General features: G+C 31.0%; 11 protein-coding genes across 21 annotated transcripts in view; 4 read left to right on the forward strand and 7 right to left on the reverse strand.

Annotated features, from left to right (window-relative positions):
- LOC113865352 (protein FRA10AC1) overlaps positions 1 to 11,822 on the reverse strand; it is a 15,035-nt gene extending 3,213 nt beyond the window's left edge. Inside the window, exons 1-8 of the mRNA XM_027499837.1 lie at positions 11,731 to 11,822; positions 11,579 to 11,646; positions 10,522 to 10,603; positions 9,602 to 9,685; positions 8,541 to 8,580; positions 7,763 to 7,808; positions 6,887 to 6,945; positions 6,564 to 6,631 (exon numbers count right to left, since the gene is read on the reverse strand). Coding sequence (XP_027355638.1) covers positions 6,564 to 6,631; positions 6,887 to 6,945; positions 7,763 to 7,808; positions 8,541 to 8,580; positions 9,602 to 9,685; positions 10,522 to 10,603; positions 11,579 to 11,646; positions 11,731 to 11,786 — 503 coding nt within the window. The 5' untranslated portion in view covers positions 11,787 to 11,822. The remainder of the gene's footprint in view (positions 1 to 6,563; positions 6,632 to 6,886; positions 6,946 to 7,762; positions 7,809 to 8,540; positions 8,581 to 9,601; positions 9,686 to 10,521; positions 10,604 to 11,578; positions 11,647 to 11,730) is intronic.
- Positions 11,823 to 29,964: 18,142 nt separating this feature from the next.
- LOC113865913 (isoamylase 3, chloroplastic) lies at positions 29,965 to 53,156 on the forward strand. Of its 5 annotated transcripts, XM_027500719.1 has the most exons (25): positions 29,985 to 30,373; positions 30,455 to 30,518; positions 30,604 to 30,672; positions 32,851 to 33,008; positions 39,036 to 39,129; positions 40,871 to 41,107; positions 41,378 to 41,482; positions 41,861 to 41,965; positions 42,288 to 42,422; positions 42,565 to 42,651; positions 43,124 to 43,175; positions 44,530 to 44,593; positions 45,035 to 45,134; positions 46,199 to 46,299; positions 46,904 to 46,955; positions 47,224 to 47,286; positions 48,377 to 48,466; positions 48,543 to 48,615; positions 49,457 to 49,536; positions 50,107 to 50,211; positions 50,284 to 50,382; positions 50,486 to 50,547; positions 50,829 to 50,937; positions 52,615 to 52,750; positions 52,826 to 52,863. In XM_027500719.1, the coding sequence occupies exons 1-24, from the start codon at positions 30,243 to 30,245 to the stop codon at positions 52,726 to 52,728; spliced, it is 2,349 nt and encodes a 782-aa protein (XP_027356520.1). In that variant the 5' UTR covers positions 29,985 to 30,242; the 3' UTR covers positions 52,729 to 52,750; positions 52,826 to 52,863. The 5 variants fall into 5 exon arrangements, with proteins under 5 accessions (XP_027356519.1, XP_027356523.1, XP_027356520.1 ...); XM_027500718.1 differs by having other exon boundaries at positions 29,965 to 30,373; positions 52,615 to 53,151; XM_027500720.1 differs by having other exon boundaries at positions 30,455 to 30,541; positions 30,627 to 30,672; positions 52,615 to 53,117.
- Positions 53,157 to 56,326: 3,170 nt separating this feature from the next.
- Positions 56,327 to 56,809, forward strand: LOC113866168 (classical arabinogalactan protein 4). The gene has a single exon (XM_027501052.1). The coding sequence runs from the start codon at positions 56,327 to 56,329 to the stop codon at positions 56,807 to 56,809; it is 483 nt and encodes a 160-aa protein (XP_027356853.1).
- Positions 56,810 to 59,859: 3,050 nt separating this feature from the next.
- LOC113864491 (blue copper protein-like) lies at positions 59,860 to 61,113 on the reverse strand. Its single transcript, XM_027498260.1, has 2 exons — positions 60,879 to 61,113; positions 59,860 to 60,419 (listed from the first exon to the last, which is right to left on the reverse strand). Exons 1-2 carry the CDS (start codon positions 61,042 to 61,044, stop codon positions 60,007 to 60,009), a joined length of 579 nt encoding a protein of 192 aa, XP_027354061.1. The 5' UTR covers positions 61,045 to 61,113; the 3' UTR covers positions 59,860 to 60,006.
- A 3,284-nt stretch (positions 61,114 to 64,397) lies between these two features.
- On the reverse strand, positions 64,398 to 66,645 carry LOC113864490 (28 kDa ribonucleoprotein, chloroplastic). Of its 5 annotated transcripts, none has more exons than XM_027498257.1 (5): positions 66,088 to 66,645; positions 65,898 to 65,996; positions 65,173 to 65,460; positions 64,834 to 65,015; positions 64,398 to 64,742 (listed from the first exon to the last, which is right to left on the reverse strand). In XM_027498257.1, the coding sequence occupies exons 1-4, from the start codon at positions 66,448 to 66,450 to the stop codon at positions 64,881 to 64,883; spliced, it is 885 nt and encodes a 294-aa protein (XP_027354058.1). In that variant the 5' UTR covers positions 66,451 to 66,645; the 3' UTR covers positions 64,398 to 64,742; positions 64,834 to 64,880. The 5 variants fall into 5 exon arrangements, with proteins under 5 accessions (XP_027354058.1, XP_027354055.1, XP_027354059.1 ...); XM_027498258.1 differs by having other exon boundaries at positions 64,443 to 64,760; XM_027498255.1 differs by having other exon boundaries at positions 64,538 to 64,742; positions 64,841 to 65,015; positions 66,088 to 66,516.
- Positions 66,646 to 67,635: 990 nt separating this feature from the next.
- Positions 67,636 to 70,377, reverse strand: LOC113865978. Its single transcript, XM_027500824.1, has 6 exons — positions 70,186 to 70,377; positions 69,797 to 70,063; positions 68,514 to 68,668; positions 68,189 to 68,294; positions 67,966 to 68,088; positions 67,636 to 67,773 (listed from the first exon to the last, which is right to left on the reverse strand). The coding sequence occupies exons 1-6, from the start codon at positions 70,375 to 70,377 to the stop codon at positions 67,636 to 67,638; spliced, it is 981 nt and encodes a 326-aa protein (XP_027356625.1).
- A 7,365-nt stretch (positions 70,378 to 77,742) lies between these two features.
- On the reverse strand, positions 77,743 to 78,957 carry LOC113865906 (transcription factor bHLH96-like). The gene is made up of 3 exons (XM_027500711.1): positions 78,514 to 78,957; positions 77,947 to 78,339; positions 77,743 to 77,838 (listed from the first exon to the last, which is right to left on the reverse strand). The coding sequence occupies exons 1-3, from the start codon at positions 78,955 to 78,957 to the stop codon at positions 77,743 to 77,745; spliced, it is 933 nt and encodes a 310-aa protein (XP_027356512.1).
- A 13,873-nt stretch (positions 78,958 to 92,830) lies between these two features.
- Positions 92,831 to 94,478, forward strand: LOC113865908 (RING-H2 finger protein ATL11-like). The gene has a single exon (XM_027500713.1). The coding sequence runs from the start codon at positions 93,119 to 93,121 to the stop codon at positions 94,235 to 94,237; it is 1,119 nt and encodes a 372-aa protein (XP_027356514.1). The 5' UTR covers positions 92,831 to 93,118; the 3' UTR covers positions 94,238 to 94,478.
- An 11,584-nt stretch (positions 94,479 to 106,062) lies between these two features.
- LOC113864407 (putative clathrin assembly protein At4g40080) lies at positions 106,063 to 108,236 on the forward strand. The gene has a single exon (XM_027498068.1). It carries the CDS (start codon positions 106,130 to 106,132, stop codon positions 107,153 to 107,155), a length of 1,026 nt encoding a protein of 341 aa, XP_027353869.1. The 5' UTR covers positions 106,063 to 106,129; the 3' UTR covers positions 107,156 to 108,236.
- Positions 108,237 to 109,380: 1,144 nt separating this feature from the next.
- LOC113864406 (protein DETOXIFICATION 27-like) lies at positions 109,381 to 120,697 on the reverse strand. Of its 3 annotated transcripts, XM_027498066.1 has the most exons (10): positions 120,691 to 120,697; positions 118,352 to 118,361; positions 113,605 to 113,946; positions 112,841 to 113,382; positions 112,668 to 112,754; positions 112,192 to 112,248; positions 110,392 to 110,630; positions 110,008 to 110,126; positions 109,832 to 109,921; positions 109,381 to 109,725 (listed from the first exon to the last, which is right to left on the reverse strand). In XM_027498066.1, exons 3-10 carry the CDS (start codon positions 113,887 to 113,889, stop codon positions 109,651 to 109,653), a joined length of 1,494 nt encoding a protein of 497 aa, XP_027353867.1. In that variant the 5' UTR covers positions 113,890 to 113,946; positions 118,352 to 118,361; positions 120,691 to 120,697; the 3' UTR covers positions 109,381 to 109,650. The 3 variants fall into 3 exon arrangements, with proteins under 3 accessions (XP_027353867.1, XP_027353866.1, XP_027353868.1); XM_027498065.1 differs by lacking the exons at positions 118,352 to 118,361; positions 120,691 to 120,697 and having other exon boundaries at positions 113,605 to 114,076; XM_027498067.1 differs by lacking the exons at positions 118,352 to 118,361; positions 120,691 to 120,697 and having other exon boundaries at positions 109,455 to 109,725; positions 112,668 to 112,733; positions 113,605 to 113,977.
- LOC113866169 (protein DETOXIFICATION 27-like) lies at positions 116,249 to 120,966 on the reverse strand. Its single transcript, XM_027501053.1, has 8 exons — positions 120,709 to 120,966; positions 119,892 to 120,433; positions 119,696 to 119,782; positions 119,544 to 119,600; positions 117,733 to 117,971; positions 116,936 to 117,054; positions 116,538 to 116,624; positions 116,249 to 116,299 (listed from the first exon to the last, which is right to left on the reverse strand). Exons 1-8 carry the CDS (start codon positions 120,964 to 120,966, stop codon positions 116,249 to 116,251), a joined length of 1,440 nt encoding a protein of 479 aa, XP_027356854.1.
- Positions 120,967 to 127,071: the final 6,105 nt, after the last annotated feature.

Here is a 127,071-nt window from a genome sequence, read left to right on the forward strand (position 1 = left end):
CACAACTTTATGGTGTCAAATTACCAAAAATGATATATGGAACAGAGTTTACTTTCAATAAATAGTAATAACTAATAAGATAGAAAAATAATTTATAATATCAACAAGTCATTATATTAGAGAGCTTCAAAACCAATTTTGTTAATACAAGCAACCTTTCACTGATTCTTTATCAGATCCCATGAAATTGCATCAGCACAGTTTAATGAATGAAATTAGAAGTCGGGGAGAGATTAAGAAAAACTTCTGATGAAATTTCAAACAAGCAATCACTTAGATATGGTACTCAATCATGATCAGATGATCTAACCCAAAACATAATTTTCATACAATAAAAATTAACAATAAGTCATTTGCAGAAGGACCATTTGTACTGACATTATCATGCAATTACCAAAATAGGTTCATAAACAGCAACAAAATCTCACTTTTTGCATGTATATAGCAAAGCAAAATCCTTGATGGAAACATGTTTAAACTTCAAAAATAAGACAGCATATAGCAGTAACCAGAAGGGGACCAAGCATTTACCAAAAAGTATCAGGAAGCTGTCAGTAGACCACTGATTAAAAAAGTTTACAGCAGGAAGAAGAGTGGTAACAGAATACATAGTTTGCATGGAGTTACTAATAATAGTAATTGTCTGGTGGATAATTAATTGTGTTAGTGGGGGGTGGAATTAATAGGTAAGAGGTGGAGATTGTAACAGTACAGAAGAGAGTAAGAGATGGTAAGTGTCCAAAAGAGAGAAAATTATTATAAAGGAGGGACTTGTATAAATAGAAAAGAAAGCAGAGTTAGTGAGAGTTACAGAGGGAATCCCTGTGAATTAAAGCAAACTACTACTGTGGAAGATTTTAGAGAAAAGTTTTGATTTTATACGGGCCCATTGAGAGTTACAGACCAAGAATACCTCAAGGGTATCTTCTTGAATGGGTTAAGGGAGGAAGTAAAGGAAGGATTGAAATTACATCCAGCTATGATGTTGATGAAATTGATGAACAATGCCGAGATGATTGACAAGAAGTGATAGAAATGCAGAGCAAGAGAAGGAAAAGGGAGAAGGGAAAATTCTAATCTGAATGTTATTCGATTAATTTCATATTTTGAAAGAGTACATGTTGTCTTTATATAGACTTGATAATCCTAGCTAGAAGTTTCAGAATCAGTAACTACCATCACAAAAGTTTGTTACCACAAAAAATTCTAGACTGAATACAGTTAACGTGACTATTATGAGTTTACACTAATATTATCTCCTCAAACTCAAGTAAGTTGAGTAATTGAAAATTGGTCAACTACTTTGCATCTTAATGAGTAGAATCTTGTACTCCCTAATGCTTTTGTTTGAATATCAGCAATTTGATCATGAGCAGGAATGTGAGATACAGTAAGACTTTTGTTCATAACCTTTTCACAAACAAAATAAAGATCCAACGCTCAATGCTTTGTTTGAGAGTGAAGAACAGAGTTGTGAGAAAGGGATATAGTGCAGTGATGGTCATAATAAACAGTAGGCACTGGAATAGGAATTTCTATTTCCAGAAGGAGAGACTGAAGCCATAAGATTTCATTTACAGTTGCTGCCAAGCTTCGGTATTCAACTTTTGTACTAGAGCAAGCTACCAAAGTCTGCTTTTTAGGCCACTAAGATACAGGCCCAAAGTCTATGAAGCCCAGATACGTGAAAAATGGCAAAGTACCCATATTGGACACGTATCAGATACCGATACGTGTCCGATACGCTTAGATACGTATCCAAGAAGTATCGAAAATTAAATTTATTTTTAAAAATTAAATTTAAACTCGATATAGTTGGGATACGACTATAAATAGTCTGATACAACTCGGCTAAAACAATGGTCAGCTTGAGTGAATTAACAATATTGAAACGGAGAGTTTTAATCTATCTTTTATTTCCCCATTTTTGCTATTATTCATGAGTTAGGAACAAAACCAGAACTCACCCAAAAATAAAAAATCAGGGTTTAGAACTCATCCATTTCCCCATTTCTGTCATTGTTTTGAGGTTTGATTCTGAGCTTCATAGTTCTTGAACTTTGGAGCTGTATATCCTCGTTGAAATGGAAGGTACCCAGAAAACAAAGCGAAGAGGATAACCCCGCACAACCAGGTACCTTCGACCCATCGTATCCTTTCTTCTTCAACACTTCTGGCGCCACGTAAGCTGGCATTCCGCACGGTGTGAGGAGCATCCCGTTGGATCTCCGCTGCTCCGGCAAGGCAGAGAGGGCAAAGTTGGAAACCTTGAGTTCCTCGTTCTTGTCAAGGAGATTTTCGAGCTTCAAGTCACAGTGGGTGTGTTCTCACTGTTCTGAACTTTGTTCCTCTTTTCTTTTCTCGGCACTTCAGCAACAATTTTAACGTTTTTTCTCCATTGCTGTGGCAGTAAAATCTCACAAACTTCCTCTTTCATAATCTCCTCTTTTCTATTCATTTTATAGCAATAAAGTGAAAATGTTATTCTTACATTTTTTTCACAACTGTTTGATGACAAAAAATGAGTTTTGGTTCTGACTCAAATTTAGAGTTCTAAGTAACTTTGGTTCATTAAAACTTCCAGATGATCATGCTCCACTTTGGGCATTTGTTACTATAAAGGATAAGCTGGAAGATGGAGGAGGCAACAAGCTATGGAATTGTAATTTTTGTGACAATGTGGTCAAAAGTTTATACTCGAGTGAAAGCACATATACTTAGAATATCCTGCTGGTGTTGTTCTTTATCCTAAGGTCACTCTTGAGTACTTGGCTGATTTGAAGAGAATTTGTGAAGAAACTGAGAATAAAATTAAGCCCAAAACTATTCCACTACCTTCAACAGCTCCAACAACTTTATCCCAGGAAAGAAAAAAAATATGAAGTGGTACACTAGAAAGGGCTTTCAATGTGGATGAAAGAAATCAACTTAGAGCAGAGATAGCAAGAATGTTTTATTCAGCTGGCTTATCATTTCATCTTACTAGAAATCCTTACTATATTAGCTCTTATTCATTTGCTGCAAACCATAACTTTAGTGATTTCCTTCCTCCTAGATATAATGCTTTAAGAACCAATCTTTTACAACAAGAGAGATCTCATATTGAAAGACTGCTCCAACCTATAAAATCTTTATGACTTTTAAAAGGAGTTACATTAGTTTCTGATGGATGGACAGATGTTCAGAGAAGGCCATTGATAAATTTCATGGCTGTAAGTGAAGGAGGACCAATATTTCTAAAGGCTATTGATGGTTCTAAGGAGTACAAGGACAAACACTACATGGCCAGCATAATAAAGGATGTAATTAATGAAGTAGGGCCAAAAAATGTTGTTCAAATCATAACGGATTATGCTCCTGTTTGTAAGGCAGCTGGGATGTTAATTGAAGCTGAGTTTCATCATGTATTTTGGACTCCTTGTGTCGTTCATACTTTGAATTTAACATTGAAAAACATATGTACAACTAGAAATATTGATGGAAATGAAAATGTTTTCAATGAGTGTCATTAGATCACTCTCCTAGTTGATGATGCATCTTTTATCAAGACTTTCATAATGACTCTCTATGAAATTGACTATTTTTAGTGAGTTTTCTTCTCTTAAATTGCTTTCTGTTACTAAAACCCGTTTTGCATCAATGGTTGTCATGCTAAATGATTGAAGTTGTTGAAACGTGCTTTGCAAAATATGGTCATTAGTGACCAATGGAATAGTTATAGAGAATATGATGTTGGTAAAGCTGCCCATGTGAAAGAACTTATTTTAAATGATATATGGTGGGATAAATTAGATTAAATTCTTTTTTTCACAGATCCTATATATAGCATGCTTAGAAAATGTGACAGATGCTTATACTCTTCATTTGGTCTATGAAATGTGGGATTCCATGATTGAAAAAGTGAAGACAATCATATAAAGGCATGAGAAAAAGGAAGCAAATGAGGTTTCCAATTTTTATGATGTGGTTCATAATATACGGAATTTTAGATGGAGCAAGAGTTGTACTCCACTTCATTGTTTGGCTTATTCATTGAACCCAAGGTAAATTTCAACTTAGTTACTGTCTCTTCAAAAATAAAAATTATACTATAACAAACTTTTTAATCATATGTAGGTATTATAGTAAAGAATGGTTTAGGAAAACTCCAAATAGAGTTTCTCCACATCAAGATGATAAAGTTTCGAGAGAAAGGAACAAATGTTTGAAAAGATATTTTCCTAATGCTGAGGAAAGAAAAAATGTTTTTGTTGAATTCTCGAATTTCTCATCTTGTGCAGGTGACTTTGCTTCTTTTGATTCAATTGAAGATAGGTGGACATTAGACCCAAAATCTTGGTGGGTAATGCATGGATCTTCTACCCCTTTACTTCAAAAGCTTGCCTTAAAGCTTCTTATACAGCCTTGTTCCTCATCTTGCTGTGAGAGGAATTGGAATGCGTACTTGTTCATTCATTCTTTGAAGAGAAACAAAATGGATCCAAAAAGGGCTGAAGATTTGGTTTATGTGCAATCCAACTTTCGTCTTTTGTCTAGGAAAGAAGAAAAGTATACTAAAGGAGAGACAAGGATGTGGAATATTAGGGGAGATGTACATGATTTACTTGATAATGGTGCTGGATTTCTTGAATTGGCTGAATTATCTCTTGATGAACTAGATTTAGAAGTTATGTTTTTTGTAGACGATGGGGATAGAGGAAATGAGTGTGACAATGTTAGAATTAAATAGTATAAAGGCAGGATATTTTTTTTGTGATAATTCTATATTTCTTTTGGATAGAACTACCATTTCTTTTATGGAATTCTAACTTGAATAGGGGGTAAAGTATGTAATTTTTTGATGTGTTCATAGACAAGGAAAAAATATGATTGTATGTATTTTTTTGTAAAATGTGATCATTGATATGTAAACGTAAAACATTAATATAAATTAATTATCAATATCACTTTATAAATATTATTTCATTAAATTCATATTAAAGTATCTAAGCTGTATCGTATCTTGAAATTTAAATTTTTTCTGTATCCCCGTATTTGTATCGTATCGATGTCGTATCAAGTATCTAGGTTTCATAGCCCAAAGTAAACACAAGCACCAGAGGTGGATCTACAATCATCTGGATCGGTGGATCCAATGCCCAATTAGCATATCAAAACGCAGGAATCATTGACTGACCAGGGTTAGGAGCAAGTTTAAAGTGAAGGGCATAGGTGAGAATGGTTTCAAGACACTGAAGGATTCACTTTACAAGTTTCCAATGGTTTTCAAGGGCCTGAGAGAGAAATTGGCAAGCCTTATTTACATTAAAGCTGATTTTTGTGTATGTAAACTTGTTTTTGAATAAACTTGGGTAAACTTGTGAGTTTGCTGTTTACACCTAATTTTACAGGTTTACCAAAATAAAGAGAAAATCATATTCTTTCACCAAAATAACATCATCTGGAATTTGGGTACAACTTTTCTTCATTCTTCGCAAGTTGTGAAACACCACATTTACAAGTGGGGGACCAAAATCACATTATCATTATATGATTTGACTATTTAAGTATGATTTTAACTTTATTATTGAGCTTTATTTCATTATTGTAACTTTTTAAATATAACTTTTCCATGAGGTAAACTCTTACAAGTTTATGAACACTCTTCGAGTTTATGTAAACTCTCAAGTTTAACAACCTTGCTTGTTAGTTAGGGCCAGAGTGAACATGACTCCTACTGTAGCTGGCTTCACAACAGGAAAAAATTGTCCCAGTATAGTCAAAACCATACTGCTAATGAAATCCTTTTGCAACAAGGCATGCATTGCATTTATTAACGGAGCCATCAGGATTTTCTCTAACTCTAAACACCCTTTTACACTCAATAACCTGTCGGTTTGGTGGAATAGTTACTAGTGACCAAGTATTGTTAGCTAATAGAACTAAGAATTCAGCTTTCACTACAGAATGCCACTGAGGATCAAAGAGAGCATGTTTTAGTGAGGTTGGTTCAACATGCTTAAAAGAAGAGCATGATTGCGTTTAGGTTTGGTAATTCTAGACACAGAGTGAGTCTCCATTGGGTCAGTAGAGACTAGCTTGTTGGAAGAGAAATGAAGGGTTCTGTTGTGTAACAAGACTGGAAGCTGAAGGATTATGGTTTGCAACACCACGTCTCTTTGTCAAGCAAAGATGTTAAATCGATATTTGTGGTAGTTGTGATGGGCATGAAAGGCCTTTTGATCACAAGAGGTGAAGGTGATGATGGAAATGAAGCTGAAAAGAACATCTTTGGAGATAAATATTTTGTCGTCAAAAGAGAGACACTTATATCCTTTGTGCGAACTCAAGTACCCAAGGAAAATACACTCTTTAGAGTGAAACTCTAGTTTATGCTGATTATAGGGACGAATGAAGATAGTTAGGCTCTTTTCTAAAGAGCTTAGTGTATGGTACTGCTCCATCAATTGACTGAGAAGGAAAGTGATTGACCAGGTAGGTGGCAGTATTGGCAAGTCAATATCTAGTAAAGAAGAGAACAATAGCATATGCAACAAAACCGGTATTGGCATATACTGACTCACCTCTCACATGTTGCCAATTTAACGAGGGCTTGTTTGTTTTCTTCAGCCTCAAAGTAACAAAAGTTCACCTGTAATATGAAGCAGATGGTATAAGGAGTGGAAACACTTGAGGTGATATACACATAGTACATCTCTTCAGTTCTCAAGCATTATCATGCCCTTTGACTATCTAAAGTCAAGTTTTAGTAATTAGAATGAAATCCTTGATGAGTTTTTCTAAGATTTTCTTAGGTCTTTCCTCCCCCTTTGATTGGACTATCTTCATTTTATCCCCCCATGTTACTAGAAATTGATTGATTAATGGTAATAGGAAGAAAATTTACCTCGTAGCTTGCTAATCCATCTTTCTCATTGCAATGCTTGTTACCACATATAAATTGGCCTGTCAAATTCTGAAAGCAATCAATTTTTAAAGTGAACAGGATTCTAAACTATAAGACAAACTAAAGACAACTATTTGTACAACATTACAAACAGAGAAGCAAATGAAAAAGTATAAACATGGTCAATCACACAAACCAGAGGAACACAGCCAGAATTCACAGAAAGAACAGTGAAAAGTTAGAAGAAAATTAAGGAAGTTATCAAACAAACTTGATATTTCAAAAAAGGACCCATTCTCATTACAGATTTTTTCCATTTGAAATCGATTTAAATCAAATTAATCAATACCACATAAAACTGTTACATTCTGAATAATTATTGAACAAAATTTGTGGAAAGCGATTTAACGCTTAACAATTGAAAAATATGAGCAATTAGAACAAGAGAAACCAAAATCATACACAGGCTTTCAAAATCAACTACAAAGAGAAGGCCAACAACTTCATAAAAAAGGGACATAATTAATAGAGTATCCTTTCAAAAACAACAATTTCTACATCATATTTTATTATTTTCTCTAAAATGGTGTGCTTTCTACAAAAAGAATCAGGTATAGAACAATTGGATAATCAAAAGATTAGTTGATCAAATGATTGACATTCTATTGATGTACAAAGTAGGCAACATTCAATTAAACTTCATAACTCAGACATTAGTTTCAATTGATGAGTTTCTTTGCATAATAATTATATGTAATCTACGGAAAGAACACAATCAGAAAGCACTTGTTTTCGGATATTGTTCTAGTGAGACAAAGAAAGAAAGCAGGAGAATCAAAACTAAGTAAAACTAGCCAATGAAAGAATAATCAATACCTTTGCCAGATATGACTTCCTTCTCTGTCCTCCACCTGAGACCAATCTAACATGAAAATGCAATTTATCAGTATGCAATCTCTAAAGATATATTCCTCATAAAAAATAGTTTCTAGAGTTCATAAAACCTCTCTATAACCAACATCCCATGAAAATGACATGAAGATAAAAACCCTTCTATTTCAAAGAATTTTGAATCGTTCACAATATAATATTACCAATTAATTGCTGTTATCTATAAAAAAAAAATATTACAATCCTCTTTCACAGGTGTCTTAGAACGGAAATATTCATACAAAGATGTTAAAAGTTTAGCCAGCAAGATAAATAAGTTAGGATAGACCAAAACAGGAGGAGCATTTGTGGATTCTAGACATATAGTAGCAACCCACCTCCCCATCTAGACAGAAAGGTAGAGAAACAGGTTATAAATTCCCACCCCAAGGTCCCAGTGAGATTTACCAAAACTAGATACAAATAGATAAAACCATTATTTTGATTGTCCAAAGAGAGAGGGTAAGCATCAATCAAGCCCTGAATAGATTGTGCCCTTCTGTACACTTTGTTTGCTTCACCTGGAAAATACACGATGATTCAATTGGAGGCAATATTAAAAAAATTGCCTCCCAGGTAGTAAACTAACATAAAAAAATTGTTAAGAGCTCAATTGATACTGACCACACCTCTGGAAGATCAACACAGGGTTTTAAATTAGTATAAAAGGTTGCAAAATTTAGCAATTCCACAAAAATATATTCTATGAGTAATGAGTAATTACCTTACCACTTTTGTACTGTGACATGTCAGCAAGACAGTATCTTAAAAGGATTTAAGGTAAAAAGTACAATTGGTTGGATAATGCAAAGTTGCAAATTATGATCAAACAAATAAATAATAGTTCTCTTTTTCCCAACAACAAACTCCACATCATAACCACTTTCGTGGTAAATATGCACAAATAAAATTAACAAATATACATTCATAAACTCCTGGAGTATGAGGTGCCAGGAAAAAATGCTCCAAGTTGATCAGGCAGGACCACAGGAGAATGATAAGATATCAAAGAGAGGAAAAAGGAGATGTTGTGCTCTATGGGATGACCCAAATGATTTCACATTATATGGGACAATGCAATGCATAATAGTTCTGGAAGGACAGATCACAGTTGTAACTTGTAATGATGGTATCTACTTAGTCTTTGTTGCCATAAGCAAAGAGATTGCAGGTTTACTTAGTGTGTTTAATTGAGTGTTTGTAAAATTGATTTTGAAAACTCAAAGTGTGAAATGATTTATGTTTAGAAACTTCTCTTGAAAGTAAGATTTTATAGTAAAATTTGGTACAACTAATATTTTTCACATTGGTCCATACATGAGTTTAGAGGTAAAATCTTTATATATATATATAATTTCCAAACATGTTGGCACAAATTCTAAATCATGTTTACATCTTCAAATGTGATTTTAGGAGTTTTCAACACCCATCCAAACATGCTAGAGAGAGAGAGAGGAGAAGTTAACCCAAAAAGAATGTTGAGCTTACACAAGACTATTTTGCTGATAATTACTAAGACTCCACAAATGTATTGCTTCTATTACTGTGAATCAAAACCAATGTCAATAATAAGCCAACAACTTCATATATCCTATCAATAGAAGACTGATTTGAAGAGGATAAAAATAGTATAAAATCACACCAAATCCTAATTAGTTTAACCAAATTTATAACCAAACCAAATGCCAGTATTACAGAATTAAATATATAAATAAATAAAAGAAACCATCACTCCTAAAGTATGAATAGTTTTCATCAAAAAATGAACATGTTTGCGAAGGATACTCCTTAAAAAGCTTGTCATAATAACGCTTCACCAGCTTTTGTTCCCACGATGGATTCATATCATCTTCCTCCAACCGTATGAATCTTGCAATACATTTGGATGAAAGAAATTCATAAAAAATTCTCCAAAAAGATCATAAGTATGGGGGAAAATTTACTCATGTTGACAATAGTTTCAATAGATCTGAACTTGCAGCAAATGATAAAAGCCCATTCTGCTATTGATAGGGAAAGGATGATTTCGTAATAGTGCCAAATTTAAGCACTCCATTAATTTTTATTTCACTCTTGCAGCTAGGTCAAATCACTCATGAGAGTTTAAAAAATGCATGCAAATGTATCATGATATCACAAGAAAATCTCAAAAGGATACAAGAGACAGCCACTAAATTTGAAAATGGTGTTAATGATGTAGATTGGTTATTTATTTGTTTTGTTAATTCGGGATTTGATTTTATAATTAGGGTGTTAATTTGGGAATTATTTGTCTATTTAGGTTTTATTTTTGTTTTAGACTTTATTTTGATTGAGCTTTTCTGTTTTGGGCCCATCTTGGGATTAGGGTTTATTTGGCCTATAAATAGGCTGTGTGTAATCAGTTAACAGCTTTGAGTGATGATAGTTAACTTCTTTCCTATTTTCTATGTCAGTTGGGGAGTACCCACCAATGCCATAAAAGCGTACTCAGGTTTATTCAGGGAACTACTTTGCAAAAGGGAGCACCTTTTGGATCATGGTTCTACAATATTTAAGAAAATAATTAAAATATAACAGGAAGAAAATGAAGAGGAAGGCTCATTTCTTTTGCTACAACAGCAGAGGAGACATAATGACAAGCCAACAGACTCTAGAAATATAACTGAAAAAAAAAAGACATACCCTATAGTGCTAGCTTATAGACAGTAAGAGAAGAAGCTTACCTGTATCCTTCTCTTAGTGTATCTTGATCTGTTTTAATAGGCAACTTTATGTTTGAAGGTCTTTCTTTTCCATAGAAATTAACTGTAAAAAAAAAAAAAAAAAATTTTTCTAGCTGGAAAAGTATAGAATTAACACCCCCCCCCCCCCAAAAAAAAAAAAAAAAACCTAAGCTGAAATTTCACTGGAAACTGAAATATTCTCCAGCAGGACCATGATGTTAAATTTATTTTAAGCATTTACCACTTAATAATTTCAGTAAACTACAATGAGATAAAAAGTTCTGTAAGAACAACAATGGCAACAGAAATGATAAAATCTTTAAACAACTGAAGATGCCACCATGAGGCTATAGCAAACCAAGCTAAGCCTCCTGGTCACAAACCAATGAACAAATCCTGGTCACTAAGCCAAGGAATACAAAAGAATACAGACAAACTTGTCTGCTAGACTATAGAGCACTTCTTTCTCTTGAATTGGTAGAACCATAGTTAGTTTGAATGGTAAGAGAAATCAAAATAAAAAGAATCAAGGAAGTAAAATGAATCAAACTTCTATGTACTTCAATTTCTTAAAAAATTCCCTCATTCAACTTCTTCATAAACACCAATATACTCAAAAGGGCCTATTAGTAAGCTCCCACAAGCTATATTGAAAAGCTCTCATGAGCTAGAAGCTAATTCAAACTAGGTTCTAGCAACAAAAGAAAAATCAGTGGCACATTTACTATAGAAGGGTATTTCAATATGAGGATGATTGTAGCCTCCTTCCATCTCAGTGGAGGAACCTGTTCATCATCCATTTGCTGTAGGACATTATTAGGATCCAACCAAATTAAGAGCTCATAATTTGATCATTAGATTCTTAATTGTCCATCAACCCTAAACCAAACGGCATCTAAAACATACAGCAGTTAAAATTACATCACGAGACAGCAAAATTTTCAAGAGGTATTTTATTTAAAAATAGAGGTAATAAATAATTAAGAAATTTCTAACAGAAACAGGCTCAACAAGTACAGAATGTAAGTGAAGATTTGAAATGTGGAAAATACACTACCGTAGTCGTTGATGAATTTTTTGTGGCGGTCGTAGGCATTGAGGCCTCGAATATGCGATTGATACTGCCTGCGATTGCGATTGACATTAGGTTATAGTAATGGATATGGAAAAGAAGAAGAAAGAGGGAAAACAAAGATAGAATGTAGTCACTGTTTTCTCTCTTCTCTGTCGAAGATGGTGGCTTTCAGAGACCCAAACGACGTCATCTTTCTCACAGTAACAACCACCAAAGCCAAACACACCAAAGTTCAGTATTAGGCAGTTTTAGGATGAAATATTATAAAGAGTGCTTCCATCAACCTATATTATGAAGGTGCTTGATCTGGTAGGTACCAACCTGTTTGAATTAAAATGATTGGTTTAATTAATTTAAAATTATTTTTATTATAAATTAATTTTTATTATAAAAAAACTCGTTATATTTATTTTAAAATAAAAAAGTATTTCTAATGAAAAATATTACTATTTTATTTTCTTTACTTAGAGATGACAATGCTTACATCAAAATTTATTCTCAATGAATAGGATATTTACCATTAAATAGGTACGAGTACAGGAGTAGAAAAATACTTACAAATTTTAATTGAAATAGATACGGGTATAGGTACCAATTATCCACCCATCCCATACGTATATATATATATATATATATATATATATATATATATATATAATATTATTAATTATACTATTTATGTGAATGATGCTTCAACTCAAAAGTTGTGATAAAAGAGAAATGTGTTAATATTTAATATTTTATATATTTGGCTAAGTTCGTCTAAAGTCAATGATTATAATCATATAAGTTATTTCACAACTTGCGAGTTATGCTTTAGAAGTCTAACTTAGAGAGAAAGATATAACCTATAACTTCTCATATAATTCAAAAAACTTTAATACAAAGGTTAAGACTTCAACAAGTAAGTCTACAACTCTATTATAATTATTATTGATATTTCTAATTATCTCTATTGTTCTAATTTTATGTAATCTTGTTTGAATAATTTTTTACTTACAATGGAATAACTAAGAATTTAAGAAAACAAAAACGTAACTCACTTTTAGTTTTTGGAAAATTTGTTGTGGATGCTTTTGTAAAATTTTGGTCAAGATAAAGATTTTATTATTTATTTTATATAATTTCATGTCTTATATTTTTTACTTAATTTAGAGTTTTTTATAGGCCATAATTATTTTATTTTTTGAATAGACAAATTTTCTATTTTGAATTTTTGAGTAATATTGTCTTTTAATTTATAATTTTCTGTTTTCAAATTTTTTTATACAAAATAAAAGGTTGAGAAATTTAATATAAATATGTATCTTACTGAAATAAAAAAATGCATATTTAAATATATAAAACTCTATCTAATTAAACTTGTTTTATAAGATTAAAATAAAAATATATTTATCAATAAAGTAAATCATAAAAATATTTTTTTATATTTTTATTAAAAAAATTATTTACTATTTTATATCATTTAATTAGACTAATACAAATTAATTATTACATATTTGATATGATATTGACTTCTTTAAAAAAATTATTTATATATGACACATCCAAAATGTTTAGAAATTTAGTGATTAAAGTCTAAGTTAGACATCTATTTGAAAGAAAAGGCATTGCCTAGAAGTACTAATTTTGATATCCTTGCGTAGTAGAAATTGGGATCAAATATTCGATATTGCAAAAAGTTATTGAAGATATTTTGGTAATCCCAATTTCAACGATTGCTCCAGAGTTTCCTTTTAGTACAAGAAGTAGATTGTTCAATTCTCATCATTCTCAGCTTCATAAGGATACTTTGAAAGCACTTATGTGTGCAAAAAGTTAGCTTAACTAAATCTATTATTTTGACTTTACAATAAATGATTAACTAATATTTTTTTTTTTAGGTCTTAGAGTGACATTACATAAATCTCAAATTTATGAGTTAGTTATTTTAGGAGATCTTGAATATTATGTGTTAAATTTTGCTTATAGTTTAAAAAGTTAATGTATTTAAATACACTTAGTAATTGTGATTTTTGAATATTTGTTTTATATCAAACTTTTGTATTATTATGTTACTTATGTAAAATTATATAAGCATATTTTTTTATAAGTGTTTTTTTCTTAGAATAACATGGGTAACAGACATAGGTATAAGTATGCGGGTATTTAGAAAGTGTGGGTATAAAGATTAAAATTACTACTAACGCTGGGGATGGGTACTACACTACCCATACCTTACCCATTGTCATCCTTATCTTTACTAAAATTTTGTTGCTTTAGATGTTAGCCATGGAAAGATGCTATGGTATATTTTTAATGGAAAACCTCGTTCAAGTACTCTTTTTCGCACTCATATAAAAAACACCTTAGCACATTTCAATTTCATCCTTTTCACTTAAACTTTTGGGTTTATTTTTTTTGTTTTGTTCTTTTCTTCTTCTTCCCTCAAACTTTTGGGTTAGCTTTTTTTTTTTTTCCTTCTATTATCGCTGATTTTATACTTAAATTTTCTAACAATGTTTATTTGATTTTAAATGTTGAAATATAACTTAATTCTTTGGTGCTAGGGTTTTGGATTTGAAGTTTGAAAAGCAAAAAATTGAAAATGAAGGATAGCAATGTCTTCAATTGTAATTATTAATTGAAGTTTGAAAATTTTTAAATTTTCTCAATTTCTCACAGCTTGTAAATTTTTCATAATTTCAAGGACGAAAAGTTTTTTAAGGAGGAGTTATGTATATGTAGTTTAAGGATTATTTCTATTTTCACCATCTCAATCGTATTTCACGTTCCATTCTTCTGTATGCATTCTTTGTTGAAATTTTGGTTAATGACCCAAGAAGATGGTCCATTCTTCTATATGCATTTTTTGTTGAAATTTTGGTTAATGACCCGAGAAGATGCATACATATTTGTAGGTGTTGGAGCTTGGATGGAGAAACTAACAAATGTGTGAAAAGTTGCATACTTGTATTGACCTTTCATCTGTTGCAAGTTCACAACATGCAAAAATAGTTACTTTCCTGGATATTTAAATATTAGTTTGCAAGTTCATAATAATTAATGGACATTAACCATGTGTGATTTGTTATATATATATATGTTCTTGAGAGGAGGGGTGTTGTTGCTTTTACTTTGTATTGATAAAAAAAAAAAATATTTACTTCTATTTTGAGGAATTTTATTGTTGTAACTTGCTTTGACCAGGAAATACTCACCAATGAGACAAGGTGCTTGCAATGTGAAATGGTGATTGTAAGAGCTGAAACATTTTTTTCACTTGATCCTTGATATTGAATAAAACAGTTCAATTATAAGATGTTTAAAAGAATTTCAGTTTTACTGAGATGCTGAATGCTAAATATTTTTTTTTGTGACAAATGCTACAGGTATATGGCTTTTTGGTTCAAATTCTGCATATTCTTATCTGCCTATGTTGCACTACATTCTTAATTTCTTACGAGTATTCCCAATGTAAAATGCAAAAACAAAATAATCCAAAAAAAAAAAAAAGTTCACATTAGTGCATAAATTTGTTACACAAGGTTACCTCTCCTAAATTCTGTGAGAGAAAGAAAGATTGCTCCTATTAACATTATTGTGTCCCTTATTGGTGTTGCTAACTGGCCTACTTTGATTATAAGAATATGAATATGAAGACTATTTCTAATAACTTTTTCAATTAGTCGTGTTGTAAATTTGTTATGAATATAGATATTTTGAATAATTGGAGGTGAAAGAAAGAATGTATATAGGTTTCTTTTCTCAATTTCCCTTGTTTTGTTGCAATCACATTTTCAGGATTGTTACCAATTGATATTTAAGCTTGACAAGGTTACAAAACATGGTTATGATGAATCTGAAGTTATCTTTGCCCTTAAAAGGTACTTATTTGTCTCTTTTTGTTTTGTTTGTTCTAATTATATGTTATTGGTTATCTTCAAAGAAGAGAGCTTTGACACCAAAAAAAATTTCATTTTGCCCTTTTTGGAGGACAATTAAACATGTCACCTTAATGTTATGACCCCCAAATTGATATTTTGATAAGCCATAAATCAATATTATGGAGTCTAAATTATTGTCATTGCCTGTTTGTTTAAAAAAGCCAATCTATTTAGAAGTAGGTTTATTGGCTTATTTTTTGCATCACTCTATTTCTAACTTCTTTTTTGTATTATTTCTAAAATGTTTTAAATAATCTTTTAAATTAACTTAAAAACTAGTTTTTAAGCTTCTAAGAGTGATTTACAAGTCAACTTCTAGGTTAGTAATCTTGGAATTGACCTAAAAAAATGTTTTGCAACTAACAAAAAAGAAAGTGCAAAGAGTAATTTCCTATGACATTTTAAAACAAATGAACAAAAAAGAAAAACTCTATAATTAGTACACGTATATATCTATTTTACCAATTTGATGTCATTTGTCACAATTTTCCTTGTAATTGGTTCTGATTTTTTTGTTCAATACTTGTCATGAACTTGTTTGCATTACTTTTAAGTCTTTTATTGAAAAACCAAATACAATCGAGAGGTTCATTGTAGGTGTGGACATGACACTAGGTGTGCTTTGACTTTATATTGTAGAGAATTTTGTATTATTTTAAGTCTTTTATTGAAACTCTAATATATTTAAGTGATATTGATAGATGATATAATAAAAATGTTTAGAATAGGAGGCAAAGAATTGTTGCGGTAAGTATTGCCTTTAAAAGTTTCTTTCTTTTTTTTTGCTTGTAATGCCATATTATTTGTGGTAATTATGAATTTGCTTTATTCTTATGCATGCTTATGTAGAACAAGAGCCAAAAGTTTTTAAACAATGTTGGTAGAGATAAATCTTCAAAAGGGTAGTGTTTTGTGGAGTCAAGGTCTTCTCTTAGACGAGTTTGTGAGTCTGAATTATGATCATTTTAAGTTTCCATCTACTTGCTTACCTGTACTCATTTTTCAATGTCATAATCAAGGGGTCTTGTAAAAAGAAGGTCAAATTTCCAAAGAAATCAATTTTCCATTGCAGCTGAGATTGCACAAAAAGTTGTTGTTTCTCTCCATTAGAGTTTTTAATTGTTATAAGGTGGCTAACTGGAAAAAAAAGAAGAAGCAAGTATTATGTTGTCTTTAATTGTTAAGTACACTAGTGTTGTTGTTGTTTCTTTGTCAAATGAATGAATGATCCACCTTTGCCAATAAAAACTTGTATTCATCTATTTACTTGGTTATAAAAAGTAGTCACAATATGAATTGTAATATTTTGACATAATGTTCTAGTAAGAAGCAATTAAATTGACTAACTTTGCTATTTAATATCAAAGAGGTAGCTAAAGGTTGATATAAATTGCAAAACAAAAAATAATATAATCTAAAATATTCATAACAAATAAAAAAATTACATCTAAAAGAAATATCTATTAGAAAATATAAATTAAAAGTAATATAATGTCAATAGTATATGAAATACAATAGCCTAATGATTTCCATCTATTCTTTAATCTTTTCCAAGTGCTCAAATGACCTTGTGATCACATTGTTACCACTTTTGAAATATATAGCCTACAAGATCTAAATTTTATTTCTTCCACTAAAAAGCATTAAATTTGTGGAATTATATTGATAACGAGAGTGAATAATAATTACCACTTTCTTCACACTTCTCTTACATGATTCAGATTTTGATTGAACTAGGAATGAGTCAAGTAGAACTAGCTCTTTTTTCAGGATGTCAATAACAGTTAAGAATCAATGAATGTTTTCTTCATTTATAGGGACAAATATCTATTTATACATAAAAAATAATCATTATCACATTGTTAAGAAGGGATAATATGTCAATATTAAAATGTTTTATATTGGTTGTCACATTTGATAGAAATCAGCTTTACCCATAAAAGAATGTTAATAATATTCCATCAGTTCATTTGGATGTTTAGTCCATTTAAGAATATATTGTTACAAAATTGAAAATATGTTAGCATTGTTACAAAAAAAATAAAATCATATTTAGACTAAATTAATTTATTGGTAAAAAATAAAAGAACAAGTCCAAACAATACAAAAAAAGTGGTAGGCATGAACCAAATTCTTGGGTGTTCAAATGTTGATCTTTCTTGATATGTCATCATACAAGCTACCAAATCAAGCACCTATATAAAAATAATTGCAAGCAATATTAATGAATATAATCTATATGATAATAATTGCTAGCAATATTAATAAATATAAATACAACTTAAAATAAAAACTTAGTTAGATGGAGAGATTATTACATCTTGGACAATCATTTCTTTAGACTTTAAAGCTTGTAATATTTTTCTATCAGCAGTACACCAACTGTGGTGTGTATGTATGAAAACTTTTTTCCTGAAATATTAGAAAAATCAAATTTAAAACCAAAAACCATGTAGAATGAAAGTGATGACTTAAATAGTCTACCATTCAATGTCTAATATATAATGAATTTGTATTGGATAGTAAAAACTAAACTTACCCATCTATTTTGTTAGAACTTGATATTCCAAAGATGTAAGATGCAACAACAACTTCCTTCGTATTTAGGTTGACCATTTATGGTGATTTAAAAAGTGTTTAACCACTAAAAATAATAACAAAAAAAAAAAAACTTGTCAAATGCTAATTTTAATAATAAATTAAAAAGTTGTATAAAAACTCCACACAAAAATATTAAACTTACAACTGGTAGGGAGGTTCTAGTAATTTTTTATTCGTTATTTTGCTCTATAATAGACTTGTAGTTGATCTAATAACTAGTTGTTGGTGTGCTTGTGGTTTGCAAAACCTTTGTAGGTTTCTGATACTCTTTTACATGTGAGAAAAATTTCTTGCCACTTAATTTCTTTCCCAATTGTTCACCATTTTCACCATTGTTTCTTGAATAAACTTTGGTTGACGTTAACCCACCATGTTCTAACTTTTTCAAAATCATTTCATTTGCTCTTTGATTGGTAGTCAATTTTTTAGATGTTGAAACATTTTGTGGCACAAGGAATTGTCTCATACTAAGCAATTTTTCTTTCACTTGTCTCATCATTACTTTTAAATTGTCAATCCTTTTCATCATAACCTGTTTACATTAGGAGCATAATAATTTCCAGCTTATCAATGCATATTTGTAAATTCATTTAGCATTGCTATAAAGAATTTCATGCAGAGTTAAAGGACTTTACCTTTTCACACTGTTCAGGACTTGATTCATAAAAAATTTTCATGTCATGAGTTTGATTGGTTCAACATTAAAAATATGAGATGCTATGGATTCAGCTTTATAATCTATCATTAAGAGGTTATTTTGATTATCTCTCATTGATATCTTTTTTTTGTTTTCATTTCTGTTATCTTTAAGAGTGTTAAATTCATTCAAGATTTCTATAAAACTAAATAAACGTACAAGATGTTATAGTCATTGTAAATAATATTTTTCGAAGAAAACAAATAAGATCACAATATTTTAGAGGTAATACCTAGACGAAGATGATATCTCAAGAACATATACATTTTTTCCTGTTCTTTCATTAGGTTGTGAACTTTGATGCTGATACTTATGCTTTTTCATTGTTGTCTTCCTTTTAGCGGCCATAGTGTGTAGATGTAGGCTCTCAACTTATCAGATTGAGTGAAAGAGATGGGGAAGTAATTAAAAGTTGTTACTGCTGTTACTGTTACGTGGTGAACGTTGATGCTATTATGTGGTGAATATTGATGTTATTATGTCATTAACATGGGTCATGAGACTGTGAGAGCTCTTAATGCTTAAGTATGCTATTAAGTGGGTCACTAGGTTTAAAATGTAGAAGAAATCTAAGGCTTTATAGAGCAAATGGTGAATGTTGTTGTTATATGGTAAATGTTTCCACTATTATGAGGTAAATGCTTTCCTTGTATGTGATAAATGCTTCTGTTGTTATTTCATTAACATTGGTCATGAGAAGTTAAACTACAAAGGCCCTAACCTGATTCACTCCCAAAGGTCAATCAAGCTTTTGAAAATAAATATTTATTTAGAGATTAAATTTGCTAAAAAGAGCAAATTACAAAGAAAAAGTATTTTTATCTACATAATTTAAATATTTTTTTAAATTAAAAAAGATTTAAAATGTAATTAACATGTAAAATTAAAAAATATACAAATAATTAAGTTTACCAAAATCTATATTTTTAAAACTCACTTATATATTAAAAAATATGATCTAATATATATATATATATATATATATATATAAATTAAGATTTTTTTCGAATAAAATTTCACAATAAAATAATATTTCACAAGAAAACAAATAAGAGTATAATAATTTTTTAAATATAGCTAGCTTATAATATTTTTGGATAACAAAATTTTATTATCAATTAAATGGTGTTAAATTATAAAATAATTAACTTATAGTAGTTATATATTTGTTAAATAGAGTAAAATTTATGATTAATTTTATATTTTTATTGTTGTATAACAAATTAAAACAATACTCACAGTTAGTTATCTTCTTGTTCATCGTTCGTAAGTCATTCTTAAAACCCGCATGATATATAACTCATACTTTTTTATTTAATGATTTCTAAATCATTTTTTTAATTTGCTTTCGAGCATCTTCCAAAGCTTCATAAGCTTTTTGTGACACCCAGATGCTACGCGAGGGCGAGGAGTGATCGCCATTGCAATGTGGCACGGACAAGGAGCAGCTACCTAGCAGGCTTCTAGCGGTAAAGGGCACATGAATGAATCAAATTTACATCGGAATGAGAGTGGGATCCAAAGACTGTGTATACAGTTAATGATAGCTTAAAAGAAATGATTAGGACTATCTATACTAACAAAATGCATTTACTTTTCGGTGGTTTATCACTTAAAAACTCTAAAGTTAAGCGTGTTTAATTTGGAGCAATTATGAGATGGGTGACCTTTTGGGAAGTTCTCGGAAAGTGTGCGAGTGAGGACAAAACACACTAAAAAGTCTCGTGTTGGTTTGTGGGGACGGTCGTCAGTCCCAAATAAATTGCCGAGCTGTTACACTTTTATGCTTTAAAACTTTGAGATGTCCACATAACATTAAATTGAAAACTATCAAAATGTTAAAATAAAAAAGAAAAATAGAAAAACATAAAACTAAAGTAAGATATGTACTTATATCCAAGAATAATATTAGTTATTAACATTTACACTAAGTAATTAAATAAAATAAATATATCAACTGTCACATTGCGGTGACTCTTTTTTTATTTTCTTGTACATTGTGAGCAACATCACCATTCTACTAAAAAAAAGAAAATTACACATAAGAAATTACAAAATAAAAAGAAGTAATTTTTAAAAAATAAACAAACCTGTGAAAATTGAGATTACGCTACAAATTCAGGATATTGAGGATGCATGGAAGGTTCTACATGTTTAGGAAATAGTTACAAAGTTTGCTCCATATTTATATGTGTGAGTTAAATCTTGAAGTCCAAAACTTGAAGTAGTAGACATAAATACTTCTTGACCTATGCTTATATTAATGTAATCTCTATTGCGCATATCATGCATGACCACATTCTAAAAGAATTTTAAAATAATTAAAATAATGTCCAACAAAATATAGAAAAAGTCACAAATTGCATAAATAAATAATTAAATTATCATTTTTAACAAATTCTGAAGATGAATTTTCTTTGTCAATAATGCATAAATTTTCTTCCACAAGTGGTTGAAGACATCTTCGAACTGTGTGTCCAAACTTGTTTATAATGAGAACAATGTCTACTTTTATTGTATTTTGTGTTACGCGGAGCACCTTTAGTCTTAACCACACTTGGGTCACTAATAACAATTGAAGAGGTACTTTACTTACACTTAGGATTATATCGCTTTTCTATTTTATTAGTAAGCTTTTGAATCTCTTCAATAATATCTAAAAAATCATTTGATTGTTTTGCAGCAATAGTGCAAAGCTTGTCACAAGCAGTAGCCAATGTAGTTTTCCGCAACATCATTATTTTTTTGCTATCAACTTGTTCTTCTAAAAGTGACAAAATATGACCAATCTTTGCTACTTTTGTCCATACTTTACAAATTAAGCTACTTGGAATAACATCCACATACTCATACTTCATAGCACAAAAAATATGACAACACGAGATACCAAAACTTTCAAAAAGTCGACAATTACATTGAAATTTATTCTCAATCTTGTTATAGACAACAAAATACTCAGTCTTTAAATTGTAAAACTTATTCATTTTCAATCTTACATTATTGTCATACTCTGAATGTTGAACTACATTTAAAGCATAGCCCTCTCAAAATTATGCAAAAAATCTACCAAGCTGTTCTGTGAATGTATGTACCTACTGATGAATGAGTTAATACCTTCACACAATGATGTAGTTCTGATCTCGGCAAAAAATTTATCTTGCATGAAAGCATTTGCTCACCTTGTTTTCATCTTGTATATTTTATTCACCCATTGGTTGTCGGCAAAACTATATTTGTCAATAATCTTGTTCTATTCTGATTCAAACTCTTTTGGGGAAAGATTTGCATAAATTAGAAACTCAAAATCCTCAACAAATTTAGAAATTTTTGACATTTTCAGTTGCATTCTGGTGGAGATGCCATGAACATAGTTGGTGTGATGCATTTGAAAATACATCCTTAATAGTCTTTCTCATTGCACCATCACCATCAGTAACCACTACTTTAGGATGCTTATCAAACATAGCTTCAACAAAAGCTTTTAAAATCTACTTATATGTTTCTATTTTCTCATCAACAACTAATGCACAACCAAATATTATAGTTTTTCCATGATGGTTATACCCACAAAAAATAATTAATGGTCTGTTATACTTATTCTTCTTATAAGTCGTATCAAATGCAATAACATCTCCAAAACATTTATAGTCAAGTCGACTTAGTCATATGACCAAAACAAATGTTGAAACCTCCTATCACCTATGGTAGTGGATTTACAAAATAACATAGGGTCATTATATGCCTTTGCTTGCAAGTAACATAATGTAGCAAAAACATCTCCATCTTTTATTTTAGCACTTTTTTACTTATCTAAGTGATTATATAAATCCTTCTTGGTAAAACCAAGATCAAAGTGTCCACCTTTTTGGCCTAACATTAGACCTATAATATGACTTGTTCTCACTCCATATAAATGCAAACTATCAATTTGCGCCTTATTTGCATCACTTAACATATGATATCTAGGTAGTAAGTCAGCATAATGTATAGGAATTAACTGATGGCTGCGAGATTTCTCAAAAGTCACAACCTTTCACATTGAAGTCTTATAATCTAGGTGAACTCGAAACTTAGCTTTGCAATTGGTTCGAGTCACAGGTTTGTATTCTCTAACTTGGTCCACTCTCTCGAGGTGTTTTTTTTACCCTGTAGGCCCTTTTTATTGCAAATCAACTACTGAATGATAATATTTCCTATAACATCAAGATCAATATCATCCTTTCTAACAACAAATCCATGGCATTTTGCATAATTTTGATAAAATTCACATGCTTCAAACTCAGATGCAAATTCAAGACCAAATATATTTTTAGCTGTCAACTCATTTACTTTTTTTTGTAAATCTCATTTTCAATTTCATTGCTAACTTTAATGTTCTTCACACAATTATCAACTCCAACAACATATTTTCCTTCACTATCTTGACAACCATTATTGTTAGTAAACCCTATAAAATTCAAATTTAGCTCATCATCCAAATTAATACAATCTTCGTGATTGTTTGTCATTTTTAGTAATATGCAAAGATGTTGGTCACAATAGTATAACATATTATATTTCAAAATCAAAACAAATAAATTGTGATAGACCAACACATAAAAAAAGAGAAAAATATTTACAAAATGATGAACTTAAAAATGCATATATATATATATATATATATATGTGTGTGTGTGTGTGTGTTGTTGGTAATAACCCAGGCATATGCCAGTAATCATATAACAATGTCAACTTACATCTAACTAGCTCAAAATTGCTCAACATGTTAGCAAATTTCATAATTTATTGGTTAAACTATTTAAAAATAGCATGATAACACAATTATGTATAGGTCAAATACTAGGTAAATGCAGCTGCAATATGTAATTAATTGAAAGTGACCGACAATCTGAGGACAAAATTTAAGCTTACCTATACTTTTCATAAGTAAAATATCTTTTAGATGTCTAAAGAAGTGTATATACCTAAAATGAAAAAAAAATGGATAGATAAAATACATGATCTAATGTAATAAAAATAATTACAAATAAAGAAAATAAAAATATTAATAATATTTAATAGTAATAAATCAAAATTATTTTCATCAAAGTACAATCATGTACTTTAGATACTAAAATGCTCAAAAGTGAAAGGAATCATGGTTACAATTGTCTTTATTTGTCATATAATCCCTACGGCAGCCAAAGCAATATTATGATTCTTGAATAAGAAATGAAGTCAGTAAATTGATGAGAGACATTGAAAAAATATTTACTAATTATCAAATAATAATAATTTTATAATTATGTGTTGTGAAATAGTTGGTTTACTGTGATACTGAATATACATAATGTAACAATTGCTAATTTGTAGTAAGACGTATACACAAATTGAAGGAGTGCAATATTAAGGCTGTCAACATTATCACGGTTTCTTTTGTTCTTGCAGAATAGAAGTAATGAAGTGAAAAGGAGATATAGTACTTACTGAGAAAGCCAAGTCAAGAAGGACAATCTAATTGTTACCAAATTTTGTAAAAAGCAAACTACTAAGATATGACTGCAGGAAAAATTATTATATATCAATAAAATAATAAGTTAAAGAGAAATTTGGATAGGGATAAAAGGAAAATCGAATAATCAAATATATAGGATATCCAAATAGTAAATTAGTTCAAAAAAAAAATACATCTTTTACAAGTCATAACTAATATAAAACACACATATATATATATATATATATATATATATAAGCCGCATAACCATTAAAAGATATAGATAGTTAGAGACTAATTATTTTTTCAATAAAAGTTTGTGCAAATAAACCAAATGATATGCATACAAAGCTTTCTAAAAAAGTATCACATAGTTGTTAATTATTCCAAATAGTGGTTCCATAACATGGTCATAGTGCAAAGTGGCTCTTGGGTGCTACACCAAATCATTGCAGCTGCAGAACTTAAATAGTGTTGCAAATGGAATGGTAATCATTGCAGCTGCAATAGTTTACTCAGTATAGCCCCTCTACCCATCTACTCCACCAGTTTTGTAGGTAGGAATACATATAACCTAAAGAGTTCCTAATTTGGTTTGATTTTAAATTGTGACTATTATAACTATCAAATTATCAGATGATTAAGATAGACTAATTGTTTATTTATTGTCTCTTAATCTTGGTTTAAATGCTTTGAATTCCAAAATATCCATTCTAAAAAGCTTAATTCAAAACTCAACTAGTCTCGAAATACTTTGTCTTCGTTATATGAACGATACTTGATATACTCACAAATCTTGTATCTTTGCAATATCTCACTCTTTAACATTGTGAACTTTATGGAGAATTTCCAAGCTGGAATATTCCATCTTCTAAACTTAAGAATTCTAAATTTGAGATTTAACCAAAACCTCAAAAGTAAATTTCTTAATTTTTACTCAACTATATTCACTAGTATGTTACATCTCGCTGACACAAGTTTTTATGGTACACTACCTACATCCATTGAAAAACTAAACTCTTTAATATGATTATTAATTTCAAATTGTAATTTTTCAAGATCTATGCCTTCTTCACTTGGCAATCTTACTCAACTTATGTCTCAACCTTTCATTCAACAAATTTAAGGGCCAACTTTTTTCATACATGGCAAATCTTACCAAATTACACCACTTGATAGTTGGTTCTAACGAATTTACTATTGAGACCACCTTATGGATTTATAAGCTGTGAAAAATAAATGACTTACACCTAAAATGTATATGCACTTTGGCAGCAAGATCCCATTATGTTTGATGAATCTCATCCGGCTAACTTTTTTTTATATCTATCCTATACCAATTTAAGTGGAGAAATTTCATCTTGGATAATGAACCTAACCAATTTAGCTTTCTTGGATGTTGCAGATAATAATCTTCCAGGTCAAATCCCAAAAACTCTCTTCAAACTTAAGAACCTGGAATCTCTTAGTCTATCCAATAATTTGTTGGAGGGGGAATTAGAGCTTGACAAATTTCTAGAGCTCAAAATGCTACTTTTTGTGATTTATCACTCAATAAGTTGTCATTAATTAATGAAGAAAATTCTTTCAATGTAAGCCTTTTTCCAATTCAAGTGTTAGTTTTGTCTTCGTGTAATTTGGTTGAGGTTCCAAATTTTTTCTAGGACATGGTTGAATTGAGACATTTGTATATATCAAATAATAATGTCAATTATTTTCCTAGTTGATAATGTGAACTGAGACATTTGAACTGCATGAAAGCTTCCAATAGTTTCAATTACAATATGAAGAATTAACACGTGGAAGGCTAGGAAAGTAACCTTGGTGCCCTGAATGTGTTGATTATGCATTCCCAATATTTAACAAAGGCAGGGTCATGGTTTATAAGAGGCTCTAACAATTTTATTATTTGATAGTCATTCATATTTTATGTAACAAAATCTCTAGAGAGATTCCATAGGCGATAGGAGACTTAATGGGCCTTGTTATGCTTAACTTATCCAATAGCATGCTTATTGGCAACATTCACTCTTTCTTAAGAAAGCTTTCAAACCTTGAATCGTTTAACGTTTCTTTTAACAATTTATCAGAGATGATTGTCTGACAATTAACTCATCTTACCTTTTTGTCATTTTTTAATGTGTCATTTAATAATCTTTCAGATCCTTTAACTATAAAAATGCATCACAATTATGTTCAAATTTCTCATCTATGTCATTGACTTTCTTATTTTTTATATTATTTTTTTAGACCTTGTTTTTCTGTATAGTTTTGTATGGGAAATAGTACAAGGGGGAAAGTTTGAAACTCCAAAGAAACAATTGCAAGAAATTCAAAATCAAGCAAGATGGGGACTATCGCTTCAAATTAATAATCAAATGGAAAAAACAGATAAAGGAATTGATATACATGTGTGGATATTGTGAATAAATTAAAGGAAAACGAAGTTCTCTTTTCTAAAAGTGACGATCATTGATGCCAAGCGAAAAATTATATTCAAAATTTAACTAATGTATGAAATCCAGCAACAATACAAATGGTGCATTGAAATTCCATATTCACAAATTACCTGAGCAAGAGAGATTCACAAACAAGACACGAATATTTCTTTAATTTGTAACAAAAATCACAATTCTGCAATGTATGATTTAGGATTCATTATTCCAGAAAAATGCAAGGAGCCTAAAAATGAATAATGATTCAAAATTGCAGGTAAGGATAAAAAGAATGAGAGTGTCTTCAGTGTATATAGAATGAGAAGAATCATAAGAAATGGACTAACCATAAATCTTTTCCATCAATCTTCAAATATCTGAGAAGTGAATGAATAATGCATGGTGTTCACCGTACATTGGAATAAAAAGAATCTTAAAAAATGAACTAATTGAAAAGTTTTTCATAAAACTTTAAACTAAAAACTAAAAGATCTTTTAATAATAATAATTAAAATTTTTTAAGTATTAATTAGTAAAAAAATATTTTTAAATCTTTTAAATATAAAATTAAATATAATAGATTCAGAGAGGATAGTATACCTTACAGTAGAATTTTTCTATTTTAATAAGTAAAAAATAATTGAGTTGTATTAAAAAAATTATTTTATTTTATTTAAATTTTTAAATATTTTTATTTTATATTATTTTAATATTTTAAAAACTTAAAAACAAAATAGAAAATCCTGGCCACCCCATCTTGCCATCCGTTTCCCTTTCTTGACTTAAAAAAACCCATAAATAACATTTATAATTTTATGAAATGCTACGTAACATTTGACAAAGAATAATAGTAATTTAGAGAGAAACCAACAACGAAGCAATGACATTTAACTCTCAAAATTGTGCAAGTACACAAGTTCACTCAGAAGTAAAATTTAAAATTTAAATACTTTAAGATAAAATTAGTTAAAAGTTATAAATTTAATTATTTATAAAATTAGTTAAAAGTTACAAATTTATAATTGAAAGTTTATAACTATATAAATAATTTATAAAAATAAGTTTTTTAATAAATTAGTTGTCTAACTAATTAATTTATGTTAAATAATTTATGAAGACATATAATATAAAAAGTTACGTATAACTTATTTTAACATATTTTATTAATAAAAATGATATTATTGATTCAAATAATAACTTGAATTTATTTTAAAATTATTAATTTTAATATATTATATTAATAAATATATATATAATTGATTTAAATAATTAATTTTTATAATTTATTTCGTAATTTTAAAAGTATTATTTATTTGCTTAATAATATTAAATAAAAATATAATTTTTTTATCAAATTAAATTATATATGTATTTAATTTTTATTTGTATTATTGATAATTATTAAATTATAGTCATATTTTTATTTATATAATTTTATAACTAATTTCTTAACATTTTATTTTATAATTTTATTTTAGTATTAATTATAAATTTTTTTACATTTTGATATATTTTTTATTATTATATTTTATTTATTTATTTTTATAAAATTACTTTAAATTATTATATGTTCAATAAATACTTTTAAAGTCATAATAAAGATATAAAACTAAAAAAAAATAGTTAAATTTATTAAATCATCTACTATCAAAATATTTAAAATAATTTATTTAAATAAAATTTAATGTATTAACAAATAAATACAATATCATCATCATGAAAATTACAAATGTAAAAAAAATAACTTATGAACTTAATAAATATTTATAAATTTAAATTTTGACTTATCTTAATTTGATTGAATTTAATTTTAAAGTAAAATAGATTTATTAGATATAATTGATAAAGCTTTTTATTTTTTAAAATATATTTTTTATATTTAAAATGTAATTTTTTATTATTTATAAATAAAATAATTTAATAAAAATAATAAATAAATATATGTATCAATTACTAAAAAATAGTATAATATTTATTTATTATTATATAAAAAATTGCTTATTTATTTTTATAAAATTATTTTAAAAATATCACATGTTGATTAAATATTTTAAAATCACGACAAAAACACAATAATAATAATAATAAATATTAGTTAAATTTGTTAAGTCATATTTTATTAAAATATTTAAAATTATATATTTAAATAAAATTTAATATGTTAAAAAATTAAATATAACACTGCTATTATAAACATATGATACTTAATATTACTAAATTTATGAACATAGAAAAGTAATTTACGAACATAATAAAAATTAATGAGTGTTTACAAATTTAAATGTTAGTTTATTTTAATTTAATAAAATTTTTACTTTTTAATATATATTTTTTACATTTAAAATATATTTATTAATTTTTTAAAAAAATTATTAATAAAAATAATACACAAACACATATTTTTTTTATTAAAAATAATATAATATTTATTAATTTCTTTTAAAAAAATTGAATTAACCTACTTTTGACATTAATTCTATATGTTACATCAGCCTAACTTACCTTATTTTAATTTATCAAAATATATATTAACAGTGAATTAGTTTGTTTGATCAATTTTTTTAATGTTAAAATAATAAAAAATATTTATTTATTAGTCTAAATTTATTAATTTTATACTGTTTTAATATTTGTCATAAGTTATTATTATTTTCAGGTGAACGACTGAACGTTAACTCACTGACTTGTCAACTCAAATTTTTTCCTTTTGTTATTTAATTCTTTGATAAATCAGCCCACTCCCAAATAAATCAGTCTGATTTTTTTTTCATTATTTTTAAAAACGAGGCGAACTAATCCATTTCTTACAACCCGTAACAAATAGGACAGAAACTTCAAAATATATAATTTTCACATTAAAAATAAAAGAAGCACAACATTATTTACTCTAAAAATCTTATATTCTAGTTTGGATATGTATAATTTTCATTTTTTAAAAAATTGAGTGTGTATGATTTATATATATTTGGACCAACTATTGATTTTGATGTTTAAATATTTTGAAAATAGTCTATTTTTAAATTGTTTTTAAACAAACCGTTTAATTATGAAAATATATATTCTAATTTTTTCATTTAAATTATGTTTAACTATATATATTATTTATGTTACCGTTATTAAAATTATTTATTAAAAACAAATGGAATTATTAGAAAGATATTTCTTGTACACGATAGGATTTTTCTTTTTTACCGACACAAACACAATATAAAAACGCCTGTAAGAGGTGACGAGTGAGATATTTCAGGGAAACAGATTCATGCCCTCAATAATACAATACTGGACTCGAGGCCGTTGTCACGTTCTGTTCTCTGTTCCCAAACTAGTATTCACGTGGCAGGCATGAATATCGCAATGCTTGCTTCCATGCTTCTCTAGAAATAACAAGAACGCTTCGTGCATCTCGATACCTTCAACTTCTCACTCCCCATGACAAAGCAATCCAATCTTACACATCTTTGATTTAACTAATCTTCCAAGAATCGAATTATTGAACTCTTTTTCTTCATTCAAGATGCTTCACCAACCATTACTCTGCAGTTCAAGAATCGCCACACAATCCACACTCTTCGCTTCGGTTCTTTCTGGCGGCAATAACGCCGCGCGTAATTCATTTGCCGGAAATTCGCCCGTCCGTGACCTGAGGTACTTCACTTTCAATTTTACATCAACTGTTATTAGAAAGCGCAAGTGGTTTTGAGAATTGATATTTGATCTTGTTTTTAGATTGAAGTTTATCTCGCAAGCATCGGGAAGCAAATCGAACAGTGGACATGGAGTTTTTAGCGAGGCATGTAATCATAATGCACTCGAGTACTTCGACTGATTTCTTGTTGTTTTGGTAAATTATGATTGAAAATTTTTGCGTAGGTTAGGCAAGGGACTGTGCCAAGCATAGGACAACTAATGGTGGTGGTGGTGGTGCTCAAGAAGGAGTTCTTGAGGTATTTATGTCACTGGCCTTAAGAAGAAAACTCTGGTTAATTCCACAACAGATAGAATGGTTGTAGAACAACTGGTGTAGGTAATGTAACGCGATAATGATTGTACATCTGTCCACATGAAAGCAAAAAAGATCGAAAAGCAAGATAGGAACCGTTTTGATTTTTGATGTTAGTCTGAATGCTTTTGAGATGACCATGAAATTTCAAGTTTTTATTGTCAAAGAAAACAAAGAAGGGTGAAAACGGTGAAATTAAATGTCACTATGCATTACAATTTATTTATCCCACATCAATTGGTGAAATTCATTAGTACATCTTGACGTAGTGAAGGCTTATCGGTCAAGTTTGATATATGTTCTGGTTAACCTGAAAAAGTATATTTCATTTCAACCACCTCCCCCAATTATTTGGATCCTTTAAAGATAGACCAAGACAAAAATTCCATGTCATTGAATGCAAAGACTTCTAAGTTTATGATACGAACACAGAAATAAATTGGACCGTCTTGAAAACCAACAAAGGATAGAAAGATAAGAATTTGATCTTAACTGCAACCTTCGGATAAGAGCGTGTCCCTAATTGTGACTAACCGGTAGAACTAATACTATAAAATTTAGTTCTAGACCCCATAATTATGGAAAAACTTTCACAAGAGAAAACTTAATTATTTAGATTCAATTTATCATTCTTATTTACATAACTCTTGTTTATAGGAACACGCAAAAAAATTAAATATGTATTTTAGTGTAATTTGCGATTATCTCTATCTTAATATTCAAATTTAAACATATTCTTAATTAACTTAATTCAAATAATAATTTTTGTGTAATCTAAGATAATTTTATTGAATATTCTAACTTAAACATATCTCTAATTAATAAAACATCCTAAATTAGTCTCAAATTAAATTCAAATATTGAAGATAAAATCAATGATTTGTTCAAGTTAATTCTTTGGGTTGCTCTTATTTTGAATCTTGATCAACGTGAGCTTAAACAAGTAAAATCACAATTTATTCGCTGTTTTGGATTTTATTCTTATGAACCAAAATTACCTCTTCTCTTACCTTGAGCTCCATAATTAAGTCTTGCAAAGCTTGTTGCATTTTCTTAGTCTTTGCCTTGGGCATTGAGCCTCCTATCTCATGCAAGGAATCTTTAGGTTGATCGCTTGAATTTGTATCAGTTCACTACGTATGATTTATGAAATTTACTGCAAAAATGAATGACTTTTTCCCAGTTCACTACGTAGTCATCAGGTCAAAGAAAGACTTTTTCCCAGTTCAGACCAAAGAGGGAAAAAATTGAGATATTTGATAATTTTGTTGCTCATGAATCTCTACAGTTAATTTAAATTATTTTCATCTAGTTTAATGGTCCTGCAGTTAGTTGCAATTTATAGTCATGTTAGAATGCAATGTCAGTGGCTTTTGAAGATGCAATTGTTTGTTGTCCAACAATCAGAGTGAAAGTACAATAGCACATAGCTTTGGAATTATAGTACTTTGTTGCTAAACCCTTGTACCGACAATGAAAGATTCAATGTTGGTTGGTAACACTCTCAAAACCTGGAAGATCCACAGTGGCACTTAGTCTCTTAGAGGATTGTTTGATACTTTGATCCACAGTGATTAATTCTCAGCCAGGTGACATCACCTGTAAGCCTATTAGCCACCCTCCCGCTCCCCCCTAAAAAGAAAGATGCCATATCATTATGCCATAAAAAGAAAGATCCTGCTCCCAAAGAGTGAATGATATCTGTTATTGATACTGAAAACACAAACAGACAAAAGGAGAGAATTCTCCTTCCAAGGATATCCTCTTCAACAGAGGATTCCCCCCTTTTCAGCCAGGCAGTTCTGTTCATGATAAAAATTCCCTCTTTTCTTCCCCACTCCTACAATTTAAGCTAAGCCCCTTGCTCTTACAACTATAACTGCCTAACTAATTTAATAGCTATTTTATGCTCAGTCCTATCAATTATGCTGCAATTTGCATCAAATTTTTTAACATGGCTCTTGGTTGCAAATATTCTTGCTTATGTTTACTTACATGTGTTGCTCTTCTACAGTTTAATGCTGTGTTAGGTGCCACATTGCATATCTGCTGTTGAAGGTTATCAATGTATCAAATACTTTAGTGTATCCAAGTTGTAATGTCTTACTGTTTGCATTTCCAGCAAGAAGCCTCCAAAGTGATAGAAAGCAGACCATTGTGGAAAGTTTTCCCAGGTCAGGCATATCCATTGGGTGTATCAGAAGTTGACAGTGGCATCAATTTTGCTATTTTTTCACAGCATGCAACTGCTGTCACACTTTCTTTAGTCCTTCCTAGGAGGTAAATTTTGATATTCTTTATGTAAGATTAATTCAAACTTAATTTGATTCTAGCTGTGCATAAGCATTCTTGTCATGAGTCTTTCGTTTCTAACATTGCAATATTTTTAACGATTTGTCTATTTGCAGTTTTGCACAAAACTGTAATACATGATGTGAGAGCTTTTTCAGTAAGGATGATTTAAGATTTGCCATAGGCCTTTGGCAACTAATGTAAAAGTGTAAAACGTGTTGAAACATGTGTGTGGATTACTCATTTGGTTTTTGACAGAACTGAATGACATTGCATGATTCATGTAACCAACTTCACTAGTGGGATAATGCTTAGTTGTTATTGTTGATTCAAGATTTGCATTGATTTTGAGATAAATTTAGAAAGCTTCAAGCATTGAGGCTTGTTGAGAATATTTGTATTTCCATATTTACCTTCTTTCCTTTTATATAGAAATCTAATTGATTATGTAAATAATGTAATTAGGATTCTGCTGTAATTACCTAGTCAATCCCTATAATCAAGGGATCTAGTTTTGTACAGATTTCTCTTATAAGAACCTCTGAATCACAAGAAAGTATATACAGTTTTTACCCTAATTATTTTTCTGTCTCAAGTTGGTATCAGAGCTCACTTTCTGTGGGCCTGATAAAATCATCTACAGTACTGCACAGTACTGCCGACCCTAGTTGTCCCGTCGTCCGGCCACCGTTTGGCCTGAGACTTCGGCACTAGCTCGAGAAGCTTCCGATCGGCTGTCCCACCGATCGCCGTCGTCTCCCGGTGTTCCACGCGCCACGCGCGCTTACCAGAAAACCAGACCGTCGGCGCGTGAAGGCCACGCGCCGCCCTACGCGACTCCATTCGTCTCGCCGCTGGTCCTGTTCAGCTCGTCGGCACACCCTCTGTCTGTTCTGGGTGTCCTTTTCCCTGTTGGTGAGCTGTGTTTAGTCTCCTCCGACTCTCACCAAGCTTAGTCATGGATTCTGACCCAACTAAGTCCTCTACCCCTGACAGCACTGAACCCTTAAACAAAAATCCAGTATCCTTTGTCTTCTCTGGAAATCCATCCATAACTTCAGAGAAACTTAATGGGAAAAATTATATGGATTGGCAAGCTGCGGTGGAAATATGGTTTTTGGGTCAAGGTCTCTCTGACCATTTGACTAAGACGGCAAGTGACATTAATTCCACTGAACGAGATCAGTGGAAGAAGGCTGATTATCAGTTAGTTTCACTTCTATGGCAGTCCATTGATCCGAAGTTGTTAGTCCACTTTCGCACTTATAAGACATGTTACGATATATGGAAGAAAGCTCGTAGTGTCTATTCAAATGATGTTTAGCGTCTCTATGATGTTGTACATAATTTAGCTGCACTTAAAATGACAGATCACGATCTCCCATCATATTTGAACAGAGCACAGTCCACCATTGATGAAGTAAAATTGGTCTTGACAGGTGATGACCTTCAAAAAGTCTTAGACAAGATTGATAACATGTGCATGGTCTTCATCCTTCATGGCCTTCACAAAGATTTTGAATCTGTTCGGAACCAAATTTTGACAAATTCCAATGTACCTACAGCAGAGAATCTCATTGATCGTCTGCTGCGTGTTCCCTCTCCGGAAACTATGATAGGAAATGGTTCCCAACCAGGTTTGGAGTCTTCTGCATTCTTCTCTAATGTGATCAGCCGTGGAGGTCGAAGTCGTGGTCGAGGTGGTGGAAGAGTAGGTCGCAGTTTTGGAAATCGTCCACAGTGCTCCTATTGTAAACGTATGGGCCACACTCAAGATAAGTGTTATTCTTTGATTGGGTTTCCCGAGAAATCAGCCAATGTGACGTATTCTCAGCCTTCCGCTGTAAAAAAGCAAATTGACCATGAAGGAGACAACCAAAATATTCTGTCAGATATGGAGTACAAGGAGTACCTCCAGCTGAAGATAGCATCACAACAATCTTCCTCTGCCACTACTCAATCTGGTAACTCTACAATTTGCTTCTCTCATTCATCGTCTGTTGGACCCTGGATATTAGATTCTGGTGCTTCTGACCACATAGCTGGTAATCCTTCTCTTTTCTCAAAAACTGTCACAACCTAAAACAGCACACCATATCACCCTTGCTGATGGCTCAAAAGCTAATGCCATTGGCATTGGACGAACTACCCCTCTTCCTAATTTATCCTTGAATTTTGTTCTTCTTCTACCTGGTTGCCCCTTTAATTTAGTCTCAGTAAGTCAACTTACTCGCACTCATAACTGTTCCATAACATTTACTGCTGAATCTTTCTCTCTACAGGACCGGAGTACGGGACAGACGATTGGAGTAGGATTTGAATCGCATGGTCTTTATTATTTCCAGCCCACTACCTCAGTTGTCTGCACTGTTGCAGATTCCCCCCTTCTCTTGCATCGTCGCCTAGGTCATCCAGGTCTAAATAAATTGAAGCACATGGTTCCTCACCTCTCTCATTTACAGTCTATGGAGTGTGAGTCATGCCAATTAGGTAAACACATTCGAGCCTCCTTTCCAAGTGCTGTCCATGGTCAAGCAAAATCTCCATTTGATCTTGTCCATTCAGATGTGTGGGGTCCGAGTCGTGTTAATTCTATCTTAGGACATAGGTACTTTGTTATTTTTATTGATGACTACTCAAGATGTACTTGGATTTTCTTAATGAAAGAACGTTCAGAATTATTTACAATTTTTCAGAATTTTTGCAATGAAATTCAAACACAGTTTGGTCGTTCTATTCGAATCTTGCGCAGTGACAATGCCAAAGAATATTTTTCTGCACCTTTTAATCATTTTATGACTTCTCATGGCATGTTGCATCAATCCACTTGTCCACACACCCCACAACAAAATGGCATTACAGAAAGAAAACATCGTCATATTATTGAAACTGCTCGAACTCTTTTGTTACATGCTAATGTACCTTTAAAATTTTGGGGTGATGCTATCCTTACAGCAACCTTTTTAATAAATAGGATGCCATCCTCTGCTTTAAATAACAAAGTACCTCATTCACTTTTATTCCCTAATGACTCTCTGTTTAAGGTTCCCCCACGTGTTTTTGGTTCCACTTGTTTTGTCCATGATCTCACTCCAGGACTTGACAAATTATCTGCTCGTGCTGTTAAATGTCTCTTTTTGGGTTACTCTCGGGTGCAGAAAGGATACAGGTGTTATTCCCCATCCAGTCATCGCTTCTATATGTCAGCCGATGTCACCTTCTTTGAAGACACACCATATTTCACCACATCAGTCTCTTCAAACTCAGTTTCTCAAGTTCTTCCCATTCCTTACTATATTCCCCTTGTCACTAATTCCTCAATCTCTGATGTGCTAGAACCTCCTAATCCCTCTTCACCTACTATTCCTCGTCCCCTGGCTACATACCAGCGTAGACCTCGTCCTGTTTCACTAGAAGACGTAGTTTTGGAAGATTCAGGCAGCCCATCTCCTACGCCAGTTGCTCTACCTACTCCGGATCCATCTGACACACCTGCTGATTTGCCAGTAGCCCTTCGCAAAGGTACACGTTCAACTCGAAATCCTCATCCCATTTATAATTTCTTGAGTTATCATCATTTATCCTCTTCCCATTGTGCCTTCGTGTCTGCTATTTCCTCTGTTACTATTCCTAAAACAGTCCAGGAAGCACTTTCCCATCCAGGATGGCGACAGGCTATGATTGATGAGATGCAGGCCTTAGAATCTAACCAGACTTGGACACTTGTTCCATCTCCTCTTGGGAAATCTACTGTCGGTTGTCGTTGGGTGTTTGCCATTAAGGTGGGTCCAGATGGACAAATTGATCGACTTAAAGCCCGATTAGTCGCTAAAGGCTATACACAAACTTTTGGCCTTGATTATGGCGACACCTTCTCACCTGTTGCAAAAATGACTTCAGTTCGCCTCTTCTTATCCATAGCTGCCACACGTTGCTGGCCCCTCTACTAACTCGATATCAAAAATGCATTTCTTCATGGTGATTTAGCAGAAGAGATTTATATGGAGCAACCTCCCGGTTTTGTTGCTCAGGGGGAGTCCCAAGGATTTGTTTGCAAGTTACGTAAGGCTCTATATGGCCTTAAACAAAGTCCTCGAGCATGGTTTGGGAGATTTAGTACAGTTCTCCAACAGTTTGGGATGACTCGTAGTGAGGCAGACCATTCTGTGTTTTATAAACATTCTTCTACTAACCAGTGCATTTATCTTGTTGTCTATGTAGATGATATTGTTATCACAGGCAATGATCACGATGGTATCATCCGACTCAAGCAGCATTTGTTTCAACATTTTCAAACTAAGGACTTGGGTCGATTGCGATATTTCCTTGGGATTGAAGTAGCTCAATCAAAAACTGGTGTCGCCATATCTCAAAGAAAATATGCTCTTGATATTTTGAAAGAAACAGGAATGTTGGATTGTAAGCCAGTTGATACCCCTATGGATCCAAATGTCAAACTTATGCCGGATCAGGGAGAGTTGTATTCAGATCCAAATCAATACCGAAGACTAGTTGGAAAATTGAATTATCTTACTATGACTAGGCCAGACATATCTTTTCCGGTCAGTGTTATAAGCCAATTTCTTAACTCCCCTCGTGATAGTCATTGGGATGCAGTGATTCGAATCCTGAGATACATCAAAGGTTCCCCTGGAAAAGGATTAGTCTATTAAAACAGAGACCATACTGATATTGTTGCATACACAGATGCGGATTGGGCTGGCTGCCCAAGTGATAGACGATCAACTTCAGGATATTGTGTATTGATTGGAGGCAACCTAATTGCTTGGAAGAGTAAAAAGCAGAATGTTGTTGCTAGATCAAGTGCTGAAGCTGAATATCGAGCAATGGCCAATACCTCATGTGAACTTGTATGGCTAAAACAGCTTATTGCTGAGTTAAAGTTTTGTGAGGTAGGACCTATGAGACTTATTTGTGATAACCAGGCAGCCTTACATATTGCCTCTAACCCTGTCTTTCATGAACGGACCAAGCATATAGAGATTGACTGCCATTTCATTCGTCAAAAGGTTCTTTCTGGTGAGATTGTTACGTCGTTTGTGAACTCTAATGATCAATTAGCTGACATGCTTACCAAGGCACTTCGAGGTCCAAGGATAACATACATTTGTAACAAGCTTGATGCATATGATATATATGCACCAGCTTGAGGGGGAGTGTTGAGAATATTTGTATTTCCATATTTACCTTCTTTCCTTTTATATAGAAATCTAATTGATTATGTAAATAATGTAATTAGGATTCTGCTGTAATTACCTAGTCAATCCCTATAATCAAGGGATCTAGTTTTGTACAGATTTCTCTTATAAGAACCTCTGAATCACAAGAAAGTATATACAGTTTTTACCCTAATTATTTTTCTGTCTCAAGTAGGCTCAAGATTTAGGTAGGTGTCAAGAATGGTTTCATATGGAGATATGCATCGGGAAGACAAAGTGCACTGTCAATTTTGATTTTAGCTTTGTTTTATAGATGTTTAGGTTATACATTTATAAAATCCATCCATTTTCGTTTATTAACTTCAGCTTTTAGTTTTAGGTAGTCTGATTGACAAAATGGCCTACACTTCAATCTTTCTTACTCAGTCAAATTAAAGCTTTAGCCTCATGTTGTATTAGACAAATTTTGAGTATTTTCTGTCTTTTAAGGTCTTGATTCAAGTTTGAAGTGAATGCAGGCTGTGCATCTTTGTAATATTTCATTCTTCATACCTTCTGGTCATTTTCAAGACCAATATACCTTTTGAATGCAATATCACTTTAATTAATTGGGGGTCTCTTCTGTGGCATGATTATATGTTGGGGTTAGTGGATGCATGCAAAGTCATTTTGTGACATGAATGTGCTTTGTCTTGATAAGATATATTACTGACAGCAATATTGCCTGATTGTGCAGTCATTTAACATTATGCTTTGACTCTCTTTCGAAGCTACTATAACCATAAAAATCATTGGTTTACTTTTGTTTTGCATGTTTGGTTCTAATGTAATTTAGGGGAAGCTTTGGCACATTGGATGGTGACTTGATGGAACTGGCTTTGGATCCTGATTTGAACAAAACTGGGGACATTTGGCACATATGTATTGAGGTATCTTCTGTTAGATTGCCTAAACTTTAGTCTTGCCTTGGTCTTTGGTTGTTATAGGTTCTTTAACAGCTTAAAAAATACAGCACCTGCACAATTACCGGAGTAGCTTTTCTAATTACATAAATAGATAACATTTTTCTGGGTATTTAAGTATAAACTTTGCATATTTCTGTCCAATATCTTCCAGCCGTAATCTTGTGTCAGAAATGTCTGATTGAACATACAAGTATATAGTTTTATTTTAGCAGCACTCATTCTTCTGAAAAATGTTGTCAGTGACGGAGGGAAGTATATAGCATGTTTATTTGAATGATCACCTTGGATTGGTATTCCACGTGATTTTCTTTGGTCTTGAAAGGTGATGGTCTTTGTTAAAAGATATAAATGTAAAAGAACTTAATGTATTAAATTTGATGCAAATCGTGGATATTCCACGACAACTATGTAGATTAAAGCATCTATTTAAATTTTGATAAACCTTTGATTCACCTCCTCCTGATTTTAAATGGAAATATGTGTACCTTGGCTATATGGATGACAAATTTCATTGAGGAGGAAATAGTTTGTTAAAAGAGAAAACATCTGTTGATAATGTCTTTCATTTTGGAGGATATCTTATCTTATCTTCCCTTTAGTTGCAATTCTTCTTATTTTCTATCTAATAAAGATTATGTTTCTATTTAAAAAAAATAAAATCTGTCAATACTCTCATAGGAAACTTGATTGATTTGTTTTTGTGAGAGTTAATTTGGTTGATTTTGAACCTATGGAACTCTTGTGTGGTGACCATGAAATGTTAATTGGTATTTCTTCATGCAATCTTTCACACTTCCTGCTTGACTTGTTTACGTGAATCACCTTGCTATAATAATAACATCAATCTGATTCGATGGTGGAACAGGTTCTTGAAAATGGTTTATGGTTGCATATCCTTATATTGTTGGAAAATGAAGTTCTGTGGCATAAATGAATGAACATCAAGATACTCTTAATTTACCTAGTACATATCCTTATATTGTTGGTAATGCTGTTACTTTTACCTTTTTTATAGACTAGTAATGGAACCAATTGAGGTACAAGCTCCTTGGCTCTACATTGTTTTTCTTCCATTTGATCCAAGTTCAATTTTGGTTTTTGATTGAGCTCAATGGTGTTGTGTGATCCATGTAGATGACATCACTTAGTGGATAAGACTTGGTTGTTGTTGTTATTATCAAAGTTCAATATTGCTCAGATTGTCAGAGTTCATGCATGTTGCTTTCTGTTTTTTTTTTTTGTGAAGAGGGGGAACTTTTTTTTTTTTTTTTAAAAAAATCTATAAAAAATTGTCAGGTGTCTATTGTGTTTGGTGTTATCTATTAGCATTTGTCAGTAACGTTATAGAGGGTAGTTAGTTGGTTGGTTGGTTGCGATAACTAGAGGAGAAACAAGGCATGCTGCCTATAAATAAGAAGAGGGGTTGAGAGAGATTTATCTTGTCTTGGAGAGTGGGGAGAGTTCAGGGTCTTCAAAAACATTAATACAGTGATTCGTCCCTGGCTCCAGTTCATTTTCATCACTTTCCAAAAACAAGAGTTATATTGGAGAATAATACACACATTTCATCACTTTGCTTCATCTGTTGTCCTCTTTATCCTGATCCGGTTCTATCATAAATTCTACTAAAAGAAGCCTCCCTCCCCCCCAATAGTTTATCTAAACATGGTAGCATTTTAGTTTATTTTCAATTATTGATGTGCAGGATCTTCCTCGAATCAATGTTCTGTACGGGTATCGCATAGATGGACCTCAAGACTGGGGTAAGGGGCATCGATTTGACAGCAGCATTGTGCTTGTTGATCCTTATGCCAAACTAATTGAAGGTCGAAGATATTTTGGGGATATTAGCATGAAGTTGTCTAAGTTTCTTGGAACATATGATTTTCACAGTTTGCCTTTTGATTGGGGAGAAAATTACAAGCTTCCAAATATTCCTCAGGTATTTATTTACCTGCACAAATGACTGTTGTTATTCATTAGTGATATTTATCACTATATTTTCCCTAGAACAAGGCTTCATACAAGCTGAATTATGGGTATAAGTATAACTACATCTATGACTTGCATTCCACCTTTGCTTTGTATACTTTTATACCTGATGTCTAGTAGTCTTCATTTGATTGAGGGTATAACTGCGTATTGTATGTTTCTGATTGAATGAGGTCTAATATATGCTTCAATGTTCATTATTTCTGTCTTACCAATGCAGAAAGATCTTGTTATATATGAGATGAATGTCCGTTCATTTACAATTGATGAATCTAGTGGTTTGGAAAGAAGCATCCGTGGCAGCTATCTTGGTGTGATTGAAAAGGTATAATTTGGTTGTAATTAAGATGAATATGAATCAAAACTTATATATGCATAAGTTTTTAAGAGTTACATTTCCTAGTCAAGTGATTCCCTGAAATCTATCAAATCGCTGTAGGTTTGACCAAATGAAAATCTTGTGTTATAATATTTATCAACTGGATTAAAGCATGTTTTTCCATTGGATCCAACAGAAGTTCAACCAATATGGACAAATGAGAAAAAAGAAGAAGTTAATACTGACAAAGACAGGGTTTTGAATATAGGGACGATGTTAATTTTGTAATGTAATGTTAAAATTCTGTAGCAATTTCAAACACTTGGTGGAATACATATTGACCTTTTATACTTTCTTTAAACTTGTTTTGTTGCTGCCTATAAGATCCCACACCTTCTAGAGCTTGGTATCAATGCAGTGGAATTGCTACCTGTCTTTGAGTTTGATGAGTTGGAATTCCAGAGGCGTCCAAATCCTAGAGATCACATGGTAAACTAGAAAAGTATCATGCTTTGTTTTTTGTATCAAAATTTTCATACAGAAGCTCTTCCTTATGTACTATGTATTTCTAATAAATAAAAATAAAGGTCTTCTCTCTGGCCGTTTACACATGAATTCTGAAGAAATTTAATGCTTGATAACTTAATTTTTATAGGAAGCACAACAATATTTTCATTTTCAAAGTTAATACTCTGATCCGAAAACACCAACTATGGTCTGTGATATTTATTATTTTTTAATGATTGAAGAGATCAGAAGTATGTGACTTTGACTTGCTAAGTGGCATTAATGCTTATATTTTGTTTCCAAGATTAATACATGGGGTTATTCAACAATAAATTTCTTTGCTCCTATGAGTCGCTATGCTAGTGCTGGTGGAGGATCAGTTAATGCTTCCCAAGAGTTCAAGCAAATGGTTAAAGCCTTACATTCTGCTGGTATAGAGGTAGTTTTGTTAAGATTTCACTGTCACAACTCACAACTTTGGAGTGGAAGCATGCTTTATATTTTGATTTCCTGGTTCTGTCTTATTTTATATCATCCCTTAAATACATTTTGGATGTGTAATGAATTTTATCAATACACAGGTTATTTTGGATGTTGTCTACAATCATACTAATGAGGCTGATGATGCCAATCCTTACACTACTTCATTTCGTGGCATAGATAATAAGGTAATTTCAATATTCTATTTTTGATAGACAATGCTATAACTTATTTGTATATTGGAATACTTGCAGTAACTCTTGTGCGGAAAAGACTTCACACATACACACAGTTAATGGAATTTAATTGATATGAGTCCACAATAGCATAACATAAGCTATGTATACAAGTTAAATACAAGATTAGGTAAAATAGACAACTCAGAAATATACTGATGAACATCTGAAACGAAATCATCTTAAAGTAATTGATGAATCCAGTCAACTCAGAAATTTCACAAATGTAACGCCAACTTGCTCTCATTTTAAAATTCTAGAACAATGAAATACATTCCTTGTGAGTTTCTCTGTGAGGTGTTCACCTGTCATTGGAAACACTGTAGTTTTGCTTTCATCTATTCACTAACAGTTTCTTTAGCTATATAGAATGTTGAAAAATGATTTGCTTTTTTCTGTATGAAAACTTTCTTCATTTCTACAGGTTTATTACATGCTGGACAATAATGGGCAATTGCTGAACTACTCTGGCTGTGGTAATTTATTTTTAGTCCAACCATTGGGATTCTCTCCTTGCAGCTTTTTCATATGGTTTACAACTGCATACGCCAATTCTTAAGTTATGAATATATTTTGCTAATTTTAATGGTTTCTATATTAATTTGATATTGTATATGCATGTGGTGGCACTTGCTCTCCCTAACAGGGTAGAAAGTCAGCCAACCATGAATTTTGGAGGACTGTTTTTGCAAACAGAACAAGTAGCATTCATATCAGGTATAACTAGGTACATCAAGTGGGCAATGAAAGTACAACAATAACATGAATAGCCAGACAGCTGTAATAGATAGCATGTAAGTTGTCCACAAGCTGTTAGGCTGGGCCCAGTTCAAGGTGGCTAAAATCAAGTTCTCTTTGGGCCCTTACTTAGGGTTAACTTGGGCCTAAGCTCATGCATGGTCCAGGTATAAACCCTTATAAAATGAACTTTTTGTTCAAGGGAAAAATTGAAAAAGTTTGTGCATATTGCGAATGAAGACTATTTTTGTAAACAAAAAAAAACTGATATATTTCAAAATCAATGTTGTTTTTGTAAACCAGGGTATTTTGATCCTAACGCATTTTTATTATGTCTGCTCTTATAGTTGAGAGAAAACTAACAATAGGGGCAAAGGCTAAGACAAAAAAAAATGGAGAAAAGAAGACAGTAGATATTTACAAAGTTATGTGCAAATATTTTAATGGGTTGGGCTTTTGGGTTTGCCTATGTCAAACATAAGCTTGCCTCTAAAATGGTCTAGGCCCAATGTGTGGGCTTAGGCTTGTGTTTGTTGATTCCAAAGCTAGATTTGAGCCTAGACATGTTTGGCCAAGCCCACTAAGCATGCAGGTTGCCAAAATAAAAAAATCCACACACAGTTGTAATGGAAAGAAATCAACAAGTAAGAAACCACAATTTTGACACAGTTGTAATGGAAAGAAATCAACAAGTAAGGAACCACAATTTTGACTACTTTGTTAGTGCTCAAAGTGTCGGGGATGTATCTTCGCTTCCACCTTCACACAAAATGCTGAGAGTCTGAGTAAGATACCTGAAGCTATGTTGTACATATTTCCTTATTAAATGGAACCTTTTGCAACATCAGGGTACCCTTACATTTTATGAATAATTTGCAAACCATTTCTTGTTTTTCACGATGCACAGTAACTGCTCCATTATGCCAAGCTGTGCTTTTTTCTCTTTTGACGACATCTTATATGCAATACTTTATTTCTGTGACTATTTTGAAAATTAAGAGCTCTTCTATTTTAACTTTCAGTAACAAAATTTTAGTATATTGGTATAAATATTAAAGTCCTCTCTCACTTGAAGTTAATGTTTATCCTTAGGCAATACATTGAATTGTAACCATCCTGTGGTCATGGAGCTGATCCTTGACAGTCTAAGACACTGGTAAGGACTGTTACTATAAAATGTTATTTTTATCATTGTGAATAGTATATGTCTCAATTTATTTTGTGGAAGCTGGAATTCATCTAATACTAGCTTCTCCTTGTTCATTTGTATTACATAGAATTGATGCATCAGAATTTATAGTTTTCAGGTATCATATTTTTCATAAAGCTCTCTATATTGTCAAGATTTCTTTCTGTCCGACCCTCTTTTTCTGTGATTTTTTTCTACACAGTTGGTATTAATTAAGGTTTGTTTGTTTGCATGAGTATCTGGTAATGTCTAGCTGTCTTTATTATTATTATTTTTTTAATCACTATTCGTGATAGAATTGGAAGTACCAACATTTCCAAACTAATGTAAGCCATTTTTTTTTTAATTTCAAGTTCCTGACTATTGAAGCCCCATTTTGTTTTTTTAATTTTTTTCACTTTATTGTAGGGTCACTGAATATCATGTGGATGGATTTCGATTTGATCTTGCGAGTGTTCTGTGTAGAGGAATTGATGGTTCCCCCCTAAATGCTCCCCCTCTTATTAGGGTAAATAGTTAATATGCAGAATAGTGCTATATTTAATGAGCTCAGATGTCATTTTCTGGAACAGTATTGCATGTCCATTTGGGATCACATATCATCCAAAAATAATGCCAGACATTTGTTGGACATCTTTGTCATACATAATGCAACATTTAAAGTTTTTTGGAGATTTTAGGTTTTCACTGCATTGTTTCTATTAGTGTCCATGCTTCTTAGCTCTGAACTGGTGTAATTAATTTTACTGTGGGGCCAATAAAACTAGACTTGTGTCAAGCTGAAGAGATCCATACTGAAAACAGTCTAATCAAGTCTCTGGTATGGGTTTTAGACATATAAAGAGAGCTCCTACGGATTTCAGGATTCTAAATAAATGAACAAAATGAGTGCAAATTTTATCACAGGATGTTAATATCCAAGCAGTAAACAATGGGAAAAACTTGAGCAATTTAATTTAAGTATCTGCAAATTTGCAGTTTTACCTATTCACTATCTGCTATTGGCATTCTGGTGGAAGCATGCACAGCATTAGCTATATATATAGACAGGCAGAGAGAGTCTGGCGATAGGTTTGTGACATGAAAATTCCATTTGATCAAACATGAAGCAAGTAAAACTATATAAAATTATGAAACAATTTTATCAGCCAATTTGGCTCGTAGAAGGTCAAATTAGTCCCTATGCAAAATGGAAAAAGGAACTGATTTTAAATACACAAAAGCCAAAATCAACGAAAGGATTTGAAAACTTGCCTATCACACAAAAGTGATAAAGGGAAAAATGCTGGCTTTTTGCTCCAAACCTTGGAATGAAGATCTCCACATCAGATGGATATCCAGTGCTATCCTAATTTGATATTACAAACCAAAAGAATCTGAGAAACTCAATAAAATGAGTGCCAATTGTAACATCAATTTAAGTGAGTTTACTTGTTGATTTGGTTTCATCTAAGTAGATTAGTTTGAAACACATCTACAATTTCCAGATTTGAGAACAATCATTCAGTAGTAGTTCTCTCCCTCAACCAGAAAATTGAGTATTTGAAATTTGATGTTTTACTTCTTTTTCAGGCCATTGCTAAAGATGCAGTATTATCAAGATGTAAAATTATTGCAGAGCCTTGGGACTGTGGAGGTCTCTATCTTGTTGGAAGTTTTCCAAATTGGGATCGGTATGTTTGTTAGTTATTAATGATTTTTGTTTTAAGTAAAGTAAATATTGTTATAAATAATCTGTTATAATCCTTCACCAGTCAACGAGGCCACTCCCTTCAGGTGATTGAAAGCAAACAATTTCACCTATGCAGGCTTCATTATCATTGTGATCTAGATATTGCGTATATATTCTTGATTTCAGTGGCTTTCCATCATGATATTTGACATGCCTTATATTTATGTGATGTGACCTTCACCACTGGCAATTTTGCCAGTGATTAAGAATGAAAGCACACAAGTTATGTCACATAAAAATCAACATGAAAGTTACTTGGTGATTGTAATTCTGCCATTGAATTCCTTAAGGTTGCAGAACATGATATTTTTTTAGCTCCTCAGCATGAACTGGTCATTTAAAACATTATGTTATCTTATTTTGTACCAACGGTCAACATCTTCTTCTGAACTGCATCAGTTCAATTTTATATTTAATGTTGACAAGATGATTTCAGGGACATTTCTGATACTACATCTGTCCTAGAAACCAATTCTTCTGTGCAGAAGTTAATCTATTGTTAAATTGAAAGACATTCCTTCCTTACTGATTTGTGTTTGACATAGGTGGGCTGAATGGAATGCAAAATATCGTGATGATGTACGGAAATTTATTAAGGTAATTCTAAGAGTAGGGAGATACTTAATTTAAATTGATCCAGATTGCCTGACGTCTCTTTTGGTTAGTTAAGTAATATAATTTACATAAGGTAGCCAGCATGCTAGTAAAAGGAAAATAAAAATCTATCATCTACTGTCAATATGTTGCAGAGGGAGGGAGAAATTCAGGTGGAAAAACTTTCTGGCTTTGCATTGTGCTATGATTTGACTTGTGACTTGTTTGATTTATTCCTGTTTTATTATTTCCTTTTAAAAACATGTCCTAGGGAGATTCTGGTATGAAGGGGAGCTTTGCAACTCGTGTTTCTGGGTCTTCTGATCTTTACAGAGTAAGCTACTTATTGCTCTTAATGCTTGTTAACTTTATAAGTTTGATACCATATCAAAGACCAGCTTTACTAAAGTGTAAGCGATTAATTAGAGGCTTTGGAATGGATTTATCCTCTAGCAGCTATGAAATTGAACTTTTGGAGCTAGAATATTAGATTAAACTGGTGTAAATTATTATCAAGTCACAGAATTGTATCCTCCACATCTACAATATATATGATCAATTATTTCACAGATGAATTTTCTCGTGAGCTCCCCATAACTATAACGGTGAGGGTCAATCAAAATATATGGTCTTTCTAGCACCCATGAAGCAAAATGCACCATGCATACCTTTTTTCCCCCCTGTAAATAGAACCTTCACTCAATTGCATAAGTGGAATTAAAGATGAGTTATTATCATGATGCAGTTGAAATACATTGTGCCCAATCCTCCAGCTAGTAGCTAATATATTTGCCATTGATCTCGAGTTCTTTTTTGAACTCTATTAGAAAATAAGACTTAACTCATTCCTAAAAGCTAATAAAAAAAAAAAGATTGTCCAAGACTTATTCCTAAAAGCTAATAAAAAAAGAAGGATTGTCCGAGTCTTATAAAAAGTATTCTAATCATATTCTTAGTCAATGCGAGACATTTTAACACACTCTTCTCACATCAAAAACTTGACATTTAGTATTGAACATTCAAATTGAATAAGCTTTGATACCAACTCAGAAAATTGGACCCAACTTATTCCCGAAAGTTAGCTTTAGAAAGGAGAGTTGTCCAGGTCTTATAAGGAGCATTTTGACTATATTTCTAATCAATATTGAACATCTTAACAACATTGTACGCTATGTTGGTTCTGTTTCATGGCAACAGTACAATAGAAGAAACTGTCTTATTTTATTCCTCCTTGGATAGTCTTCATTACATTGGTAATTGAGATTAATCTGCTTTTTCAAAGCAATAGGCATGTTATATCTGTTTACGCAGTTGATGTACTGAAATTACGGGTTTAAATTTATTATAGCTAATTATTGCTTTACAAATTTCATGAATTGCTACGTTCTGCTATATAAGTAATCCTTCATTTGTTTATCTTACAGGTGAACAAGCGTAGGCCATATCATAGTATTAACTTTGTTGTTGCACATGATGGATTCACCTTGCATGATCTTGTTTCATACAATTTCAAGGTACCTCCTTTTAACGCTGTTCAATTTTCCATTGTTTACAAAATCCTACTATCTTTCTTGATTCTTCATTTTGTAGCACAATGAAGCCAACGGGGAAGGTGGAAATGACGGAAGCAATGATAATTTGAGTTGGAATTGTGGTTTTGAAGGTAGTTTCTGAATTGCAATGCTTTATTTGTTTAGCCGCAGCCTGTTCTCTTTTAAACAATTCATTTGTATAAATGCATTGATATATTATTACTATGTAATAGTCATGAATCTATTAGTACTGCAATCTGGATATCTGAAGGACGTGCTAATATTGCATACAACTGAAATTCATTCTGATCCTAGCTATTCCACTTCAAGCTTCAAATGTCAGCCTCACTCAACATTACATTTCCTCTGCACCGCTAGTGTCCTTTAAAAGCTTTACATTCATTGGAAGCTACAGCTGAAGTCAATTTATTGTTCATATATTCTGTTTAATGTCTGTAAAATTTGAGATTAAATGACCAATTGTCTTATTTATTGTGACATTAGTTATACCTCTCACTCAATAATATTTTATATTTTTAAATGATTTCATTTAGTTTTGATCGCCACTGAATGCAGTATTTCAAAAAATGACATGGATGGTGAATCAAGAACTATGAAAATTCTGTCAATGAGGTTTTTCTGTCTTGTCCTACCTATTCTTTTTTTCTTTTGGTGGCAATAATTTTCAGAAGGAAATGGGTGTTGGTGAGTTGCTATGTTTGGGTTTTCTGTTCGGGAATGCAGACCTTGAACCTTATATTTATGTTTAACTATCACTTTCAGGATAGTAACAAGCTACAAATACAGTTATGATCACCTTTACCAATGTTTAATTGTTTGTCGAAGATTGAAAATTTTTTTCCTTTTACTGAAAACTGTTAATATCTATATATATATATATATATATATATATATATATATATATATATATATATATATATTTTATTTTATTTTATTTTTATTTTTTGGCAGGGGAAACTGATGATGCTAGTACAAGAGTTTTGCGGTCACGGCAAATGAAAAACTTTCATTTGGCATTAATGATATCTCAGGTACATATATGGAATACATTTTGGCATGTTTCATTTGTTTGTTAGCAGAAAATTGTGTTTAAAATCCAAACTCAGCTCTGTCTTTTCCAGGTTGCATTTATTTATTGTTGCCTAATTTGTCTTTGCAGCATTTCTTTTGGGGTTAATATACAAATTTTCTTCATTTTTGAATCTTGCAAATAGTCCCATGTGGTTGAAATAAAGTTGGACAGAATCAAAACAATAATCTAGGAATCCACTTGTTGCGTCATGTTTTATTCAAATTTATATATTTGATCCAATTTTCATACTTTTTAATGGTTGGTAGTTGCTACTGGCCATATATTGAAAGCTTAAGTGGGTTAATTGAAAATTTAGAAGTTAAAACCACTGGGGGATATGTGCAAGGGTCAAAGTTGAAGGGGAAATATTTGCATTTTAACCTATTTTATATAACTATACAAGCACTTTTTTCAATGATTTTTCCTTTCTAAAGAAAACTAGAAGACACAACTATATGATTTTCATTTGTTTGCATCAGTAACCACTGTAACCAGAATAGTGATTTAACATATTGTAATGAATGACCAGGGTACACCGATGATGCTAATGGGGGATGAATATGGCCATACTCGCTATGGAAATAACAATAGTTATGGGCATGATACGGCCATTAATAATTTTTTGTGGGATCAGGCAAGTGTATAACATCCCTTTTGACTGCTTCCTAGACACTAATTCTTAATGCATTATCTTCATGCTCAATAGTTGGATGCACGGAAGAGTGATCACTTCAGGTTTTTCTCCAAGTTGATAAAGTACCGGCATGCACATCAAGTATTCAGTCATGAAAATTTTGCCAGCAAGGTAATATCTTTTGCTATACATTTTAGCAAAACACACTACCATATTACCATCAAAACAAACATATGCCGCCATTTATGCTTATGCAGCAGTATCTTTTTTGCAGAACGACATAACATGGCATGAAGATAACTGGGACAATTCTGACAGCAGATTTATTGCATTCACGTAAGATATGCATATCGTTATTTGGGATTTGAATTAGAAGTTATATTGTATTTTTTAAATGCTTTCACACAATGGAGCACCGAAGCACTACCTTGAGACATCATCTTGGTCATGGAATGAATTTTATGCTTAATATAAAATGAAAAAAGAGAGAATATAAACTTTTCGCGTTGCTTCTTCGAATCATTTCAATGTCAATTGCTTGCTATCAGAATTAACCAACACTGACTTGAGAGTACTTGCTTTCCCCTTTGTGCTTGTGTGTGTGCATGCGCATGCAGGCTTCATGACAAGAGTGAAGGAGATATCTATTTGGCATTCAATGCTCATGATTACTTTGTCGAAGTTCTGCTGCCCATACCTCCAAAGAAGAGGAAGTGGTTCCGTGTGGTGAGTTTTTCCTTTAGTTGGGTGATAGAGCCGTACTTTATGTAATTGTCAAGTAGTCTTCGCAGGAACTATGTTATTAAGTACCGAATAATTGCAATTTAAATATCTAAACACAAATAATTAATAGGATGAAATAATGAAAAAATAGAAAAGACAAATTAAAACCATAATTAATTTTAAAATGGATGATTTCAAATTTTAAGAAACTTTTAAGAATTAGTTTTACCACGTATTAGAATTGACAAACATAAACAAAATAGATCCTATATTAACTTTTTTAATCTAAAAGGCAAATTGTCGTAAGATGATTTTTTTTTTTTTTTTGAGAATACAATAACATATCTAATTAGACTAATTTCTATTTTGGTGGTAATTATATGTAATTAAACCTATTAAGTTCTATGGTGATTCAATAATTCCTCAAAAAATGTAGTCTACTTTTGTGGTCTAGAATTATAGGTTAAATTTTAGAGTTTTTTTATGGTAAAGTTCACCTTTCGGTTCTTTTTAACATCTAAAATTATGTAAATAAGGAATTTAACAAATTCCCAAACATTAAGAACATTAAAAAGTGAATTATATAATCAATATTAACAAAAAATCAAAAATATCTATTACATCATTATCAATCTAATTTGCGCAGCTTCCTAATTTTAAAATATGAAAACTAATTAGTCATTGTTGGATTAAAAATTAAGAAAATAAATCTAAACATAACAATAACAAAAAAAAAAGAACAATAGAAGATTAGAGTAGGAAAAAAAAGAATTTGAATATGTTTAGGAGGGTGATAGATACTTAAGAAGTCCTTTTGGAATGGATTTTATCTTCACTTTGATTTTTTTAAAAATTTTAATGGTAGCTTCTCTTTTGCCCTATAATTAGGTCTTCACTCGTGTGAAAAATCAGTTTTCTTCATTTTTTTTTAAAGTTTTTATAGACAAATCTCTAGCAGTTTCTATTGGGCTTTTAATGAGAAATATAGATCTTGCAACACAACTTGGTTGTGTTCACTACTGCCATATGCTTTCTCCAGCTCTTTTAGATCACATTAAATTCCGGAATCTTCTGAAATTTAAATTTTGAAATTTAATTTCCGGATTGTTTTTATATATTTTTTAATTTATTTTTTTAAAGTCTTTCACGGCAACGCTCCTTGTCATTCAAAGTCGTTTTTTTTTTCGGTGATAGATAATATCGAAATAATTTGCAAAATCGGTTATTTGGATGAATAATGTAGCGAAAGATCACATTGGCCAAAAAATGTGAACTTCGGTGTAAGAAGATCAGAAGATAAATATGGAGGAAATTTTTAATATTTGTTACGTTTGTCACTTTCTCAATAACCCTGCCATCAAATAGAATCAAAGTCTACTATTTTTCCTTCAAAACCTCGCCATCTGTAAAATAGTTTTCAACAAGTCCCTTGTTTGGATTCTCATTTTTCAACTTATGATGGCAATTTAATGTGTGCCTGCATTTTCAAACATGTTTTCTTCCTTTGCTGCATTACAGGCTTTACTTTTTTAACTTGTTTTCTTCATTTGCTTCATAACTACTGTCAAACTGAATACAAATAACCATAGCTCCCCTGCATCATTGAGCTAGTTTGTTACTGAATGTTCCTTATAAAATTTTCTGTTCTAAGTTTAATTTGGACTCCGGACGCATACGCAGGTGGACACTAATCACAAATCCCCAGATGACTTTGTCCTTGATGGTGTCCCTAGCACAAGAAACACGTACAATATAGCTCCATACTCCTCCATTCTCCTTGAGGCGAAGCTTTGATTGCAGAAGCTGTCATATACCCGTACCACAGATGTAATGTTTGTTTATTATTTGGTTTTTCAACGAAGCTGGAGCCTGGAGGAAATTGTGCTGCAAGGGTCTCCTTGGTTTAGTATGGCCTGAGGTTATAGCTTAGTTCAGCTACGGGTCAAGGGGAAACAAAAGCTGACGGGAAAATCTGAAATCATGTGATTTCTAGAATGGAGCATGGCATATAATCAGTCAGGTTACAAGCTACTCAAGGCCAGTCTTGCGAATTTGGATTGCCATTATTACTTTATCCACACTTATATTGTAAAATTAATTTGAGTATAATAAGTGTCATTATCTATCTATATTCAATATATTGTTTGTATTGTAAATTTGGCTTGAATGTAATAAATGTCATTAACTAATTTTGAAGAGTCTATATTATATTTCGTTAACAGTATATTTTTTGGATTTGATTAACTTCAACTTTTGAAATTGAGATTAAGTATCTACAAATAGAAATTTTTTATAAAAAAATATATAATTATTGTATTGAATTTATAAAAATATAATAAATATTTTTTTAATAAAATTTTATTATTATTAGTTATTTATTTTTAATTTTATGATAATCACGATTTATATTATTGAATTAAATAATTTTTAATTAAATTAAAAAATTAGAATTATTAGGAAAAAAATAAAGATTGAAACAAGAAAAAATTAATAAAAACAAAAATAGAATAGAAACGCGATTACAAGATTGATAAATTAAAGCAACAAACATTTATAATAGTCTTTTTTTATAATATTGAAAAAAATTGACTTATTCAATAACTTAGAATTTTACACTTTTACATTAGTATTCAATTTTAAATTATATTTAAAATTAATTTAAAATATTTTTATATAAACTTGTATATGTCCTTATAAATTAACGTTAACACAAACACTAATAAATTATTTGGGTTAACAAATTTAAATTCAAATAAATTAGTTTAGAGTAATAAGATTTATTAGAGTCTAAATTTTATATATGTAATTGATTATCTCATGAGTTCTTCTGATTTCAAATTTAATATATTTTTAAATAGGATAATGATTTTTAAAATTTTTTTTTATCCTCTTTATTTTTATCCATATTATTAATCTTGAAACTCTTTCAATACCTCCAAGTTTTTGTTTTTAATGAACTTTTTTAGATTCTCATTAATTTTGAACTCAATTTCATCTTTTTATGAACAAAATTCATATATTTTTATTATGTCTCAAAGTTATATCCCCAAAATCTTTTTATGATTTCTAGGCACGAGCAAATTTAATTTTTCTCAATGGTCGAATACAGTTAGTATCTAATCAAGTTCGTAATGCATATCCACCGGATAATAGAATAGATCGAATGTAGTGTGAGATGGTGAATATTGATGATTTGATAGCCTTCCAAAAATTCCCATACTCGAATAGAAGAAACGAATGAATAAGGTTTAAGACAAAAAAAAAAATATATATTATAAGATTAGTTGGTTATATTAATAAAAGTCTTGCCAGTTATGTTAAGTTATATTTCATGAAAAAACTAAAATATTAAAATATTTATATCTGCTTTATAATTTCAATTAGGGTAAAAAAAAATTTTGTCTTTATACATAATTGATATTTAAATTATTTTTAGTTTTTTATTTTGTTTTTGTACTTGAAATTATTTTAAAATCTGTACTTATTTTTCGTTACCATTATAACATTAGAAAATTATATGTAAAAATATTATAAAATATAATTTTTGTGCCTATAGTCTTATTGGTCAATTCCAAATTTGGGTAAAAGAGAAGGATTGTTTTATGTTTTTGTAGTTAATTTAAAAAATTTTACAATTGTATACTCTATAAAATTGACATCACCTAATGAAATAAAAATTTATTTTTGTTATTAACATGAAACATAAAAATCAAATTAAAAATGATAATAATTCTAGAAATCAAAATAATACCTTTTTATCAACATGACACTTATTTTCAATTCCATACTTGAGCTTATTACATTACAAGTTTACAACTTTAATAATAACTTATGACAATTGAAAGTTTATTTTATATAAAACCTCATTTAAAAGTGGATAGTATATATAAAGATATCTTTATATTTTTATAATTATTTTTAAAAGAAAATGAATATAAACACTTTAAGTGAGTTGACTAACTAACACAGTATAAAATAAATAATAATTTTTAATGATATTTTGTAAATAAAAAAGATATTTTATGTTCTCTTACATGTAAAATAATAATTATTATTAATTTTATATGAATATAATAAAGTTAATAATTTATTTAAAAAAATATAAATATACTTTAATGCCTAATATTTTAAAAGAATATCAATTTAATAAGTATATATATATATATATATAATACTCTCTTAAATTTACGAGTAATGTAACAAGTAATAAAATAAATTATTAAAATTTTTAATTCATTTTAAAGAAACAAGTTAGTTTTTCTTATTTCATTTTTTAGTAGGCTGATAGAAAAAATTCAAACTATTTGTTATCTTTATTTATTTATTAATCATTTATGGAAAAATCAAACCGTGAAGATATATTTTTTACCCTCAAGTACAAAAATAATAATGACACGTGCTGTTCATGATTTTTGTGTGTTGAATTTTATAAAGCTTAAATTATTTAATGTAATCAACTTTAAAATCTATTTTTATTTATCTTTATGTTAAAAATTTATGTTTTCACATGAAACAATTCGCCTCGACTCAAAAATATCTATACACGGTGAAACTAATTTTTTTTTTATGTGATATAAAATTTTGTTGTTTTTTTTTTTAATAAACATGGATACGTAAACCAATAACGCAATAATATTTAATTATATTTAATATAATAAAATATTTACTATTGATAATAAAAATATATTTTGACTAAATATTCTGACTTAATATCTCCTTCAGTTGGTTCTAATATATTTTCAATTCAAAATTTTATTCAAATTTAAAAATAGCTTGTAATGCACAATTTTGTTGATTAAATGTTAACTTATTTATTTAACAAAACTGATAAAATGTTCCATAGATTAAACGAATAATTTATAAATAATTAAATTCATCTGCACTCAGATTAACTTGGAATTAATATGCTGAATTGTTGATGAATGCTAATATTCGTACGTTTTGATGGATAATCTGATAATTCATAAAGTATATGCAAAAGAAATATTTCTAAATATGAAATTTAAATGTGATAAATAACCTTTTATTAAATCTCTTGGACTGCTCAAGATAAGATTGAAAGTCTTCAAAAGTCTAAACATAAAAAAAGCACTTTGCAGATCATCAAAATCACCTCCAAAATAGGGTAAAATGGGGTTGAATTGCTTTCAAACTATAGTAAACAAGTAAATAAGGATGAATAAATGAAATTGGTTAAGAACGTTTGGTTAAGCGCGGTTTACTCGGCACAACCTATGAAGCAAATATTCGCCGCTTGTTGAAACAAACCCTTCTCCTCACCTCAATCTCTATCATTCCAAACACATAAAAATATAACAATACTTCTCCCATTTTCCTATTTCCCTTCCCTCAAACTTCTCTTTTCCTTCAAAGTTCAAATAAAAACAAAACAATGGCCAAAATCTCGTTCGTACTATTTTTCGCGTTGCTGGCTACCGCTGCGCTCGGTCAAGCCCCGCACGGTTCCCCTACCGCCACTCCCAAAGCCTCACCGGCACCATCTTCACCTCCTGTAGCCACTCCTCCTACCGCCACCGCTGCTCCTCCGACCAACACCGCCACACCGGCTCCCTCTCCCGTTTCCCGCTCTGCTCCTTCTCCTCAGCGCTCTTCACCACCTTCCTCCGCCCCAACCACCGCCTCGCCGTCTGAATCCCCCATCGAATCCCCTCCGGCTCCCGTCGCTCCCTCCGATTCTCCCGTCGACTCTCCTGCCTCCTCCCCCGTCGCTTTCGGACCCGACGTCGTCAGCGAAGCACCTGTCGAGGCTCCCGGTTCTGTGGCTCCCGACAGCCACGCCGCCATCCAGAGAGTCGCCGGTGCCGGATCTGTAGCCGCCGTGGCTTTTGCCACCGTGGCAGCATTGATGATGTAGATCTGTGCGTAGTTGTGTATGGTTAGGTTTTAATCTTATTATTATGAGTACGAGACTGTGATTATGTTCAGTCAGAGTTAGAGAATATGGAGATATTTATTTTTACTATTATGATTTTGATTAGCGGTGTGATAATGACTTCTGCACTTGGAGGTCTTGTTAGGGTTTGATTCTGATAGCTTCACTCTCCGAGACTAAGACTATCAGGATCATCATCATTATTTATTATTATTACCATTATTAATATTATGCCTTTGATTATGGATAATCGTTTGTTTAGTTATTTATTTATTTATTTCAATCTGTGTAAGGAAACAAGGGAGTTAACACACGGAAGGAACTAGTTTTTGTCGTGTTTTGGGTTCTGTAAACATGTCCCAGTGACAGCTGGAATCGAGGGTTCTTCTCTTTTGGTTTTTCTTATTTTTAATTGAGGCATTTATGATATTTTATCTATTTATTTTGGGCGTATAAAAGCAGAAAATAGAAATGTTGTGTTGGAAGGAGGGAAAAGGTGGAGTTGGCTTTAACAGGTGTCACGGATGTATGTGGTTTGGTGACACATGTTAGGAAAAGATTATGATATGCCTCTATATTTCGCTACAAAAGCTATAACAACTCTTTTCTTATTCTCCAAGTTTTTTTAATACTGTAGGACCACTTTAGCACTTGTTAAGTCGGGCTCATCTTGCCCTTTTTCTTTTTTAGTTGACGATGCAAAGTTAAATTTACCTTAGTTATTAATTTTTTGAATTCAACCAATTTTGAAGGGCTTAATGATGGATTATGCTTTGAATTTTAACCACTTACAGGGTTAATGATTACTTTAACCGATTGTAGTCAGAGGAATTCTTTTTTTAAGACCTGTTTAGTTTTTGGAATTTTAATTACAAAATTGTTATTGTTTTTTAAAATGAATGAAAAGAGAAAAAATATTTCTTAAAATGAATGAGCCCTTAATAAAAGTCGTATGATTTATCTGTTTGGAAAGTTAAATGATAAAGTGGGGTGCAATAAAAAATTTTATGCGATTTGTCTGCGTTATGCGATACATTCCTTTGGTGACGGGAATAATTGGTCTTTCTATGGTTGGTGTCTGTAGTCACTAGTCAGCATGAAATTGTAGTATTCCATGAAATTTGGACTCGTAGTAGTCGTTGCGTTTCACAATCATAATGGATAGTCATGGTTTTCTTTTTTTGGTCAACAGATGGTCAAGTTCTCTTTTTTCATGTTTTTTAGTCAAAACGGATGGTCATAGAGATCTTGTGAATAGTTTGGTTTTGGTTATTTGGGTTTGGGCTTAAATTTTTACACAAGTAACTGTTCATTCCATAGCAGCAGTAAAGGGTTAACACATGATGGTCTGTGACCCAAAGTATGTTGGGATAACGACGAACTTTTTGGGCGGTTTCTTTTGCACTCTTTTTCAGAAATTACAATTTAAAAGGGAGCAAAAGGGTACGATGATAAGAAGAGCGGTAATGCGAAAGGAAAAACCTTCCTCTTGTATTTAGATCTTCTGCAGTTCGTATTTCCATGTTATCCCCTTTCCCTCACACCAACAAAATGAATACGCACAAGAAACATCAAAATGAGGACAGCAAATCTGTAATTCGAGTCTCTTTTACTTCCACTTCCACTCAAGTGTCAACGTAGGATTAATAAAAGAGGTTTCAAAAATGTGCTCAAACTTCTTTTTTAATTTCCAACTTTAAAAAAAAAGTACTGTTTACTTGATCGTACTTTATTGATAGGACAGAGCATTTAAATTTCACAGTTGTAAATTAATTCATCTGGTATTTGTAATAAATTTGACAGGAAATGTCATTAATATATTCTCTTCATTTCAAATTATCTGTAGTTTAAAGTCACGCTTACTTTTTTAAGAAAATTGTCAATGGTATTAATTAGTATGATAAAATGTTTTTCCCTTTTTTTTTTGGCAAAAAACCCCCTTTACAATATTTAGTATTAATTGTCAATTAATTTAAGTATTGAAAATAATATTTTCTTAATCTTTGAAGTAACAAATATTTTAAATAAATTAACACTCAATGACGGATAATTTAAAATGGAGTGAGTATTCTATCACAATATTATTAGCCAAAATTCATGTAAATCTACTTTATTATTAGATTTTATGCACTATTTAATATATTTCATTTATTAGCTAGTAGGATTTACAAAAACTTTATTAAAAATGTTAAAAAGGGTGTAATTAACGTTTTTCAAATCTGTTATACTTCAAAGTATCAACCTCAATCGACAAAGCATTGCTGAAGTCTTTCTAAATATAAGAACAGAAGGATTTTCCATAAACGTCCTCGTGTCTTCGTTCTAAGGTTGAAACTATTGTTGAAGGAGACACAAAATATAAAGAAACTTAGAAGGAGGCTTTTGCTTAGTGGGTTTAGCAAGTGTAAGTCCTTTATGCTTTCTAAATAGTAGAATTTGTGAGAATTGAGAGTAAATGGGTTTTATGGCATTTTCAAAAGTGTATAGATTCTTAAAATGTTTATATTGCAAAAAAGTTATTTATAAATTCAGTGTAATTTTAAGGACTTGTAAAATAATTTAATTTATTTAAACTTCTGGTTGTCAAGAAGTATTAAGTAATTTTCATTTTAAATTATCATATATTTTTAAAGAAACTATTTTAAATATTCTCTACGTGCACAGTATTTACAAAACTTTTTGTATCCATCTATAGTATATTTGTACTTGTAGTTAGGCTATATATTTATTTTAAAATACGTTAAAAAATTTATAAATGCAAATAAACTAATAGTATTGAAGTAAATATGAATTCATAATTATTTAAACAATCTAAACGTGCCCTAAATTTCATTAATTAAATGAAGTAGACTTTTTTTAAAATAAACTAAAATCACGTGTTAGTGATTTACTCTTATTTTAATTTACTTCAAAATCATAAGCCTTTACCTATTAATATATATATTAAGATACTAAAAAAAGAACTTACGAAACGGTAATCAATTTATATATTAAATAAATAAATAAAAATGAAAGACAAGCATGGTGGATTTCCTATTTAACTAATAGTACAAGAACCTGGATTAGTACTCGTAAAAAAGTTGGAATAAATCAAAACAAGTAAACAGAGTGACAATAATATAATATAAGAAAGAAAAGATGAAAGCACTGCCTCTGTCCTGGCTCACTATGGGCATAACTCATACCATACGCCAAACATAGTAAGAGATCCATGAAACAATCACCATAGCAACAATTGGTGAGAGACTACTCGCAGAAGACGAGTTTGATTTAGTGGCAGTAGTAGGAGTAGTGGTGGTGGTGGTGGCGGCGGGTGTGGCGGTGGTGCCACTGCCATCAGAAGGCGAACCCTTCCCAGTTGCTGGCGTTGTAGAAGGGGCAGTGGCTTTTCCTGCTTTGACAGTAACAGCAAGTTTCATGCCACCAGCACAATGTCCAGGAATTGCACATATGAAGTAATGAGTGCCAGCAGTTTTGAGTGGAATGGTGGTGGCACCACTGCTGTCTGTACTAATTGAATTCCCAGCAGTGCATGATTTATAGTCACTCTCTTTAACCTCATCCACAGTGTGCCCAGATCCATAATTGAACACTGTCACATAAATATAACCCACATTAAAACTTAATCATAGATACGAAGTTTGAACATAGTCTTGCTATGTTGTCATGTTATTATATTAAAATGGGTCTTATTAACCAGGTCCTAAAATTCAAAAGTTAAACTTTTTTCCTTTAAGAAAGAAAATTGAACTGCAATTGTAATTGTAATTACAAAAAAAAATTATTAATTTCATTTTTGACAATTCTTTTTTATTTTAAATTTCTTAATGAGTATCTTTTGAGTATTGGTTAGCATTTGCTTATTAAAATTGATAAAAAAAAAAAAAACTTGGTTATAGTTTCTTAGATATTTTTATTACTCTTTTTAATACCAAAAAAATTGTGTTATATCTTAAATGTTGATATTTTATTGAGGTAAAACTACAATTTTATCAAAAAATTGGCGTAAGTTTTGTCCTAAAATTACTACAAAATGTTGCCTAGTACTTACCGAGACTATCACCCACTGAAAATGCCTTGTCACTAGTCCAAGTGCTATAATCAGCACCAATTGCCCAACCTGAAGTATCTCCCACAGTGTAGACGGTTGAGAGGGTTGGGAGAGCCATGTTGATGGCTAGCAATAAGCCCAAAACCAATGCATTTGAGAATGCCATAGTTTGGTGAGATAGTGTGGGGAGGAAAGAAGGGATATAGACTGCAGAGGAGGCTCTGAAGATGGTTTTGGAGAATGGCTTTGCTTTATATTATTGAAAGAACGGTATGGGAGTAGTTAGAGTTAGGCCCAGTTTGTCGCATTTTGCATGAGGATGACTTGAGTTGCACTTCATACCTAACGGCCAGAACAGGTGGCGTTGTTATGTGTTCTTTGCAACTCACATTATGACATGCTATAGTGGTTGAGTAGAATTATTCTGATGCAATTATAGTGTCATTTGACTAAGCCTACCAATAAGAACTCACCTCTAATAGTCTAACATGACCAGTTATGATTGATTGCCAATGAAGAAAAATGAAGGGGTGATTAACTTCATTTACCAATCTCCTTTGCTTGCCCAAAATCAAACACTCTTTTATTTTTATGGAAATGCATATATAGTTCCAATTTTGTAGCTATATGTTCGTACTACACATACTTTGATGCCTCGAAGGAACGCTTTACATCTATATTGGACGAGGGTCCCTCAACACTGTACGTGCATAATTACATAAGCATGATCATTATTTGAAAATGAAGGCTTGCTTAGAACCTACTCATTGTGACACAGCAACGCCACTCTTGACGCGTGTTATATAGAGAAATTGTATTAGTACAGTTTTTTTATAACAAAAATGGAGATAAAAAGAGAAGAGAAGAAAGTAGATATGACAGTAAATATAATAGAGAAAGGCAAAAAGAAACATATAGTACTATAAAAAATATTGTGAAAAAATTTTGTACTATTTATAGTATAACTCAATAATATGTTGGCATCCCAATAGATACAGTTCATGATTATGAAGTTTTGTAGATCAACGGGTTCATGATCATTGCGTGATTGTCTGTTGTCATCCTTGAGGAATGAATTATACAATACATATTACAGGACATGCATGAAAAGCTTCTACTTTTCAGAAGAATTGAAAATTAAGAAAAGTAAAATTAGTTGTCACATGATGTAATTCACATATTTTATATTCTTAAAAGAATTTTTTTTCCCACCCTTTAATAATGATATCAATTAAGTATGTATAAACTTTGATAAATTTTAATAAATAATTAAGAATGTGTTAGAAAGAATGTTAATTTATTTAACCTCTCAATTTCAATATAATTTTACATCTCAAGATTTGGATTAACTAAACAGGGGATGTTTACAAAATTTGTATTATTTTTTACCAAACCTCATGTTATGTAATGGAAGGTTCAAGTATTATGAAGCAGAATATAGGAGTTTTGTTTGTTGAGATTCCTTTGGAGGGAAGAAAGAGGGAGTCGGCAGATTAAAAACACGGTGAACGTGGCAACGGAGTGAAGAATTTCTTTGTTGAGACAAAAAAAAAATGGGGTTTGGGATAGAATGTGACATCCAAAATCTTGAATCGGTTGATCCTAACTGCTTACCAAACACAATGACTGATAAAAAGTTTGAAACCCTCTTTAATGGGCTCTTTCTGCCCAACTTCTATTGTAGCCTTTCTTTTTGCTAGTTGTTTCATAATTTTGTTCTTTCCGAATTTAATTTTAGAAAAAGTATTTATGAAATTTAATTTCTAAAAATATATTCAATGTTTTTAAAAATTAAATTTTAAAAGTGACAAAAAAGAAGTGGTACAAATACGAATTATTTTGTGCTTTTAGTTAAAATCAAGGTTTCATCATCAATTGACCCAAAAGAGAAAAAAGTGTTCATCATCACAGTCATGAAGTCTTTCCACCTTCCAGCTACTCAGATGAGCTTTATCGTTAATGGAAATAATAGTTTTGTGGAAGTATAGCACTTCCTTGAATTTTGACACTAGATAAATAACTTATTTATCAAATCTTAGCAGTAAATGGAATCAACGTGGTATTGATTTAATCCTGTAAATTTCTCACCATATGTAGAAGAGTGTGAGATAAAAGTTGATGATATAAAACTCAACTTGCTGGGGCAGAAAATGTCACCATGTTAGGGAAATTACGTCATTATCAGCAGATGTTGGTGCCATGATAGAGAGGTTTGTTCTTCACCTTATTGTCTTCTGTTTGAATTTTCTAGGTCATGAAAAATAATATTTGTATAAATTGACCAAACCACACGTTTTTCTTTTTAAAAGAAGATTGAATCGACCAGAAGAACCTTATAATGTTAAATAATTGAAAAGCTCATGACCTCTTTACAATAGATTGGATTAAATTATCTCTTGTTAAATCGCCGACACCCATTTATCATTTGTGGTAAAAACATTTGAACTTAAGCACCTCATAGAATTTGCCCGTCGAAATACATAAACGATTCACGCATTTGCGTTTCATTAAGCTCAATGTAGATGAATTAAATAATCGACTCATATCCATATTTAATCATGCTCTAATCTGTGACAGCAAAAAGACTTGTTCAACCATAAAAATAAAAACAAGTCCTACACACGACTGGGTAGGATGAGATATACAATACCTTTACCGTGTTACTTTTGTAGAGTTGATCATTTTAAAAATAAAAACTGATGAGTAAATCCCAATGAAAAACATAAATGATGAATAATCCGGGAAGTAATCATATTTATAAAGTTACCACGCTTGCGAAAGAATACCTCTAAAGTAACTCATGTCAAAACAACAGCACAATATGAACATTGTCAGTATCCTATATTTCCTGAAGGTTCAAATAGCTGCATATCGTGATGCTACTTTATCTAGCATAACCTTAAAAACTCGTGTAGAAAAAACACTACTATTTGCCATGCATATCGAATTGGGAATCGAATCATAAATCAAAGGTTTATTTTTCAAGATGTTGCCATTTTAAAGACATCTAGATGTTGGCATTTTAAAGCAAAATAACTCACTATATAGCTAAACGCTACAACGTAAAGCATATCTTCAAAATAGATCAAGATTCATTCAAGTCATAACATTCACAATAACCAAAGAAAAAGATAAAAGAGTGACAGCACAATGCAGCTGCATAGTCCTAAATAGAAAACAAAATATGACAGCAAGTCGCTAAAATGATTCACAGTGCGATTCAGAAGATTCAAGGTGTGATTCTAGCCATTCAGTATGCAAGAATCCCACTTAAATCTTAACGTTAGGACTTAGGACTTAGAAGAGAATGCATATTTCAACCCAACTTTCAAGCCTCAATCATAGATAATAAGAAAAGTCTTTTCTCTTATAGGTATCTTTCAAAGCCAGAAAAACAAAACAAAGTCAAATAACTGTCTTAGATCCCTTCAGAAAGAATTCACAGAACAAGCTTCGAGTATTCATAATATAGAAATGGTTTGTATATTTCAAAATGACATGCACATGGCCGAGATTTTTGTTCATCTTTGAATGGTGTAATTTAGTTTCTTTCAGGTGGATTCCAAACCAATATTCTTAAATTACTCAATAAAATAACAAAAAATTATTAGACTACAAGTCATTGTAAAGTAGCCACGGACCAGTGAAAATGCAAACATCACTAATATACTTATGTTTCTCAGTTTGATCTAGTAACATGCCAAAATTTGTTAAAATAATGCAATGAAGATATCTCAATTCATATGGAAATGTGATCATTGATTTACATTGATTATCCATTCTTGAATCACAGAAATGCTCGTGCTTACACCTATTCATTCCTTGTATATCTTGAGGCCTCTGGTTGACACAGGTTCAAACCACCTGTAAAACACATACAATCTAAACCAATCATAGACTTCTCATTATCAGTAAGAATGAGCAAACAATCAAAATGTCTGAAGCAAGGACATACATGATACAACATCAACGATATTGATATGCAGCGGGGGAAAAGTGATATCAATCAGCTTTGTCACCCTCTGTCCCATTCACACTCAACTCAGAGGAGTTATCTTCAGACGTTGCCCTCCCCTCCACCGGTTGTTGAACAAATCGCCGACCCCGTGCCACCCTGATAGGCCTTCCCATAAAATCCTGCAAACAAACAATTTTTTGCACTTCACTCTCACTCCAACTGAAAAATATTGTTTCAAACACTAGGACATTGCAGATACAAATTTTCAGAAAGACATACACATACTCAAGAATCCGAATTCAAACAACTAAACTGATGTAAGAAACCACTAGTTACCTTTCCTTGAAACTCAGACAGAGCTGCGTCAGCTTCTTTCTTATACTTGAAGGACACAAATCCATAACCAGACGACCTTCTAGGATTATCATGAAAAACAACCTCAGCAGAAACAACTCTACCAGTTCCCGCATTAAAAAACTCACTAAGATCTTTTGACCTCGCTTCATAGGACAAGTTTGCAACAAACAAGTTAAATGTCACTTCTGGCTTTGGTTTCACAGGGGGCGGTGTTTTCTTCTTCTTTGGCCGAGCATAATTTAGTTTTATTACACGACCCTCGAACTCCTAAGCACCATTCAGAGAGAGGAAAAACATATCAAATATTATCTAGGTGTGTACTTGTAAAAAATAAGAAAGATAAACCCTTTAAGACACTAAAAGTAACAAGAAAGCATTGAGAACATAAAAATATAACAAATTTTTTATCTTTAATATAAATTTACTATTTTAAAATATTAAAAATTAGTATGAAGCACTGATATTTACAAATTAAATAAATAACCAATTTTTTAATGTATCCTTAAATATACACAATAAGAACTTCTACATAATAAGTTTTTATAAAAAAATCACATTATCTCTGATAATTAAATAGATAGATAATATTAAATGTTATCATTTTTAATAAAAATTCATTTTTTATTATTTACCGTTCAACACAAATTAGAAAAATTAATAAATAAAATGGGCAAAAGAGTGTAAGAGCAGTGTTTTAGGCTTACATACGCTTCGAGACTGTTGAAAGCCGCAAGAGCCTCTTCTGGGGAACCCATTTCCACAAACGCCAAACCCCGGTTTCTGTTTTTGTTATACATTGAAAGCTTAACAGCAAAAGCAGACATAAACCTATGTCAGAAAAACAGAAAACAGAAACATGAAACGAACAAAAAGAAAAGGAAGGAGGAGAAAAACCTCGACTTCGAGAACTTTTCCATGTTTCTCGAACAAAGAGCGAATGTCTTCAGGGGTGCTTGTCCAAGGCACGTTCTGAGCGAGCAACCTCGTGCGAGAAAATTCTTCTTCAGCGTCCGCTTCAGTTTCTTGAATTTGTTGTTGGGAAGTGGAGGCAAGTCTGAGAGTGGAATTAGAGGTTTGTTTGGTTGCAATAAGGATTGGGGTATGAGCAAGGAATAAACGTTGAAGGTGTAAGGAAGAGGGATTGGTGATGACGTTGATGGATTGGGAATGAGGTTTGTTGTGAGAGGTTAATTGGGAATAGTGCTGTGTGGATAATTGATTTGTTGAAGTGAAACAGAGAAGACGTAGTAGCGCCATTACTTAGCAATCAAAACTCAAAGGGGTGGGTTACTGAGCATTTCTCATTCTTTGTTTGTGTTGATGATGTAGGTGTGTCGTGTGGAAGTACCAAGTGAAATGGATAAGGGCATGCATGTTTCGGATAAAACACACCGTCGTCTTCTGTTCTCTTTTTTGGTTTTTTTGTGGGGGTTCAAATCTTCTGTTCAGTTTAGAGATGACAAAACCAACATTGGGTCTTTTTGTATTTTTCGTTTTGCCGAGTTGGTCGGGGACGATCATCAGCTTGGTCTAATTGGGCCTGATATTCATTCACGCTTGCTGTCCTTTAAATTGGGCTAAAAGAAGCCCATTTTTTCATTTGAGCTATAAAGTAGAGGGAGTTACTTTTTTTCACCCCTCATTTTACTTTTTACTCCGTTACTTTATTTTTTAAAAAAAATTATTTCTAAAAATATCCTTTAACACAGCCTGTATCAATACCATAAAAGGATTAACCAAGTAGATGAAATGTCACGAGAAAATTTGTTATGAACTAGAAAAATATGAAATGTAAAGAACAAAAAATATAGTGTCTAGAACATAAAATGTAAATTACAGAATCCAAATCTCGTTAAAAAAAATCACACCACTGTCCTCTTCTCCAGTTCCTATCCTCTCCCAATAAAGCATAATTTATTTTAAATAGTGAAAGATAAGAAAACCTTCCTTGAATACGTGAGATTCTTTACGAATTAGTTCGATATATAATAAATTACACTTTATTTAAATTTAAAAAATAGAAATTGGACTGATTTTTTTTTTTTTTAAAAAGAGCTGTTGACAAATAAAATCTATTAGATACAGTTTACAAATAAAAATACAAAATACTTTTTATTTAAATTTATTGGATATTATTTTGTTGTTATCATACTAAACCTCATTAGTTAAGTCATTCGATTGATTCCACGTTAAGGTGGTAAAATCAAATTAATAAATTCAATTCATTTATATGTTCTAAATCAATTCAAATTTAAATATAAAAATTTAAAAGTAATTCCCATTCCATAAATGAATAATCAATACTGATAATTAGGAGTAACAAATATGTAAACTGTGATGAATCAAGCCATCGGTTAATCGGACACAGAGTCAAAATTTTGTACATAAGAGAGGTGGTTAAAACTCATCGTCTGTTAGTACACATCAGTGTTGTCTGTCACGTTACTTCTTATGCATTCTACAGTCTCGGGAGTTATTTCGTAAGGGTGATAATGGTTGTCTCTCGGAATCTAAATCGTCAAAATCAAGCTTCCTCTCCATTGAGCTACTTGTTCTGGGACTAGACTTTCTCTTGTTTGACTGCAAGAGCCAAATAATATAAATAAAAATACATTTAAAGAGAGATGAAGTGTGAATGAGTATGAAATATGACTACAAGTAGTGTTATATCATCAGCTTTGAAAAAGAAATGAAATAATTTGAACTGACAATGCAACACTGACACGCACATACGTCACAAAAAAATTTTACTTAATCTTTAAATTAACTCGCCTTGGCTGATGAGCAGTTGGTATATTTTCCCCCAGAATCAGGATGGTTCCTTTCCTTGTATTGCCTAAATAGCCGTTTGTTCTCCTCATCTAATATGTTATTTTCATCAAACAGTAATTTGACCTACGCATACCATGCTAAGTTAGATATTAATCAACAACAAATCATCCCAAACAAATGAAATGGTCTACAAGAAACTGGGGATCAATTGAAGTTTACAGACCTCCTCCTCAGCTTTGTGAAGGTTAGTTCTTAGATGCTCCTTATTTTTCTCAAGTGATTTGACTTTAGCAACTAGTGACAAAACTCTCCGAGTTGATGGCCTTATGCTAGATCCATTATAAAAAATTAATCGTATATAAATATAAATGAACTGACAAACTTAAATGGCAATATTGAATAGAAATTAGCATGGTCATAAAAACTACATCACGTTGGTTATACCGAATATTATGGCTGCTAAAATTGGCCAAATGAGACCATTGCCTAAAGATTAAAAGGAGAAAGAAGAAAACAGGGCAACAGACTGAAGAGAGGTTGAGACTTACCAGTTCCACATGCTCAGCAACTTTTTACACGACTCATTCTCACTGTTTACTTCCAAAAATGCATACGTAGAATCATCATCTTTACTAGTAACAGTTGCCAAAAAAGAATCAAGTAAATTCTTTTCTCCAAGTGTGCACGCCAAAGAAGAATTGATCTTCAAGGAAAAAGCAAATATCTGGGATCAACATTGACAGCGAAAGGAACTATAACTTGCAAAGGCTATATTACCATTTCATGAGTAACGCAAAGGAAAAAGTAAAAATCATGGTAAGAAAAAAGCATTATTAAGTCGTAGAAGTTCTTTAATATTAGATAGGTGAGAAGGAGTATTTCTTACAAGTGGTACAACCTTATTAATATAAAAAGCTCATTAAAACTGTTAATTTAACAGCTAATAAAAGTCATTCATATGTTTCTAGAGTTAACAGTATCACAATGCATAATGGTTATAACTTATAAAGCAGAGTGAATTAATTTCAAACTCCCTCCAAGTAGCATTTCCAAAGATATTTTAATTTACTCCTTAAAAATCAAAAGGGAGAAGAAGCCCCTCTTACATTTTTCAAGTTTACATTAAATCGCTTTATTCTCACAATTGTTAAAGTGAATAAGAAAGTGAGATTTGGATATTATGGCGTCATTGAAGAGAGAATGACAAATTTTTATAGATGTGAAAAATGTGTCCTAACAACCAATTATGGTAGGTCCTTATTTGATAAAAATTGTGGAGTGAAGCACCTGTTTGGTCTTCAAAAGATTTGGGATTGGTGAGATTAGTCTCTTAAAAATGTAAATCGCCATTTTTATCCCTAAAATATGAAAATCTAGATCAATTTAGTAAGGAATTAAGGATCATGCTAAGAGCAGAAGTTATGAATCAATAAATAAAAGAAAATTATTGACAATCACGTTGGAGTATGTTAGAAATTATGATTCCTTAACCATTACCATTGACACTAGTTAGCATCCGTTATTTAGTATAAAACGATTGACTTTTTCATCTTTCTGGGACAAAAATTATGATTTTCATCTTTTTGTGACTGATGTTACCAACCCTAACTATTGAGGGACCAAAACGTTGTTTTGCTACAAAAATACTCTAGACTGAAACATTTCACGCCCCTTAACTAGTATTGCAATATTTCATATATTATAATTCACAATCTCCTAAATAGCTCAGAGCCTCAGTCGGATAGAACGAAAGGTATATATTTTGATAGTTAAAAGGGGTGGGAAATATTCGACCAAATTTTTTTTGTAAAAAAGGGAAAAATATCGGTACCAATTCATGCTGATGCTTGTATGTCTTTAATTCATTCTTCATCAAGAGCAAATCCCGTTCCAAATCAAGAACGCGCGATTGAGCCAGCCGTGCCCGTTCATCAGCATCGTTCCCAAATTCCATCAACGCTTCCCTGTCCTGATCATACAGGGCGCATTCCTTTTCCAAATGATGACATTGCCCCAACAAATTCCCACACTCCATCGCCAGTCTCTGATTCTCCTCAACGAACTTCTTCACAGCTCGTGCGTTCATAGTCGCTTCACACTGCTCCAAAAGAATAACCAAAAACAAAAAGAGAAAGGCAAACTCTCCATCGTCAATTTCAAAAAAATAAAAAAATAAAACAGAGAACGATTTAGAAGAAAAAGGGAAAAGAGCGGCGAGACCTTGAGGCGCTCGATGAGTTGATCTTTCTGCTTCAATTTGGGGAAAAGGGAATGAAGCTGTTCGCGGAGGCGCCATTGTGACTCTTGCGATGCTCGAAGCTTGGCTTCTAGGGTTTGCGACGATACAGGAATCCCCAGTGAATCGTCAATTGATTGTTTCATGTAATCGTTCACATCTCTAGGAAGATCCATTGCTGTAATTGTTAGAACTCAAAGCAATTGAAAAACAAAATTGAGAAAGTTAAAAGCCCCAAATTATAGGGTTTGAAGTGCAAGAAACGGAAAGTTTTTAACTCTTCCTATGGGGGGTGTGAGGTTTGGCTCTGGTTTTGGTCGGAAAATCAAAAGAAGTGCCATCTCGCTATGTATCTGTCTCCTCAATTCAAATAGAATGGGCTAGCCGTTAGGATTGTGTTTTGTACCAAAGCCCTTTCTTTTTACATCTTGCGTTCTTTTTTTTAAATTTAATTTAAGGAATATTGTTCGGAAAATTTAATTTAATTTTTTTATTTTTAAAAATAAAAAATTTAATGAATATAAATTAAAACATAAAAAGTGAAAAGATATTTTGTTGTCATAAAAAAAAATTCATATAATATTTTGAATGTTTGTTAAACTTATTTTTAGTGTGTCATCTCTTTTTGTTAAATCTAATTAATGTAAATATATATATATATATATATATAATTTTTCATCTATTATTAATTTAAATAAAATTATTTTGTAAATAGAAATAATTTAAAATACTCTGTTATATTAACTCATCAAAAATTAGTATTGAATACATTATTGTTTACTAGAAACTTACATTAAAGGAGTTTTTTTTTTTAAATGAAATTATAAATGACTAAAATATTCATCATATTATATTTTAAATTTCCTTACTTTAAATTAAAATAATTTGAACAAATAATGAACAAGGCATTAGATATTTTAGTTTTTATCAATTTGTTTATAAGTATCTGTAGGACATTATTAATGCACACATATATGCTTACATACTAAAATAAAAGATAAGCAAATGTTTAATTATATATCAATATAAATGGGGTAATTTTATTTAAATAATGCAATTTTAAAATTTATTTATGAAAATAGAGTTAATTTAAAACTATTTTTCTGACTGAAACTTTTTGTTGCCATGTAAATGGGTGTATCAGAAATTTACAGATAATATAATTTTTTTAATATTTTTTAAAACAATATCACACGTATAAGGTCGATACTCACTCCAGTAATGACACGTATTAAGCGCAAAATGAGTATCTCACTTTTTTGAACAATAGTGTTATCTCTACTTTTACAGCGATACTGCTATCTCCATATTAGGTCAAATATTATGTGAGATGTTGATACGTAGCATTAATTTAAAAATATTAAAATTATAATTTAAAAAATATATAAATTTAAAAAATACTTTAGTTATAAATTTAAAAATATTTAAAATTAAAATTATGAATTTAATTAGAATAAGATTATAAATTTTAAAAATATTTAAGATTATAAATATAAAAGATAATTAAGATTATCTCTAATAATAATTAATACTACTCATTTAAAATTAGGATTATCTTTAATTAGGTATTACTAAGGGTATAAATTTGTCAAAACTTTCGTACCCATGCACACTAGATTAAGAATTTGTTCTTAAAGAAATTCTTAATTTGGGTAAAGTTGTTCAAAGAAATTGCTCGTGTCCAGCTCCTGACCAACACTTTACTTTTTGACAAGACCTATTTCTGAACTATAGTGACTCTCATGATCCAAAAAGAAAGGGGCTTATTTGTTGGTTTTTGGTCGTCATGGATCTTCTTTGTTGATAAATTTTGAATGATGGGTAAGTTTAGGCAACAGATCAAGAAGCATCAAGGCCCACGAACTAAGTGGGCCTATTACGGGGTTCTAACTTCAGCTAAACATCGGATCAAAGAAATTTTGAAGTCATTGACCAAAATGTTGTTCCAAAAAAAGTTATTGACCAAAAAGGTAAAAAAAAAAAAAAAGTTTCTTTGGCTGTACTTCAAAATTTGTGAACTTTATATTGTAATAATTGCTATTTTTCACATCAAATAGAAGAGAAATTGGTATCTCCTTCGATTAGCGTTTGTTTCCATTGATAGAAGAAAAAGTAATCTATGTTGGCAGGCATATTATATTATGAAAATCTTCGTAGAACATTCTGTTCAGCTGAAAAGAATCTGCTTTGGGTCATTTCACTAGCAATCTAGCTAGGAGCTATGGGGGATATCGTACGAATTCCCTGGAGGCTATTCTCCTTTTCAAAATCTTTATCATTTGGATTACACATGGTTACAACATACATGTATGACAAATAAATTGCAACTTTGAATCTTCACTCATCTGTTTGAAATGAAATAAATGTAAATATTCTTTTAACATTCTTTAAATTCGACAACTTTTTTTAAAGTTTTAAAATGGGATACAATCTTCTCTCTCTAAAAATCTTGTCAATAAAAACCTCCACACCTTTATGTGAACAATTTCCACTCATGTCTTGCAATTATTCCCTCCAATTCAAGGCGGTTCAACAACGAATCCAATTTTCAGAGAAAGGCAAATTCTGGGACCCTCAAAAAGAGCACTTAAAATTTATTAACAATACATTGTTGATAAGCTTCGGCATATAGCTTCAATTGGAAAAAGGTCTCGTGTATTATTGAATTCGAATGGATAATTAATGAGACGTGAGATCACCCTTTGGAAAGCTTCTTAAGGCAAGATAGGTGTTACTTTATAGCTCCTTCCTTTTTCCCTAAAGTGACAGCAAAATATAATGGATCATTCATGACTTGGATGTGAAAGTTTATTAATTTGGCTATAAACATCATCATTTGACACTTGTGTGGTTTTTGGCGGATAAAGTATATGTATAAAGAACGTAAAGACAATATATATAGCAAGGCTTTCTATAATTATTAAATATAAATATAATTTTGTATATGATCCTCTTCACACTTCTTGACCGTGATTTGTCTACACATACCCAAATTGTCCGCAGCAGCAATCGAGGACACATTCTCTGCATGTCACATTAGCATGACATATGCACAGTATTCTAGCTACATATATCTATGGGCATAGAGCAACACATTGTATATTGTATATCACACTGAAAATGAAAGAAAACGATCCAAAATCTTAATTTGTTGAATGAACTCATAACGACACGTTCTATCCTTACTCCTTGGGAAAACATACAAATACCAACCCACCAATTGCGCACCTTGCACAAAGGGTCATCATGTTTCTCATATGGCATGGTTCAATATTATAAATAATCGATGAACTAGTCTATATAACCTATAGCATCCGTTTATTTAACGGGTCTTCCATTGGCCCCTAGCTAATTGCAACCAAGAGTACTGCAGCACTGACATGTAGTTTTTTGCTTTAAAGAAGTTATGAATAAAACATGTCATAACATAATTATTGATATATGAAATAGAGATTCAAGTACATGTGTGTGTGGTGACGGATTGAAGGTACAGACTACAGACTAAAAATTTTGTTAAGCAACTGAGCTATATGAGCATATATATATATATATATATATATATATATATATATATATATTGGTCACGCCATCTAGTACCCGTTGAAACTTGTAGCCTCGATGGTACGAAGCGGAAGACAATGATCATAAACGTTGAATCTTAGGCCTCTTAGTTTGATGGGTATGTCCCATTACTTTCACTGGGATGTGAAGGGTTGTTGATCAAGAAAAAGATCATTATTTTGTACTATTATTCCTAGCACACAGAACCCTCCCATTCTGTTTTTCACAATTCCAAACGATGGCATCATTAGATACGTTGCGCAATCGCGAAACAGACAAAGGAAAAAAGTGTAAAAGAATATTCACACGTGAAAGACAATATGGAAGGTGTATATATAATTACCATTTCATTTAATGAATCGCTAAGAAACTTAAATGCTTCTTTCAACTATTTGTGATGATTCTGCAAAGGTACTTGATTATTTTAAAAAAATTAACCCAATATAGATCTGAATCCTATTTTGTTCCCATTTTCCTTCTTGTCCTTTTGAAAGTAAAAAGCACGAGAGGAAGTGCTTGCGTAATCCACCAAGTCGCTCAACTTATTGCACCCTGGAAATTTAGCTAAGTTAAAAGACGTCACCTATTTTGGTTTCGCTGCTAATGATAAGAACCGAGCCAGTTTTACTTTTAAGTCGAGTATTTACTACAGTTGAATGATGATTTTTTTCCCATTTTTTCTTTACACCTTCTGCACTTACTTCATAACCATTGAGCAAAAACTTTTATCTTGGAGAATGATGGATAATTCGATAGATCACAATGCATTGTTCCTTTATCTTGAAAATAACAATAGGTGAAAAATATTGTGATTTAAATAAAAGATAAATTTTTGTATTATATTTTTCTTAATACACTTCGTAGTTAAAATTTATTAAAATTTTTAAAAAAGTATAAAAAATAATAATTTAAAAGTGAGAAAGAGTTAAATTTGCATAATTTTTATAAAGAGTGTGTTATATCTTTTTTTTAAATAAATGTTATGAATTTTTATTTAACCACTTATTTTTTAAGAAGTTTATATTTTTTGCAATTAATTATTTTATTAAAGTTTTAATTTTTCATTAATAAAATTGTTTTATTTTTTATCTATCCTAGTGAATAAAAATATTATATTTTAAATTATTAAAATAAAAGTAAAATGACAATTAACATACATACACACGCCAACTAATAGTTTAATTTTGTTCATCTCAATCTCACGTACCAACAAATTTTCTCACATAAAATATTCCTAGAATTAATATCTCTATATAAAAATTTCTATCTTTGGTCTATTTTATACAACCTTTTGAGAAATTTTGCTTTAACCCTTTTTACAAGACTCCCTCTGAAATGTACACACATAATTTTTCTTTTAAGAAAGCACCTTAAATAAACGTGGTAAATTAAGCTTTTTAGACTTTGAATCTATGTTAAGAATAGGAGATTAATGATTACCATTTTCTCTCCTTTTCACTTTAATTATTAGATAAAACAAATTAAGAATAATTTTCAAAAATAATATTAATTATTGAAAAATTTAATTCTACTTATTAAATTAACGAATTGTTAAAATGATTAAAAATATGTTATGTATAATAGTAAGATCACATGTAGTGATGTTTTTTTCATTCAAAACAAAGATCTTTTCTTAAAAAAACACAAGTATGCATTTTCTTGTAATTTTCAATATATTTTTAATTTTTAACCAAAATTATTAAGACTTTAATTAGTATATTCATATTTTTATTAAAAATTGTTTAAAATAATATTGAGGTATTTAAATAATAACTTGATTAAATACTTATTTGATATTTTTACTTCATAAAAGATTTATACTATTAAATTTGACTACAAAACTTATAAATAAAAATAATTAATTACACTTTTGGTGCATAGTATAATTTTATTTTTATATTTTAATTGTTCATATTTTATTATTTTAATTTTTAAATACTTAAAATAAGTTTTATTCCAAAAGAGTTTTATTATATTTTATTTTCATTTAAAAATTTTCTATATTTATTTATATAAATCAATAAGATGTCACAAATTTATTATATTTTTATTAATTATTAGATAAAATTTTGAAGTAAAAAAATTAATTTGAGAGATTAAATGTGAATAATTAAAATTAATGAAATCAAAATTACAAAAACATTGAAATATAAAAACAAAAATTGTAATTATGCCTAATAAGCATTAAAAAACAGATTAATGAATTTAATATATAAAAAATTATTATAACTTAAAAAGTAATAAAAATGTCAATTATTTCGGTACGTTCCTCATAAAATTTTCTAAATGCATAAAATATCATTAATTTAAATAAGGGATAAATGATGTTTTAGTCTATATATATATATATATAAGATATTGTGTTGTAATTTAGCCTTTATAAATAACAAATTTACATAATTTTTTATACAAAAATTTATCTTTAATTATGTTTCTGTCGTTACGATATGTTATAATGATACTAATTTCTTTATTACATGACAAATAACTATTATTATGATATCTTTAAATTATCTTTTAGTTCTTATATAAGATATTTGTTTATAATTTAATTTTTATAGGTAAAGAAAATTGTATATTAGTGTCAAGTGATATTTTTTTATCATCTTTATGAAAGAATTCTGAATTTTTTAAAGAAGTTTTATATTCTGATTTATATATTTTTAATTCATGATGTCAAGCTTTAATATCTTTAAATACAGTATGTGTAAAAATTATCTCGAGAAAACTTTATTTTTTGATTAATTTTTAATGAGCATTACCACTAATATTTTTATTTTAAATATTAATACTTATTTGTTCTATCATTTTTTTAAAATAATTTTTATCTCTCTTTATCATCTTTATAGTGATGATTTAAAGAGTGATTATGATTTTTTTATAAATGTAAAAAAGATAAAAAAAAAATTAAAATTTGGATACAACTTAGGAAGACATAACTAAGATTTAAAATACTCAAATAAAGATAACAAGAAAAAGGATACAGAGTATGGTAAGATATAATGGAACACAAAAAGATAGATCTTAAAAATGTAAATGTTAGAAGAGATACTCATTTAAAGATAAATTAAGACATAAAATTAAATATAAATATATATAAAGCAAAATGTGAGGTTTATTTTTTAAGAATTTTGAATACTTACATGAAGATGATGTAAAAATATTACATTGGCATTGATATTAAATTATCATTACAATAATGAGAGAAATTAAAAATAATTTTTTATAAAGACTAATATACAAATATTTTATCTATAAAGACTAAATAAAAAATATTAAACAAAGATTAAAAAAAATTTAAACATATCAGGATAGTTATTTATTATATATATATATATATATATATATATATATATATATAAAAGAGTTAAGGTTATTATAATATACTGAAAAAGTAAAATTAAAAATAAATTTGTATATAATATAAAGAATAAATTAAAAGAAAAGATAACATAGATAAAAAGTAATCCTTTAAACAAATTGAAGGCACTACAAGAATTCTCGATGTCCGTGTCGTTCTGGAGGATAGGTCTGTGCAAACGATTTCCTATTCCGAGAAAAGCAAGGACACTGGATCAAAATCACCCACAGAGTAATAATTCACGTTTGAGAACCAAGTGCTAAGAATACCATCTTTAGTCTTTACATATTTTTCTACTCTAATTATATATTCAATTTTTATCAGAGAAAAGAAAAAATAAAAGCACCATACTGAGAGCATAATAATGTAAGAGATCACCTTCAAGCTTATTGAAATATATTTTTGTATTTCACTCACACTTGTTAGGCAGTTGAACTAGGATAATGGATATTAAACTCGTTTTCACAACTGCTTATATTAGAGGGTACATAGATTAGGACAAAATAAACACCACACCATAGATAACCCCCTCCAACATTGCAATGGAAATTACTCAACCAAGAGAAGGATACAAAACCTTTTTTCTTTTAATTAAAACAAAATTAATTTCAAGTTTAATTCAGTTAAAAGTGACTTCTTCTTGGACCCTGCGTAATAGTTGATTCACTGCAGCCGCAATTTCATCCACCGTGTTCAGCTGACACCCGTCCTCTACCTGCTCCAATCAATTCATACAAAAAATACACCAAAATTCTTTTTAAAAAATAGATAGCTTCAGAATTTGGTTTTAAAATTATTATTCTAATTAAAGAAAGAAACCAACCTTTACACTAACTGAGTAAAGGGCCATATCGTCGAGAGTGGTAACATTAAGGTGGAGAATGGTGAACCTGAGGCCTTGAAGCCCAACAACCATCTTCATAAGCAACCCGGTTCGTTTCTTTGAGAGTATCTTCAGGTTGGCATGGCTATCCACCATGGTAACTTCAATGTCTGCCACGGCCCATTGTTTTTGGGCCTGGTTCTCTGCCATCGTGGCGCCTCCGTTGTTGCTCTGCTTTGTGTACTGAGGAAACGTGAAGAACTCCGCAAAGGGTGATGACCCATTTAAGCCAATATTCTCATTCGTTTTCCTTTGACTTTCCATGGACTGCAAAAGCTGCTCTAGCTCCTTCACAAAGTTAATCGCACCCCCAATAATAGACGCTTGATCACCCTGTTTTGTAAATTCGCATTGCCAATTTCAGCAAACAGAAATTAATCTAATTAGTTAGTTAAAATATCAGCGCTAACTCCTCCTTAAAAGCTAATTTATTAAGATTGTTGAAAGTATTATAAAGAGTATTATAGTTATATTCTTAGGATATGTGGGACAAATTAAGTTACTGACCCTTTGAACATAAGAAGAAGGCATCAAGGAACGGAGCACTGCAAGGTACTCATTCATCTGTTTTCGGCGATTGCGTTCAACTGCAATGTGTGTCATCCTCTGGTTCTCGATTTCCTCCTTGTTCTTCGCGTTCTTGCTACGACGCCGTTTACGGCGAACCGTGGTGGTGGAAGAAGGAGGAAGAGGGAAAGGTGCGGTGATGGACTGATCAACGGTGCAGGCTTCAGGGGAGGAGTGAGAATCCCATTGGTCCTTCACATTTTGCATCATCGAGGTGGAAGAAGAATCCCAATTTGCATGCAGACTCTGTTCTATGTTGTTATTGATGATTCCGAGAAGGAGTTTCTCTTCTTCTGCTACTTGGAAACCATAGTTGGAGTACAAATGATCCTTGTAACAATAAGTAAAAGGATCTTGTGGGAAAACCACAGCCTCTAGTGCCATTATTTTTATGTGCAAGTTGTAAAGAGAATTGAGAGAGCAGAGAATGGGTTGGAGGTTAAATCTTTGAGGGAAAGAAGGAGGAAGAATTTTAGCAAAATAAAAAGAGAGAAACTTGAGCGTGGCATAAAGCCTGCATTTCCAAAAGACCAAACAAACGCGGCCTTTTATCATGGACTTAGGAAGAAAGGTCTCTGCCTTTAAAGACGATTATTATTCAAAGTTTCAAACAAACAAAAAGCTACAGCCCCTTGCACGTGAGGTTTCATTGTAGTTGTAGACCACTTCCTTGACCGCATGAACCCAACCACACCCAAGCACACCCACCACACGCACAGACAGAGAGATTCTCTTTGGCGTTTTCTTTATTTATTCCTTGCCCTTCCAATCATAATAGCCATATATTAGTCTTTTTGCAATCTTTCTATCAATAACATATCTAAACTCCATCTTGTTCTGTACTAAATAACTACATCATCTAAATGGTTGCTCTGCCTCTGTACTATATATTTCAAACATACTGCGTTTAGTTTTGTGTTATGTCATTCACAAAATGACTCCCACTTTCTTTTCGTTTTTACAGCTGACTAATTGCATTTTGAAGATGGGTAATGTTAAGTATATCGCCTAAAATATGAAACTTCAATTGATTCAGTGAATAATACAGTCTTTATCCCAACTCCAGCATATTAAATTGTATATGACAAACAAAATAAACTAACATATAAATCCAAAAAGAATGTAATATTAATTGAGAAACAAGATGCAATGGTTGGTTGGAAACAAGGCAAAAGCGTAGAAAAGAAATAATGCAGGGTACACCCCCAAGGCAAGGTGAAGGACAAGGTTGTCCTTTTACTGTGCAGGAGTCTTTGCTTTAATAAGCAGTTGGATACATATATCTATGATAAGGTGATACAATATTTGATGTGTGTTACGGGGTCCGGGGTTTCATTTGGTAATAATGTGGTCGGATACTGGGACATGAAAAAGAGAAAGATGACGAAAAGCTGGTGATGACTCAGAGATTGGGAGAAAGATCTATAAACAGAACAAATAAGGGGAGAAAAAAGAGAAAATGAAAAATAAAGAAAACAAACAGCTTAGTTCAGGCGTCGGACAAGACCCAGAGTGCAGAGGAATCCATGTGACCACACGACACAAAGGGCCATTCTGTAATCATCTCCCATTCACACACGATTCTTCTCACACTTATCCCTTCCCGAGGACCCTCTACAGGGTACTCTCTTTTTTACTATCATTCATTTTAATTAAGTATATATTTTAATATTTCATGTAAGACTCTCTGCATAAAACTTTTATTTTAACATAATGTTTAAGCTTTCAATGTCCATCATGACACGAACAAAAATGTTCAAATGAGCAAATATGTGAAGTAATTTAAATTTAAGTATTTATGTATAATTAACTTTAAATTAATGCAAATGAGTATTTTATTTTACACATATTTTTACTATAAAAAATCTCAGGATGATATGATACAACGCTGCCGCTGAAAAGTATTGTTAATTTTTAATATTTTAATTTTAAATCTTATTTTGTTATTTTATCTTTTAAATTAACTAATCTTTTTTATTTTATTGTAAGAATTAATAACAATACATTTTTTTTAAAAAAAAGTCAAATTTATAAGAAAAATTTTGTTGAAATAAATAAAAAAAAGTAAATTTTGAATTTTAGATTTAAATATAAAATTCAAACTTGACAACAAAAAATTGTATGCTTCTTTATGGATAAGTCATAAATTTTTTTATGGACAAAACATACTTCATGGAGGATAAATTATATATTTTTAAAAGTTAAAATTAATATTTTTTAAATTTCATACTACAATAAAGGAATACTTATACTAGACACTTGATCAATCCTTCTCTCAATCTCTTTATCCATCACAGAGCTATGCTTTCGTTATAAAACATATCAATTACTATAATTTTTTGTTATTATTTATTATTATAATAGATGTTTTGTGTTTAATCTCATTTGCTTTCATCTTATAATTATGTCTAACTAAATATCTCTTGTTACGAGGTTAAAGTAGATTCTTATGATATATTTTGATGATATTATTATTATTGAACTAGTCACTCAAAGATAAATCTTAGTCAATTAATTAACACATGAATATACTATTAGTAAAATAATGAAATATATTTACTATTTTTTAATGTTTGATTTATTTTATTGTTTTCTATAATCATTAAGGTAACATATAAATAAAAAAATTATAATTATTGTTTAATTATTGGATAGTAATAACAATTTATTAAATAAATAGTAATTATTTTAATATAATTTAATTAAGAAATATATTGAAGAAACTAAATTCTCAAACATTCATTTATATAAATTAATTAAGGAACATTCAAAGAACATTAGTGATAGGTCATCGTGGTTATACTTTCAGTGGGAACAATAAATTTAAAACACTCTCTTTTATTATAATTTATGGATGTATTGTTTGTTGTTGAAATTTTTTTAAGAATTTAAAATCTATAATAATACTCTTAAAGTTATGATTTTTTTTACAGTTCTACCGTAACTATTAAAATAAAACTAAAAATAACAATAGGTGATGGAATTGCATTAACAATCATATTTAAAAAAAAGTTTGTGACCTGTTTTGTAAGTTTTGAAATAACAAGATTAGAATGAGCTGAATCATGATGTAGGAGGTTTACTACCTATATCATGTTTACTACCATAGTTGATGAAAGTTTATATTTTCAGAATTTTTTTTTTTTTTTTTGCGTTAACAAAGGTATAAGAGTGAAAAAAGTATTCAAATTTAATTTCACAATAATTGTATTTGTACTCGTTTTTTATACAATATTATTTACAAACAAAAAAGAGGAAAATATAAAAAAAGACAAGTATAATAAAATAATCGACGTGATAAAATGTGTTTGTGAGAATAATATTATTTTAAAATTTAATTATATTATCATTTTTGGTTTACCCATTATTTAACTTTCTTGGATGACATGCTTATTTTTCACTGTGACAAAGTAATAATTAACCATTTGACCACATCTCGATAAGACATTCTCTAGGTTTTCTTCCATTTTTTTCTTGGGTCTCCCTTCCGCGGAATATCGCTAACACCATAGTATTTGTTAATTACCATTCTAATAAGATTTTGAGTCATTCCATCAATGTTTACTATAGTTCCACTACCAATATTTGATATGCGAGTATTAAATTATTAATTTAGTGAAGAAAAATCCAAACCCAACTGGCATTCCTTTGAATGAATCAGAAAAAATGTAGATTATGCGATTCGATCGATGACTGGTTATTAAAGTCCTAACTATATATATAGAACAACTGGGGGCTAATTAATTAGATCTGCTGCTACTAGTATACAGGTATATATATAGTTATATGCTAGCTACAACTACTAGTTCACTAAATACTATTATTATTAATTTGTTATTTAACTAGGAGCTTACGAAACTAATATTAATTCTATGCTCAATATCATATATATTATGCAAGCCAACCTATCACATCCTCGCTTATAATGTATCAAGTGTGCCTCTACTTTCTTCAAATGATCTTGATTATATGCTAATTATTTGCTATAACTACGTTATAATTTAATTTCATCAAAATCATGTTAGGTATACGTACAATATTAACCTCATAACTGTTTTTTCACTCTGCCCCACACCAAAGAAATAGCTCACAAGAGAAAACACTGTCTTCAAGTTTTGCAGATCTCTTTTAAGAATTATATGAATCCGCGTCTTGAAAATATATGTCCATGCAGCATTCAAATTTCAAGTCACATGCAATGATTCGTTCAGCACTTCGATCTCATGAGATAAATAAATGTAATGAATATTGTTGAACGGGTTATATATATATATATATATCAACCATATAAACGTGTATTTTTTTTTATCTTAATTATTTAAATAAAATTTAACCGTTTATTTTTATTTTTATAATAATTAAATGTTCTCACTTGAGTCATTTCCTATATATGTGAACATTCACATATGAAAGAATAATCGGTATGCATAAATAATCTTTAAAAGTTAAATTTATTTTATTTTACAAAAGACTCAGGATGACATAAGTTACTCTTTGAAAAAAACAAGAAAAATATTAAGTCAATTTTTAAACAGTTTATTCTAATTTAATATTAAAAAATAAAATTGAAATTTATCAATTAACATGAGAGTATAAGTAGATGATTTTGAAGAGACAAATATAATTTTAATAAAAAATTATTATTTTAATAGTATAAGAAATTAAAATATTAAACAGCATACAAAAATAATGTCAAACGAATAACTTAAAAGTTTTACAAAAATAAAAACATTTTTCACAGTAAAGTCGTGATTTAGAGAAATGTAATATAATAAGATTGATCACAGTAAAATCTTTGGTAAATATTCTTTATATTCGAAAGTTTTCTCTACTTTGATTAAGACATCATCTTTTACGCTAAAAGTTTTTTGCTAACCAAAAAGACTATAGTTTTATTAATTCGTGAATTAAACTCATTATTTTTTAAGAGAAATTTCCAATAATTTATACCTTTTATTATTTTTAATTGAATATTAAAATAAAAATATTTAATAAAGATGTTTAATTTTAGCATCGGTAAATTTTTTTTACATTATAGACTAATTAAAATATACAATAAATATAAATTTTAAATTAATTTTTATAAAAATTAATAATTCTTACTTTTTCGAGTTTTAGTCTTAGATATACAAAAGCACTAAATAATTGAGAGAAGAGTATCGTTGCCTGTGTTGATGATATTTATCTTGCGCAGAATTTCCTCTTACAAAGAATAGATATAATTTATATTATTTAAAAAAATACTGCATAATAGAGATCTATTAATTGTCATCGGATTATTTTATTTTAATTAAGAATTTTAAATTTGAGTCCTATGCATTAATTATATTAAATACTTAAACGAATATATTATTATTCCTAATAAGCTTACTTAATTTAAATAAATTTATTTCTTATAAAAAATATTGTTGTTTAAACAAAAATGTTACTTATTTCATGAATAAATGTTTATACTTTCTTTAAGTATTTTTTGCAATAATTTATCAATTAAACTATTAAATAGTTAAAATATACTTTTTAAAATATAAATAAATGTTGATAATAAGATTACATAATTATCAATACTTTTGAATTAAAATTTGGTTTTCGTAATTGCTAAGACAATATTTTATGTTTTAATGGTTAAATTTGTTCTCATCCCTCCTTCTTCCTCTCTCTCTCTCTCTCTCTCTATATATATATATATATATATATATATATATATATATATAACTTTTTTTTCATTTATATGAAAAATAAAATGACACACAAATATTATTAATAATATTTTAAACTTTGGACGTTCGGTATGAAAAATGAATAAATTCAACAGAAGCCTGGAAAATTTAATCATTCTAATTCTGATGAGGCATGATGGTCTATATATAATAATGGATGGCATATTCGAGTTGCTTAATTTATATTAAGCAACAACTTATGAAGGATGGAAATAACATGACAAGGAAATATGTAAGTTCCCGTTATTCTGTGACATCCAAGAATTTTGTCTTTTATGGAACACACGGCTACACCAAAAGGTCTAACCGGCGAATGAAAACAAGAAGATAATCCAGATTGGTGTCCAATTTAAAACTCAACGTGTCTGAGTTGCTTAATTGCATGTGCTTCAACCACAAAACACGCTGCAAGTAACTCCAACCGCATTATCCGGGTACTAGGTACAAATAATTTATATCAATTTGTATAGTAATATGTTAAGCAAACTGATTTGGTCAGAGATTTGGTTTTATTAATCAGCTAAAACCCTCTTCGCTCCTAGACTTGTTGACTTGTTTAAGAAACCAAGCCCTGTAGGGTACCTCAAATTCTGGGAACCTGCGTATTGTTTTACATGCTGGTATTAAGTGCACAGATTCTCCTTATCAGGCTTCTTCTATCCTATCCTATGCCCTATGCCATCACCGCCAACCTTAACCATTACCAGCCACCAACTTTATTTTACTGCCTCAAGTTTGCCACTTCAAGGTTGTTGTTTGTTTGCCCTAGCTTTGGTTATAAAAACTGCTAGTGTATATCAATTTGGATATTAAGACAATTGCTCTTTTTCATTTTAGTATCAACATAACTTTCAGATACGTATTAAAATTACGATATATAAATACGGAACAATAATTGACATTCTTCCATTCGGTCATGGATGGTCAGGGAATTAAGATAGCGTTGGAATAATAAATTTGAGAGCATTCTATATTATTTACCAGAAAATTGCAGAAATTATTTATTTCATTTATATATTGTAAATAAATATTAGTTTGATATATTTATTTATACAAATTAACTTTTTGTTACTTTGTTTTGTTATGAACAAAAGCACTTAGTGATCGAGAGTCCTATGGCTAAATTATATCAACACTATAGCTACGTACCAATTCATTGAAACTTTTTCAATTGCAGCAGTGTAAAGTCAAACGCAGATTCGCGATGCTATTTATATGCGGTTCGATGGTACTGTGACTCAAAGCCTGTGGCTGTCGGACTAAATGTTGTTATTGATTTGTTTGCAGAGATTAGAAGTATTAGCGAAAAAGTGAAGAATTTTTTTTTTCAGAAGAGAGCATTAATTTTCCTCCCAGTTTTCTGGTAATAGTATAGGGCTAGGTATATATATAGGCTACACCTAATTTCAAACGTTTCTATAATCAGCCTTAGCTGGATTCTTAATCTTAGATTAGTGCCTACTATTATGGCTTTGTTAGTTCTCATTAGATGGATCTCCACCTTTGCTCCTAGGTCCTACTGGATGCTCTTGATCAAACACACATACACATATATAACATAGTGCGTGCATTGGCCAAATTTACACTGTGGCTAATGGCTCTTCCGCTTGAAGGCAAATGACTGGTCAAAATATATTTCTTTAATGTTCAGGCGATGATCAAAATTTTTCTCATACCTATAATTGTAGTGTTCTGCGGCAAAAAATAAAAATAAAATGAAATAATGAATCTTAATTATAGCTAGCTCACCAAAATTAAATTAGTTGTATAGTTGAGAGTAATGCTATGTTCTTATAAAAGCATCTTAATAATGTTTTTAATTAAGACTTAACAAAGAATAATAAATAAAAATAATATTTAATATATAAAATATGAAAAAAAAAGTAATATATAGAAGAATAAATAAGAAAAGTTATGATGAGTTTAATGTAGTTTATTTTTAAAATAAATACTTGTTTTTACTATTTTATGAGAGAACTTAAAATAGATTTTTTAAATTAATCAGCTATCAAATAAACAGTTATTAGGAAGATATATATATATATATATTTCTTATAAAACGTAGTTAACATATATACTCTTATGTTATAAATATGATGTATCTAAGTAGTGATTGAAAAAATATGATCTATATATATACAGATAGAAGTGGGTGAATAAAAGTTACATGCTTGTGAGATTCAAGTAGTATTTGACATAGGTTGGTTCTTCCAAGGTATCAATGTAATGGATAAGTGGAGCAGTCACTATATTCACCATCTTAAATAGCGTTAATCTCTGGTTAGGTATAATAATGAATCATTGGAGATTCAAGATTCTCAAAGATGTATAAGTAAAAATACTTCCCATTTCGAGGAAGAATCGAAGCAAAGCCATATCCTAAAAAGTAAGCTTGCCAAATAAAATATACACCACTTTATATGCGGAAAAACAAGCAGCTAGTGGAGTCCATTTCCTCATCACATAAAACACAAGCATTATTTTTGGAAAGTAACATACCTCCTGTTCGTAGATTCAGTTTAATCAGTGGAAATTCCTCTCAATACAACTCTCCACGTAGGAGCCAAAGTCTTTACAGGAACCTTAATTTGATGACCAATATATCACCTTCGAACAAAATTAAGCGAAAATCTGTAACGATATTTATCCAAGCATAGGATAAGTGTAACTCAACATATTTTTGTTGTTGTTGAATATTGTAAATAATGTGAGTTTGATTTATTCTGGGGGAAAATCAATCTATATTCATATAAATAATGAACAGAAACACGAAAATAATGTTCATGTGATGATAGATAACAAGTTTGGATAACATGAGAAAAAAAATAAAAAAGCAATCCTTTTAATTTTAGTATTGGAATAAAATTGATTTTTCTTATTTCATTTTAAATCAATATTTTTAGGTTTCAAATAATTTTCAAGCCTCAATTAAAAATCGAAGTTCTTGAAACAAAATTATAAAATTCAAAACAAAGAAGGGACAATCAATGGATTATTTGAAATTTAAGCCGCTGGATGGGTAGGTTTTGCGGGCATGCAAGCAAGAGGGAATTGTCTTTATGCATAATGGCTGCAAGAAAGTCATAGATATAAAGTATAAATGCCATAATGGAAACATCACTTGTCATCTTGCATGTCGCGGTGATGCTGATATATCAAGACATTCACTGAGCAAATGCAATGAACTTTTAAGCTTTTAATTAAAATAAACTTCAGTTGAACTTCTTCCTGAACCCGCACAGTGATGTCACACATATAAAACGAAAACAATTATTATAACCCAACCCTCATTAATGGAAATCGCACCTAGCTACCAAGCATATGTATTGTGCTATGAACTTGGTCGTTTCAACTTGGTTGAACGATTTCATCAACTTGTAGAACCTTTTTGGGCTTTCGTTTGTTATTGAGATTGAAAGCAACTTAATCATTTCAAATTGGATTCAAAAGTTTTCAAATATATTCTGGAACCGTAAATGACCATTAACATAAATAAAATAAACTAAAATTTCACAATATGTATGTTACATCACAGGCAAAATATGCAATTATAATGTCTTCTTGAAATAACAATCAAAAAACACAAATTACGATAACTTTATAATGACAACGATCTTCTAAATCACTTTAAAACGGCCCATGTCTACTATGATGTTATTAAAATTTATGTTTATTAAAAACAATTTTTTTAACATCAACATTTATAATTAATTTTAAGTAATAAAAACAAGAATATTGTTAAAAATAATATTATTCATTGTCCTTTATATTTTTTATATAATGAACACTATTTGATGATAAAAAATACTATTACTCGTTGCTTAAAATTATTCTTAAAAGTTAAAGTTATTTTTTTTTTATAAAAAATCATAATGCAGCTATTTTTGGTAGTATTGCTTATAATGGTGTTTGAAAAAAAATTATTATTGAATGATCTTTAATATAAATAATATATTTTTATATTTCTTAAAGTATTATCCTTTGAAAAATGTAAAACAAAACCCTTCCAAATAAGCACTAGTAGATAATCTCATTATTTCTTAAAAAGATACCTTTTCAACATTTAAACATTTATCTCCCCGGAATAAATTAAATGAAAGCATTTTTATATAAAAATAAATAAAAATATATTTTTATCATTAAATTTTATTATAAATAGTTATAATTAAAACACATAATTATAAACTTTAAATTTATCATTTACATATAAAAAAATTATCAGTATTAAACACATCTTTTATTCCATCGACTCCTAATTAAAAACAAAATTCACTTCCTAGTGCCTCTCTTATTGTTTAGCACTACATAACGTCATTAATATTATATTTGTGAGTGACTCTTTTGGAAAACACCTTCACTACATAAATCTAAACACATTTTGAAATTCAAGTTAATTAAATCTAAACGAAGCTGTATTTTTTATTTGAAATTCAATGATTGATTGTACTTTTTCGAAATAGTGATCATTGTATTGAATTTAAATCGTCTAAACTAGATAACATTAGTTTATAAGGTCATATCTTATTATATTTGATGAAATTTAGTTTGTTAATGTTTTTATTTGTTTAAAGTTTATTTAAAACGTACAATAAGAATTTATATTCATTTTTTATTTAAAATATACTTTTTTTGTTATCAATGAATTGAACTTTCAATATATTATATTTTTAATAAATAATTATTATAAATAGATTTTTAATAAATAATTATTATCTAAACACCTAGTACGATGGAAAAAATTTGTTTTTAAAAAATATTGTATTTAAAGATACACCTCAAAAATCCTTTCACTTAATTAATAATATTTTTAAAAATATTTTCGTTCAAGAATCATATAAAGGACAATCACTTGTTAATAATTTTTGAAGGAGAGTATATTTTTAAAAACATTATTATTTATAAAATATGTGTAAGAGTTAATTTTTTAAAATGTTCTTATTTAATAATTAATATTTACAATTTATATATAGATAGATAATTTTTATAAATCTCAAAAACAATAAATATTATAATTATTAATAATAAATATTTTATTATATTAAATAAAAATAAAATTTTAAATAAAAAATATTTAACTTAAAAAATATGCTTGTAACAATGAAAAGTATAACTAATGTCAAAAAATGTCATTTGAAAAGAAATTATTTAAAAATTAGTATTTACGAATTATATACAGAGGTTGATTAGTGAAATAGCTAATTAAAAAAATATTTTAAGTATACGTTTTAATTAATTATTAAATAATTAATAATTTTTAGTTATATTATAATTTACAGCTAAATATAACATAAAATGAGTGTATAATTTTTTTAAAAAATCTTCACGGTTAGATTCTTTTAGTTGATTTGATAATTTAATGACTGATACAAAACTTGCACTTTAATGTTAATTTCTTTGTATTGTATTTTTTTTTTCTATTCACCCAAAGAGGGGGGGGGGGGGGGAGATATCCACGTTTTATAGAAATAAGTTATATATATATATATATATATATATATATATATATATATATAATTTTAATTTTAGAAGTAAAATTACTAATCTAGCCTAAGAATAATAATCATTAATGTTTTAAGACGTAATTTTATTTCCAAAAACATAAAAAGGAGGAGACATGCGATGTATTTTATGATTTTTTTAGTCAAAAATATATTACAGAATTTGTACAATGAAATAATGATCTATGCATTATCCTATAAGTATAAGATAGAAGTGACAATCTTTTTCTAATGAGAAAAAAATATATTTAGTTATTAATTGAAATATTAAAAATCATACAAATTATATTATTTTGATTTACTCTCACTCTGAATTTAACTTTTTGTAATCTTTTGTCCATAACTAAAAATATATTAGAAACTAAATTTTACACACTCTTCTTTTTTAATTATTTGATAAGTACAGAATAGAATCTTTACATAATAGGTGAAGGAGAATAGTAGGGTAGGGTTTTCGGTGGTCTTTTTTATGTTGCAAAAACAAATTTCTTAATTCGGTGTGTTTATATATATTGGATGATCACCGACATGCAAGTACTGGAAATATAAGCCTCAAAAGTAAAGAAATAAGAGGAATACTGCGATTGCACAAAAACTGACAACAATTAGAATCGACAAGAAACAATTTGGCTGCAAATGGCCATCTTTTTCATTTTAATTTGTTGTTTTCTTCATCGTCTTAATTCTTTAATTAGCCTCTGTGAAGCCAGTGCAGCGCAATGGAAAGTATATTTCAAATGGGGTACAAGCGTCACATTAATAGATTCATAAGCCCAAGGAAACTGGATTTGGACGGTGCATTTAAGGCCTTGAAATCCAAATCACATTTTTCAGGTCCAATTTTGAAATGGAATACTTGGACTCAATCTATTCAACAAACTTTTCTTCTTGTGTCATAATAGAGAGGGGACAAATTCTATCGTGTGTGTGTGTTTTTGAATGACTTTGGGACATTGCCTTATTGCCAAACAGAGTGGTATTTATCTAAGACTTCGATCACCAAAATCTTTTCAATATGTGAGTGAGAGATCACCAAATTCTAACATGTACGTACACTAGTTAAAAATTTTAGACAGAAAAAATTCCTGTTATTTCTGTATTAAGAACATCCCTTGCACACACTTGGTTATTCCTGATTAATATTTTGACTACTTCGAGGGCACTCGAAAACATGGATATTCTTAGTCGAATTTAACAGTTAATTTGCACTTAATTTCACATTCATATTCGTGCCTCACTTATTGCATGTCTTGAGTCATGCCTTGTTTAGAGCCTCAAACGAGGGCTTCAAAAACATATACATTCCTGTGTTTGGATGCTAATTAATGATTTTCAGAAGCATGCTAAACGAAGTTATATATATATATACATACACACACACTTAAACTTCACTACCAATTTTTTAAAAAATATTTTTTTTTTCATAAATTACTCCAATTCACGTTCATAAAATACGATTGGATATAATGAACTTGGGGACGGCCCATCATGCGGCAACATGTTACAGGGGAAGGAAAATAGGGTTGCTGGCAAAATACCTAATGTATACTTAATAAATAGTTATTTTTATTAAAAAATTATCATTTAATATTAATGATAAATTAAATTTTACAATATTTTTTTAATTTTATTATATGTTCTTAGCACACGTAAAAAAAATGATATTTTTATTAATTAAAATTTTGAAAAATATGTCAAAACATGATTGACGGTAAACATAACTAAATGGTAAACATTTTCATTGTTCAAAACATGTAAATTTGAGCGGTTAAGGGTTTCTCTCTTGAGTAAAATTTTATTAATTAATGAAAAAGCAGGTTATTAAAAGAGCTTTATATATCTCTGGGTATATTTAACAGAGATTAGTTTGAAAACTTACTTTCAGAGATATTGAGATCTCAGGTTAAAAGAAAGCTTACAAATCTAGGTGTTTGTGTTTAATGAAATTGTTAATTATCTAGCAAAAATCTTATTTGGTGGCATGACTGTGAGAGCATTGAAAAGAGAACTGAAACTACAGCAAGACACATGGAAGTTGTGTGCTGCGTACAAGACAATACTAAAATATGATCTTTGATTACGTACTTTGTACCAATTAATTTATTTTGGAAATTGCGTACAGGATGTTCCTTTGTGCGACGGGTATTTATATTCTAATTTGAAAAGTCTTTTTTCAATGGAAACCACACTAAAGAAACTGTTTCTATTACAAAATTCAAAGTGTTGAATTCCTTGATATGGATGTAGATTGAAAAAGACATGCAAAAATAGATAAGAAGGTCGAGCTTCACCTATCACTCATATTTCGATAACTTGCTGGGTTCAAATTTATGCCTCCATCTCTCTTAAAAAAAACAGATTTTACTCCCTTTGCAATTACCTTGCCCTCTTTGATTTATACAATTGTTTGTTCGATAGTTAGCACACCCTTAAAAATTATATTATAAAGAAATTTAGTATCGACCTAATACAAGTTTAATCATTATTAGTCTATAATCAGTATAAGTAATTAGTTTGACATTTTCTTTAGATGGTTACGCCTAATACATAAAATAAGGAAAACAAGTACTCCGATTCTAGAAGAAATATTATCCTTTCGATATGCACAATGGAGCCGTTTGTATGCTTTCCGATTCCCTTCCATCCTCTCCGAAAAGGCTTTCTTCTTCTCTGATTGAGTTTAAAAAACTGATTTATTAATTAAATATATTTAAAAATATTCTAATTTATTTACAAAATACGAATTCCCTGGGACAAGTGGTCCATCACCACTCCAAAAACCTAGACATTCTGGCATGCGAATCATCCCTCGAGGTGTGTTTGGTCGGAAGGGATTGGTGAGTAAATGAGATGGTCATAATTTTATATTTTGAAATGAAGAAAATTATAAAATATTTAGTAAGAATAAAGAAGCATAGATTAAACATGTTATTTTAATTAATTTACACGTAAGAAAATACCTCCATTTAAATAAGAGTTTTATCCTCACTTGAACCCAAATATCCAAATGAAGCTCAGCAAGTGTTTCTGAAACTGAAAGCAAAGTCCATTGGGACTCCCTCAAAACACAATAAAACCAGCGCGACCCAATTCCCTTTCCCTGTCTGTCACCCTCTCTTTTCCTTCGCCACCACAACCAAAAGCGCGTTACGTTGTTGTTGGCGCCCATTTGCTTTTGCGTTTGCGTCGCCTTTTAGTAACAACCTAATCATGAATTATCAGTGAAAAAGAGAACAAACAAAGGAGCAATCAGCGCCGCTATTAATTCCCACTAAAACAATCAAAATTCTTTGCTTTCACACCCAGCAGATGAACTCCACCTGAACCCTAATGACCACTCTCACTCCCAACCCACACTCCAACTTCCACCATGCCCTACTTCTCCTTCTTTATCTCTTCCTTCTCATACACTCTCCGCCGCCGGCCGCCGCACAGCTCCCCAACACGCTGCCGCCACCGCCGCCGGATAGATTTTCCCGGCTTAAGTTCGATAAGTCCATGGCCATCGTGCTCGTCATCCTCGTCGTCGTCTTCTTCATCCTTGGCTTCCTTTCCGTCTACACTCGCCAGTGCACGGAGCGAAGAATGAGAGGGGGGTTCGATCTCGCTATTCCCATCGTTGGAAGCCACCGCCGGCAGCGAGGGCTTGACCGGGAAATCATCGAAACGTTCCCCACTTTTGTCTACTCCACTGTGAAGAGCCTCAAGATTGGGCGCGCCACGCTAGAATGCGCCGTGTGCTTAAACGAGTTCGAAGACGACGAAACGCTGCGTTTGATCCCCAAGTGCAGCCACGTGTTCCACCACGAATGCATCGACGCTTGGTTGAATAACCACTCCACTTGCCCCGTGTGTCGGGCCAACCTCGTTCCAAAACCCGAAGACCCGTCTTCGGTCGCGATCCAGATTCCGGATCACGAAGGATCCGAATCGGATGAAACCCGATCCGAAACCCGAGTCGGTGACGGTAATGTTAACGGAGAAGTAGTGGCGGATTCTCCAAAGGTGAATAATAATTTAGTTAATCAGAACCGTCCACCTCGGTCAAGGTCAACGGGTTTTAGGATCGCGAGTTGGTTTCCACGCTCTCACTCGACCGGTCACTCGCTGGTTCAACCGGGGGAGAATTACGAGCGCTTCACGCTAAGGTTGCCCCAGGAAGTGCGAAACCAGCTCGTGAGCTCCACGCTAAGCCGCACCAAGAGTTGCGGCGTGAGCGTGACCTTCACGCGCGAGAGCAGTGTGAGGAGGGGTTATAGGACAAGAAGCGTTGGCAGCAGCAGCGATCACGCGAGGGGATATGACCGGTTCGGCCGCACGGACCGGCGTGGGTTTTCTTGGACTCCGCCGTTTATGATTAGAACCGGTTCGAACCGGTCGGCGAAGAGTTCGAAGGATGATACGGGTGAACGATCTTCAGATCGGTTATTTAGGGGTGGTGAGGATTAGACGGTTGTTTAAGTTAGGTTTAGATGGGTAAACATCAAAGACCAATGATGATCAGTTTCCCTTTCACTTTCACTTTCACTTTCACTTTTACCATCCACGATTCGTGCTCGTGTATGTAATTAGTATATATTACTCCTCTTATACATATTTATTTGTATGGTTTCAGAGTGTGGAATTTTTTGAGTGATATAGGTCGAACAATTAATACACACGGATTTTGGAAACGTCAATGAATAAATTTGAAATTCTTAAACATTTAGAGCATGTTTAATTATTGTTTTAAAAACAGTTTTCTGTTTTTCAAAATACTGTTAGTGTTATTATCAAATAAAAATTTTAATTTAAATTACTAAATAATATTACAATATGTTTTATGCTATGGCGTTATTTGTGCTCTCTTTTTTCATTAGTTGTTCATGTAATTTCTGTGGGTTAAGTTTTGTTTTAAACTCATGATGTTGTTCGAGCATTCGTAAGGTTAACCGTTTGTTTGCTTCAACCGTCTCTATTTTACACAATAGATATTGTTTTCAAACACCATTCATAAATTTTCTTTGCCTTTTGCTAATCTTTAAATCGATATGTGACCTTAATTTTAAATACTTTTTTATTCAAGCTCCACCGATTTTGCTTTATGAAATCTCCTAATCAGTGTAATGAGGGATTTATAATCTTCTCACTAATTATTATTACTCCGATATAATATAACTATATAATAAGAAAGAAACATAGAATTTTCATTATATAGGATTTTATAAAATTTTAAATAAATGACTAGTCAGTACTCTTTAAATACTGGTTAGAAAACCAAAAGAATATGTTTTATTAAAAAATATTATTAATGTACTCTTGTATTCAATTATACAATTATTATTATTTTTTCACTAATACCCTGAATTAAGATATCAGTTAACAAGACTTTAATACAACAATATCATACTATTTTTATACAATTCCAAATTGTATTTACCCTCTTACGACGTTACTGCTTCCTCTTAATTAATAAAATTAGAACATCCAAACATATGATGAAATTTACGTATGGTTTCGAAATATAGGATGGAGCCTTGTTAATGCTTTTTTTTTGGATTGATTTTTAATTTCTAAAAATTAATATTTATAGTCCATTTTTTATTTTCCTTTGCTAAACATTAACTTTTCTTTTTTTCATTGATAGTTTTTTCAATCATGCATGACATCATATTTGTTTTCTATCTTCTATATTCACTTTTTTATTTTCAAAACTAAAATAATTTTTTTAATTTATTTCTAGTCATCATTTACGCATGCAAGTTCGAGGTGAGTGTCAAGCAGCCCTTATAGAGGTTATTATTATATAATTTCATCAAGAATTCAATAGATAAAACAAACTTAATATGACAAAATATGATAGACACGTTACTTAAAAAAAAAATTGATACTTGGAATTCTCCGATGAAACGAAAGACATGTTTTATAGTATGATTAACAAGAAGTCACAGTTAAGAATGAACATAGTGATATATTTACTATAATTCAAAAGAATTATAAGACGACGTGTCATTGTTGTAAAAGCATTTTTAATCTTTTGTCTGTATCAAGGCTAATTTTTTATTTACAGTTGAAGATTAACCCATTAAAAAAGTAAAGATTATTAAAATGAGTTATGTTTCTCTTAATAAAATAATTTTTACACACAATTAATTGTACTCTTATCATCATATTTAAGAGACATAATTATCTATTGATTATGTTATTTATTTTTAGACACATTTAAACTGATAAATTGATCCTTCACTTATACGATAAAGATCGATGCTAATACTTTGCCAAAAAAAAAAAAAAGATCGATGCTAATAACGTATCATAGATAGATACGTATAACTTATGTACTATAAAATAAGTAAAAAATATTTAAAATATTTTTTTTACTTTGAAAAATAAGCTTTAATGTTCTTTTCGTTCTCCTACCTTTAGAGTGGTTTGATTTTAGTTAATCAATTTTTAATTGTGTAATTTTAATTCTTAATTTTTTAAATTAAGCAATTTTCATCCATCTATTAAGTTTTTATGTAATTTTTAATAATTTAATGTGATTATCCTTCAATTATTAAATCAATAACTTTAATTTATTTCTTCTTAGTTATCCTAATAACAATCCTTTCTCTACATATATTATTGGTGTACCCAAAAAAAATAGTGAAATTAGAAGTTTAATAAGACTCCTTATATAGGGGTGGCACCCGCGCGGGACAGGAGCGGGAGTTACTCCCCCACTCGCCGTCCCATCCCCGATCCCTGTTATGGGAAGATTTTTTCCTTCATTTCCGTTTTTTGCTTTCCCACAGATCTCTGCAGATTTTTCCAAAAATACATAAAAAAAAATAAAAAACAGTTAAAAATTATAATTTTATATTATTATTATTATTATTTAAAAAATATTTTATTTAATTTTAAATAAGTAATTTACTATATTATCTTATATATATATATATATGATATTTAAAAAAAATTATTTAAATATTTTATATATGCTTAGGATTCGGAGAACCTGTGAGGTGAGGGATTGGTCCCCGTCCCATAGGGAGAATTTTTCCACATTCGAAAATCCATTCGGGGCAGTCTTGGCGGGGAACCCTGTTAAAGATTAATTGTCACCCTATCCTTATATCATTGAAAGAAGTAATTGTAGTAACATAAGTTAAAGTTGAAGACATAAGTACCACTGTAGCTATAATTTCAAAAGAGTTAAATGAGCATTATCAATGGATAATGTCTGAAGTCCAAATTGAACTGCATCTACTTTAGAATTTATACATTTTATTACTTTTATTGATTATTATTCTTATTACACTTACTTATATATAATGAAAAATTAATTAATTATTTTTTTATATTCTATTTTTTTTCATCACAAGAATTAAAAATCAATTATTCCTATTCACACTTTGTGTAATTATAATACTCCTTACTATTTGTCTCGTTTTTTCAAATTCTTACAAATATTTACTTATATTCATGTCTAAACTCATTCAACAAGTATTTATTCTATTCACAGTAAATAATCTTTTATACAGCTCAATAAATACAACACTTGTTACAATTTTTACCTTTTCTTTATAAAATTCAAGGTCACATTAAATTACATGCATGTATTACTGTAGCTATAAATAAATTGTAAACAATGAACTTTTTTTTTATCAAAGTCGCCATAAAAAATGTTTTCCAATATTCTTGTAATTCTTGCGACTCTTGGATATCGGGTCTTTAATATTATTCATCACAAATTCGTATATTTTTTTCTATTTTTAAATTGACTAATTCAACCCCTCCCCATTTTATGTAATTTTAATTATGAAAAAAATATATAGATCATTATTAAAACAAATATTGTATCCTCTATCAAATTTATATACGTTATATAAATTAATGATAATATTTATAATATTAAATAAATTATCAATGTTGTCTGTAATTTTCAAGCATGCATTAAAATAGTATGTTTGCATAGCCCAACATTCAACATAGAACTAATGATGTCAAGGTATTTTTCAAAGACTCATTTGATATACTAATTTATGTGTTAGGGACTAATTTGATGGTGTGAAACATTGGAGGTCAGTTTTATGATTTGAATTGTGTTAAAAATTATGTTTTTGCACATTATGTTTTCATAACAAAAAAAATGTTACATCTTGTTATTACAGACTAAAACATAGTTGTCTTCTTGACACAATAATTAACTAAACTTCCGTAATTAGCAACCTCAAATTACAAAGAAAAAATAAATCTCACCTTCAAAACAGGTCACTTGTTACCAACCCTCATTCGTTTACCCTAAGCAATCTCATTATTAGTGGTGTTATGCCAAAAAGGAAAACATGTTTTAAAGTAATTTTAATGTGTACAGACAATGAAAAAAAAAATAGAATGAGTTCAAAGAAAAAAAATTTCACTAGGAAAATTATGCAAAAAGGTGACGTGTATATAAGCGGTTCATAAAAAAAAAAAAGGGGGCCGTAAATCACAACGGAAAAAGTCATTGATGCAACAGTGAAAGACATATAAAAATTATGTGTGCATAAGATAAGGTTCAACATTCAATGTTTGAAGGCAAATTCCAATAAATAATGCAATAATCAAATTCGTAATATTTAACAATTCAAGTAAATCATCAAATTCATTCCTAATGTACTACACATTCATCAAGTTAATCACTAACATATTAATATATACATCAAATGAGTTTTTGAATAACACTTTAACAAAATTAACGAGCTACGTAACTTTTTTTTTATTAATAAAATTAAAAAATTACAATGATAGAACCTGATTTAAAAGATGACAGTATGAATTAAGTTAAGATTTGTGTGCATTGAAAATGTCAAAGTTTGTTGCACCGTTTGTTTACTTGTTTGCTTGTGAGATTTGTAAATCTTCAAATATTGAAGATTGTCAAAATAAGAAACTGAAGAATAGGCTATATGTCAGACTACGTTTGAATAATTGATATTTACTATTTTGTTTTATTGTAAGTGAAGAGCCTATAAAAGGCAGTAGTATGTACGAGGAAATACACATCAATTGAGTGAATATTTTTTAGCAAATGTTTCTTCCTTTATTGTATATGAGTGAGAATTTGTGAGTTGAGAGATAAATAATCATGTCTCTGTGCCAACAAAATTGGTATCAGAGCACTGGATAGATCCAACATTGGTTTTGTGAGTCTGTGAGAGAGTCAGTAAAAAAATATATTTTTTTTTGCTAAATATTGAGTGTGTGAGGAACAAAAGAGTTCTCATTTTATCAAAATTTTTTGAGTCTATTTGAGAGAGAAAGATGGCCACAAACTACAATATTATTTGGTCTGGTCCCAAATTAGATGGGAAACTAGATTACAATTATTGGGCATTATTGATGTCCACTCATTTAAAAGCTCACAATATTTGGAGCTTTATTGAACAAGGCATACAACAAGGAGCTGATGATGCAACTCAAAGGAAGGACCAGTTGGCGCTTTCACAAATTCACCAAAGTGTAGATTATTCAATTTTTGGCAAAATAGCAAATGCCAAAACAGCCAAAGAAGCGTGGGACATCTTGAAGCTATCATACAAAGGAGTAGAGAAAGCTCAGAAATCCAAACTACAATCCATGCGTCGAGAATATGAAAGATATGAGATGTCCAATTCAGAAACCGTGGAACAATATTTTTCACGGGTAACAAATCTTGTCAATAAGATGAGGGTGTTTGGAGAAGACATCCCTGAAAGCAAGGTGGTGGAGAAAATTCTACGCACCATGCCGATGAAGTTTGATCATGTGGTGACTACAATAATTGAGTCCCATGACACAGACATCATGACGGTTGCAGAATTACAAGGTAGCATTGAAAGCCATATGAGTAGAATATTGGAGAAAACTGAAAAATCAAATGAAGAAGCTTTGAAAAGCCAGGTGAATTTTACCAACATAGCAGAATCCAGCCGAAGTGAAGACGGTAGAAGTCGTGAAGGTGGAAATATAAATTTCAGAGGTAGAGGTTGTAGCAGCTTCAGAGGAAGAGGTCGTTGTAATTTCAATCAACAATGGAAAGACAACAATTTCAGGCCACCTAATCAAGGAAGAGGTGGACATAATATCAGATCTACCAACCGTGGAAGAGGAAGAGGCAACTTCACCTACCAGGAGAGGACAAATTTCAATTGCTATCACTGTGGAAAGTTCGGGCACACAGCTGCAGATTGTAGATTCAAACAACAAGCAAATATAGCAGAAAATCAATATGAGCATACGGGTGAGAGTTTTGATAATCCACAAACCTTACTTCTAGCAGCAAATAGATTTTCAGGCGATGGAAATATTTGGTACCTAGATACTGGCTGCAGCAACCACATGTGTGGGAAAAATGAGTTATTTTTCTCACTAGATGAAACGGTAAAATCTACCGTGAAATTCGGAAATAACTCTAATATTTTGATTTTGGGAAAAGGCCGAGTTGCAATCAGATTGAAGGACGGTTCTCAAAACTTCATCTCTGATGTTTTCTATGCTCCTGGTCTTCATCACAACCTGTTGAGCATGGGACAATTATCAGAGAAAGGCTACAACATGCAGATACATGATGGCTACTGTATGTTGGTTGACAAAAATAGGAGATTCATTGCCAAGGTAAAAATGACTCCTAATCGCCTATTCCCTTTGAAAGTTCAACAAGATAAAATTCCTTGCTTGAGTTCCATCATACAAAATGATGATTGGCTGTGGCACATACGCTTTGGACATTATCACTTTTCTGGATTAAATTTTTTATCTAGAAAAGAGTATGTATTCGGTTTGCCTGTTATAAGCATTCCTGAAGGTATATGTGAAACTTGTAAAATTGGAAAGAGACACAGAGAATCTTTTCCAACTGGAAAGTCCTGGAGAGCCAGAAAGCCATTGGAGATTGTGCATTCAGATTTATGCATGGTTGAGATACCAACACATGGTGGTAGTAGATATTTCATCACTTTTATTGATGACTTTAGCAGAAAAGCTTGGGTGTATTTTTTGAAACATAAATCAGAAGCTTGTGATTTCTTTAAGTCATTCAAGGCATTTGTAGAGAAACAAAGTGGCTGCAAGATTAAAGCACTGAGGACAGATAGAGGCCAAGAATATCTTGCCTGTGCAGATTTCCTTGATCAACATGGAATTCAGCAACAACTGACAACAAGATACACTCCTCAGGAGAATGGAGTAGCAGAAAGGAAGAACAGGACGATCATGGACATGGTGAGATGCATGCTGAAGACAAAACAAATGCCTAAAGAATTCTGGGCAGAAACAGTTTCTACTGCTGTGTATATTTTGAACAGGTGTCCAACAAAGAGTGTTTGTGATAAAACACCAGAAGAAGCTTGGAGTGGAAGGAAGCCCTCAATCCGGCATCTCAGAGTTTTTGGGTGTATAGCATATGCCCATGTACCAGATCAACTCAAAAAGAAGCTTGATGACAAAGGAGAGAAGTGCATTTTCATTGGTTATAGCACCAACTCAAAGGCGTACAAGCTTTATAATCCAGTGACAAAGAAGGTAATTATCAGCAGAGATGTGACCTTTGATGAAGAAGGAATGTGGGATTGGTCTTCCAAGCCCCAAAAGGAGCCTGCAATAATTCCAGAAAATTATGAAGAAGAGGATAGACGTGCAGATCCAACACCTGATGAGCCAGAAACATCGAGCAGACTACAAAGGCAAAGGAGACTACCAGCCAGATTAGAGGATTATGTTTTGGGTAATGATAATGACCCATCTGATGAAGAAATTATCAATTTTGCCTTATTTGCAGATTGTGAGCCTGTAACTTTTGAAGTAGCTTCAAATAATCAACATTGGAGAAAAGCAATGGATGAAGAAATTCATGCCATTGAGAAGAATCAAACATGGGAACTGGCAGACTTACCAGCAGACAAAAGACCAATTGGAGTGAAGTGGGTGTACAAAACTAAGTACAAGCCCAGTGGAGAAATTGAGCGTTTCAAAGCAAGGTTGGTAGCAAAAGGGTACAAACAAAAGTCAGGTATTGATTATTTTGAGGTATTTACTCCTGTAGCGAGATTAGATACAATTCGTATACTTATCTCTCTATCAGCTCAAAATAATTGGAAAATTCATCAAATGGATGTTAAATCTGCTTTTCTGAATGGCACTTTGGAAGAAGAAGTATATGTTGAGCAACCTGCAGGATATGAAGTTGAAGGAAAAGAAGATAAAGTCTACAGATTGAAGAAAGCATTGTATGGCTTGAAGCAGGCACCCAGGGCATGGTATAAGAAGATTGATTCTTACTTTGTTGAGAATGGATTTCAGAGATGTCCATTTGAGCACACATTATATGTTAAATTCACTGAGGCTGGAGACGTTCTAATCGTGTGTCTTTATGTTGATGATTTAATTATCACTGGAAACAATTTGAAGTTGACTGCAGAATTCAGGGAGGCTATGACACGCCATTTTGAAATGACGGATTTAGGATTAATGTCCTATTTTTGGGCATTGAGGTTGATCAGCGAGATGATGGAATTTTTATTTCTCAAAAGAAATTTGCTGGTGATATTTTGAAGAAGTTCAAGATGGTGAATTCAAAACCAGTTTTTACGCCAGTTGAAGGAAAGTTGAAGCTGACGAGTGACATTGGAGGCAAGAAAGTCAATCCAACTCTCTATAAAAGTTTGATTGGAAGCCTCAGATATTTAACTGCAACCAGGCCAGATATTGTCTATGGAGTTGGACTATTCAGCAGATTCATGGAGAAGCCTCGAGATTCTCATTGGCAGGCAGCTAAAAGAATTCTCAGATACATCAAAGGTACTCTGACAGAAGGAATTCTCTATGATAAAGACATTGATGTGAATCTCGTTGGATATACAGATAGTGATTGGGCAGGAGATATAGAGACGAGAAAGAGCACGTCAGGGTATGCATTCCATTTTGGAAGTGGTGCAATATCATGGTCATCAAAGAAGCAACCGGTGGTGGCACTCTCAACGGCCGAACCAGAATATATAGCAGCAGCAAGTTGCGCAACCCAAGTAGTGTGGCTGAGAAGAATACTTGAAGTGATGCATCAAAAGCAGGATACTCCCACAAAAATATTTTGTGATAATAAGTCTGCAATTGGATTATGCAAAAATCCTGTTTTTCATGGAAGGTCCAAGTACATTGATATTCGATTTCATAAGATTCGGGAACTAGTAGCAGAAAATGAAGTGGAGATTGATTATTGCCACACGGATGAACAAGTTGCAGATATTTTTACGAAGCCGTTAAAAGTTGAGTTATTTTACAAATTGAAGAAGATGCTTGGTATGATACAAACTTGACTTAAGGGAGGCAATGTTATGAATTAAGTCAAGATTTGTGTGCATTGAAAATGTCAAAGTTTGCTACGCCGTTTGTTTACTTGTTTGCTTGTGAGATTTGTAAATCTTCAAATGTTGAAGATTGTCAAAATAAGAAACTGAAGAATAGGCTATATGTCAGGCTACGTTTGAATAATTGATATTTACTATTTTGTTTTATTGTAAGTGAATAGTCTATAAAAGGCAGTAGCATGTACGAGGAAATACACATCAATTGAGTGAATATTTTTTAGCAAATGTTTCTTCCTTTCTTCCTTTATTGTATATGAGTGAGAATTTGTGAGTTGAGAGATAAATAATCATGTCTCTGTACCAACATTCAACAAGTATTTATTCTATTCACAGTAAATAATCTTTTATACAGCTCAATAAATACAACACTTGTTACAATTTTTACCTTTTCTTTATAAAATTCAAGGTCACATTAAATTACATGCATGTATTACTGTAGCTATAAATAAATTGTAAACAATGAACTTTTTTTTATCAAAGTCGCCATAAAAAATGTTTTCCAATATTCTTGTAATTCTTGCGACTCTTGGATATCGGGTCTTTAATATTATTCATCACAAATTCGTATATTTTTTTCTATTTTTAAATTGACTAATTCAACCCCTCCCCGTTTTATGTAATTTTAATTATGAAAAAAATATATAGATCATTATTGAAACAAATATTGTATCCTCTATCAAATTTATATACGTTATATAAATTAATGATAATATTTATAATATTAAATAAATTATCAATGTTGTCTGTAATTTTCAAGCATGCATTAAAATAGTATGTTTGCATAGCCCAACATTCAACATAGAACTAATGATGTCAAGGTATTTTTCAAAGACTCATTTGATATACTAATTTATGTGTTAGGGACTAATTTGATGGTGTGAAACATTGGAGGTCAGTTTTATGATTTGAATTGTGTTAAAAATTATGTTTTTGCACATTATGTTTTCATAACAAAAAAAATGTTACATCTTGTTATTACAGACTAAAACATAGTTGTCTTCTTGACACAATAATTAACTAAACTTCCGTAATTAGCAACCTCAAATTACAAAGAAAAAATAAATTCCACCTTCAAAACAGGTCACTTGTTACCAACCCTCATTCGTTTACCCTAAGCAATCTCACTATTAGTGGTGTTATGCCAAAAAGGAAAACATGTTTTAAAGTAATTTTGTGTACAGATAATGAAAAAAAAATAGAATGAGTTCAAAGAAAAAAAATGTCACTAGGAAAATTATGCAAAAAGGTGACGTGTATATAAGCGATTCATAAAAAATAAAAAAAAAGGGCCGTAAATCACAACGGAAAAAGTCATTGATGCAATAGTGAAAGACATATAAAAATTATGTGTGCATAAGATAAGGCTCAACATTTAATGTTTGAAGGCAAATTCCAATAAATAATGCAATAATCAAATTCGTAATATTTAACAATTCAAGTAAATCATCAAATTCATTCCTAATGTACTACACATTCATCAAGTTAATCACTAACATATTAATTTATACATCAAATGAGTTTTTGAATAACACTTTAACAAAATTAACGAGCTACATAACTTTTTTTTTATTAATAAAATTAAAAAATTACAATGATAGAACCTGATTTAAAAGATGACAGTATAAATTTTCTTAATGTATAAATTAATTTAACAAATACGTAAAATATTAAGGAGGGAGTAAATAATTTACTCTCAAATGAATTTGGATGTTGAAATTTCAGGGTCTAACGATGCTCCTGGTCGACGTTTCTATCCATTTCTTTGACCAAAATTTCGACGTCGTTTTTGTTTTCTTCCCAATCAATAGTCACTTTCCTTGCATTACCAATTTTCCAACAAATTATCTGTTAGTTTTCTTGGTCTATTGAGTTTTTTGTTTTTCTATGGGAAGGGGTCCACTCTTCTGAATTTTTCGTCCTCCTTAAGCCTTCGAGGTGGTCCACGTATGACACTGTCTCTGCAGATTCTATCGTACTAACATGTGAAACGCATGTTTAGAGAAAGTACGAATTTTTCGTTTATTTTTATAAATTTATCAATATGAGTTATTTAAATAAATTTATGTTAATTTATTTCGATAATTTTTATGTTTAAACTTATGTTATAAGTCTTCATAAAGATGTGTTAAATAAGCACTCCACCTTGATTATTAATACATAGTTTTTCTTCTTTTGCAGTGTAGCGTATAAAATGACATACGCGGAAATTGAGAGTCACTGGGAGAAATATCAAGAAGATTGGGCCCATAAGAAAATCACATACATAAAGGTTAGACCCAACTTGCATGTAGATTCGGGCTCTGTGTTTCCCACCTTATTCCAAGCCCAAGCCTGAAATGAATATAATCTAGGCCCGAAAAATGTTCAACGTAGCATTAAATAGATCCATCCATCGCTTGCCCAATTCCTTTATGCTGAACGCTAAGAAATTACCGATCAAAGTTATTTTAAGACTATTACTATAAAATACGTTTTGTTAGAGTATATGATATCATAATACATGATCATTAACTTAATTAATTCATAAAGTAAATATTTATATCATAAGAAATAAAAAATTACATTATATTTAAATAATAAAAACTTCACCTTTCATATAATAAAACAAGAAGATGAAATCATAAGTAGCCACAAATTAATTAAACCTACTTAATAATAAATAGTGGTCAATCTCGAGTAGGGAGAAAAAGAAAAAGAAAACTAGGTTGCTTGGCCGCGTTAACAAGAGATGATGGAAAACGCTGGGAAGCAGAGTATGAATAAGTGAATAGACCAAACAACCACATCAAAATTATATGGTCTTAAACCATTCATCTCGCTATTTCCAATTAAATGATAGAAGAGAAATCATGACCCAAATAAACGACGTCGTTTTGCTTTTCCACAAATAATTTAAGTATAGAATGCGTGTTGGGTCCGAGTGAGACTGAGTCCTAACTCTCCAGACACTTTATATTCTCCAAATCTCCACCGTTTCGCTCCAAACATTTTCTCAATGGCCCAACAAAAGAGGCTAAGAAACATCGCTCACAACCTCAAAGACAAAGCCTCGGTCATCGCAGCAGCGCTATCAATCAAGCGCCACGTGTCATCCGTCCGCGTCCACGTCATCCGCGCCACCACGCACGCCCTCGCCGCCCCTCCCTCCGACGATAAAATCGCTGCCGTCCTCGCCGTCGGGCACGGCTCCCACCTTCTCCCGCGCGCCTGCATCAACGCCCTCATGGACCGCCTGCACCATACCGGAAGTGCCACGGTGGCACTCAAATGCCTCTTCACACTCCACAACGTGGTCGTGAAGGGACCCTTCACTCTCAAGGACCAACTCTCCTGTTACCCTTCCTACGGTGGCCACAATTTTCTTAACCTTTCAACTTTCCGCGACGACTCGGACGTGGAATCCTTAGAACTAAGTTCCTGGGTTCGTTGGTACGCGAGAGTTTTAGAACTGAGCTTATCGGTTTCCAGAATCTTGGGTTATTATTTGAACTCTTCTTCAACCTCAACAACCCAAGACAGAAAGTGTTTGGTTTTGCGGAATTCAAACGCTGATTTGTTGTACAAACTGGAGTGTCTCGTTGTTTTCGTTGAGCAAATAAGTCACGTGCCTGAGTCTTTGCACCTTCAGAGGAACGAGTTGGTGTACGAAATAGTGAGGTTGGTGGGTGAAGATTATGGGAGCGTGCAGGGTGAGATTTTGGTGAGATTGGAAGAACTTGGGAACAGGATGGAGGAAATGGAAGTGAGTGAGTTGAACGAGTTGGCTGGTTATTTGAGAAGATTGGAAAAGAGTCAAGAAAAGTTGGTGCTTTTATTTGTGAACAGGAGAAAGAATAATGGGTTTTGGGATTTGATTGAAAAGACTAAAACGAAGGGGGTGAAGAAGAAGGAAGAGATAGAAGGGAAGTGGCTCACGGTGGTGACTACTAGCGCCGCCGAGTTGACTCGGTCGACAAACCCGTTTCTTGAGCCGGGGCAACTCAGTCCGGTCCCACGGTTAAGTTTTGCAACGGTAAGATGACAAGTGGCAACGGTCACTTTCATGAAGGAGGAAATTACTTTCATTTTTTTGTCCCTTTATTTTGTGGGAATCCGCAGCCTGCACCTTCGGTGGGGAGTGTGGGCACATACTTTTTTGTTTTTCTTTTTTATTTTCTTTCAATTGGTGTGGGGTTCGCTGTCTGTCGTTGTGTGCATAATTAAAGTGAAAGACAGATATTATCATCTGCATCATCATTTCTGTAACAAAATTAAAGGAAGAGATTTAGGAGAGTTTTTTTTGTTTTTTTAAATGGAATTGTATAAGCAGACGTGAGATGGACAATTGGTTTCAATTAGTTCAAGTTCTTTTTCTTTCTTTCAATGTTCAGATTTTAGATAACTGATTAATTTTTCATCATTTATAAAGCTCTCAACCCATTTTTCAGAACTATAGTTTTCATCTACCCTAAAGGTTCTCTCTTTTCATTAAATGAATAAAAGTCAACAAGCCAAAGTTTATTGTGAATTATTGCGAGATACTACCAAGCTCATTATCTAACGAAACCAACCTGTCAAACTTCAACATGCAACAATTTATCATTTTTCATTATCTAGATATCGAAGTCATCGTCTTGAAATGATCAAAATATACTAAATGTAATTGACAAGAAACATAACAAAGTTAGTGAGCGGTTATAAAATATTGAATGAAATTCATGTTAAAGTAAGAAAATATTTCATCATGGCCACCATCATTGGACGAACTATTTAATAAAACAAACTCATAGTTTTCATACTTCAAAGTCCGTAGCACAAAAACAAATGTGCCTTCTGAATATGCTTCTGATTGATTATAGACAAAGCCCTATATCTTAAACACCAATACACCAGAAGATCTCAAACCCGTTAGATATTACCTTACGGATTGGAGAGCTTCACGTGACATATTGATTCAGTATTTTGTTTGTCTGTCAGTTCTACCTACGTATCTCATCTACTGGACGGGCTTGTTGGGCCTCTCCTTGCAATAATCGTTTGTTAGCATATTTCTTCTTCACCGGGCCTTGTTTTGAATGCCTCCGGGTTTGACTTCTTTGGGCCTGAGTTGGAAATCCGAAGATCTTTACACGAAAAAAAAAATCCTAGTTCTAATGAACTCGAGCCTAATCCCATTACGTACACTACCTTATCGATTGAGGAGTGAAATTAAATTAGTATTAAAAAAAACTCAGTACAATAATTTTTTACAGTGATACTAGTGGTGTGGTGTCTTTGTGGGACCTAAAGCGCCGCATGGTGTGCAGTAACGCTAATTTAATTTAGCCCCACTATAATGTCACTGACCTAACCGAAAATGAAATTTGGAGAAACTTTTGACATTGGTGCCTCTGTTAGGAATAAGGAATAAGGTAGAATTTTTTGCAAGGTAAATAAAATTACATTTTTAGAAATATTATGATCAGATGTCACTCTTAGGTATATTGAAAAGAATCTTTTGTTAAACACCCTTGTTAGGTAAGTTGAAAAACATCATTCATTGAAATAATTTTGAATGATAGAAAAAATAGTAGTAATTGGATAGTAGTTCCTATATAAGTTGAAGCATTTTTAAGAGTTAACAACTTCGATTATTACCAAAACTTTGTATTTAACATCAACTTTAGTTTCTTGTTAATTAATGTAATTACGAAATCATTTATTTTATTTTGCGTGCAAGGTTTCGCAAGTGGTTTGTAATAAATTAAGAAAAAAAATCATATTTCAATTCCTGTAAAAAAAAAAAAAACTAATCGAAACTCATATTTACTCTAGTTATTCGTCAAAAAACTGATAAGAAAAATATATTAATATGTTATTATTTGTTTAATTATCAATTACTTTCCCACTCGTATTATGTACGTAGTTGATAAAATGATTTAGAGGAAAATTTACTTTTACTTACTAGTTCTTTTAAGAGTTTTAAAATCAATTATTTCTTGATAAAATGATTACCAAGCATGAACCGAATCACCTCGAATCAACTAATTTCATCCACCACTCATTTTCTTTTAATTAAATTAACTCTTCCATATTTCTTAACAATTCGAATGCTAAATTAATTAATTTAATTATTGCATTTAAAAATTTTAACCAAATAAATAAATTTTATAAAAATAAAATTATTAAATAATTTATCATGTTACCTTATTTTAATATGTAATATATTTTTAAAATATAAATATATACAAATTTTAGATACATAATGATAAAAGATAATAAAAAATGATTTAATGATGAGATCGGTCAATCACGCTTTTTATAACAAAAATTAACTTCAATTCATCGGATATGTTTAAATTGTACATAATAAATTTCCATGCAGGGTTTAAATTACTACACAAGTATATATGGTAACATATCTATACTAAAGAATTTCTAAGCAGGGCTAATATGATTAACAATTTGGGTGAATTTAAAGAATAATACATACATGCAAAACACCAGCAACAGACCCCAGACTGGTGAACGGGCAAATTGCATTGGCCAAATCGAATATTAATTGGAGGTCTCCACTTGTCCATTGGAGTTAGATTTTGACCATTTATTGACACGAGAGTAAGCTTTCTCGGCCTGCAAATGCAATTAATTAAAACAAAAATACAAGAATAAGCACACGATACTGATAACATGGGTATAGGATTAGAAAGAACTAGTTTATTTTTATGTTGAACTCTACCTCCTTTTCCCAGTTACATCGCGCAGTTACTATGATCAGTATCAGCGTTTGGATGGCGGTTCCACCAAAGATCATGCCCCCCCAGATGCCCTGCCACATGCATAATAACACCATTATCATGTTAATTATGAACACAAATGTTTAGATGTGGTAATTAAGTAATAGAATATACGTACAGTGACACCACTTTTGAAGACCCATCCCATGAGAATTCCGAGTGGGAGCCCGATAACGTAGTAGCATCCTATGTTAATATATGCTACGAATGCTTGCCATCCCGAACCAACAGCCACTCCTACATATTATATTACATATGATGATGACAATTACACTTCAAGATAACAAATTAATTAATAAGCCGAACACCACACATGTAAGTCTTGGGGAAGTAGGGGACCAACTTAAACTAAGATTCCGTACGTATCTTTTTAAATTACTATAAAAGTTCAATAATTTAATGGGTTAGGTTGGGTTCCTAATTTAGGAATTTTAATTAGATTTCTTCGTCCAGTTTTTTTGGAGGATCCTGTATGTAATGAGATGATGATATTATTATTTACCTGACAAAATGGGTTGAACACTGTTGAGAAGAATGGTGACCGCTAGCAGTAATGCCATATCGTCAACAGCTTCAAGTACAGAAGTACTGGTGGTGAATATGTATGCAAACTGGTCATGGAATATCATTATGAGAGCGCAGAAGATGAGCCCGATCACTGTTGATTGTACCACTGATACTTGAGTTGCAAATTTTGCTGCTTTCCCGTTGCCTGCTCCTAGCTCATTTGCCACCCTTACCCTGTAAATAACATAAGCATGGTTCAATTCGATGAAATTAATAACACACATCTATATTGTAATTTCCGTTAATTAAAAATTTATATATACATATTATAATAATTGAACATATGCAAACTATTGTAAACCAATATTAACAATAAATAATCATTTTTTTAAATATAATTGACCGAACACACGTTAATTTATGGGGAAGACATTATTATCTATACAAAGTTAGGTAACTATTCTTTTCATTTGTCAAGTAATAGAAAAAGGTAGAAACGACTTTGAAAATTAAAGGTCAATCCATGATTAAGCAGATGCTATTTATATGCTTTTCTTATCCAATTCATACTGACAAGACACAAGAACCAGGATCCTGCCTCATAATATCTAATGATAAGTGTAAATGAAATAATATATTTTACATATTATTTAAATATTTTAGGATATAACACATCCATACTAAAAGGAATGGAAATCTACTTGGCCACGCCATGCAATTCCAACTTTTTGCCCAAAAAGAAGAGATAAAGGAAAACATAAAAGATAAATATGAAGTTACTCGTCGAAGTAGAATACCCAGGTCATTGCCATAATTTTTTGCATGAAATTTTTTGCCCGCAAATCTTTATACAAAAAATATTTACACTTCAATTTTAAAAAGTACTCGTTAGTTTTTAAATGTTTTATTTACCATCAGTTTTCAAAAAAATGAAAAAGATGTCAGTTATTTTTAATTTTTAACTCATATAAAATTTAAATAAATAATATTTTAAAGCAAAAATAATATAAGAAATGTAAGGGGAATGTAAACGATGGTGACTAGTGATATATCAGATATCTGTGAGAATTTTTCCATGAAAGATGGTTTTACACCTCCTCAGACAACTTAAACACGGAAAGTTAGTCCACAATAAATCAAGAGTTCGGGAGAGAGGGAAGAAAGTGCATGTCAGTATATCTATCTATAAGAATCGCACTTTTCTGGTCTATAATAAATAATCATTATATTATATTGAGTGTGCGTTTATATTGAAATATTTTATTAATTATTTTCAAAATTTTATAAAAAACATTTAATTTTATTTGAAACTTAAAAAATTATAGTTTTTTATTTTTAATAAATAAAACTTTAAATTTTATTATTAAAAATTATTTATTTATTTGAAGTTAACTTTTTATTTTTTATTTAAATCACAAATATCATCTATAAAGAGAGGTAATTCTCCACATGTCTAGTTTTCTAGGGTTTATATTCAGTAATTAATTATTTAAATACAAAATTAATACATATAATTTATTTTTAATTTCACCACAAAAAAATAATTTTTGCAAACAATTTATATATAATAATTATTTTAAAACTACAAGTCACTTAACATATCTAAACATAGATTTTATATTATATAAAATTTATCACAATATTTAATTATAAATTTAATTAATTATTAAAATAAACCTTTTAACTAGTTCATAAACAAATTTAAATTATAAACCAAAAATAATAACTTTTAATTTTAAAAATAAATAAAATACCTTCTAATTAAAAGAGGGAAAAAAAGAACTCAACAACTTACCCAACACCGGCGAAGAATGCCAGAGGAATCATCATCTCCCATCCGTTTATTGTCATACTGCAAAACCAAATCCAAAGCAACCGTATAGTTAAAATTCATTAAAAAAAGAAAATAAGTTATTTTTACACTTTTTTATGATATATTTTTATAGCAATATTTTTCAATGCGCCAGTTGTTTTAATTTATATGCATTTTATTTTTCCTCGTAATTATAAAAAAATATAATTTTTCAAACATATGAAGCGTAAATTAGACGCAAATGGAAGATATAAAATTATAAGGAGCAGAATTTCTATGCAATAATAAAAAAAAAAACATTTGTTATATTGTAATTATTACAGTAGAGGAGGATGAGAAATATAACGAAAATAAGCCCAAAAGAAAAACATAAAACAAATATTAAAGAAAGTAAAAGTAAAGAAAATAAAACAAAAAAACTTTAAAATATTATAGACAAACCAGTTCAAACTACTTACCACACTGACAATGCATCGACAGCAATAGTGGCATTCTCCAACTGGCCTGTCATGAGTACCAATATCCTGTAGTACCAGTTTTCTAAGCTGCATCAACATTCAGCATTCAGCCATGTAAATTAGCACAACGTTAAAGGGGGAGAACAACTCAAGAAACAAAGAAACCATAATACCATAACATGACCCCAGAAGCAGCAGAGAGTTTGAGGAACTCCCAGAGTCCAGAAAATGCTTCCATGGAAAAACCAGTCCAAGTTAAAGGGCATCCACCATAGGCAGTGTAAGCATACATACCAAACACCAAAACCCACCACGAAAGGTCCAAAGCAATAGCCGCACCATAAAGTCCAAAATCCCACACATACATCAAGAGCCAGCTGGTGACAACATTAACCACCAAGCCCAGCAACGAAACCCAAGCAATAACAGCGGTTTTGAGCTGGCACTGAAGAAACCTCTGCAGAGGGAATTGAAAAGCGAAACTGAAGTGCAGAGGAATGAGCCAAACTGCCACAACCCCACTCCACTCTGCCACGTCATCTGGTTGGCCAAGGAATTTCAGAAGCGGGGTGGCGAAGACGTAAAACGGCAACAACAAGAAACAGCACATGAACAGAACAATCCATGACCTCTGCATGTATATACCCATCATGTGGTATCTCTTCGCCCCAAACGCTTGCCCGCACAGTGTCTCCAACGCGCTCGCCATCCCCAACTATTCTCAACCACAACACACAAATCAAAATATTTGCTGTTAAAAAATGGGGAATCCAATTTGTTGGACTCGATTTGACTTCTGAAAAAAATATAATAAATATATATTTTTCAAATACTTAAAGTATCTCATGTTTCATAGTTTTATTATTTTCAAGAATAAAACTGAATTAAAAAAAAAAAAGAATTAACAAAATTGGAACTAAATAGAGAGAGGACTTACTAGAAGGCCGAAATTGAAGCCAACGATGACGGTGTTAGCAATAGAGATGGAAGCGAGTTGAACTTCACCGAGGTGACCGGCGAAGGCTTGGGTTACGACGTTCATGGTGAATGCAGCGATGCGGCTGAAGATAGAGGGGCCGACAATGAGCCATAGCTTTTTGGTTTCAACCCAGAGCTTGTTGCGAAAGGGTTGTTCATCTTGAGATTGAATCGGAAGGTCTTTAGGTAAGAGGGATTGGGTGAGATTATTGGCATGTTCATGGTCTCTCTCTAGGCTCCCCATGGCTTGAGAAGAATAGAATCTTGAGTGAAAGGGACTTTATCGGCGACGTGGTTTACGCTTCTATAAACATAAAGAAAATAACGATCCTCATCTCCAAATTGGATTGCTCATTGTTATATCCCACGTGTGTGGTTACGCCTCCCTTCAAAACTGTTCCCACCTATGCCTGCCATCTAATGTTTTTGATATTTTTTTATATGATATGATTCATATTTATTTATATTTTAATATGCTTCCTCCTCATATGTATCAAGGCGACACTCATTGCATGTAAGACAAATGTCAAGTGTGCAGTTTACTTTCCCAATTTAAATTATTCATTCTCCCCATATCACTTAAATCCATTTTCGTGATTATTCATGAATATAATTTCGGTAGCTTTTTATTTTAGTTTTAATTATATATATTTTTTATCTTTCTAAATTAGCACGTGATGTGCAATTTTGTATTTGTTTAATTGCTTTGAATCGCAAGTAATTAATACTTGATTGTGAGATCTTCAAGAAGATAAGTGGAAGTTAAAACTTAATCAGCTTTAAAGTTGGTATGAATTATTTTATTCATATACTAAATACTTGTTTTGAGACCCACATAATTAGTGATCATTAGTATAATAAAAACGACATGAAAATTTGAGAACAAAAGTGTATAATAGATTCTACCCTCTCTTGTTCTCCAGATGTTGTGTCCAAGGGCCAGTGGAGACGATAAAATACGAAATAATATGATATAAAATTTAAATAAAAATAAGCTATAATAAAAATAAAATATTTATTTTATTTTATATTTAATATATCAATCTAAATTTATTATTATTTATTATATTTATTTTTTTTCTAAAACTTTGTTGGCATAAATCAATATATCATATATTCAATTAACAATATATATCACTTCACTGTTATAAAAAGACTTTCTACAATATGTTTTTACATTAATTAACAAGTAACCAATTTAATTAAAATGCAGTAATTTTTTTAAAATTAATAGAAACTTTTTAATATCAGTTGTAAAAATAACTGATACAGAACATATTTTTGTCATTAGTTGTTTTTTATTTGAAATAGAAAGTGGAGCAAATAGAAAAATAGAGAAAATATTGAAATTTTGAAAAAAAAATTGTGCAAACTTCTCTCTTATGAAAGTTTTGAGTTGGATAAATCTAAAAAAATTATATAAAATAGATATATAATATTTATAAATCGTAGATTTGTACTAAAAGTTATATTGATTCAAAATTTATGACTAAAATTTTAAAATTTTTTATATTAATTATTTTTGAAATTAATGTAAAATTAATTCAAAATAAAAATATTTCATTTTCGTGTACTTTGTACTTTCTGCATTAATTGATGTAGAAAGAATTTTTTATATCGATTCTAAGAACACTGAATATAGAAAGGCTTTTTTCACATTGATTTCAAAAAAATTAGCGTAAAAAAATACTTTTTACCATAGTTATTTCTAAAAAAGATATAAAACTAATTCAAAATAAAATATTTTAAAGGCACATGACGATGAAATAGCATAAATTAAAGTCAAAGAATCCAAATTTTTACTGACATTTTCAAATTTTTGGTAAGATTTTTGCTTCATTTTTTGTTGTCCTCCGTCATTAGCAAACACAATTTTTTATACAGGTATATCAATTATTTTACTTAGCTCGATTCTCTATCTTTACTTTTTCATTGACGAACGTTATATATTTTTTATTAACAAACATAGAATATTTTTTTATTTAAAAACTATCAATAAATATCAACAAAAAATTGACACAAACACTAAATATTGATAAACCTTAACAAAGAACATTACATATTTTTTATTTATAAATTTAACAAAAATTAAATATTGAATAAATATTAACGTGTAAAAAAACAAATATTAAGACTATTAACATTAATAAATATTGTTAAACTATATGAGGAACACCGATTAACATTAATGAAAGGAAAGAACATTTTCTTCATCGTTTGTGTGGGTTCATCAGCTTAAGTTAAAAGTAATTTTTAACTGATGTAAAAGAATTTTTTTTATACTAGTGCTTTGAGTTGAATCATAATTTTAATAAACAATATATTCAGTTACTGCATCACAAAAGTTAAATTTGATAAACACTTTATTTATAAAATCGCGAATCATAATTTTAGAAATAAAATAGATACATACGGGAAAAGAAAAAGCAAAATGCGAACCATATCAGTACATCCCGTTTCAGCCATTAAAAATACATTTCAAGGGATAAAAAATTGATAGGGAAAGCATCATAATTGTGTGATTGAGGTGGTGTTTTAAGAGGCAAAGGATAAAAATACATTAAACAGAGTAATATTTTCAGTAAATACGAATTTCACCGTTGTTATCTGTTGGGCGATGCCTCCTCTATAATAAGAACCTGGGCTTTTCGTACCTACCAACAAGTAACCACACGGCTGTTACCAGTTTCTACGGTCACAAGAACACTATATGTCACTTCAACAGTGGTATATAATAGACTGTGTGTACTTTTAAGTAAAGAACAGAACTAGATATGTGATTGAAAAAATGATGTCTTACAATTTAATTTAAATGGATGAAGAACGAATCCAAAGAAAATAAAACAAAACGGTTCCTTTCCGTGATAAAAGGCTATGCGTGGAAAAACATACCTCTTTGTCCCAATCATATCTCATCGTGATCAAAGTCAAGATCAATGTTTGAACCACCGTTCCACTCATCATTCCAGTCCACATACCCTGCACGTAGAATAAATATATCATCACCGTTCAAAAATCTTAAAATAACTGTACCGGATAGGCATTATTCAGTTTTCTCCCAAAAAAAAACCGAATACCCCTTGTCCACATTCTTAGACCAGGGTATCAACACTCCTTCGACTTTATCCTAGGATCAGAGGTATCAAATAACCTCGGCCCTGTTATACCAACAGTTATTAAGTTTTTTATACTAATTTTTTATTTAAAATTTTAAACAGTATTTTGAAGGTACTGGTTAGCAGTTACCGAGTAGAATATTCAGTTCTGTGCAGCATTACAGGTACACTTACAACAATACCCGAAGGTAGCAACGAGCCTAGGAGAATCCCGAGAGGTATTCCAACCAAGTAGTAACTACCAACGTTTATATAAGCCACCACAGCTTGCGAACCACATCCAACTGCTACCCCTGTTTTGGAAAGAAAGAGAAAGTCATATTTCTGTATTGAAGCTGAATATCGTGTGTATTATTGTTGCATTCAAATAGAATCGGAGAGTATATTTGTATATATACAGCTGCATATATGAAAAAGGGAAGTTTAACTACCTAAGTGGAAATAAACGAACTGACTAACAGGTTAAATAGAATTTGCATATTTAATCTGAATATTTGTTATTATTCTCTAATACTGCTAAAAAGAATGTATATTCTGTGTGTTGTTTTTATTCAATGCTGATACATATATTTATACATACAATTCACAAAGGTACTAACAAAACTGACAACTAGCTAAATGAGGAAACGACAGATATCAGTTCCTAAGTTTATGCTAACAATTAAATAAAGGGATCAATTACAATCATTCCAAATTACACGCTTGATATGTTGCGGATAGAGCTGGATGTGCATCATATGTGGGCATGATTCTCTGCATCATATGTGGGCGTGATTCTCTCATTAAATACCTTAAATCCAATAGATACCAGCACTAGGACGAAAACAACAACAATCAAATCTTACTCGATAAAAAACTAAATTTTTAAAATTATTATTTAATCAAAAGATGTCTACGATAGAAATTGTATCTCCAATTCAGAAATTCAAAGTTGAGTTGGGTGTTAATAAAGTGTACTATTAGATACTCACCTGAAAGAACTGGTTGAATGCAATTAAGAAGGATAGTAAAGGCTAACAAGATTGCCAGCTCATTGACCATTTGGATAACAGACGAGCTCGACGTAAAGATCAACGCAAGCTGCTCATTGAAGACCACAATTATCAACCAAAATATAAATCCCACTAACACAGTATTTACCACTGAAACAACAGTGGCAAATTTTGCCCCTTCTGCATTGCCTGCGCCAAGCTCGTTTGCTACACGCACCCTGTGTTGAAGAATGTTAGATGAATAAAATGGAGAAAATTTTAGTTGTTTTGTGCTGAGGCAATCAGGCAGAGTGTTTTCCTCTTCTTTTTTTCCATGAAATAGATGAAATTTTTACTTATTTGCTTAGACATAGATAATGAAGATATCATGTTTGATATTATTTGCAGAAACTAGTTGGCTGTTACGACGACTAGCTTATGTTGCATCAAAGAATAAAAGCATGTACTTTTACAGCTTACCTTTGCATTGATCAATATTGACTCCAATAAGGCCAGTAGATTATTGAGAAGTTCCATTGAAATTAAAGGAAATAAGGTAGATTTCTGATTAAAATATTGGAAAGAGAAAGCTTGACAACTTTCTTAGATACTTTTGAACCTTTGATTAACTTTGGAGGATGTTGTAATTTTTGGAAGCATGAAAAATCCTCAGATACTTGTTAAATATTCTGAATGTTTAATTTACTAAACTTGAGGCAGGATCTGTCAATCTGTCTAGCGATGTTAAAATGCAATTAGACCAAAGATAATTTAACTTGAGGGAGAGTTAGATAATAAAAAGCCTCACCTATATTAATGAGTTAGCAATCAATTAAAGTGTATAAGATGACTATAAGGACCTGTTTGGTAGTCAAGATAGGATAATTTATCCTATCTTATTTTATTTTTGGTATTTGTTGAACAACAAGATGACTCATCCTAACTCTAAATTGTCAAGTTTGTATAAAATAAACAGATCACTCATCCTTGCGGTTTACTCTCTTCCTAAGCTTGAATCGAAACCCAATCAAAATTCTAATACATAACAAAACGAGATAAAAACAGTACGTATTCAACTGCCGCACCACCACTGGTATATACAATTATCTCCAATCACATCTTCGCAACACTCTCAAAAAGCAAATTGAAGTTCTAGATATTACCATTGTACTTTCTGTCTCGTCATAATCAATCAACACGACTGCGCAAGGATGGTTTTGTATTTATTCACGGGTTCTGATTCAGAAGACTAATTCAATTTGACTATTAGTACATCATATAATACGCAACTCTTGGGACCCCCAAACTGTACCGCTCAACTAACTAATGTCTCAATCTAGCTAACGAGGAGTCTAGTCTTGGAGGGTTTGAATATTGCTTGGAGACTAGGATTCAAACGCATTAAGTTGCAATTAGATTCTTTGGTGGTAACTAAAGTCATTATAAGCAATGAAGAAGGGAGCTATCAAGGTAGTCAAAAGGATAAGAGACTTTCTTGAGTTAGATTGGCAGATTGAAGTTACCCACATCTACAGGGAGGCCAACCTTTGTACTGATACGTTTGCTAATATGGCTTGCAATCATAACTTAGTGCTATTAGTTTATTCTCAATCTCCAACAGAACTAGAGCAACTATTGCTTCATGATGTAATGGGTGTTCCTACACCCGTTGTATCCATCTGTAATCTTTTTCTTTTAGGACTTTAGCCTCCGTTGTTACCAAGAAAAAAAAAAGTTTTCTCCTAACTAGCAATCCATAGTTACCACATTTTAAGAGAGAAATAAAGGAAAACTTACAACCAGTGACATACCCGGTTGCAGCCAAAAATGCAAGCGGTATCATTGATTCCCAACCATATATAGTTACACTGCCATGCCAGGTAAGAATTTAATTCAACAAAAATCCAATAAGTGTATCCAATGCACAGTGCAATTAAAATACGGTTAAAAGAGAAAAAATTACCAGACGGAAAGAGCATCGATCGCAATCTCAGTGTTGTGCATATACCCAGACACTATAAGCAAAAGTCTGTAATAAAAGTTCTCTAACCTGCAATATTACATTAATACGCCATTCTAAGAATCACATTAATCTCAAAGTTAAGGAACTATGTATAACTAAGTGGCAGATAACATATAACATATACAATGACACTAACGCAACCATGACCCCAGAAGCGAAAGAGAGTTTGAAGAACTCCCACAGGCCAACAAAAGCTTCAGCAGAAAAACCAGTCCAAGAATGAGGACACCCACCAAAGATGGTATACCCAAGCAATCCCAAAACCGAGAGCCACCAGGAGAAACCAATGGTTAGTGCAGTTCCAACAATCCCAATTCTCATCTTCTCGACAAAAACCCAACTCACTAGCACATGGATGGCAAGAGCTCCCCCAGAAACCCAGGCTATGATAGCGGTCTTCAGCTGGCACTGCAAGAACCTCTGCAGCGTGAACTGAAACGGGAAGCTCAAGTGAAACGGTATCAACCAAAAGGCCACCACACCCGCTTGCTCCGCCACCGCATCGGGTTGTCCTATGAACTTCAATAGAGGCGTGGCGAACAAGAACATGGGCAACATTAAAACGGATGACATAAATAGAACCACCCACGAACGTTGTAAGTAAATGCCCAACATGTGCTGCTGTCCCGCGCCGTAAGCTTGCCCGCAGAGTGTCTCAAGCGCACTCGCCATACCCAGCTAAAAGGGGAAAAGAAAAATGCCATTAACGTTGACACTTTTTATTAATTTTTTTTGGTAAAGAGGCACTTTTTTGATTGATTATTATTTAAAATATCAAACTATTTATTTTTATCAATTAATTATTATTTAAAATATTGTTTAAAGTTTTAACTTTCAAAAAATAAGAGTAGTAATGTGAAATGTGTTCAAGAACGTTGACTAAAATATAATGGTAGCATTCCTGAAATGGAAAATAGCAAAAGAGAAGTGGTAACTAATATTCTATTGTTTACCAAGAAGCCGAAGGTAATGGAGATGAGAACGGTGCAGGCAATGGAGATGGCGGCGAGATCGAGGTCACCGAGGTGGCCGGCGAAGGACTGGGTGACGACGGTGATGGAGAACATGGCGAGGCGGCTGAAGATGGAGGGTGCAGCTATGTGGCAGAGTTTCCTGGATTCGGAACATGTTCGTTGGAACAGAGAGAGAGAGGGTGGCGTTGACTGTATCAGTGGACGCTCTGTTTCTGCTTCGTTGAGGACATTTCCCATAGCTTTGGATAGAGAGATATTTGGAATAAAATGAAAGATGTTAGAGATATAACGCGACTTCGTTTTTTATTAAGAAGTAAACTCTTAATTGAGTCTTTAAAATTGGAAGCATTAGTCACTTTAATTTTTTATTTTATAAATTTTTAATTTTTTAAAATACCATTCATTTGTTTATTTAATTTTTATTATTATTTTGTATGAATTAAATTACTAAAATAAATCTTATCTTATAAAGTCAATAATTAAAATGAAGAATTTGTAAGGTTATAAATTAAAGTAATTCACAGTTATAATTTAAGAAATTAAAATAAAATTAGTCTACCTGTAAGACACGTACATATAGAATAAATATCACTGATATATATTATTGAAAAACATGCGTTACTAGTAATTTTTAACATATTCATTGTCAATTTTTTTAAAAAGTAGAGTACTTTTTCGTATATTACTTTTGATCTTATTTATAAGAAATTAATATTAAATTTTTTAATACAAATTATACAAAATAATTTTTTTAATATATATTAATTAATTTATAATTTTCACTAATTTATTATGAATTTTGTTTATCAAACTAATCACTCTTAGTGAACATATTTTTTTATTTTATATACAGTATTAATTAATATTATAAGTAGTTTTAAAATAAAACATTATGAAATAAAACTAATTTTATTTATCTTAATGAATTAAGTATTTATTTTGATAATACTCATACAACTTGCTTTAGGCGTTGAAAATAATGCTCCCAACGAGATCTAAAAATTTGCACTTATTAGTTATAAAGTTGAATATTGCAGACTCTATTGTGTATGATCCACGGATTTTGAATTAGTGGATGATTACTACATATCTAAACATTAGGATTGAACTAAATGAAATTATTCAAATGCATTATATATATATATATATATATATATATATACACACCAACTCGTTCATGTTCCAGGATTTATGTATTTCATGAACACTTTGTATTTTAATTTAAATTACGTATAATTTTAATTTCTCAATTTCATTTAAATTAAATATTTTTTTACCTAAAATGCTTAAATTTGTACTAAAAATATATTAAATTAAATTAATTATATTATTTCTCACTCAAAATTAATAGACTAAAATATTAATTTTATAAAAATAAAAAAAAATCTCTTTATACTTTGATATCACATCGTATAAAATAATTTAACGTTTTATCAAACTTCTATTAATTTTCTTTTGTTCCAAACTACTAAAACTATTTCATGGTCCAATTTTATTATGAACTCCAAAAAAATTTAAAATTGAAAAATTTAACAAAAAATAATAAAAATATTAAATTTATATAATATTTAAATAAATATTTATATAACTCTAAAAAAATTTAAAAAAATAAGATCGTATATAATCCAAAGTAAAAAAACTAAAAAAGTAACTAACGTATAATATTTATCTAACAAGATTTAAATGATTAATATAAATATTAGTTATTAATTTAAACTAATAATGGAAACCTTACTCTAACATCTAACATATTCATAATATATATATATATATATATTTTATAGGTAAAATATATATTATTTTGAGGAACTCAAAACTCATATACACAGAAAAAAAAAATTACTTACTCAAAGAAATAAAAAACAAAAATATATTTATATAAACTTAAAACGGATGCAATTTCGTAGATTGAAATATCAATCAGCTAACAAAATAATTTTTCACTTACTAACAAGTGATAGCCATTTCCAGAACCTCAGAATAATAGAATCTAGGACTTTCCTTTTATCCAAAATATCATTGGAAAACAAAATTTTATTTCTATGTAACCACAAAGACCACATTGTACTTACCCAAATAATTAATAAGCATATCCCTTCTCTTTTACTATAACCAACACCAACCCAAGAAAGCAAGTGAGTCGATACATCTGAAGGCAAAACTAGTGAGAATCTAAGCCAACGCGCAGTAAAGTATCAGATTTGAGATGAAACTAAGCACGTTAAAAATAAATAAGTTGAAAGTTCCTTCAAATCATGACAGAAGCAACAAGTTATATCATCAATTTAAACACCACGATCAATCAGCAAACATTTACAAGGAAGTGCATTTAACAACAATTGCCAAAAAAATACCAGACACTTAAGAGAGACCTTTCATCTCTATAGCTTTTGTAAGGCATCTGTCGTACACTGATCTACACTATTAGGACCACCAAAAAGTTCAAACAGTCATGAATATATAAATTGCACTGAATAACAATATGAAGAATCTGCCTTCCATACCCATTTACCTTCTTATAGTAACTTAATAGAAACTTTATCTACGAGCTCCAACAAAAGATTAAAGCTTGAAAACCATTTTTCAATACACATGATTCAGCATTCCTCGCCACCGCAAACAATTGCGAAAATGCCTCACACAATCGCACCCCGCCTACCAACTTATCTCTCCAAAAAAGAGTGTGTAAACCTACACCCACACTCTTATCAAACTTCTTATCCAATTATGAATTTCCTTGATAAATAACCTCCAGCAAATCACGTTATCACAAAGAACATCTGTTGTGGACTGATGAACGCTGAATAGAAAAAGCTAATCTTCCATACCTAGATTTCAATACTCACACCCACAATGAACTAGAACAATTAACATCTCGCCACAATCATTTACCAAGAAGCGCCCAGTTAAACCACTACACATTCCTAATGCCCAGGCCACATCATTTCCCATTTCACCCAGGAAATGTTAGATCCATCCTTAACACCCTTCCATAAAAAATTTCGTTGGATAGTGACAATCTCTTTTATCACCGACTTCAGCACCTTAAAAAAGGATAACGAGTGCAATGACATAGAATTAAGAACGACATTAATCAATGTCACCCTGCCTCTAATCGATAAATACTTATGCTTCCATGACGCTAACCTCTTTTTAAGAGCCTCTATCACACCCTTCCATGCACTAGGCTTTCTTGGGTTAACACCTAACTGTAACCCGAGATACTTTAATGGGAAACTACCAATCTAATAATGTAGGAACTCCGCAGCCAAGTTTTCAAAGTCATCACCAATGTTAATTTCCAATACACAACTTTTATGAAAGTTAATTTTCATACCTGACATTAATTCAAAGCTACGCAATACTGCTTTCAAAGTCTATAAATTCTAAACCGAAGCCTCTCTCATAATCAATGTATCATCCGCAAACTGTAACAAAGAAATATCTGGTCCCCCTATCCCAATCTTCACACCAGAGAACAACCCACAAGTCACTGCTTTCTGCATAAGAACTTCTAACCCTTCCGCTGCCACAAGAAAAATGGGCAAGAGGATCCCCTTGTTTTAAGCCCCGCTCAATATGAACCTCTAATGTAGGACAATCATTAATTAAAGCTGATAAGCTACCCCCCCCCCACACACAAGCTTCCATCCAACTGACTCATTTTTCTGAAAATCCAAAGCTACGTAAAATAAACAAAAGATATCCCCACTCCACTGAATCATAAGTCTTCTCATAATCAAGCTTTAACACAAAACACATCTTGTTATACCTTCGCACATAATCAACTGCTTCATTAGCCACAAATACACTATCTAACATGTTCCTTCTCGGGATAAAAGCTGATTGTTCTTCTAAAATTATTGAATCCAAAACTCCTTTCAACCTGTTTGCCAAAAGCTTGGAAACAATCTTATAAAGACAATCTAATAATGAGATAGGCCAAAAATCATATATCTGTTGTAGGTAAGACACTTTTGGCACAAGTGCTACAAAGTAAGATAACAAAGACCTAGGTAGTTTCTCATTTCTACAAAATTCAGTAAGTATACCTATCACTTCTTCCTTGATCACTCCTCAAAACCTCTTAAGGAACACAAAATTAAAACTATCAAGCCCTTCATTCTGTAGAACAGAGACTCTCAGTAAATCATTAACATCAATAGTAGGTTGAAGTCAATCTCTACTACCAAAATGAACTGCAAAATAGGACATTACTCCTGCTTTAATCTCATTAATCTCTTTTACACATCTCTCTCCAATTTGAAGCGCATGAATATTATTTCGTCGCCTCCTCCCATTAACACACAAATGAAAGAACTTTGTATTTAAGTCACCTTCCTTTCCCCATCTTACCTGAGTTTTTGGGCTATGAAACTCTCTTTATTCTTCCTAGCCTTCCAAATATCACCTACCAATATCTATTGACGCTCCTTCTCCACATCGGAAAGTTTCATCACAGAATTTTTATCATCAATCAAGCTCAACTCAGTTGTCAAATCAGAGATCACCTTATCAACATTTCCAAATACCTCAAAATTTCATTTTTTCAATGCAATCTTAACATTATTCAACCTCTGGCTAGCTCTCTGGGCAACCCATGGAAGGATAATATCTTTTTTTCACGCTTCCTCCACCACCTCCACAACTCCTTTATAAGTCAGCCAACAATTGTTAAATTGAAACGGCTTCGGACTCCAGTTAACCACACTTTGTGCTTAAGAATAATGGGACAATGATCAGATCATAATATATATTGTTTATATCAACAAAATCAATTATTGGTGTTTTATATCATATTATTTATATAAACTCACAATGTTGACATTAATAATTTAATTTTTGTTAAATAAATATTATATTAATATTAGCTAATCTAAATGCGTTGCTATCAGAAAAAAATATAATAAATATCTAAACTTTTATTTAAATTACATCTAATAGTCAATGAAATAATAAATTATAATCTGTTATATATAAATTAAATAAACTTTCATTGGTGTAAAAAAATTCTATTTCATATATATTTAAAAGATTTTTTTAAATTTTCTGATAGAGCGTGTTATTAAATTTTAATTATATAATAAGTAATTAATTTCCTATTATTAACAATCAATTAATAATGTTCATATATTAGCGCACGTTATTAGCAGTATGAAAGGGAAGCCAAGTTGCTGAAGTGGCAAGATTTCACACAGAGGATAACTGCGTTCTATATATTTTCTAATGATAATCAAGTCTCAGCTGACACGAAACTCACTCATGTTTTACTTTGAATTTATCTGATTGACTCCTTTATAAATGGAAATCAGTTCAGTTTCTATCCTGCTCCCTGGGAAGTAACTCCCTCAAGTTGTTGTTTAAAACCAATATAAAACTTGTTTATCTGGTGCCTGTGATGAACTATTTAATCCATGTCTACTTGTCCACCACCTCTAAGATAACATAATATTAATACACCTTTAAAATAAATCCCAACAATCTATATGGCGTTTATGAATGCCCAACTTACATCACCATTTGGCGGCGGAATTAAGAGGAATATACATATAACTAATAACTACCACACTTGGCTAGCTTAGCTACAAAGTATCGTATGTGTATTTTGCCTCTCAGCAATTGCTGTTTAACATTTGTAGATAATACTTACACACATATATATCATCTAGTTAGCTGAAGCTTAGTCTACGAATCTGCCTTAAACAAACCTTTAATGGGTTTTGGCATTAAAAAATAATGTTTAATACCAGTGGAAGGATTCGGAAAAAGGCTAATGCATATATATAAACATGATATTTTCTGAGCGTTCTAATGAGCTAATTGCAACATGTAAATTTGCTGTTTATATTAACTCATTGAGTAATTGAACTCATCGGTATAATTGAACACATCAACAAAAGAGGTTTAGTTTAGCTATCGTTTGAGAATTTTATTTGAAAAGCCATGTATATATGTATCGTTATAATCCTCGCCCGTCCTGAAACATACGCTAATATTAAAATTGGGAGTATATAAATCTTATTAAATGAGAATATAAACAACAAAAATTTATTAATATTAATTATATATGAATTATTAGTCTTGATTTAATATTAAATATTTTTTTATAACATTAAATGGTTACTATAATTTTTTTAATTTCATAATATTATCACCAAACATAATGTATCCTAATATGTAACACACGTGTTCAAACTCCTTTAATTACAGTATATAAATGTGCCTTCACATATCATAGTCAGCATACTCTCGATCACAAGTTAATACACAATTTGGAATGATAATATCCTTTGTTATTAAATCATTTCGTTAATATTAAGTCGTAATTTGAGGGCTTGTTTA

Source organism: Abrus precatorius, unplaced genomic scaffold, assembly GCF_003935025.1.
Source record: "Abrus precatorius isolate BTA unplaced genomic scaffold, Abrus_2018 Scaffold4, whole genome shotgun sequence".
Classification (NCBI taxonomy): domain Eukaryota; kingdom Viridiplantae; phylum Streptophyta; class Magnoliopsida; order Fabales; family Fabaceae; genus Abrus; species Abrus precatorius.

Bases quoted from the DNA above. Each gene is read 5' to 3' on its own strand.
- LOC113864407 (XM_027498068.1), top strand. From the start codon at position 106,130: ATGGCCCAACAAAAGAGGCTAAGAAACATCGCTCACAACCTCAAAGAC.
- LOC113866169 (XM_027501053.1), bottom strand. From the start codon at position 120,966: ATGGGAAATGTCCTCAACGAAGCAGAAACAGAGCGTCCACTGATACAG. The intron at 119,783-119,891 runs GTTAGTGTCATT...GTAATATTGCAG, and splicing joins GCTTCTGGGGTCATGGTTGC to GTTAGAGAACTTTTATTACA. The intron at 116,625-116,935 runs GTAAGTGTACCT...TTCTACGTGCAG, and splicing joins TGCTACCTTCGGGTATTGTT to GGTATGTGGACTGGAATGAT.
- LOC113865906 (XM_027500711.1), bottom strand. From the start codon at position 78,957: ATGGCACTAGAGGCTGTGGTTTTCCCACAAGATCCTTTTACTTATTGT. The intron at 78,340-78,513 runs GTCAGTAACTTA...TTTACAAAACAG, and splicing joins CTTCTTCTTATGTTCAAAGG to GGTGATCAAGCGTCTATTAT. The intron at 77,839-77,946 runs GTTGGTTTCTTT...TGATTGGAGCAG, and splicing joins TTTACTCAGTTAGTGTAAAG to GTAGAGGACGGGTGTCAGCT.
- LOC113865913 (XM_027500718.1), top strand. From the start codon at position 30,243: ATGCTTCACCAACCATTACTCTGCAGTTCAAGAATCGCCACACAATCC. The intron at 44,594-45,034 runs GTAAGGACTGTT...ACTTTATTGTAG, and splicing joins CTTGACAGTCTAAGACACTG to GGTCACTGAATATCATGTGG. The intron at 50,938-52,614 runs GTGAGTTTTTCC...ACGCATACGCAG, and splicing joins AGAGGAAGTGGTTCCGTGTG to GTGGACACTAATCACAAATC.
- LOC113864406 (XM_027498066.1), bottom strand. From the start codon at position 113,889: ATGGGGAGCCTAGAGAGAGACCATGAACATGCCAATAATCTCACCCAA. The intron at 112,249-112,667 runs GTAAGTAGTTTG...TTGGTTTTGCAG, and splicing joins GTCGATGCATTGTCAGTGTG to TATGACAATAAACGGATGGG. The intron at 110,631-112,191 runs GTAAGTTGTTGA...TGTTATTTACAG, and splicing joins GCATTCTTCGCCGGTGTTGG to GGTAAGGGTGGCAAATGAGC.
- LOC113865978 (XM_027500824.1), bottom strand. From the start codon at position 70,377: ATGGATCTTCCTAGAGATGTGAACGATTACATGAAACAATCAATTGAC. The intron at 68,669-69,796 runs GTACCGATATTT...TTTTCCTTGAAG, and splicing joins ACAAGCATCAGCATGAATTG to ATCAATTCTTCTTTGGCGTG. The intron at 68,089-68,188 runs GTCTGTAAACTT...TGGTATGCGTAG, and splicing joins TTCACAAAGCTGAGGAGGAG to GTCAAATTACTGTTTGATGA.
- LOC113864490 (XM_027498257.1), bottom strand. From the start codon at position 66,450: ATGGCGCTACTACGTCTTCTCTGTTTCACTTCAACAAATCAATTATCC. The intron at 65,461-65,897 runs GTAAGCCTAAAA...AATGGTGCTTAG, and splicing joins TCAACAGTCTCGAAGCGTAT to GAGTTCGAGGGTCGTGTAAT. The intron at 65,016-65,172 runs GTAACTAGTGGT...GTTTGTTTGCAG, and splicing joins TGTCTGAGTTTCAAGGAAAG to GATTTTATGGGAAGGCCTAT.
- LOC113865908 (XM_027500713.1), top strand. From the start codon at position 93,119: ATGACCACTCTCACTCCCAACCCACACTCCAACTTCCACCATGCCCTA.
- LOC113866168 (XM_027501052.1), top strand. From the start codon at position 56,327: ATGGCCAAAATCTCGTTCGTACTATTTTTCGCGTTGCTGGCTACCGCT.
- LOC113864491 (XM_027498260.1), bottom strand. From the start codon at position 61,044: ATGGCATTCTCAAATGCATTGGTTTTGGGCTTATTGCTAGCCATCAAC. The intron at 60,420-60,878 runs GTAAGTACTAGG...TTTATGTGACAG, and splicing joins TTCAGTGGGTGATAGTCTCG to TGTTCAATTATGGATCTGGG.